The 137,644-nt window shown below is 57.2% G+C and overlaps 7 protein-coding genes across 18 annotated transcripts in view; 5 read left to right on the top strand and 2 right to left on the bottom strand.

Moving 5' to 3' along the window:
* The first annotated feature begins 23,355 nt into the window (after positions 1–23,355).
* Positions 23,356–64,109, top strand: WNT3A (Wnt family member 3A). The gene is made up of 4 exons (XM_047848619.1): positions 23,356–23,426; positions 37,700–37,941; positions 57,060–57,325; positions 63,630–64,109. The coding sequence occupies exons 1-4, from the start codon at positions 23,356–23,358 to the stop codon at positions 64,107–64,109; spliced, it is 1,059 nt and encodes a 352-aa protein (XP_047704575.1).
* Positions 64,110–82,933: 18,824 nt separating this feature from the next.
* ARF1 (ADP ribosylation factor 1) lies at positions 82,934–98,502 on the top strand. Its single transcript, XM_047848605.1, has 5 exons — positions 82,934–83,066; positions 96,655–96,839; positions 96,942–97,052; positions 97,129–97,253; positions 97,354–98,502. Exons 2-5 carry the CDS (start codon positions 96,692–96,694, stop codon positions 97,513–97,515), a joined length of 546 nt encoding a protein of 181 aa, XP_047704561.1. The 5' UTR covers positions 82,934–83,066; positions 96,655–96,691; the 3' UTR covers positions 97,516–98,502.
* An 859-nt stretch (positions 98,503–99,361) lies between these two features.
* CUNH1orf35 (chromosome unknown C1orf35 homolog) lies at positions 99,362–101,657 on the bottom strand. Its single transcript, XM_047848601.1, has 8 exons — positions 101,356–101,657; positions 101,054–101,204; positions 100,890–100,935; positions 100,721–100,803; positions 100,539–100,611; positions 100,282–100,370; positions 99,753–99,881; positions 99,362–99,657 (listed from the first exon to the last, which is right to left on the bottom strand). The coding sequence occupies exons 1-8, from the start codon at positions 101,447–101,449 to the stop codon at positions 99,573–99,575; spliced, it is 750 nt and encodes a 249-aa protein (XP_047704557.1). The 5' UTR covers positions 101,450–101,657; the 3' UTR covers positions 99,362–99,572.
* Positions 101,658–103,470: 1,813 nt separating this feature from the next.
* On the bottom strand, positions 103,471–107,239 carry MRPL55 (mitochondrial ribosomal protein L55). 8 transcript variants are annotated; one of them, XM_047848610.1, is made up of 4 exons: positions 107,097–107,239; positions 106,035–106,123; positions 104,030–104,667; positions 103,471–103,679 (listed from the first exon to the last, which is right to left on the bottom strand). In XM_047848610.1, the coding sequence occupies exons 3-4, from the start codon at positions 104,249–104,251 to the stop codon at positions 103,527–103,529; spliced, it is 375 nt and encodes a 124-aa protein (XP_047704566.1). In that variant the 5' UTR covers positions 104,252–104,667; positions 106,035–106,123; positions 107,097–107,239; the 3' UTR covers positions 103,471–103,526. The 8 variants fall into 8 exon arrangements, with proteins under 8 accessions (XP_047704566.1, XP_047704567.1, XP_047704568.1 ...); XM_047848611.1 differs by having other exon boundaries at positions 106,035–106,126; positions 107,097–107,236; XM_047848612.1 differs by lacking the exon at positions 107,097–107,239 and adding an exon at positions 106,901–107,082 and having other exon boundaries at positions 106,035–106,126.
* Positions 107,240–107,324: 85 nt separating this feature from the next.
* GUK1 (guanylate kinase 1) lies at positions 107,325–114,604 on the top strand. Of its 3 annotated transcripts, none has more exons than XM_047848603.1 (9): positions 107,325–107,484; positions 107,827–107,980; positions 111,685–111,798; positions 112,087–112,128; positions 112,966–113,062; positions 113,787–113,925; positions 114,012–114,096; positions 114,213–114,298; positions 114,411–114,604. In XM_047848603.1, exons 2-9 carry the CDS (start codon positions 107,935–107,937, stop codon positions 114,444–114,446), a joined length of 645 nt encoding a protein of 214 aa, XP_047704559.1. In that variant the 5' UTR covers positions 107,325–107,484; positions 107,827–107,934; the 3' UTR covers positions 114,447–114,604. The 3 variants fall into 3 exon arrangements, with proteins under 3 accessions (XP_047704559.1, XP_047704558.1, XP_047704560.1); XM_047848604.1 differs by lacking the exon at positions 107,325–107,484 and adding an exon at positions 110,648–110,716 and having other exon boundaries at positions 107,852–107,980; XM_047848602.1 differs by lacking the exon at positions 107,827–107,980 and having other exon boundaries at positions 107,329–107,484.
* A 7,620-nt stretch (positions 114,605–122,224) lies between these two features.
* GJC2 (gap junction protein gamma 2) lies at positions 122,225–126,066 on the top strand. Its single transcript, XM_047848615.1, has 2 exons — positions 122,225–122,692; positions 123,759–126,066. The coding sequence occupies exons 1-2, from the start codon at positions 122,288–122,290 to the stop codon at positions 125,046–125,048; spliced, it is 1,695 nt and encodes a 564-aa protein (XP_047704571.1). The 5' UTR covers positions 122,225–122,287; the 3' UTR covers positions 125,049–126,066.
* Positions 126,067–132,743: 6,677 nt separating this feature from the next.
* The window catches only part of IBA57 (iron-sulfur cluster assembly factor IBA57), a 7,948-nt gene continuing 3,047 nt past the window's right edge, over positions 132,744–137,644 (top strand). For 2 of the 3 annotated variants that reach the window (XM_047848617.1, XM_047848616.1), the window contains exon 1: positions 132,744–133,084. In XM_047848617.1, the coding sequence (XP_047704573.1) occupies positions 132,744–133,084 (341 nt within the window). Of the gene's footprint in view, positions 133,085–134,384; positions 134,568–137,644 lie in introns of those variants that run through there. The other variant, XM_047848618.1, reaches the window with a different exon arrangement.

Below are 137,644 nucleotides of genomic sequence, written 5' to 3'. Positions count from 1 at the left end.
CCACCCAGCCTGCCAGCCGTGGGCAGAATGAGCTCATGGGCTATGGGGCGCGTATGTGTGTGTGAGATCGTGAGCATGTGTGTGTGTGCACGCTCATGAGAGAGAGAGGAAGGAAGAGAAGGCTGGTCCTCTCACAGCTGGGACTGGGAAGCTGAGCCCAGCAGAGCCTCTGCCAGGGCCCATCCCTGTGTGGCCAGGCTGCCCCCTGCAGGTCAGCGAGTTAAGGGCCCAGCATCCCAGACAGGGCTCAGTATCCAGCCGGCTGGACCAAGCATCTGGGTCCAGCATCCTAGTCAGCACCCTGTTCAGCATCCCAGGAAGCATCCTGGTCTTGCCTCCTAGCCAGCATCCTGGTCCAGCCTCCTAGCCAGCACCCACTTTAGATCCCAGCCAGCGTCCCATCCAGCATCCTGGTCCAACATCCCAGCCAGCATCCAGGTCCAGCATCCTAGTCAGCACCCAGTTCAGCATCCAGGCAGCATCCTGGTCCAGCCTCCTAGCCAGCACCCACTTTATATCCCAGCTAACATCATGGTCCAGCATCCCAGCCAGCATCCTGGTCCACTGTCCTCGACAGCATCCTGGTCCAACATCCCAGCCAGTATCCAGGTCCAGGGTCCTAGTCAGCACTCAGTTCAGCATCAGGATGCTTCCCAGCCAGCATCCTGGTCCAGCATCTCAGGAAGCATCCTGGTCCAGCCTCCTAGCCAGCACCCACTTTAGATCCCAGCCAGCATCCTGCTCCAGTGTCCTCGACAGCATCCTGGTCCAACATCCTAGCCAGCATCCGGGTCCAGCGTCCTAGTCAGCACTCAGTTCAGCATCCCAGGCAGCATCCTGGTACAACATCCCAGGCAGTATTATGGTCCAGCATCCCAACCAGAATCCTGGTCCAGCGTCCCAGCCAGTGCATACACCCTCTGGACAGTACACAGCACAGGACCTGTCCTGGGACAGATGCCAGTGGACATGGAGCTTTTTCCTAATGGTGGGACACCATGTGTTCACACCACCTTGCCTTCTGTGAGATGTGTGCTGGGAAACTTGGGTGCATAATAAACATTTCTTAACGTGTTTCAAAGTTTTTAAAATTTGTTGTTTTGAGATAAATGTAGATCCACATATAATTGCAAGAAATAATAAAGGCAGCCCTTGTAGCCTTCATCTGGCTACCCTTGGTAGAAAAAAACTGTTGCAAAACTCTAGGACAATATGGCATCCAGGGAACTGACATTGACACAATCAGTTGACCTTGGTGCATGCACTCTGTGTGTCCATGTGCTCAGTTCCACACAATGTCATCACACATGGGGGTTCATGTGTCCACTGCCACGGGCCGGTACACAGCACCTCCATCACCACAGGGTAACACCTGCTTCCCTTTTATAGCCACACCCATCCCAGCTCCCACCTCTGGAGCCCACTAACCTGACCTCCATCCATCATTTTGTCGGTTCAGGAATGCTACATGCATGGAATCGTACAGTATGTGACCTTTGGGGACTGGCTTTTGCACTGAGCCTAATTCCCTGGAGACCCACCCAGATTGCCAAGTGTATGTTTCTTCTTTTTTATGCTGCAGAGGACTCCACTGTATGGATGGACCACAGTCTGTTAAGCACTCACCCATTGAAGGACATCTGGGCTCCATCCAGTTTCTGGCTATTATGAGTAAAAACTGCTGTAAACATTCATGTAAAGGTTTTGTGTGAACATACGTTTTATTTCTCTGGGATGCATGCCCAGGAGACCCATGCTGGGTCATATGGTAGTTGCATGTTCAGTTTTGTGAGAAACTGTCAAACTGTTTTCCAGAGTGTCTGCACAATTGTACAATCCCACCAGCAGCGTACAAAAGATCCAGTTTCTCCACATCCCTGCCAACATTTTGGGCGTGTCACTGTTTTTTTAGACGTTTTTATAGGCATGCAGTGGTGTCTCATTGTGGTTTTAATTTGCATTTCCCTAATGGCTGATGATCTTGAACATTAGTGATTTTTATTTGCCATCTGTATCTCCTCTTTGGTGAATAATGTGCTCATCTTCTGCTCATTCTCTAAATGTACTGATTTTTTTAATGTTGAGTTTTGGAAGCTCTTAATATATTGTAGGTATAATTCTTTGCCAGATGGCTGGTTTGCAAATGTGATGTCCCAGGGTCTGCAGTGTGCCTCCACAGACACCACAGTAACCTCATTTCTGTGGCTGTACAACAGGCATGAACATTGAGAAGACTGTTTCTTCCAATTCATTCTTCTTTTTCAAGCTCTTTTGGGTAGTTTAGGATCTGTGCCTTTTCGTATACATTTTAGAACATGCTTGTCTGTGCCTATGAAAAAACACCTTGCTGAGATTTTTCTAGGGATTACATGAAGTCTATAGATCAACTTGGGGACAACTGGCATCTTTGCTATGTTTGAGTTTTCCAATCTATGAACATGAACACGTCTCTATTTGGGTTTTCTTTGAATTCTTTGATCATTGTTTTGTAACTTCAGCACACAGGTCCTGTATGTGTTTTGTTAAGTTTATCAATGAGTATTTCCTTTCCTTGGATGGATTAAAATCATATTTCAGTTTCCACAAGTTGTTGTAAGTATACAGACATGAAGTTGATTCTATGTGTTGATTTCGTATGCTGCAAACTTACAGAACTTAGTTCCAGAAGGTTTTGTGAGTTGTCTTTTTTTTTTTTGTAAGATTCATTGGGATTGGGATTGGCATGAGATAATCACATGATCTGCCAACATTCTTTTTCCTGTCTTATCACACTGGCTACAACTTCCAATTCTATGTTGAATAAAACAGTAGACATCCTTGTCATGTACTCCATCTTAGGGAGAAAGCTTTCATTTTTCACCATTAAGTATGTTACTTGCAGGAGTTTTTTTTTTTTAATGATTATTGATTTATTTTGAGAGAGAGAGAGAGAGAGAATGAGCATGGAGGGGCAGAGAGAGAAGGAGAGAGAATCCCAAGCAGGCTCTGCGCTGACAGTGCAGAGCCTGACGTGGGGCTTGAACTCATGAACCATGAGATCATGACCTGAGCAGAAATCACAAGCTTGAAACTTAACTGACCGAGCCATCCAGGCAACCCTGGGTTTTATTTTTTAATGGTCTTTATCAGTAGAAAAAGTTATCTTCAATTCCTAGTTTGCTAAGAGTTTTTGTCTTGGATGACTATTGGATTTTTTTCAGATGCCTTTTCTTCATCAATCAATACAATCATATGATTTCTCTCCTTTAGACTGTGGGTGTGATTGATTGCAGACGTTCATTTTCAAATGTGGACCAAGACTTGCACATCTGAAGTGAATCCCACTTTCCATAGTATATAATTCTTTTTGAACATTGCTACATTTGGTTTGCTAATAGTTTGCTGAGAATTTTGCTTCTAAGTTCTTAAGGGTTATTAGTCTGTCGTTTTCTCCTTTTTTGTACCTTTGCCAGGTTTGGGCATCAGGCAGGATAATACTGGCTTCCTAACATGAGTTGGGATCTATTTCCATCTCTTTTATATTCCTAGAAGAAATTGTAGGGGCGCCTGGGTGGCTCAGTCGGTTAAGCGTCTGACTTCAGCTCAGGTCATGATCTCGCGGTCTGTGAGTTCGAGCCCCGCGTCAGGCTCTGTGCTGACAGCTCAGAGCCTGGAGCCTGCTTTGGATTCTGTGTCTTCCTCTCTCTCTGACCCTCCCCCATTCATGCTCTGTCTCTCTCTGTCTCATAAATAAACGTTTAAAAAAAGAAATTGTATAAAATTGATGTTTTTTCCTTAAATGTTTGATAAAAGTTTCAATGAAACCACTGGGTAATGGAGACTTCTTTTTTTTTTTAGGAGCTTTTTATTTACACCATTAAAAAAAATTATAGGACTATCCAGGTGATTTCTTTCATCTTGGTTGAGTTTCAGTAATCTATAGTTTGAGAGGAATTGGTCCTGTTTCTTCTAACTTGTTGACTTCTTTAGCATAACGTTGTTTGTAGCATTGCCTCATGATCCTTGTGATGTCCTGGGGTCTGTAGTGATGCCCCTTGTCCTGATGTCCTGATCTTGGTGGCTTGTGTCTTCCCCCATTTTAACTTCTTTAGTCTTGCCAGGGGTTTATAAACATGATGGAGTTTTTTGAAGAGCCAGCTTTTGTTTCATTGATTTCTCTATTTTCCTGTTTCCAATTTCATCCATTTCTTCTCTTAACTTTATTATTTCCTTCATTCTTCTTGCTTTGGTTTTACTTTGCTCCCCCTTTTCCAGTTCCTTGAAGCAGGAACTGACAATATTGCCTTGAAACCTGCCCTATTTTCTGATGTGAGCACTCAGTGCTATAAATTTCCCTCTCAGCACTGCTTTTGCTGCACCCCACATGTTCTGATATGCTCTATTTTCCTTTTCCCTCCTGAATGTGTACACACCAAACAACAGAGCTTCAAAATCCACAAGGTAAAAATTGTTAGAGCTGAAAGGAGATGTAAACAAACTCACCTTGTAGCTGTGGACCTCAGCCTCTGTGAGCAGGTGATCAAGCTACTAGATAGAAAATCAGCAATCCCATTGACCAAACAGTCTGATTAACACCACCCAACAGCAGCAGACCATTTACTCCTTGCAAATATCATGGGACATCTGCCAAGATAGACCGTACCGCGGGGCGTGACATAACCTCACCAAATTTGAAAGAGCTGAAATCATACAGGGTGTCTTCTCTGGCCACAGTGAAGTCAAACTGGAAATCAATACCACAAAGACATCAGGGAATTGTCCAAATGCTTGGAAACTAAGATGCATACTTGTGAATAATCCATGGGTCCGAGTCTCAAGGGAAATCAGAACATACATGTCCACATTTGTAACTAAAGCAGAAATAGTCCATGCCCTGACTTGATGGCAAAACCTGATTTGAGAAAGCATTTCATTTCTATCATATTGTTACTACTGCTGGCAGGGATGGTGCCACTCAGGATATGGTCCTGGGTTGGTAGGCGTGGACTGACCTTCACCCCCAGACCAGCAGAGAAAGCTGGGCAGGCACTGGGACTGAGAAGACATTCACACCCGCACTGTGGGTCAGGACTCAGCAGAAGGGGAGCTATTTGCATGTAGGGGCCAGTGCCCCATCCCAGAAGTCCCCATCCCATGACTGGGACTCCCACCCTAGCTGCAGGCTCCCTGGAGGGCCTGGGGGTACGTGGATCCTTCATCCAGGCTGTTCACTCTACACCCCCTCTGCCGCACTGACCCCAGAGAGCTCTGACCCCAAGGCTTCCGTGTTTCATCAGGTCCCCCTGATACCTGTGGCTGATCCCCCCACAAGGGAGGATGCGGACAAACAGGCCATGCTGAGTCCTTCCCCAGGGCCAGACCCTGAACCAGAACCCACCAGGCTCCGAGGCTTTGCAGGCTCCTCTGAGGCTGGGGAGGGGATGGCTGTTGAGCTCAGCAGTGGGGGGCAGATGCCAGCAGCCGAGGGGCACTGAGCAGCCCCTCCATTGTGGATCCCTGACTCCAAAGTCACTGGACTTGCATTTCCTGCAACTTCCTCCAGCAAGTTCAGGGGCCTGGACCCCCAGGACTGCTCTCCGTGTGATTCAGGACAGGTGCGTGGAGGAGAACGTGCAGCCTAGTCAGCAAGGCCCCCTGCTCCCACCGTGTGTGCTGACCGTCATGCCACAGTCAACAGCGTGTCCTGCAGGGACACCTCCACTGCCCCGTTCCCTCTGCCTCCCTGGGCTTCCAAACAAGCAGCTTCACAGAGCTGGGTAACCAACTCCAAAAATTGTGTGGGGCCAAATCTCAGTCACAAACTTGACTGCATCTCTGAGTCATTTGTCTCTGCTCAAACTATGATGTCTAGGTGCAGCCACTCTGGAAAACAGTATGGAGGTTCCTCAAAAAACTAAAAATAGAACTTCCCTAACCCAGCAACTGCACTAGGCATTTATCCAAGGGATACAGGTGAGCTGTTTTGAAGGGACACATGCACCCCCATGTTTATAGCAGCACTATCAACAATAGCCAAAGTATGGAAAGAGCCCAAATGTCCATCGATGGATGAATGGATAAAGAAGAAGTGGTATATATATACAATTGAGTATTACTCAGCAATCAGAAAGAATGAAATCTTGCCATTTCCAACTACGTGGATGGAACTGGAGGGTATTATGCTAAGTCAAATTAGTCAGTCAGAGAAAGACAAATATCATATGACTTCACTCATATGAGGACTTTAAGAGACAAAACAGATAAACATAAGGGAAGGGAAGAAAAAATAACATAAAAACAGGGAAGGGGACAAAACAGAAGAGACTCATAAATATGGAGAACAAACTGAGGGTTACTGGAGGGGGTGTGGGAGGGGGGATGGACTAAATGGGTAAGGGGCATTAAGGAATCTACTCTTGAAATCATTGTTGCACTATATGCTAACTAATTTGGATATAAATTTAAAAAATTAAAAAAATTTTTTGAACTATGATGTCTACATTTTGATGAGAAAGATGTCCTTCAGTGAGGACTGGTGTGGCTGTCCCAGAGCCCATGAGGGAGGCTGTTGGTCGTGTCACTGTTGTCACAACAGCAGGACTGTCCTGACATGACGGTCGTCCCTGTGAGCCTTACCCAGCAGCCGGTCCACCCGGCTGTCCAGCCGGTCCAACCCCAGGGCTGTCTGTGGTCCTGCATTCAGCCAGCTGGAGGAGGGAGGACCCATAAGCGTCCAGCAGGGGGCAGTGCTGAACGAAACCCAATTTACAGGGAATGAATGAGGTGCCTGGGTAGCTCAGGCAGTTAAGCATTGGACCTGTGATCTCACAGTTCATAAGTTTGAGCCCTGCATGGGGCTCTGCACTGACAGCATGGAGCCTGCTTGGGATTCTCTCTCTTTCTGCCCCTCACCTGCTCATGTGTGCCCATGCTCTTTCTCTCTCTCACAGTAAAAAATAAACTTAAAAACTTTAAAAAAAACAAAACACTTGAAGATCCTGGAATTGAAGTAAATAAGTAAATAAATAAAAGGAAGGAATTAACTACTTGAAAAAGAGAAAGTCACATCCCCATAAACAATGCTCAGAAGGTATAAGAAAATATAACCCAGTGAGAGTGAAATACACACCTTTCTGTTGATTTCAGGGTGAGAAAGCCCTTCTTAAGCATAAGAAGAAAACGTCAGTGGTCCCAGAGCAAAATGTTGCATGTGTCTGTAGGGCATCTGGCAATAGACCTCCGAAGTCTCAGCCTCGTCAAAGCATTGGCCCAGGTTCTAGGCATTTATGCTAGAAAAATAACAGACATGCACATTCTGGACGGATATGGTGGCTGAAGCAGTACTCGCAATGGTACAAAATTACAAGCATTATAAATGTCCCCCAGAGGAGATCTGTGTTCAGACAATGTTTCCAGGAAATTTTAACTGTTTAGAGATACAAGGAAACTTCTCGTTAAAAACAAAACAAAACAAAACAAACAAAACAAAAAAAAATAGCCTTGGAGCTCACACATCGATTTGTTCCTCCCCCAGACCTCACTAAAATATCATAAATGAATGAGAACATATAAGGCCCAAGGGACAGTCTTCAGGAGAAGCCGGGCAGAGATTACAGCAGACTTCTGGAAGAAAGAAAACAGATGAGGGAGTCCGGGGTTCTAGAGAGTAGTCAGGGTGGGGTCCAGCAGACCCCCCAGCTGAGAACACAGCTGGAGTCCACAGAGGCAGCCGTGGGCTGGATCGTTGCCCCAATATCCATATGTGGGCGCCTCAACTCCCAGGACCTCAGAGTATGACCATGTTTGGAGACAGCCTATAAAGAGGTGATTTGGGTAAACTGAGGCCACTGAGGGGCCCTGATCCAAGGGAGGAAGGTGGAGGGGGCACAGCCCAGGCCACACACTCTGCTGCATCTGTCCGTAGGCGTGGAGGCCTCACCTGCCCACCTGCAAAGCGTGAAGCCTGGGCGTCTGAGCTGACATTCTGAGGTTCTCTATTACACGGCATGCCAGGAGGGTAAGACGCAGACGGGTTGTCCGCCCGCCAGCATCGGGAATGTGTGGAGACCGCTCTTCTCTGAGCCTGCGCTCTGATGGAAAGTCCTGGAAGCCACAGCCCTGCCAAGCATCTCCATGCTGTGGCTTTCTTATCTCACCAAAGCCAGCTGAGGGTGCCTGTGCTTGGACCCGGGACCTCAGACCTCAGGGACAGAGATCTCTGGACACCTCACTCAGCTGAGGCTCAGCAATCCCACACTTGGCAGTGTCCTGTGCACCTGTCACAAGCCATACATGGGCCCCAGAAGCCTGACAGGTGTACCCACGGTGCCCACAAAGCTGGGGGTTTCCACCAGGTATGCATGTGACAACACAGGAGATGAAGTGCCCTCCTGCAGGGCTGGGAAGGAGTCCAGGCAGTCCATGTGTGGGCTACCAGCAGAGCTGAATCCCAAGGGGTAATGGCAAAAAAGTGCTGGCATGTGCTTTGTGGTGGGACAGTGCTGGCATGACCTTCGTGGTGACACTGGGCCTTCAGTAGGTGCTGCTTACCCACCACGTCTCCACCAAACACCTTCAAGCTGGCAGGTGGCTACCTAAATGCAAGCCAAAATTAATTAAAATTAGCTACCACGAAGTGCTGAGGTCCTCAGCTGCCCCGGCCGCATCTCAGGTGCAAAGAAGCTGATGCAGCCAACAGCTCCTGCAGTGGGCAGCACATGCACAGAGCATGCCCATCAGGGCCTCCCTCTGGTCAGTGCTGCTTCAGATGCATTCGTTCACTTCATTGACCAAGATTTATCACACACTAAGGGCTGCGAGCTCTGCCAGGTACCGGTGATAGAGCAGGGAACAGGCAGGCAAAATTTTGCCCTTTTGAAACTTACATTCTACTACAGGAAGACAGATAATAAATCAGATAGGTGGACAGACAGACAGGAGGTAGGTAGTTAAGTGACAGATGATAGACAGATCAATAGGTGATAGATAAATGACAGGTAGATAGGTTGACAAATGATAGAGAGAGAGACAGACGATAGACAATATAGATATGTTAGAGAGATAGATAATATAGATAGATTAGATAGATAATAAATACATAGATACATAGATGATAGGTAGAAATATATAGATACATAGATACATAGAAAATAGAAAATAGATAGATGATGGATGATAGAAATATAATAGATATATAGATACATAGATATAGATAATATAGATAGATTGATAGGTGATAGATTAGATAGATAGATGATATAGATAGATAGATAGATAGATAATATAGATTGATAGATGATAGATTAGATAGATAGATAATACATGATGGATGGATAGATAGATAATATAGAAGGATAGATGATAGATTAGATAGATACATAGATAATATACATACATTAGATAGAATAGATAGATAAGATAGATTGATAGATTAAACACATAGTTGATAGATTAAATAGATACATAGATGATAGATTATGGATGGGTGGATGGATGGATGGATGGATAGATAATATAGAATGATAGATGATAGATTAGATAGATGATTGATTAGATAGATACATAGATGATCGATTAGATACATAGATAGATGATGGATGGATAGATAGATAGATGATGGATGGATAGATAGATACATAGACAGATGATAGATAATAGAAGATAGGTGATAGGCAGACAGATCCATAGATGAGCATACAGACTGACGGGCAGGTACACAAATGACAGGGAGGGGGAGAGCCCAAGTGGCAATGGCACAGGACACTTAAATCAGGGAAAAGTCATCAGGGGTCCGGGGGGAGCCAGGTTAGAGACAGCTTCACTGGGACAGTGGCATGTGCTCCAGCCCAGAAGATGGTGAGGGCTGAGCTCTGAGCAGCCTTGGGGTGGGGCACACAGCACGCTGGAGGTCAGCGGGGAGGTGAGTGAGGCTGGGGCAAGGAGCGAGTCAGACACCAAGAAGGCAGAGCAGGCATGCACTTCAGGGGCCTAAGGTGGGGTCGTTCAGGCTGTCACACTAAGATCGGACTGCAGTGCAAGCAGGGAAGAAGGAACCGGGGAGGCTCCAGCCAGACCTGCAGGGATGCAGAGAGCCAGGTGGCCCCAGGGCTGGGCTGCCCTTGCTTGGCTCAGATGGGAGCACCAGCAATGTGATGCGTGAGGTGTCGCGCTGGTCACTGGCATCAAGGATAGAACTGACAGAAAACAGTCGCTGGCATGGCAGATTAGAATGGGCTGCAACCCCCATCTTGCAAAGTCAGCCCTGGATTCCAGACACCAAGGACACCAGTAACAGACAGACAACGCACTGCACAGCAGCCACAGAACCCCACCAGGATAGGCACACATGGACGTGGCAGCACTAAGGGAGAGGCCACCGTGAGCCTGTGGATCTGCATGTCCATGCACAGGGGGACCTGCTCTGAGAAGCCTTGCCCCCCAAACTCATAGAAACTGGGACCTCACAGTCTGAAACCACCACTCTCTCTTGCCTAAGAGACTGAAGCCCCATGCGTCGCTCTGACCCAGGCAAGCAGCATTGGTTTCCAAACCCAGAGTTGTAGACAGTGTTCCAGGGTGTCTCCGAGATTCCCAAGTCTGGATGTGCACCCCTTGCAGAAACCCCAACCCTTCAGTCAGGGTGAACCTGTGAGTGTAATGGGGTCAGGTTACTGACCAGCTGACTTTGAAAAGGCTGAATAGGGGCGCCTGGGTGGCTTGGTCGGTTAAGCGTCCGACTTCGGCTCAGGTCATGATCTCACGGTTTGTGAGTTCAAGCCCCGTGTCAGGCTCTGTGCTGACTGCTCAGAGCCTGGAGCCTGTTTCGGATTCTGTGTCTCCCTCTCTCTCTGCCCCTCCCCTGTTGATTCTCTGTCTCTCTCTGTCTCAAAAATAAATAAACGTTAAAAAAAAATTTTTTAATGAAAAGGCTGAATATCCAGGTGGGCCTGGCTCAATGAGGTGACCCTGTACCTGGGACCTCTCCTCCTGGAGGTCACAGATATTGGAGGAGTGTCAGAGGCCAGGAGCACAAGGACACAAGGATGGTTCTTAGCTCCTGAGAGCAGTCCCCGGCCAACAGCAGTGAGACAACAGGGACCTCAGCCCTAGAACCACAAAGACACAGTTCTGCCAATGATGCAGGGGGATTCAGGGCAGCTCCTTCCCCAGTCCAGCCCCCAGATGAAGACATAGGCTGCCCACGTCCTTGGTTTTGCCTGGTGAGATGCAGAGCAGAGGACCTAGCCACACTGTGCCCAGACTCCATCTACAGACTGATGTGATACATTAGCCTGGTGATTGGCTGGCCTTGTGCTGATTTGTTACATGCCAACAGAAAATTCACACACCTGAGCCAAGCTTCGGTCAAGGGGTTCCTTCACAACTTGACTTTCCATGATGATTTTCACTTAGGGTTCCCACAGACAGAGGCCTTGGGAAGAAGGTTTATCCCCAGACTGCACTGCCCACCTCCAAGAGACCAGCACTTGAGGACCACTCCCTCCCTCCAGCCCCCACCCTGCCCCACCCCCACGAAGACTTCCAGGGCCCCAGTTACTGATGGCTCATGACCCAGAGCTGCTCTGTCTCACAGATGCTCTCAGAATCACCCAGCACAGTACCAGGTGCCCCTGCTTCCTCCTGTGCTCTGCATAGGTAAGCCAATGCACTCAAGGATGTCTTGCTATATAAGGGTGCCAGTGGTGGTCTTATATATTGGGTTTTATCCTCAGTAGGAGGATCACTTCTTATGTCTGATCTTGGCTCTGCCCATTTCTCAACCTGCCCCTTAGACACAGACACCAGTTGTGGATCCTGACCCTGGTTCTGGTGTCTCTATATAACTAATCTCAGGGCCACCTGAAAGCTCTGGTGGGGAAGATACAAACATGGTGGGTTGGCCCAGGGACCTCAGCAGGGGCCCCTGGTCTTGCGTTTCCCTGAGTGTCAATTCCTGCCACACCAGAGTATGGAGTGACAGCAGGAACAGTGGCTCACAGAGTTTTGTGGGCCCTGGGCCTAGTGCTCTGGGGCTCAATCTATGCCATCTTCTTAGACTCATGGATCGACCCCAGACCAGAGATGGTTCTGGCCTCCCCAGTTCATCTGACTCAACAGGGAGCTTGCACCCCCAAAGGAGCACAGACCTGAAATGCCAGACATCTCACAACAAAAGCCACCAGACACCATCACCAACTGAAGCAGAAGTAGCAGGACACGCTGTGTAAGAAGATGATATGGAAGATTAGTGCCCGGGGAGTTATGAGCCCCCACTTCATCCCTGAGGTGCAGGGGGAGCGTGGTGAGGTGCTAAGTCTGTCCCCTGGGATCAGTGAGGTGGTGCCTCCCCTTCCCCACTGGCTGGTGTCACAGCAGACCTGCACAACAGACTTCAATGTGACACCCTATACTCATGCTGCCAAGAACCAGGAAATCCTCCACCTGAATGATAATCAATGGACATTGAAATGACACAGGCATTGAACTTATCTGACAAGGAATTTAATGAAGCCATCAGAAAAATGGTTCACAAGCAATTACAAATACACTCAAAATAAATGGGAGGAAAAGAAATTGTCAGACAAAACATAGGAGATATAAACAAGAACCAAATAGAAATTTTAGAACTGAAAAATGCAACTAAATAAAAATATCAAAGTGTGGGCTTCACAGCTGAATGGAGAGGAAAGATAAAAGACTCAGGGAATGCGAAGACAGCACAATGGAAACCACCCAATCTGAACATCAGAAAGAAAAGAAAAGAGCAGAGCCAAAGGACCCGTGGACGGCAGAAGGTCTCCTGTGTCACTGGAATCCTGGAAGGACAGGAGAAAGATGGCCAGGGTGGGAAAGATTTCCCAAAGTTGGTAAAAGACTTAAACCTACAGGGGCGCCTGGGTGGCTCAGTTGGTTGGGTAGCAGACTTTGGCTCAGGTCATGATCTCACAGCTCATGGGTTAGATACCCGCGTTGGGCTCTGCACTGACAACTCAGAGCCTGGATCCTGCTTCGGATTCTGTGTCTCCCTCTCTCTCTGCCTCTCCCCAACTCATTCTCTCTCTCTCTCTCTCTCTCTCTCTCTCTCCCCCTCTCTCTCTCTCTCTCTGTGTCTCTCTCTCTCCCTCCCTCCCTCCCTCCCTCCCTCCCTCTCTCAAACATTAAAAAAAACTTTTTTTAAAGACTTAAACCTACAGATTCAAGAAGCTGAGCAAGATTAATGGGAAGAATGCACAGCAGGACCCGTCACGGTCAAACTTGAGAAAACTGAAGACAAAGAAAAAATCTTGAAAAGATCAAGAGGAAAGCGACACCTTACTGACCAGGGAAAACCATTCGAATTGTGGTGTACTTATCATCAGAAACCATGGAAACCAAAGGAAGTGGCATATTTTTCAAAAGAAAGAAAAGAATTGTCAACCTCGAATTCTATGGTCAGCCAAAGAATTCTCCTGTAATGAAGAGAGACTGAAGTCAATCCAGGGGGAGGAAAATGAAGAGAATGTGTCCCCATTACACCTGCTCTGAAAGGATAGTTAAAAGAAGTTCATGGAGGGGTGCCTGGGTGGCTCAGTCATCTGACTTCGGCTCAGGTCGTGATCTTGCAGTGGGTGAGTTCAAGCCCAGTGTCAGACTCTGTGTTGACAGCTCAGAGCCTGGAGCCTGCCTCAGATTCTGTGTCTCCCTCTCTCTCTGTCCCTCCCCTGCTCATGCTCTGTCTCTCTCTCAAAAATAAATAAAGATTAAAAAATTTAAAAAAAAGAAGTTCATGGAACAGAAAGGAAATGATAAAAGAAGGAATCAAGGAACATTATGGAAGAAGAAAGACTAAAAATGTAGGTAAATACAATAGGATTCCCTCCCCCTCTTAAGTTTTTTAAATTGTGTTTGATGGTTTAAGCAAAAATTAGAACACTGTTTTGTGCGATTCTCACAGTCTGTAGAAGGAAATGTTTAAGATGATGATGTTATAAATGAAAGATGACGAAAGGATGTTCTTGAACTGGTAAAATATCTGGCAAAGAGATGGAAGTTTTCTACCTTGTACTCAAACTCCAGTAGACTGTGTGTTACATACATAAAATATAATACGTAGACCAACCAGTAAAAAAGCTTTACAAAGTCATAAGTAAAGCTCTACTCAAAAGCACAGTAGAGAATATGATTTTTAAAACTCATTTGTATTTGGTTTTATTAGCAAGACTCATTTTACTCATATGTGAAATAACTGTATTAAAATTCTAAATTATTTCAAAAACACACAAAAAAACACAAAAGCACTGTAGATAAACTAAAGTGGAATTCTAAAATGTGTTCAAGTAGCCCACAGGAATGTATGTAAAAGAAAACAGAGACACAGAGGGAACAAACAGGAAATGAAAAATAAAATGTCAGATATAAGCCACAACATATCAACAATTACATTAAATATAAATGGCTTACTTTATTTGTAATAGTTAAAATAACAACCAAAATATCTAGGTGAATGCCTAATCAATCTCTAGCACACCCATTAAAGGTAGTACCTACCAATACAAAAATAAAATAACATTTGGTCCACACAACAACTAAGATGGATCTCAAGGACATTATGCTGAGTGAAAAAGCCAATCTGAACAGGTCACATTCTGTATGATTTTATGTGTACAACCTTTGTGAAATGACAAAATTATAGAGATGAAAAATAGATGCATGGTGCCAGGGTAAGAATTTGAGGGCAGGGGTGGATGACTCTCTAAATAGGTAACCTGAGGGAGAGCTCTATGGTGGTGGAAGAGGTCCATAGCTTGGTTGTGGTGGCAGTAAATGACATGTAGAGGAGAAAAGCCATAAACACACATCATACCAATGCCAATTCCATGCTTTTGACATTGTACTGTAATTATGTAACATATACCAAGGAGGGAAAGCAAGTGAAGGTACATGGAAACTTTATGTATTTTTGTGTGTGTGGATCTAGTTATTTTTAAATACAAAGTATTTTTTAATGGGTAAGAGATTTGAGAACATACATCACCAAAGAGGATGCACAAAAGGTAAAGTGATCCATGAAAAGATGCTCACCAACATCAGCCATTGGAAAATGAATATGAAGACCACAGTAGACAATCATTACATACCCATTAACTATTAAGTCAGCTAAGATTTAAAAAAAAAGTCCCTGCCAATAAAATGCAAAGTGTTAACAAGAATGTGGAGTATCCAGAATTTCTATGTTGCTGGTGAGACATATATGTGTCATTATATGCAAAATGGCGCAGCCAGTCTGCAAAACTCCTAGATATTTATTCCTGGGAGAAACAAAACTTTTGTTCACACAAAAAACATGCAGACTAAAGTTAATAGCATCCCTACTCATGATTGCCAAACACTGGTAAAAACCCAGATGTCCTTTAACAAGAGAATGGGTAAATGGGTCAACAAACATGGTGCCTCCTTATGTTGGAATACTCCCTAGTAGCAGAAAGGAATGAACTATTGATAAATTCAACAATGTGAATGAAGCTCAAAAACATTATGCCGTGTGAAAGAAAACAGTCTCAAAAAGTCACATGCCATATGATTCCATTTATAGGACATTCTCAGAAGGACAACGTTATTGAGAACGGAGAATACATCAGTGGTCTCCAGGGGTTATGGACAAAAGGAATCATATAGGGAGTTTTTTGAGGTGGTAGAGTAGTTTCATAAGATTATAGTGGTAGTTCTACACTGTGGGAAAATTTCATGAAACCACACACACACACACACACACACACACACACACACACACAGGACTTGCATCCATGATGTATAAAGGACTTCTACAAACAAAAAAGAAGGCAAAAATATCAATGAGACCATGTGTAAAACACCCAGATACCTCAAAGTAAGAAGGTACATAAATGTCTAGAAAAAATCCAGATGGGGGCGCCTGGGTGGCGCAGTCGGTTGAGCGTCCGACTTCAGCCAGGTCACGATCTCACGGTCCGGGAGTTCGAGCCCCGCGTCGGGCTCTGGGCTGATGGCTCAGAGCCTGGAGCCTGTTTCCGATTCTGTGTCTCCCTCTCTCTCTGCCCCTCGCCCGTTCATGCTCGGTCTCTCTCTGTCCCAAAAATAAATAAATGTTGAAAAAAAAAATTAAAAAAAAAAATCCAGATGAAAACCAAATGAGTCAAGATGACTGACACGAAGACTTTTGCTTCTATCTGACACAGAGGAATAGGGAATGGACTTGCCTTCCTATATAAAACAACCACAACAAAGAACAGAAAAGTGATGAGAAAAATATGTGAAACTACAGAGAGTGAGGGTCAAAACATGATGAGCAGTTATCCCTAAAAGAGGGGAAACAACAAGCTGAGCCCTACAAGTGCCAGGCCAACTGGGGAGAGTCCCCACTGCCAGAGGGAGGATGACCCAGCAGGAGTCCTCAGACTTCGTGGAGCTAAGGGGACACAGTTGGGAGTGGAGGAATACAGATTGGCTGGAGTTCACAAGACAGAGCAGCAGAGATGACAGAACTGTGTGGACACCACTCCCATGGTCTGCAGAGTGCTCCCTCAAATCATCCCTGAGTGCTGATCAGCATGTTTTACCAAATATTCAAGGAAAATACTAACAATTCTCCACAAACTCTTCTAGAACACTAATGAGTTTGTAATATTCATGAATAGTCCATGTGGCCAGAATTATCCTGATTCCAAACTCATATATTATAAGAAAAGAAAATACCACACCAATATCCCTCATGAACACAGATTCAAAAAACCTTAACTAAGGTTTGATTGAACAATATATAAAGAGGACAGTACATCACAAGCAAATGGAATTTATTCAAGGAATGCAAGGTTGGTTTGATATTTAAATATCAATTAATGCAATTTGGTATTTTAACAGACCAAAATAATACAAAGTATCAATTGTCTCAACAGATGCAGAAAATCAACTGACAAATTCTGACATTTGGATAAAAACTCAGCCCACTAAGAAGACAAGGGAACTTCCTCAACCTGATAAAGGGCATCTACACATATATATATATATATATATATATATATATATATATATAACTACCATTGACATCATACTTAAATGAAACACTGCACGCTTGTGCCCCAAAATCAAGAACAAAACTAGGTATTGACCCTCACCACTTTAATTCAGCACTGTTATGGCATTTCTAGCCAATGTAATAAGGCAAGAAAAAGAAATGAAATATATCCAGAGTTGAAAGTGAGATGTAAAAGGGTCTCTATTGACAGATGACAGCATGTCTGTCTAGAAAACCCTACAGAATCTATGGAGGTGGGAGGGAAACTACTAGAACTAGCAAGTGAGTTTAGGAAGGGTGGAAGTTCAATGTAGTAAAATCAGTATTATTTCTACATAGTAGCCACAAGGAATGGAAGTGGAAATGCGAAAACATAGTTCCACTTGAGGTAGCATCTAGCCTGTAGCCTAAGAGGAAGGAGCTGGGCTGTAGGGCAGGTGGAAGATTCAGAGACAGGAGATGGTTGTGGGGTCAGGACATGGGAACACAGGCTTTGCTGACTCTCCTGGGCCAGCTGGACTGGTGGAAACGCTATCCCCTAGAGCAGGAGAGAAGCTACTTGATGGGGAAGCTGGGGAGGCGGGGGGGGGGGGGGGGGGGGCGGGGGCGAGTGGGCTGCAGAGCAGGAAGGCAGGGATGGAGCTTTGCAGGATACACGGCACCACATACCAATGCAGCAAAATGGAAGGAGTGGCCAGTGGAGACCCTGCCCTGCCCTGCTCACCCCTTCTGACCCACAGTGCCCACTAGAGAGGTGTGGGGAGGTGACATCTGGCCTCTTTAGACCAGGGAGGGGCGTGGAGGGGTGCATGCTTCCCCCTGCTTTTGCTGATGGAACCGGAGGTGGCACTGAGGGTGCACAGAAGGAGTGAGGGTCTTGGTGTCAAGGGAATCACAGACCGTGGGCAGGTCATGGGCAGCACAGGAAGGGTGCCACTAACAAGGCCCTGACACTCTGAACGCCCACCCCAAGAGCTTCAATCTTGACCCCTGGGGCCTGAGCTGTGACTCATGCCCTGAGGGTTAGTGACACCACATCTCGAGTTGTCTGGGAATCAAGCAGTTTTCCCGCTGCACCCAATGCAGACTAGCCAGGGCTGTGGGCACTGGTTACCAGGAGAAGAGTGATCTGCACTCGAGGGGGGTGGGGGAGGCAGGAATGCTGAGGACTGAGGAGGGGCTGGGCCTGCCCCACCCACAGCTGAGCCCAGAGGCCTGCAGGCGGGGGATCCGCAAGCGACCCCTGGTTTCCGGACCACACTACCTCGCTTAGCGTTTCCACATGGTGGCGCTGTCGGCCCAGAAGCGCGGCTGTGCAAACTGGTAGCACCCTGGACAGGAAGGCTGGGCTAAATTCGGCATCTGGCAGGTGAGTGAGACCCCAGAGAGGTCCAGACCCCAGGGCAGCTGACTTACAGCACGCACAGTGGTGATGACAGCACTGCCATGCTTATTTGTACCCCCACATTCTGTTTTTTTTTTTCAACGTTTATTTATTTTTGGGACAGAGAGAGACAGAGCATGAACGGGCGAGGGGCAGAGAGAGAGGGAGACACAGAATCGGAAACAGGCTCCAGGCTCTGAGCCATCAGCCCAGAGCCCGACGCGGGGCTCGAACTCACGGACCGCGAGATCGTGACCTGGCTGAAGTCGGACGCTTAACCGACTGCGCCACCCAGGCGCCCCTTCACATTCTGTTTTTTTATGGGTCTAAGACTCTCCAGCTGTGGCTCCCTGCTTTGGGAATCATATGATGCCAGGATTCAATGGCTCTATTTCCAGCTGCTCTGGGCCTCATGACTTTGTGGCTGGGAGACGCCAGCACATCAGGAGCAAATGTACTCCTTCACGGAGAATTCACAGCGTGGCTACTTGGGGACCTAGAACTTGGGGCCCCGCTTCTATGACTCCAGGATTCCACCCTTCCCCCACCCTTGCCCTCCAAATTCCAACATCATGAGGCCACTTCTGTCTGTCAGAGTGACCTGGGACAGTGGACTCAAGAATAACGCAAGCTTTGGCAAGCACAGTGTCAGCCACGCCTGCTAGGTGGCCGTGTCCTAAGTGGAGCAGAGGCAGGAGTCTGGGGTGACCACGGAGTAAGACGCATGAGCTAGGGCTGCACACCCCAGAATGCACAGGGGGGTCTGGGCTGTGGGGGACACACATTCTCTGAGCCTGATGGCGGCCTTCCATGGAACGCCCCAGAGGTGCAGGCTGGTGATCCCCCAGCAGAAAGGCATTGGAGGTGTCTGGAGGAAGGGTCCAGACACCCCTGGGTCCCCTGTCACTGCCCTGAGCCCGGTTCCTCTGTGCAAGAAGGGGCTGACCCAGGGCTCCAGTGTCGGCTGGGGTGGAGTGCCCACTGTGGAGGGTAACTTGAGACAGATGGGTGGGTTCTCAGAAGGTCTGCCCCATCTCCCAGGAGCCCAGGCACAGAGACAAGCCCCAGGGACCATGGGTGCTCCCCGCAAGAACACGCCCCACCACCCCCTCTCCACCCCATCCTGGTTTCTCTCCCCGCCTCGAGGCCCTGAGTCCCACCACTGGCATTCAGATCTGGAGGGCCTTACTTTTGTGGCATATGTAATCCACAGAGAGCCCTGACCTGCCTGGAGTCCTTCTGGAGCATAGGGGAAGTTGGTGGTACACCGCCCTGAGCCTCCTTGGGGTCCCTTCCCGGGACAGTGGGGGACAGGGCCCCAGAGCATGTGGCATCATCACTGTACTCAGTCTCAGACAAGTCATCTGATGTGACAGCTTACCTTTACAGGGACCTTCTGGAAACCAAGAGGGAGTGAACATTTGACTCGGATCTGGGCTGGGGAGGAAAGGCTCTTAGAACACAACATAAGAAGGAAACTGTGGGCCAGTGGTGACAACGGACCTCCCCCTCCCCCTGCCCCCGCTGCTGTCAGTAGAGCCCTGTTCCCAAACTGTGTGCCAAGGCACCCAGGGGTGTGCCAGCAAATCCCCGAGGGTGTTGGGGTGGGGGGTGTTTTCCATGCTCACAGACACACAGCAGTAGCCTCATCTGTGGGAGAGATACGTACTGCCTCCGCTGGGTTCCTGGCTGCTACTGTGATAAAGAGGAGGTGCTGGTGACATGAGGGGCCTCGCCTCCTCCCCACATAACTGCAGTCATGGGAGAATGACTTACAAACCGTACTTTTTTCAAAGACCTACCGATTACTACGTTTGTTATCTGGACCAAGTCGCTTGCTAAGCCACACCATCAGGTTGTTCTCTTGGCCTGGGTTCTGTAAATGGTGATGAGGGACAGAAAGTCTCCACCTGGCAAGCAGCTGTCCCTGGGTGACCCGTGCATGGGGCAGGATCCCAGGTCCTCCTGATCTCACAACGACAGGCTCCAGGGCTCCAGGAAGCAAGTAAGCAGGTCTGCAGCCTGATCCTCCCCTCCGAGGACAGGAAGGACTGACACCTGACACAGGGGGTTCAAATACCACCACTGACAGGGAGCTCACTACCTCACTAAGCAAACTGCCCTCTCAGCTGGCCTCCCAGACCTCCTGGGACAGTGCCTTCTTCCCCTGGGGGCTTACCCTGGGGCTTCTGAGAGCCCACCATGGGATCCTTCCTACTGGGTCATCCCTGAGTGGGGAATACTTCGACAGCCCTGTGGCGGGGGTCTGCCAAGGAAGTTCCCTCTGCATGACAGCAGGGGGCACTGCCAGGAAACCGTCCTCAGCCACAGAGGGCTCCTGGAGGCCTGGAGCCAGCGGGCCCCTGGCAGGCGCCACAGAACCCCCCAGCACAGAGCAAAGACCTGTCAGGCTGGACTCTACCCTCATGCCAAGATGCAGAATTTCCTGCCGAAAGTCAGGGAGTGGGAAAGAACGCCACCCCACCCCCATGCTTCTGGGGTCTCAGGAAACAGACTCTGGAGCATGGAAGATGCCCACTCCCCCTCTGTGGTGTCTCCCAGGATCCCTGGAGGGCTGGTGGCCCCCTGCCATCCAGACCCAGGAGGCCAAGCCAGGCAAGCCTTCCCTCCAAGGTCTCTGCATGCAAAGACCACAGGTGGGTAAGGAAGGGCTCTCGAAGCCCCCAGCCCAGGGCCACCATCAAGCTGCTCAGCCAGGCTGCAGCCTGTCCAGAGGCTTGCCAAGATGCACATCCTCAGAGGAACTCCCCCACTTTCTCCCCCTGCATCAGAAAGCGCTGCCCAGCTCACTCTCCCCTGCACTCACCTGCACAGCAGAGGGAAGAGGCAAAGGAGGGAGAAACCAGTGGCCAAGGGAGCCCAGAGGGGCCTGGCAGATGAGAAGACTGTGTCCACCAGCTCCATCCCCTCTGTGTGTGCAGAGCCAGCAGCCTCTGGGGGCTCCCCATTAGTACTCTAATCCCCTGGCCCCACAGCTGCGAGGGGGAGCAGGAGCTGCCTCGGCAGGGCCCCCACCCCACTCCCACAGCCCAGGCCCCCGGTAATGCGATAATTGGGTGGGATTTTCACTGAGACAGAGGGGAAGTCCAGAGGCGGGTGAGCCAGCTCCCCTCCCACCCACCCTACTTCATTCCAGAATCTTCCTCCTTGCCTCCGCAGGTGGGGGGCTTGCGGTGACTGGAGGTGAGGGGAGGGGTGCAGTAGAGGGTCCGGGCATGCATAGACTTAACTGGATCCCAAAGGCAGTGTGCAGGAAAGTTTCCTTGAAAGAGAAGGGCTCTCGCTCCATACATGGGAAAAGACTCCTGACTCATCACCCAGGTGACCCACCCCTGGGGCTGACTCTTTTCCCAGATGTGGAAACCAAGGTGGGTGGGGGCAGCAAGCAGTGGGCGTGGCCTGCCTCTGTTTCTCACTGGGGCACCTGGAGGGACGCTAAGGCACCTCTGCCCAGAGAAAAGGCCACATGCACACCCCATGGTCTCTCCATGGGGCCCCCACACTGCAGGCCAGGTGGTGAGGCACGGCTGGAGAGGACTCATGGGAGAAGCAGGTGACCCACAAGAAAAGAGACATCAAAGAGCCCGGAGTTGGGATTTCTACCCACAGGTTGCTCCCCTAAACTCCACAGCAGTGACATGAATTCCTATCATAGAGACTTACAGGTCTCCCACAGGGCGCTTGGCAGGCACAGGCCCTCTCACCTGTTACCAGCTTCCCCAGGGGAAGCTGGGGAGACATGGAACCAGGTCTTCCCCTCCCAAATAAAAGTTCCCTGGTGTCTTTCTGGCATACCCCAGAATATGCAAGGAGGGCTTTGCTGTGGACTATCCGGTGGGTACTAGCTAGCTGCTCCTGGACACTTCGGATAGGTCTCTTTACTCTCTGGTCTGCCCTTTCCCCATCAGCTAAATCATAAAGCTTACCTAGGTCGTCAGAAATCCCTTCTGGGGAAGACTAGGAGCTCTGGGCCGCCCCAGAGGTTGGAGGTCCCAGGGCGAGAGATGCCCGGCTGCACTGCCTGCCCTCGCTAGGAAGCGCCCGGGACTGGACGTCTTCTTTCCTGGTGGGGTGCGGAGAACAAAGTGGAGGCGTCAACACCTACGCTCCAGACAGCCCGTGTACCAGTGCTGACCTTCAGACAGGGGCCCGTGCCCTGGCCGCCCACCCAGCCACTGTCCCCAGGGCAGGCCGCCTTCATCACCGCGGGTCTCCGCAGCCGAGCTGCGCGGTCAGCTCGGTTCCCAGTGGACCAGCGGGGAGCGGCTCCAGGGACTGGCCTCGGACGAAGAGACCCCCCTGGCGAGGAGATGGAAGAAAGGAAGAGCAGACCCGCCACTTGGAGAGCAGAGACAGAGCGCACTACAGAGCAGGAGCAGGAGCGAGAGCCGGACCGTGCGTCACACGGAGAGCGCAGGGCGCGCAGGGCTCCACACCGCAGAGCGGCCCTGGAGTGCCGGGCAGGCACAGCCCTGGGTCTGGGAGGGGCGCCTGTGGACCACCATCCTGAGCCCCCGCCGGCCGCCCGACCAGCGGCCCATCTGGCACAGCGCGGCCCTGGGAGCTGGCGCGCCCCGCGCGCCTTGCGCGCCCCGCGGCCACGGGAGGGGCCGCCGCCGCCCCAGCTCCAGGGCCCCGCCCGCCCGCCCCCTGCCCGCCCCGCCCCGGCCCTGGCCCGGGCCCCGGCGGGCGCCCCCCGCGGCGCTGCCCCGCCCCCGCCGGCCCGCGCCGCCCCGGGCCCCGGCCCGCCGCCCGGCCGCCGGCCCACCTGGCGCAGCGCCGCCCTCGGAGCCCGCGCACCGGCGCACACCCGCGCACCCCGCGCACCTCGCGGCCGCAGGAGGGCCCAGCACCGCCGCCCGCCAGCTCCCAGGGCCCGGCCCGCCCCGGCGCCCGTGCTCTCGGGGCGGACTCCCGGCCCTCCGCGCTCTCCCTCCCGGCGATGGCCCTGCTCGTATACTTCTTATTCCTCTACGGCCTGAAGCAGGCGCTGGGCAGTTACCCGATCTGGTGGTGAGTGAGCGGCCCCAAGCCGCCGCCGTCCCCTCGGGCAGGGCCCCGCGGTGGCCCGGAGCCCGCGCCCTGCCCCTGCGGCTCCACGGGGCACTGGCGGGTTGTTTTCCTTGGCGGCCACTTTCGACCTGTTCGGGCCAGGGCTGGGACGCGGGTGTCGGAGCTTCCGGGGACAGTGGTGTCCCGGGCCTAGAGGGGCCCCCGGCGTCGGAAAGGGCGCAGTGGCTGGGGAGAGGCGGGAACACTGTCTGCGCAGATGGCACCAACAGCCAGGCAGCGCGAAGCCGAAGCAGCTGGGCGGGCGAGCTGGGCGCAGCGCGGGGGACAAGGACACGTTCCTTACAGACCCGGTCTTACGCGCACGCACACCTTCAAACAAAGTCGATGAGACCAGACCCAACAGCTTGGGGCAGCAGCGCAGTTAAGTAAAGACAGCGGGACCTGCCCGGAGTGGCGGGCCAGGACCCTGGGGCCAGCACCAGCCTTGGCCTCTCAGGCTCGGGGGAGTGCGGGGGGCGCGACCCGAGGGGTTTCTTCGTGAGCCCCTGTCTGAACGGGGAAGGAAAGAGGGGCCGCTGGGGCTCTCTCTGCATGGTCCTCCCGTCGGAGGCACATTTCAGTTAGACCTTCCTCAATCTGACGATGGAAATGTAGACGAACCAAAGGAAAGGTCCCGAGTGTCTACTGCACAGATATGGTGTGTGTGTGTGGGGGGGGGGGGGATCACTGTTACCATCCCTTCGGGATCTGATTTGGCAGAGCCCCCACCGGGAGGGTCGCCGGCGGTAGGGAAAGGGGGAAGGCAGTATGCGGCGTTGTGCTCTGAGAAGCCCAAGATTTGAGGGTCACAAGTGGGGCATGAGACCAGAAGACCCGGGGTTCCAGAGAAGGTTCCCCACACCCATGCTTGAGGGCGGGCGGGCGGGCGGGCGCGCGCGCGCGCACACACACACACACACACACACACACACACACACGAACCTTCTCCGACGGCTTGCCTGGAATTATAATAATTACGCCGAGGGGAAGGGGTGGGGGGAACCAAGCGAGCCGAAGTACATCTAATCCGATAATAATTTTTCTCTTCGAGATGGTTCAGGAGCAGGGGCGCCTGGCTGGGGACGCGGGTCCAGGCGCAGCCAGGCGGGGCGGGGCGGGGTGGGAGGGGAGGCCCGGGCCAGTCCAGGGACCTGGGAGAGGCTGCTGGGCCGCTCTTCGGGGACCCGGGGCGTCCCTCACCGGCGCGCGCCGCACCTGCAGCGCCCTGTGGCCTTGGAGCGTGGGCTGCGGCCTCGGGGACCCTGACGCCCGCCTCGCCGGCCGCGGGGAGCTGGGGGGCACGTCCGAGAGAGCCCCGAGGCCGCCCGCTCCAGCGCAAGCTTCTAATTAGAACCCGCCGCCGCATTCCTGGGCACAGGAGGAAGCGCCCTTCGCCCCCGCGCTCCTCCCGAAAGGAAGGGCCCTGTCACCAGCCTCCTGGCCACCCCACACCTCGGGATCTTTGTCCTGTTGGCCCTGAGGCTCCCTGGCCTTACCACCCCCCCCAAACACAGGTATGCCCCCCTTTCCACCCCGACCACATGTGTTCCATGTGAGCGCACCCGCACTTGCTCGGGACCCTGCGCTTCCCAGGTCAGCGGGAGAGGCCCTTCCTCCGGGCAATCCACCCCAGCAAGATTCTGGAGCAGCCCTTGGCCCCAGAGAGAAGGGTGCCCCCGAACCCCAACTCTGTTCCTGGTGGGATTCTCACGCTTGGGGATTCTGCTTCTTGAGGAGAAGCGTCTGTGGTGGACACAGTCTCAGGGTTCCCTGGGGACAGCGGATTTACCCTCCTGCGTCCTTTCTGCCCCGGCCAGCCGCAGGGGACGGAGCTGTACCCCCACAGGCTCCCAGGCCAAGTAGACCGGAAGGACGGCTCCCAGGGAGAGACTCAGGGTTTTCTAGCTGGGGAAAGCTTTCCTGTCTGCACGCCCTACCTGGAGGACCTTCCCCCCGTGGCCCCTCCTCTCCCCAGCCCTCCCTCCCCCCAGTGCGGCTGAGGGACCCTCTCTTTATAACTTCTCACCTTCACGCTCAGCCTCCCCTAATTGGTTGTTCCGTTTCTCCCTCCCTCCCCCAGCGAAGCTACGGCAACCCCCCTTCTCCCCACACCTTGCATATAAAAGTGAAAGTAACGGGGGCTTTCTCACCTGCGGGGACGCTGAGGAAACAGCCCAAATCGGGAGTAATTAGGCTTTTGAAGTTGGTGTGGCTCCTGGTGGGAGGGTGGAGGAGCTGGCCGCCGCCCTGCAGGGAATCCCAAAGCCACCGCTCCCCAGTGCCGGGCGGAAGCGCCCCTCACCCGGCCCTCACCCTCGGTGCCAGGGGCAGGTCCCTGCGGAGCCCAGACCCGGTCACAGTCCCAGGACCTGAACATTGAGAGCGTGCCTTGTGGGCTCCTTATGCGATCCTGTGACAGATGGGGGGGGAGGGGGCTCCCAGGGAAGGAACCAGAGAGGTGACAGGGCTGCACCACTCCTCTGAGCAGACAGGAGTGTCACGGAATTAGAACTAAGCAAACACAGGATGCTCGGAACTAGGAGAACAGTACTCTGTAGGCACCAGAGCTCTGTGCCATGCTCTGAGCCCCTTCCTCCTGTGTCCCTGAGTCTGGGCTGCAGGCATCTTGTAAGCCCCCTGGGCCTAACCTGGGCCCCTAGCAGAGGCCAGGCCCCCCACTGCCCCCACCAGGCTGTTCTGCCCCATTCCCACCGTGTCCTGCCTGTTCTGGCCAGCCTGCCCTCTGCCGTCCACCTCACTCCCTCACTGCCCTGCAGTGACAGCCCCAGTGGCCAGCAGCTAGCTGCCTTGTCTTCATCAGCACAAAAAGCCTCACCCGTCTGAGTCAGACCCTGCGTTCCACAGCCTCTGTGCTGGGAGCAGATGCCACCCGGGCTGACCCAGGACATTCCCCTGTGAAGCCACCCGGGTCAGATCTGTGGCCTGGGACGTGCTCCCACTGCAGTGCTCCCTGGTTCTCCCCCCACCACCAGAGTCGTCTCACCGTCCCTAACCACTGCCCCCACACAGATTTCCTGGCAGGGGACTCCCAGCTAAAAGCGAGTATCTGGCCCCTATGCCTTGTTTGCCACCTGGAAGGCCAACTAAGCAACAAGCCTGCCCACCTCCCAGAGCTTCTTCTGCATGCCCCTGTCCCGTGCCACCCCTCGGGCCCCCACATGGGTATCCTCTGTGTTTGTGGGGTGCAGGTGCACTTGAGGTCAGAGAGGGTAGCCAGCCAGGAGCATTCTGGAGGCGCCACTATGGCCCCAGGGGTGAGCCACCAGGGTGAGGGGTGGCCTGTGTCAGATGACTTGGGACCTGAGGGCTCACCTGCTCAGACAGCAGGGTCCACACACAAGCCTTCCCGGAGCTGCCTTGCCTCTGGTGACTCTGCACCCCTGCGCCCCTCCCCAGGGCACCCCTGCCGCTCATTTCTCCAGTCTGCCTGCCGCTATGTATCTGTCTCTGTCTCTCTCTGTCTCTCTGTCTCTCCCTGTCTCTGTCTCTCCCTATCTCTCCCTATCTCTATCTCTCTGTCTCTCGCTGTCTCTGTCTCTCCTAGTTTCTATCTCTCTCTGTCTCTTGTTGTCTCTGTCTCTCTCTGTCTCTCTGTCTCTTCCTGTCTCTGTCTCTCCCTGTCTCTGTCTCTCTCCCTCTTTCTCTGCCTCTCTCTTTAGCCCTGAGGCTGGTGAGGACAGTAGTGAGGTCATAAGATCAGAGGAATCCAGACACCAGATGGTGTCACTCCTCTGGTGTTGTAGGATCTCAGGGTGCGGGGAGCCCACCAGTGGCCATCCTTATATCAAGGGGCCACGTGAGAAATGGCCACAGGTGAAACACGCATGGTCAGAACCACCAGGTCCACATCTGCACCCCCACCTGGGGCTCCCCTGACTTGACCGCCCACACACTCAAGACTGTCTCTCCCACCCAGGGTGTCCCCTGTGTCTCACTGGGCTCGCTGTTTTAGAAGACGATTTTCTGTTTTATTTGCATAAACCTGCTAGAATCCTTTGTGGCAGGCAATACAATGGAGGAGGAGATGGAGGAAATGGTCTTAGTTAGAGAAAAGCTGTAAAGCTGTGCTTCCCTCCCAGCTCCCGGGTGCAGATCTCCAGCCCCCAGGGGCCGGCGGGCGTGGCCCAGGACAGGAGCCTCAATGAAAGGAGCAGTCATGCTGCAAGTGGCCCCCGGGGCCCATCCTGGGACAGTTGTCCGTGAAGAAATAAGAACAGAAATGGAAGACAGGGGACGCTTGGGGATGTCCTGGCTGTTGTGACCTGTTGGGTTTTGTATTATGTACTGTTCTCATGAAGCATTTCTATGCACTTTGTAATAGTGGGTTGGACACTTGAAAAACCCCAAACCCAAGTTGTTAGGTCAGGGAACACCTTCTACGTTGCCCGGCAGGCCTGGGTGGGGGATCCTGCCTGTGGACCAGCATCCCTCCACAGTCAGCCACCCAGCACTGTCCACATGCGAGAGTTTGCGTCTGCTCCTTCCAAGCCCGGGTGAAGGGCTCAGAAGTCTCCAGAGGCGGAGTGGCTCCAGATGGGCTTGCTGAAAGTGACAGTCGTGCCCACACGGTGCTGGGAGGTGGTGAGCTGCACTTCATGGGGAGCAGGAGTGGAGGCCCAGGAAGGCAGAGCCCGCCGGCCCCGGAGACCTGACACCCCCCCCCTCCAGAGTGAATGATGGATCTTTCCTGTGAAAAACAGAAGCCCCTTGGCTGGGCTCCTCCCGGGACACCTCTTGGCTGACTTCCCAGCTCTGGGGCCGGACCCCCACAGCACGACTTCCCAGCTCTGGGGCCGGACCCCCACAGCACGCTGGGCAGCGCTGCCTCGGTCTCCCTCACAGCCTCCCCAGGTGACACCCTGGAGGTGTCTCACGCTTTGGTGCCTCTGCATTCCTTCCCCAACAAAACGTGCTGCAGCCGCCCAGGGAAGCGGGCAAATGCATGGCCGTGGGCACAGGAGTCTCTGCCCGCCTGCCAGGACTTGTTCAAAGTATGTGTCAGTAATCCTGGCTCAGCCGGCGGGGCTGGGGGGGGGGGGGGGTGCTGCAGGCAGGGAGGGGACCCAGCACGGACCAGGGTCCTGCAGCAACCCTCCACGGGCCCTCCCAGTGCCCAAGTTGCACAAACTCCCACAGGGGTCTTCTAGGCAGAAGAGGGCAGGAGCGTGGAGGCAAGTAGGGGTCTCCCAGTGGTCCCCAGTGCATGGAGGGTGCAGAGAGAATGCCCTTGGAGGAGTCCGTGGCCCCTGTGGCTCCCAGACGGCTCCATACAGACAGGACAGACCCCTTTCGTCTTCTAGGGAGCCCTCAGGGCTCGGCGAGACCTCACACCTTGTCCCCAAGACAGAGAGCCATGGGACCAGCCAGAGCCCACCTGGGCAGAGACCCACAGGGAGAGTGTGGGCCCCCGACCTCCTTGCTCCCCCGGGGCCCATGTGCAGCTCTGTGTCCTCGAAGGACAAGAGAAGACGTTGCCGGCTTCTGCGGGGCCTGGAGAAGGGGGCCAGCAGGGCGGGGGCCACAGAGCGCTTCCTCAAGAAGGTGCAGATGGACATGCCACCCCACTGCTCAGAGCCCCTTCTGGAGCCTCAGGCAGATGTGGTCCCACAGTCCTTGGGAACTTCACAAAGTCTCTGCTCACCCCGGAGCACACAGGGCCACAGGCGAGGATGGAGCGGAGCCCACAGCCCACAGGCACCCTGTGCCTGCTGAGATTTACTGCAGGAAGAAACCCAGCCAGGTTCACAGACACGTAAGAGGCTGCCGCCCCACAAGACCTGCAGGGACAGTGCACAGGTGCCTCCTGCGTCTGTGGGGCGAGTGGGGCTCCTCTGCCCAGAGCTGCTTCTGTGCCCTCCACCCCCGCTGCACCATCGCGATATAAGCCCGCGGGTGACGGCCATCAGCCCATCCCTCCCCTGCGTGTTACAGCCAGCGCCTCCGCTCCACCCTGAGCAGGATGGCCTGGCAAGGCGCCCAGACTTCCACAGCGCTGCCCTCCCGGGAGGGAGAAAACCATTAACACTGGCGGGCGGCAGGCGCGGCTCACGTGGCCCCAGCCACAGGCTGGGACTGGAGTCCAGGGGCCGCTTTCCAGGCTGCACGCATGTGCGCTCTGGGTTGAAGGTGACATCCCCCGGTTCCTGAGAAACAAGCTATCGCTAAACTGTTAAGCAACCGTGTGTTCCCCGGACCCTGGAACACTCCCTAGTGGGCCACCTTCCATTTGAGTGCCTCACACATCTCCCAGGATTGTGGGGGCGCCGTGTCTGCTCTGCCTGAGCCGGCCTCTCCACCACATGTGGTCTGCAGCTCAGGGACCCTGTTCCAGGTCCAAGGCGGGGCCACCGCCACCTGCTCCTGGACGTTGGCCCCTCAGCCATGTGGACAGCCCTGCAGAAAGTCTCTCAGGGCTGGGACTCCAGGGAGAGGCTCAGAGGAGGAAGACCGTGTCTCAGGGTCAGGGGACTCTGGGTTTGAGGGGCCTTCAGGGTATCGGGCGTGACAACCGGCCAGGCAGCCGGGTGTGGGCACCTTCTGGGATGGCTCCCTGCACTGTGGAGAAGTGCTCTCATTCCTCACAGGCTGAATCACGGCACCAGGTGCAGGGTGAAGGAAGTAGTAGGGTCGGGGCCTTACTGTGACCCAGACAGAGGGACAGAGGTGTAAGTGAAGGACGGCTGGCTGCACCCCCACCCCTCCCGTCCCTCTCTGGAGCCATTTACACACCTGTAACAGCTGTGAGGCCGAGGGCAAGATGAGGGTTTAACCCAAAGCCCCGACACCCAGTGACAACTCAGCGTGGTGCCTGAGGGTTGTGAGGCTAGGTCCCGGGCCCCCTCACAGTGCGGGGCAGAGACCCCGGGTTCACCTCCTTGGGACCTGGAGCTGGGTGGCCCCTGTGCTGACATCAGGAGAGACAGCTGCATACCTGCGTGTCAGCAGGGGAAACTGAGGCACAGTGGGTCCTAACGCAGCTGGCTGGGGGCAGGCACAGGCTGCCAGTCACGTCACCCTTCTGTGACCATCCTGCAGGGGACACGGGGCTGAGTGGGGCCCCAGAGACTAGTGGTGCTGAGGGTCTTTAGTGCTGGCTGTGTGTTGCGACATATATCTGACTTGTCACAGACCCATGTTCACACCCACCCCCCCCAGATTCATGCATGAGCCCAGGTGACAGTGTTAGGAAGGGGGACCCGTGACAGGCTTCATGTCCTCATAAGGAGAACAAGAGCCCAGGGCTCTCTCTGTCCCCACGATGTGAGGATCTCAAGGAGCCCAGGAATGGGGTCCCCACAGACCCCGAATGTGCTAGCACCTGGATGTTGGAGGTCCAGCCTCAGACCTGTGAGGGATACATGTGTTTTGTGTAAGCCCCCTGGTCCATGGTGTTCATTGGGGCAGCCTACACTGCCTGAGACTCTGGTCCCTAAATGCTATTCAGCAAGCCTGGAGTTCAATGCATTTTAAGGGCATCGGAGTATGGGGAGAAAGGGGCCCTTAGGAGCTATCCAGTCATATTAACACATGGATGCCAGACAGGTGTCTTCATCTGGGCCGAGATTCCCGGTCCAGGAGGTCCCAGAGTGCCATCCACAAGGTTGTGAGGGTCACAGGGAGTCACGCACTGGGCCAGCCAAGTGCAAGGCCACACAGGTGACATGATGGTGCCAGTGGGGCCTATGGGGGGATAGGAAGGGGCAGGAGAGACCACAAAGGCCAAGGTGCCCAGGTGATGAGGCCCTTCGACTGCTTGGGGAAGTTCTGTCCCCTGGTTGTGAGCAGCTTGTGGGGACAGGTAGCAGACAGTAGGCCCCCTTTGCCGCTTACAAGTAGCCAGACTCCACAGCTTCAAACGGCACACAGTGGCACTCAGCAGGTGGCACATCTGGGTGGCTCATCTGTGGCCCCCACTGTGGTCTCTGGAGCCTCACTCACAGTGCTAGCTCGTCTGGGGGAGAGTGAGCTCCTGACCTCGCCCACTGTCACGTGTGGGTCCTTGGGCTCGGGGGACCCAGTCCCCACGTGCTGGCGACTGCCAGCCAGATCGTTCTAGCTCCTGGGGCGGGGGTGCCTCTCTGGTCCAGGGACGTGGGCTCCTGGCACAGAGCCAGCAGCTGCTCTGGATGCCCCAACATCTCTGACCTCTCCTCCTGGACAGAGGCTGTGCTTTGAAAGCACGTGTGAGATAGGTGATCCTGATTTACGTCTGTAAGTGTGGCCTGGCATCCTGGCTATGGTCACGGTCCCGATGGCACGGCAGCGGGGTGGGGCCTCTGGGGGCCCCTCAGTGTCTGGGCCTGGAGGGAGTGCCTCCTTCCCAGGGTGCACAGCCACGCAGCCCCTCCTAGAAGCTCGGGGTGTGGGACCCCCGGACGGGGAAATGATATCGGTATTTGCACCCACCGTGAACAGCAACCAGACTTGCCTCTGACAAAGGGCAGCAGTGATGGGCCTGGGATCCAATGTCACCAGGAGAAAGCAGATATGACAGCCAGGCATTGATCAACCACCGGGTGGGCTCGCTCGCTTACCCTGTGCTGAGACTCAGTCCCGTTTCTGGCTCCTCTGCTTGGTCAACAGAACCACGGAGAGTCCACCCGAACTCACCCCTGCACTGAAAGCACCATGGAGATCTTCATCCGTCTGTCCCACCCCTACCCACCCCGGCACTGACAGCACCACCAAGAGCCTGCCCCTACCCATCCCTTCATGCTCGCATCGCTCTCATCACAGGGTGGAGTGACCACCGGTGCCTTACTATCAGCCAGCGCAGGCTGACATCACCACCTTCCCAGGATGTCCTTTCCTCCGGGATATGACTCAGGAGTTCAGAGTGCATTCAGTGCCCTTGCATTTTATTGTGCTCAGAGAACTTGGGGGAACAAAGGGCACGGGGATGGTGGTGCCCTCTACCTCTCAGTGCTGCCTCCAGCCCCTGGCAAGGCCCTCGGACAGGCCAGTACATCACCATCCCCTGGAGGCAGCCACTGCATGGCTCGGAGCCTCTCCCTGCCCTCCTGTTCTGCCCCTGGCCTCACCCCAAGCGCCCCACTTCCTCCCAGGAGGGTGTGGGAGGAGGGACTTAGAGATTGCGGTTTCCCAAGTGTTGATGGATGGAGGACATCTACCTTCCCTGTATATGAGGAATTTGGATCCGGGAGTATGGGGGGATAGTGCACATCCACTGTGGATGTTCTCCCTACCTTTATGGAGACATAACTGACAGATAACACTGTGTGAGGTTAAGGTGTACAACATGATGACGTGATACATGTATATATTATGAAATGACCACCACACTAAGGTTCGTGAACACCAGCTAAATTTTTAATGTGATTTTTTTTAATGACTGGGTTTTGCCTTCGAGGCCAAGCCACAATCCGGTGTCCCGCCAAGCCCCTCTGACCGCTTCTCACCCACAATGCCAGCCCCCTTCTGTGTGGGACCGGCAGCTCCCAGCTCTCCACCCTCCCCTGGCCACCTCTGGGGCAGAGGAAACTTTCTGGAAGCAGTCCAAGGGGCATCGGGCATGGGGTCCGGCGTGGGTGTGAGAAGAACCCAGACAGGGCTTGGGGGTGGGGGTGGGGCAGAGGGCTGGAACAGCTGGAGCGGCATCTGGGCTGGCACCCTGGCCTTGATGCCTGGCTCCAGGATGTGGCGAGCTGGGGCCTGCCCTGGAAGGGGGGTGGGGGGGCAGGAGCTGACTCAGCACCCCGGAACCAGGCTGCTGCCAGAAGCTGTGAGCTGGGAAGTCCCGGCTCTGCTCTCCCCAAGGCATGGCCTGGGGGGCATAAGGGAAGCCTGATGGAAGGCAGGCTCTGACCTGGGAGCTGAGGGGTCCTGGGAGGGGGGCAGGCTCTGGGCTCTCTGTCCCCCTCCCAGCCTCCACCCGGCATGAGTCCTGGCTCTGGCATCTGGCCAGGAGGCCAGCACCACAGGCCTGACGGAGTGTGTCTGAACTAAGGGGTGCATTTCTTTTCCACGCGTCCCAAGTCTCCAAGTAAAGAAGAGAGAAATGGAGTGAGTGAGTTTCCTCCTGGCAGACCCTCCCCACCCCTCCTCACTGAAGCAAGGCTGTGACCACAGAGGACAAGCTGGAGGAAGCCAGCCCCCATCGGAAAGCCCCGCACCAGACCGTGATGTCAGACCTTCCAAGTGTTGCCTGTGGAGAACGGCCCACGGTTGGAATGGTTGCAGGAACATCTGTGTGCCCACAGCCCCGGGCTATTCTGCCTGGCTGTCCCACTGCTGACCACTGCCTCCACGCACCCATCTGTTCATCTCACATTTTCATTTTGACCGCGAGCACGCAGGCCGGCTCATCAGTAGCGAGAGGTCCACATCTGTGTGAAATCATGGCCTGTGTGGTCCTGCATCAGTGACGCATCCTGGTTCATGGAGTGCAGGGGCAAGGGCAACCTCACTGGGGGTGACCAGCTGAGCTTACAGTCCTGGGGAAACTGGGACAGTTGGTCCCCAGCCTCGCCCACCAACTGGCCCCCAAGGCACCTCTCCTGGGCTCCTGGATGCTCCAAGGTGCATGGATAGAAAATCATCAGCCTGGCTCCCACGGTCACCTCCCTGGCCAGGACCAGCCACAGCAGTCCTATCTCAGCCGGAGGCAGAAAGGAGCCTCGTGGGTGACCAGCCAGGCCTCCCCCAGAGGGAGACAGAGGTGGACTCCTGTATGGGAGGGCCGTAGAGGCTGAAGAAGGATCCTGAAAGAGTACCCCACCACCCCCACTCAGGTCCCGCCCTGTGTTATTTCCAGCTGTGTCCTCACAAGGCCTGGCTACTTGCTTCTCCGGAACCCTCCCCCTGGGTCCCTCCACTCATTCGGGAGGGTGTCACCTCAACAGTTCCTGCTGACATCCGGTGGTGCAGAGGGGGAAGGGCATGTGACCTCTCCTGGAGCGTGCTGCATGCGTGTGGACGGTGGGAACACGAGGAGGGTTCACTTCAAGACATACCTCACAGTGGAGGCAGACAGCTGACATTAGGCAGGTGTGGGCAGAGCCACCCTCGCGCGGCACACGCACTGACCCAGGCTGGGGTCCCTGGGGCTAGGACAGAGGCAGCATGGTGGGTGGGTGGGAGGCATAGGACCTGGCAGGAATGGCCTGGACATGCAGTGCTGGTGGCAATGTTCTGAAGGAGCACAGGCTGGGGGAGTTCGCCCTGTATTTACAGATTCTCTATGCAAGCTTGAGTAGTGGAGGGAACACAGGACAGATGCCGCCTGTCTCTCCCCACACCGTCCCCCTGCGCCCCCTGGCCTCTCTGCCCGCTTCCTGTGCTCCAGCCTGGCCAGGCCCATCTTGTCAGCCTAGAGGCCTTGCTTGCACCCACAGGCTGAGGGTCCTTCCCCGAGGGCAGAGAACACTGACGTTGGCCTGCATGCCACCGGTCAGCCCACGAGCCAAGCTCTCCTCCCATCCCACCGCCCACCTGCTCTGCCAGCCCCCTGGGATGCTCATGGCCCAGGTTGGCGCAGGGGTCCCCATGGGAGTGGCCCCTGCCTCTGGTCTCCCTTCCCAGATGTCCGTGCAGGCCAGGGTGCTGGAGAGCCAGGCCCAGATCACAGGACACTTTCTGGGGAAGAAAGACCACACAGGGGTGAGGCAGATGGTTGGGCTTTCTGGAAACTTTGAGGTTCTCAGGACTGTGGGGTGGGTGTGGAAGAAAGATGGCCGGGCAACTGGCACTCAGTAGGGTCTGTGTGTAATGAAGGAATGAGTGAGGGAACGAGCCAGCCCTGCTGCCCCATTCCCCCCAAGCAATGACCCGGCCCCACCATCCCAGGCCAGGCCAGGGACACAGACATACTCGAGAATGGTGTGGCCTGCGGTGTCTGGCACGGGGTCCTGGCCGGTTTGCTCATCAAGGCACTAGGGTGAGGACAGACAGGACCGGTGGGGAGCACGCCAAGGGAGGGCCGTCAGATACTGGGGCTCGAAAGTGGAAGGGACCCAAGACACTGAGGGCATGGAAGATCAGGGACACAGGACCCGCTGCCTGTAGCAGGGAAGCGTGGCTCAGGCATCTGGCTGCAGAGAGATAGGTTTTAGTTCTCAGATGTTCTTGGGGAGGAGGGGGGGAGGTGAGGACAGGGTGAATATGGTGGTCCACCCAGGAATGTGGGGGAGCACACGCTGTCGGGAGTTGGCCAGGGGAGCACGAGTGGAGGTGGGACTTCCAGGGCCAGTGGCCTGCTCCCCAGCTGGCTTCCTAAATGAGGCAGAGGTGCTGCACAGGGAGCCCAGGAGGGTGACCCACACAGGGGCAGTGGAGGGCCTGCTGGAGGCAGGGAGGCCAATGTGACTGCACAAGGCCCACAGGCTGTGTGGGGAGAGCAGACAGATCTGGATCGGGCAGGACAGCACTGAGGAAGCTTCTCTCTGCAGCCAGGAGGCAGCCTAGGTGCTGGAGGGCTGGGCTGGTGCCTACTGGCAAGGAGGCCTTGAAGGTTTGGGAAAGGAGGGAAGGACGGGTGGGGGGGAGGGGGCGGGCGGGAGGCGGGCGGGAGGATCTGCTGTGTATTTCCAGAGTCTTTCCAGGGGGGAGGATTGTTTCTCTGACAGTGAGTCCCTGCTCCCTATGGCTCTCACCACAGCCGGTTGGAACCGGGTTAGACTCCACGTAGGACATCTGGAACATCGGTGTCATCATGCAGGGATGTGGACGGCTCAGACATACAGAAGCCTCCCACCTGCCTTCTCTCTGGGTGCTGGGCCCCCCCCCCCCCTCAGACGCAAACAAGAAGAGCCTCTGGGGATTCAGCTGAGGCGTCTCCCCCTCCAAACAAAGGAGAGTCAGGCCTTCCCGCCGGGAGCCCACCAGAGTAAATTACCAGATAAGCAGGGGCCTCCCTGCCAGGCCAGGGGCTGCTCTAGATCTTCATTCCAGGCGTGGGACGCAGCATACCCAGCAGCCCAGAGGAAGCAGAGAGATGGGCTCCCGAGGTGGGAGTGGAGAGCACGTGGGAGACCGTGAACAGGCAGCAGGATCGGCTGGGGTACTGGGCCGAGGAGTATACAGGTGGCAGGATCCAGTGTTCCCCACAGGACTGGGCCGACGTGTCCACAGGTGGTGGGATCCAGCGTCCCCCACGGGTCCGGGCAGGTGTTTCAACTTGTCACCCATACAATTGTAGAAGCTCTTTCTGCTCTGCCCCCAAAAGGACCTGACAGTTCTTTCTTTGAAATCAAGATGCAAGTCCATACAGTAAAACAGACATGGTTTAGTCAGCCTCGAGACATAAACGCGTGTGTAACCAACACAGAGCACTTCCATCGCCCCAGGCTGGTGCTGTCTGATAGAACTTTCCACAGGGACCAAAATGTCCCTTATCTGACCGTCCAGCTCGGTAGCCACAGCTGTGTGCAGCTGGTGGGACTGGAAAGCCAAAATTCCCTCTCTTTTGTTGTTCAACTTAACTTAAATTTCATAGGTGCACAGTGAGTGGGAACCATCCCCGAGACATTCTCTCTGCACCTCCGCTCAGGGGGGTACTCCCACAGGAATTCAGGAGGAACCGCAGCCCTGGTTTATGTCCTCATCTACAACTGCTCATGGCCACGGCCACAGTCGGAGGTGCAGGCACACACTGGCCGAGCCAGGTGTCCCCTTGGCACCTGCTACCTGTCAGAAGCACGCTGGGCTGCATTTCCAAGAGGGAGTGAACAGCAGCTGTTCACCCTTGCGCCCCGTGGGTGCAGACTCAAGTGGCTCCATCCTAATCACAGCGCTGTGAATGTCCGTGGGCACGTGGCATGGAGGGCACATGACCTTCTGTCTGTTGGGTAAATAGCCAAGAGCAGCTGTCACGCGGGCGTGAGTGCAGGATGATTTTCACCCCAAGGATCAGCCGCTGCTGTGCCCTGTCTGGCCGCCAGCACCCCCTCCTCTGGGCAGCCCCCTGGGGTTGACCGGTCGCACACTGTGCTCCCCACATTTCCAAAGCTCCGCTGCCCTGCTACCCCCACCCTGACAGAACAGCCCCTATACTTGTGCAGAGCACCAGGCAGGCTTGCACTCTCCATTTCCTTGGTTGCTTTCCCACCACGCCTCATGCACGTCTGGACGATGTTTGGTACCATCCAGGTACAGGGTGCAGACGCTCTTCCTTCATGCAGAATGGCCGCGTGCACACTGAGGAGCGCGGGCAGGGCGGCTGCACCACTGATCAGGCCTCCTCCCCTCCTCCCCAGGTCCTTGGCCATTGGGCCCCAGTACTCATCCCTGGGCACTCAGCCCATCCTGTGTGCCAGCATCCCGGGCCTGGTGCCCAAGCAGCTGCGGTTCTGCCGGAACTACGTGGAGATTATGCCCAGCGTGGCGGAGGGCATCAAGATAAGCATTCAGGAGTGCCAGCACCAGTTCCGCGGCCGCCGCTGGAACTGCACCACCGTCAACAACAGCCTGGCCATCTTCGGCCCCGTGCTGGACAAAGGTACGCGGGCCCCCATCTTGGCCTTCAGGTGGACGTGGTAGGTCCTTGCAGCTCCTCTTCAGTGCCAGGAGCCGCTCTGCCCTGACCCACCTCAGTGTCTCCCCTGTGTTCAGCATAGGAGCGGCGCCTCTGGCGGGCGGGCAGTGCCCTGCAGACCTCAGCCTCTTAGGGGGCTCCTGCAGCTCCAAAAGGAGTAGGGTAATGCAGAGATCCCTCCTGCTTCCCCTTCCCCAAGGCAAATTGTATGGTCTCAGGAGGACGAGATTAACCGTCGCAGGCTTCCCACAGGAGCCAGGCCTTCAGGGGGGTCTTGGAGAGAAAATAACAAAATTTGTATTAAAACAATAAAACATAGGGAGGGGAGGAGGGGTTGGGGGCCACAGAGGCACACCGGGGGAGTTATCCTGGGTCCCGGGGCTGGGAAGGAGAAGAAGATGAGGGTTGGGTGTTGGTTAACTTTTGGGGAAGAGCAAATTTTCACCAAACATAGTGGTTTATGCAGTAATAACCATGTGCCATATGTCCCGACACCTGCAAATCAGAGGTCAACAGTGCTGCATCTCAGCTGGTCCCTGGTCTGGGACACGTCTGGCAGCTGAGGCTATGCTCAGCAACAACACCCAAAAGTGGCCTCTGCAATATGGTGGCTGGGCCCCACAGACAGGTGGGGAGGGAGAGAGGTGCCTTTCACTCAGCATAATGTTTTCAAGATTCATCCACACTGCGTGTGTCAGCACTTTAGGCCTTGTTAGGGGTGAGTAATAGCTCTCTGTGCAGATAGACCACATTTTATTATGCATTGGTCGCTGATGCACATTTGGGTGATTTCTACCTTTTGGCTCTTGTGAACAGCGCTGCTGTGAACATTTCTGTACAAGTATCTGTTTAAATACCTGTTTTTGAATCTTTTGCATGTATTCTCAGGCATGGAATTGTTCTGTGTAAGTTCTGGGGGAAACACCACACTGTTTTCCACAGGGGCTGCACCATCTCACGTTCCCACCAGCAGTGCACGAGGGTTCCAGTTCCACATCCTTACCACCCTTGTTATTCTGTGTCTTCCCTTCAGCCATCCGAGTGGGTGCAAAGTGGTATCTCATTGTGGTTTTTCTTTGCGTGTCCCCAATGCCTAATGATGTTGAGCATCTTTTCATGGGCTTGTGGGTCATCGGTATGTCTTCTTTGGGGAATTCCTATTCAAGTTCTTTGCCCAATTTTTAATTGGAGTGCTTGTCTTTTTGTTGTTGGGTTCTCAGAGCTCTTTATATATTCTAGACAATGGATTCTTATCAGATCTATGATCTGCAAATCTTTTCCCAGTTGTATAGGTTGTCCTTTCATTGTTGTAGCCGTGTCCTGTAATGCACAATAGTTTTAAATTTTGGTGAAGTCCAACTTATCTATTGAAATGTCATATCAAAGTAAGCATTGCCTAATCTAAGGTTACAAACATTTACACCTGTATTTTCTTCTAAGAGTTTTATAGTTTCATCTCTTATATTTACTCTTTGATCTATAATGAGTAAATGTTTGTGTGTGGTGTGAGGTAGGGGTCCAGCTTTATTCTTTTGCATGTGGAAATCCAGTTACTCCAGCCCCATCAGTTGTTGAACAGATTATTTTTTTCCCCATTGAATGGTCTTGGCCCCCCATCAAAAATCAATTGACCACGGATGTTCGGATTTATTTCTGGACTCTCAATTCCATTCCTTTGGTCTATACGACTCCCCTTTTGCTAGTTCCACACTATTTTCATGGATTTACCTTTGTGGTGTGTTTTGAAGTCAGGAAGTACAAATCATCCAGTCTGTTTTTCTTTTACAAAATTGCTTTGGCAATTGGGTGCCTTGAAATTCCATATGAATTTTAGGATTAGCTTCTCCATGTCTGTGAAAAAGGTTTTGGGGATTTTGATGGGCAATACATTCAGTCTGGAGATTATTTGGGAGAGCATTGTCATCCTAACAATGTTAAGCCTTCTGATCCATGAACATGGGATGCCTTCCTGTGTATTTAGGTCTTCCTTGGTTTCTTCCAGCAACAATGTGTAGTTTTTGGTGTACAAGTCTTGTACCTCCCTCATTAATGCATTCCTAAGTATTTTATCTTTTTTGATGTAATTGTAATTGGAATTATTCTCTTAATTTCCTTTTTGGATTGTTCATTGCTACTATATAGAAATATAACTAATTTTTGTGTTTTGATCCTATATCTTGCAACTTTGCTTCATTTGTCTTGTAGCTCTGAGAGGTTTTTTGTAGGTTCCTTAGATTTTCTTTTTTTTTATTTTTTAATGTTTATTTTTGAGAGAGAGAGAGAGAGAGAGAGAGAGAGAGAGAGACAGAATCCAAAGCAGAATCCAGGCTCTGAGCTGTCAGCACAGAGCCCAACCCAAGGCTCAAAACCCATGGACCACAAGATCATGACCTGAGCTGAGGTTGGATGCTTAACCAACTGAGCCACCCAGGCACCCCTAGGATTTTCTATATATAGGATTATATCACTTATTAATGGTGACAGTTTTACTTTTTTCTGTCTGATTTGTATACCTTTGATTTCTTCTTCTTGCCTAATTGCTCTGTCCAGCACTGCCACACTATGTCATGTAGCAATGACGACAGCGGGCAAGCTTGTCTCATTCCTGATCTTAGGGAGAAGCACTTAAGTCTTTCACCATCGAGTAAGAGGTTAGCTGTGGATTTTCCATAACTTCCTTTTATCAGGTTGAGGAAATTCACTTCCATTCCTCATCTGTTGCGTTTTCATATCATGAAAGGGTGTTGGATTATATCAAATGCTTTTTCTGCTCCAATTAAGATGCCCATGCGGTTTTGTTCCTTCATTCTCTTAGTGTAATGTGTTATTATTGGTTGATTTTTCTACACTGAAGCACCCTTGCATTCTTGGGATAAATCCCCATTGGTCATGGTCAATAATCCCTTTAACATGCTGGAGGATTTGGTTTGCAAGTATTTTGTTGAGGATTTCTGCATCAATATGTACAAGGGGCATTGGTCTGTAGTTCTCTTTCCCTGTAGTGTCTTTGTCTGGCTTTGGTATTAGGGCAACACTAGCCTCAGAGAATGAGTTAGGAAGTGTTCCCTCCTCTTCTATTTTTTGTAAGAGCTTGAGAAAGATTGGTGTTGATTGATTCTTCTTTAATTGATAGAGTCCACAAGCGAAGCTTTGCTTTTTTGGGATGTTTTAAATTATTGATTTGATCTTATTACTTGTTATTTAGGTCTGTTCAGATGTTCTATTTCTTCTTGAGTCAGTTCTGGTATTTGTGTGTGTCTAAGAATGTATCCATTTCATCTAGGTTAATCTTTCATTTTTGAAGAATAGTCTTGCCAGATGTAGAATTCTTGGTTGACACTGTTTTCCTTCAGTACCTTAAATATATCATCCCACTGCCTTCTGACTCTGGTTTCTGATGAGAAATTGGTTATTAATCTCATGGAGGACTCTTTGTACACAATGAGATGCTTCTCTCTTGCTGCTTAAAGATTTTCTTTATCCCTGTCTTTTGATAGCTAATTAAAATATGTATCAGTGTGGATCTCTATGTTTATCCAAGTTGAAATTTGTTGAACTTCCTGGATATATTGATTCAAGTTCCTTATCAAATTTGAAACATTTTGGCCATTGTTTCTTCAAATATTCTTTCTGCCCCTTTCTCTCTGTCCTCTCTTGAGACTCCCACAATGTGGTGTTTGTTGCTACATTTGATGGTGTCGCACAGGTCTGTTCATTTTTCTTCATTCTTATTTCATTCTGTTCCTCAGACTGCATTATTGCAATTGAATTATCTTCAGGGTCACTGATTCTTTCTTTTGCCTGCTCAGCTGTGCTGTTGAAAACCTCTAGCAAATATTCTGTTTCAGTTATCATGCTTGTCAGCCCCACAATTTCTATTTCATTGCTTTTGTAATTTCTCTCTATTTACTGAAATTCTCTCTTTGTTGAGACCGTGTTCTCCTGGTTTCTTTTATCCTTTTGAGCAGACTTAGGATAGTTGATTCAGAGTCTTCGTCCACTATATCCAATATTTGTGCTTCCTTGAGATACCCTCTGTTAACTTCCTTTTTCCTATGAAGGACCTGTACTTCCTTGTATCTTTGCATGCCTTGAAACTTTTTGTTGGAATCTGTACCTTGTGATTATCATAAATGGTCACTCAGGAGATCAAATTATTTCCCCTCCACAGAGTTCAGTGTGCTTATTGTGGGTTGTACTAGCTTGTTTCATTACCGACTCTTCTTTAGCTTGTGGTTTGGCAAAAATTTCCTTTGCCTTGGAGGAAATAAAAAGGGAAACAAAGCGAAGAAAGAATACTCCTCTGGTCTCTGCAGATTGGCTGTGTTGTGCAGGCCTTCAACCTCAGCTAGTCTGCTCACTGCTCTGCCTTAGCCTTCGCTTCCTGCATGCACTGAGCAGATCAGCACAGGTGGAAGCTGAAGGTCTCTCTTGAGTATGCATTCTGCCCTTGGTTTGCACGTGGGCTTTAGGTCTCCTGGTCCACAGGAGATTTGCAAACCCTTCACTCCCCAAAGCAGCTCTCCCCCACCTTTCCCCCCAGGCGATCAGTATGTCTATTGTTGGCCCCAACTATAATTTTTTGCTTCACAGGCAGCAGCTTGTTCATTTCATTTTCAGTGTTTTCCAGGAATACCCCTTGCTTAACCACTGTTACACCCCAAGAGAGTTCTGAGGTGGGCATCAGTTTTTCAGGGAACCCCCAGACAGGTCAAATCAGACAAATTCTTCCAGAGAACATCTACTCTCCTCCCTCTGGAACCATCCACCTACGTGGGATCAGTGCATTTGGCCATCTTAAGACCTCTCTTTGCTGAGGGTGGCAGGCTGTGTAACCTTTTCAGAGATACCTTTTCCTGGAGTCAGCATTTGCCTGGTTGCTAACCACCTTGAACCCCTTTTCAGGGCTCTGATGACATTGGCTCTGACAGTTTTTGCTTCACTTTCTTCCATGTTTCTCTGGAGGGTTGGGCCCTGGGAGCTTCTCACTCTGCCATTTTGCTGATGTGACTCCATACCACCTTTTGATAACTGGCCTCAGAGGCCATGCAGCACTACATTCTGTTGCCCAAGACAGTTACAAAGGCCCACCTGGGTTCTAAGATAGGGGGCACAGACCCCATCCCTCAGTGGCATGTTGAGGTCCCCTAGGGAGAACATCCACCAGTGAAGCTGCCTCTGGTATGCCGAGGAAGGCAGGACAAGAGACATTTGAGCCCTGGGACCACTGGTGTGCATGGAGAGCTGAAGGGTTTCCTGAGAGTGCAACCCAACATTCATGGAGGGTTGGTTGTGCTGGATGGCATTTGTTCAAGGGCCTGAGGCTCCACGACTTCAAGTGGCTGTGGCCATGCCCAGGGGCCATGTAGGGGAGGGGGATCACACCATGTGACTTGACTGGTGAGTCAGCTGGCTTCCTTGAGTGTCAGCGTCCCTGTCTATAAAATGGGAGACTAATTGCCACTCAGCTGACTTCACAGAACTGCTGGTTGGGGTAATTACATGGTCATCCCCATAGGGACAGCTGCTGCCATGTGTGGGAGGAGTCAGGGTCACAGGACGCTGTGGCGCATCAGCCATGTGGGGGCATGTGTGGTGGGTGGGTGTGCCTATGTGTGTGTGAGTATGTACATGTATGTGTGTGTGCCTGTGTAAGCACACATGTGTGGTGTGGTTGCCACCCACACAGGTCCTATGGTGTCCTGTGGCCAGGGGTGTTGTGGCCTGAGAAGGCATGTCCAGCAGGTCCCTAGACACCCCCCGGATGGTTCCAGCTGCCCAGGTGAGAAGGAATGTCAGGAAGAAGAGAGGAGCCTGACCTACCTGGAGAAGCTACCCCCTGGGTGGTGGAGGAAGGCAGTGTGAGGCTGGGTCAGACCCCACCAGAAGGCCAGAGAAGGAAGTGTAGGTTGACTTCTGGCCTCTATTCTACCCCATGGTCTACATGTCTGTTCTCTGCTGGTTCTGTCATATGGTTAGAAAGCAGTGTGAGTCCACCAACTTTGCTCTGCTTTTTCAAGACTGCTCAATTATCCAGGACCCCTTATCATTCTGTATGGATTTCAGGATCAGCTTGTCAATTTCTGCAAAAAAGAAAAAGAAAACACCTCGAATTTTTAAGGATTGGGTTGACTCTGCAGATCGCTCTGGGGAGTATTGCCATTTTGATGTTAAGACAATCCATGAACATGGAATGTCTCTCCATATACTTAGGCCTCCTTCAGTTTCTTTCAGGGACATGGGGCAGTTTTCAGCACACAAACCTTACAGTTATTCTGTTTCATTTATTCCAAAGTATTTTACTCTTTTTGATGCTGTTGTAAGTGGAAACGTTTTCTTAATCTCACCTTTGGGTTATTTGTGGCTGTGCATGGAAAGGGATGATTGGTTTCCAACATCAACCTCATGTTCTGTAATGTTGTTGATGGTCTATCCGTTCTGATAGAGGTGTTATGCATTCCATAGGGTTTCCATACCATTTAGTAACAGGAACAGTTTTCCTTCCTCCCCCCAATCTGGATATGCTTTATTTCTTTTTCTTGCTCCTAGCCCTGGCTGGAGCCTCCGGAACAATGTGGGGCGGCAGTGAGCAGAATGAGCACCCCAATTTCCTCCTGATCTCAGGGGCAGCTTTCCATCTTCAACCACTGGGCAACCTGTTCTTAAATGTTAAAGATCCAGGTGTGAGGTTCCTCATTCACACAAAAGAATAGGTAACACAGGAGAGTTTTGCTATGATGCATCTCTTGATTCTCTGAATTTTTCCTGAGTTATGTGTGACAAAAATCACATAGTGATCTATTATCAAGAAGTTTTAAAAATCTGTCAGCTCATGGCTCGGTTGGGTCTGCCTTTCACTATGGAGAGCAAGGAGTTGGATGTACCTGATCTGCACAGAGCTCCAGGGCCTGGAAGCCTGGGAGGGAGTCCCCTCCTGGGACAAGCTGAGGATGGTGGGTTTAAGGGGGCAGGCAGAGAGGAAGTGAGGATGCCTTGGGAACACCCATGTGATCCAAGGATCCTGGCCCGTTTCCATGCCCCCCCACCCCCAGCGATACATGGACCTGCCTGGTAGACCCCTGGGGTAAACCGTCATTCTGCTTGGACACAGCATCACTGCCCCCACTGCCCCCCGCGATACATGGACCTGCCTGGGAGATCCCTGGGGTAAGCCGCATTCCTCTGGGATGCAGCATCACTCTCCCTGGCCACGAGCTCTATCCCTTTCAGACATGTGCATACATCAGGTTACATCATTTCAGGGCAAACCCACAACCCACCGGTTATGCTCAGACATGCCTGCAAACTCCTCAGGCAGGGTGGCCTCTGAGGGTCCTTGGCCCCTGCACCCATTCCCCGCTGCTCTGCCCTGCATTACCACCACCTCCTCCCCAGCCCTCTCCTTGGGACTTATCCACTCCCCACCCCTTTGGACTGCCGCTACACACAGGCTTTCCTGCCCATGAGACCTGCCTGTGCACCTTGTCCTCACTGCTCCCTGCTCCCTGCAGTCTGAAAGCGGCTTGGCTCCGTCCTCATGGTCTTCAGCTCCATTTCCTCCTTCACCCTCTGCCCAGGCCCCCACAGCTGCTCCACGTTTCCTGACTCTGTCCCCACCATCACGGTCCCAGGACAAGCACCAGGCACTGTGGGGTGCTCTCAGTACACCGTGGGTCCCCCGTCACACACAGCAGATGCTCACGCAGCACGCAAGCAGGGAAGACACTGGGGCAGTGCCAAGCACACAGTTGGTGCTACAGAAGGAAGTGCTGAGTGGTTGGGTGGGCTTCCCAGAGGAGGTGTTACCTGAGCTGGAGAAAAGGGGCATGTTTACAGTGCTTTCTAGGGGCATGCTAAATGTTCGCACATGGAGGGAGGACTTGAATCCAACCCTTATCTGGTGAATGGCGGCTCTGGTCACAAGTGAGGACACTGAGGAGTGGTGCAGGGCCAGGCCAGGACTCCTGAGGACACCCTAGCCTGTGGAGGGGGCTGCAGGGTGCCGAGAATACCTGCCAGGGGTCTGGGATGACAGCAGAGCTCTCTCCAGGGGACAGCAGGCCCCCAGTGCCCAGGGAGCAGGGACCCAAGAACCACACAAGCCCCCGGCTTCTGGGCTTTAGCCCCAGGGAGCCCCATCCTCACCTGTACCCCCTTGCTTTCTTGAAAGCCTGTGTCCTGGCACCTCTCCTATAAAATGTCCACTTATACCTATGTCTCCCACGTCCCGTCCCCATATCCTCTCCCCATGTCCCCTCCTTGTGTCCACCTCCATCCACTGCCCACATCCACTCCTCCGTGACCCCCATGTCTCCTGCCCATGTCCACACTCCTTTCTCTGCCCTCTGCTCTCCTGCCCCCTCCCGTCTGCCCCTTCTGCCTCCACCCTTCCTCCATTTCTGCTGCAGGAAAATTGTCTCAGCCCCCAGGCCCTCACCACTTGGCTTTGATGGAAATAGAAAGCCCCCTCTCCCCCTTGCCCTCCACGGGGCTGAGAAATGGCGGAATTCATTGTGGCCACAGAGCTGAATGGCCCTCAAGGAGGGAGCTGCCAGGTGCCCCAGAGAGAGGCCAGCTCTGGGAGGCCATTGTGGAGGCCCCAGCCTGCCTGCCTGACCGCTCCTGCAGTAATCAATCTGATTGGATTAGGGTCAGGGCGACCCTAATCGTGTCAGAGGTCACCCAGGCTTTGTGGCGGGGTCCACGGGGCGCCTGGCCACCCCTGCTGAGGCGGCCTCTTGAACGGGGCTTAACGCCGCCCAGCCAGCTGAGGAGAGGGGCCGGGCCCTGTGTGGACGTGTGCGAGCATGTGCATGTGTGTGTGAGCACGTGTGTGCATGCGGGGCTGGGGGCCGGGTGGGCCGGCCGGGCCCCCAAAAGCTGCCTGCACAGAACTTGGGCTTGGGCACTCGAAGTGAGCCCAGGCTGGGCAGAACCGCCCTCTGCTCACCCCAGAAGGGACTTGTGTCCTGGGGCAGAAAGCATGTGAAGAATGTCGAGTGCATTGCGGCTATCTGTGCCTCCAGGCAGGCCCCCAGGCACCTGAAGGACCAGCTCTCCTCAGAGAGCTGGCCAACACCTCCTCTTGACCCCCAAGGAGGTGAGGGGGCCATCCCAGGGCTCAGTGCCCCAGCACACAGTCTGGCTGCCAGCCTGAAGGAGGCCCAGCCAGGACAGGCCCCTGGGGGATCTCGGTGGCCACAGTGGCTCAGGTCCAGGCCCGTGGGCTTTCGGGTAGCATGTGACTTTGCAGAGAAAGGGGCCCAGGGGCCTTGATGCCTGTCCCATCAGCACCCCAGCACTGCAGTGCACAGGCATGGTGCGGCCAGGACCCCGAGCCCCAGCTTGCACATCCACTCACTCAGAGCCCTGGGGCCGCACTCCCCGGCTCCCCTGGGGTGTCAGGGCCACAGGCGAGCTAGGCCTGCTCCTCAGCATCAGGGAGCAGATGTCCCCAGCAGTACATGGGGAGGGAATTTCACTGCCCATGCAGAGGTGGGCTGACCCTACTGTGGGGTCTGCAGCTGGACCTCACCCATTAGGCAGCTGAGTTAGGGGCGCCTGGGCTGATCCCTAACAGGATCGAGTGGTCAGTTCTCTAGGAGCTTCTGGGCGGGGTCCACAGGTGTCCATCACGTTTTCTGCAAGGGCAGTGCCCTCCCTCCGCTGATGCCCACCTTCCTGTTGTCTCCCTGAGCGTCTGGGGATGTGTCTGCCCCGTCTCCAACAGGAGCAGCCCCTCCCCCCGTCCTGGGTCAGGCTCCAGCGGGTGGTCCATCGGCGCACTGTGTGTCCAGGCCAGCGCACAGGCACGGGGCCCGGCACAAGCCGCAGGGCCCAGGAGGGGCCTGGGGAAGAGACTGAGGCCCCTGGGGGGCGGGGGGGAAGACGCGTCCCGAATCCAGGTTGCGACCCCTGACCCGCATCGGAAAGTGTTTCGGTTGGCGGTGGCTGGGGGGGAGCCGGCCGGTCTCCGCGGCCTCCCCTGTATATCATTAACTCTGCGCAGCGGGGGCGCGTAGAGGGTCCAGGAGAGACCCCGGCGACGCCCCGCCGCGCCCGGCTCGGAACACAATGTCCCCACGACGAGGACAAGATTAAGCACAAGGCAGAGAGCAATGCTGCGGGCGATTCACACGCCCTCGGAGCGCTGTGTTAAAGCGTGTGAATAGCGCGCTCCCCTCGCGCCGCCGGCCCCTCGGCCGCGCATACCTCCCGGTTGCTATGACTGGCTGGCTATGGCCTAATCGCCGACGAGGGGGAAATTCATATAAAATATCGCGGGCCATTGTGGGCCTAACGCGGCGTGACAGTGGCTCACAAAGCCAGATTCATTAGCCCCAGCAGGTAATCGGGACGCCGGCCGCGCTGCCGGCCGGGCGGTGTCAGGGGCCGCGGCCGCGGTGGGGCGCGGGCACATTCCGCTCTCAGGTGCCCCCTCCTTTGTGCGGCCGCCTTCGCGACACCCCCTCCCGCGGGCCAAGGCCGGTGGGCGTCGTCGGAGGGGCGCACCTGCTGGCCCGGGGCTCTGGCAGGCCTCCCGACCGTCTGGCGGCCCCGCGGAGCCGCAGTCCCCTCCTGGTGCTGGAGCGTCGGTGGGCGGAGGAGGCGCCAGCGCACTCAGTGCTCTGGGGGAGCCTTGGGGGCCCGCGCTGGCCAGAGGGAGGGAGACGGGAGCGTCTGCTGGCCTGTGCCCCCGCTCAGGCGTGGCAGGAAAGGGGCAGGGTACCCTGACCTGCCCTTCTGTGTCCTCCCCTCCCCCGGGCCTCACCTGCCAGGTGGCCAGGGCCCTGGGAGGCCCCAGAGAGGGAGAGAGCTCAGTAAGGCCTGCACCTTGTTTATGCTTGGGGTGCCACATGCACCCCATGTTCTCCCAGATGCTCCAGGCCCTCACCGAGGCTGGGTACCCCCATCCTAGGCTCTGGGAAGGCCCATCAGTTGTGGGCACCATAGATACCACAAGGGATGTGCTCTCCTCATCCAGAGCATCGGGAGGACTCATGGTGGGTGCAGGCTGGGCAGTGCTGGTATGTAGAATGGGGGTTCACCCCACACACCTGGTGGGAGGGAAGCCACAGCGGGGTGTGCTCAGGGAGCCTCCTTGCAAGGTGGTCGAGTGCTGGGGCTGAGGACTGGGAACCCCTGCCCTGGCCAGGGCCACTGTGGTTGCAGGCAGTGTCCTGGGGGGCTCCATAGAGACAGGAGAGCCCTCCCCCCACCCCCGCTGCACTCCTCTGCACACATGTGAGCAGCACTAACCTTGGTGCTTTGGGGGTCTTGCCTCAAGGTCAGCCCTGCCCAGGGGAGAAACACAGCCCGGTGTCCCAAAGGGTCTTAGGGAAGTGAGCTCACCTGAGGGAGGGCCCTTCCTCTGCCTCTGGTCAGCCAAGAAAAGTTCTGATAGGCCCTGTAGCTCTCAGGGGCACTCATACCTACCCTGCCCTGGGCCCAGGTCCCTCCCTGCAGCCATCTGACAGGAGACAGACCCCTAAGTCCCAAAGGCTGGCAATCAGGAGCCAGGCTTCATGTGGGGGCCAGACAGAATGTCTGCCGCACATGCAGGAAGGGGGGATGCCAGAAATCCCCCATATCAGCCCCCTCATGTGCTTCTGATGAGGGAGGTGTCAGAGCCCCCCATATCAGCCCCCCAAGCCCCTCTGATGGGGGAGGTGTCATAGACCTCCATTTTGGCCCCCTCAAGTCCCTCTGATGGGGGATGTCAGAGATCCCCCATATCAGCCCTCTCTTGTGCTTCTGATGGGGGAGGTGTCAGAGCCCTGCATATCAGCCCCCAAGTCCCTCTGATGGAGGTGTCAGAGCCCCTGTTTTTAGCCCCCCATGTCCCTCTGATGGGGGGAAAGCGTCAAAGCCCCTGTTATTAGCGCCCCCCCCTCCCACTGACGTTCCTCTGATGGGCAAGTATCAGAACCCTCCATGCTAGGCCCCTGCACATCCCTGTTAAGGAGGTGGTATCAGAAATCCCCTCCCCCTTCCCCATGCTCCCTCCCTTCTCCTGGCTGGGTGCCATTTGGGGGCCTCCCTCCACAGGGACACATGCTGGGTCTGGCCACCATCTTGAGGAGGGGGTGAATTTGCGAGTCATGGAGCCCTAGGGTATAATAGAGCCTGTGGGCTCAGCCCAGGGTTTCATCAGAATCACCTGGGGACCCTTTAGAGAAATAGGTGTCCTTCCAAGAACTGTGGCCCGGGGCCCACAGGTGTCTGCACTGATACACTGACTGGAGTGACTGGTGCTGGGGCAGCCCCCAGGCCGTCCTCTCTGCAGTGCTTCCTGAGGGGTCCACCCAGGCAGACACAGAATGTTCCAGAAGCTTCACCTCATCCATCAGTGGTCACATCTGAGCCACAGCCCCCTTCTGGGACCTTCTGCTGCCAGAGGTCACATTTGTTTCTTAGAAAAGCCCTCCCAGTGCACCCTCGGGCTAATAGTCTCATCACAAGAGCATATATGAGTGTCCATATCCTCTCATCCAGTGTAAGCTCCCACAGCCTTCCCCCAGGAGAGGACAGGTGGGCCCAGCCACCTCGAGGCTGCAGCCACCGAAACGGCCTGGTGCAGGAGCCTTACTGGGGGTGCAGGAGCCTCTCCCTCCACCCTGTCTGGGCTCAGCACTCACTACTGTGCAGCCCAGGGTCTGTGGCTGACCCACTCTGAGCCTCTGCATGCTTGGGCTGAAGGGGCCTGCAGAACCTGTGATAGCAGCGGGCAAAGAGGAGTGCCCCTCCTCCTGCCTGAGCCGGTTCTCTCAGCCCCAATAAAAGGATTTGCCAGAGTCAAGGCAGGGTGGCCTGTTGGTCCCTGGTGAAACAGCCCCCCAAGGGGACCTCCCCACAGGAAGGTCAGCTCCAGAACAGAGGCTGCAGCCTTCTTGTCCACTTAAAACACAGTCAATGCTCAATTAACGGTTGCTAACTGCTAGCTACATGGTGAAACGTGCAAGATGAACCTTCTTCAATATAAAGTACTCTGAAAAAACACCCCTTTTTTTCTGTTAAATGTTCTTTCCTGAAATTATGATAGTTAAGCTTGTCTTATCCTCTCATGAAATAGTAAAAGTAACAACACTTGGCAATCTTGATTCAGTCCTCAAATGATCTCTGATACTTGACAAGCCCATGGAACCCAAATCTGGAAGAAAGAATTTGTTAAGGTGCCTAGTTCTAAAGTTCTGAAACCCAGGGAAGCAAAGTAACTGCCGAAGCCGATCTCACAGGTGACACCTAGTGCCCCACTGACCTAGCTGTGATGGAGCCAGTTGGACATCTCTCCCTGCCCTCTGCTAGACACCCACCTCTCACCACATGGGACTCCCTCAGCTGCCCCAGACATTAACCATCCATCTGTCTATATCCATCCACCCATCCATAAATCCATCCATCTATAAATCCATCCATCCACCATCCATCCATTCATTCACCATCCTTCCATCCACCCATCCATCCATCCATCCACCCATACATCATCCATCCAATATATATCCCCACCCACTCATCCATCCACATACCCATCCATCCATCCATCCACCCATCCATCCAACCATCTACACACTCATTACCCACCACCCTCCATCCATCCATCCACCCATCCACCCACCCACCCACTCACCCATCCATCCTTCTAATATTCATCTGTCCACCATCCATCATCCATCCATCCATCCATCCACTCATCTACCCATCTATCCATCCATCCATCCTTCTACTACCCATCTACCCACCCACCCATTCATCCAGCCAGGCAGCCAGCCACTCACTCACCAGTTAATCTACCCATCCATCCATCCATCCCAAGCCTGCCCCAGAGTTCACACTGCCACTGTGTGTCATTGTTTCCTCTATTCTATTCCTCATAAACTGTAAGATCCCAAAGGCAGGTGACTTAGCACAGCCCAAAGCAAAGAACCTGATCCACAACAGTAGAGTCTCTCACTAAAGGCAGGATTCCCCTGGTTCACCCTCCACCTTGCCAATGCAGGGATTCCTTCCACTTGATAGTGGGTCATCCAGCTTCTACTTAATTAATGATTAGATGGGTAATTCCTTGAACTTTAAAAATCCTGGGCTGTTAGAAATCTCATCAGAGAGAGCAGCAATCACTATCTTACAGATTTCTTACCATGGTTCTTGAGAATGGGCACCTTACATCTTACTCACCTCATATTCCTAGTTTTGAGCCTAGTGTGTAGCTTCTTATAGACTCTCAGATCCTGGAGGGGTAAATGGCTGGCTGGCTGGTTGGATGGATGGATGGATGGATGGAAGGATGGTGGATGGACGGACAGATGGATGGATGGATGGATGGAAGGGTAGTGGATAGATGGATGGATGGATGGATGATTTGATGAATAAATTGATGGTGGATGGATGAATAAATGGATGGTGATGGATGGATGGATGTTTTGATGTACGTATACATGGATGCTGGATGGGTGAATAGATGGTTGGATGGATGGATGGATGGTTTGATGGATAAATTGATGGTGGATGGATGGAGGGATGGATGGATAAATGGATGGTGGATGGGTACATGGATAGATAAATGGATGGTGGATGGATACATGAATAGTGGATGGGTGGAAGAATGGATAAATGGATGGATGGATGGATGGATGGATGGATGGTTTGATGGATAAATTGATGGTGGATGGGTGGATGGATGGATAAATGGATGGTGGATGGATACATGGATAGTGGATGGATGGACAGATGGATGGATGGATGGATGGATAAATGGATAGATGGTAGATGAATGGAAGGAAGAATAGATCATTGATACTTTGCATGAACTCCGTAACTAATTAGTAATGAAACAATGGCAAATTTCTGGCAAAGATGGTTTTCCGCATGGAGGATGCTTAACTCACAGAATGACTTTTCCACTAAATTCCCTTTCTTCTTCCTTTTTCCAACCCTGACCTCACCTCCAAAATTATGATAGTCATTTTTCACATATCTTATACTCTCATGGAAAAGCAACAAGCCTTGGCAGTCCTAATTCAGTCCTCAAATGATCTCTGGTGTTTGACAAGCCTGCGAAATCCGAGTCTGGAAGCAAGATGGGTATAGTCCTGAAGTTCTGAGACCCAGGGAGGCAGAGCCCATCTCACGGGTGTGAAGAAGAATCCTGGGGCCAGCAGGGCAGTCCTGAGCAGCTCCAAAGGCTCATGCAGGCTCTGTCCCAGGGACTTGGCAAACTGGCAGCATTGGCCCTTTGGCTTCCCTCCCAGGGGCCTATGCCCCCTCTTCTCTTGACCTGCCGCAGCCCATTGCCAGTGACAGTGACATGATGGAGGTGTCTCCAATCTCATTCCAAAGATGTGATTCCCTTCCCACGGTGTGATGGCTCCCCTCCCACTCCCTAGCTGCCTCTGTTGTGTAAACAGAAGCAGAAATGTCTGACAAAGCAGCTGTCAGTGGCTAAGAACTTTCCTGTGACTGGGGTGGCTGCCAGGGCTCCAGACCCTGGTCGGAGTCCTCACTGTGTCCTCCCCACGCACAGCCTCAGGGGAGCCCTGTCCTACCTCCTCCTACTCCAGCCAGTAGGCTCATGACCTGTGGAAATCTGATAAAAGCAATGGGCTCTCTATCCAACACACACACACACACACACACACACACTTTCCGGCATGCCCTGTGATTCCTGCCCCAGTGAAGCCTAATCCCACACCCCTGGGTCAGATGTCCCTGCTACTGTGAGGTGTCACCTGGACATGCTGGGGGTCTTCCTTCTCCATGACCTCAGCATGTCTTTTAACTTTTTCTTTAGAAAGAATTGTAGACATACAGAAATGTGGCAAGAGCGATGTTCAGGGTCCATGTCCGCTCCCAGACATCCCCAGTGCTAGCAAAGCCAGCTGCATCCATCAGCACAAAGATCCGTCCATGATAACTACACTCCCAGGTTTCTCCCATTCTCCCACCCATCTGGTATCCCATCCTGGGTATGCCTGGCCCTGGCCCTTCGTGCCCACAAGACTAGGAGGAACCAGGTCAGGCCTCTTGCGTCTATCTGACGTTTCCTGATTCTTTGCTGAGAAGGCCTCCATGGTGTCCCTGGAGCATCTTCTCAGGAGGCACATTGTGTCAGCCACCTGTCCACTGCTGTGGTCCCCGCAGCCCCAACCCCTCAGGTAAGGTGGGGTGGGCCAGGCGTCTGCAAAGTCAGGGCACGGCCATCCCAAAGTGCTTGGAGGCTGTGACTTCTGTTTCTAAGCAGACTCTCTTTGCCAGAACAAGCTCTCATGGTTTTCTGGCCATGGGTCTTGTGGCCTCTCCTTAGAGGCTTCCTTTCCTCATGAACAAGTTGGAGGCAGGCTACAAGGTAGCGTCAGCCTTCAGGACCTCATGTGTGACGAGCCCCTTCCTTACTGGGTAGGGGAGATTGAGGCCCACAGGGGAGGGAGGCCAGGGCTGGGTCACACAGCCAGCTGGTGAGAGAGCAGGACAGGACTGAATTCTTCCTCCAAGTTCAAGGGAGACCCCTCCCCCTGCCCTGAGCACGCCCTTCCCCTTGAGTGTGTCTGGTGACCTGGCCCCTCCTGGCCCCTCTGCCTGAGCCTGTTAAGCGGCCACACCCTTGTTCAAGGAAGGTGCAAGGCCCCAGGCTCGCTGGCTCTCTGCTTATCTCAGAGGAGGGGAGGCATGTTCTCCAGGAGGAGCAGTTCTGGCCCCCTGGGCAGGAGTTGGTACCCAGGGCCTGGAGAAGGGCCACCGGGGGCCCTCAGCCAGCTGGAAGTAGCAAGAGGGCGGAAGGCACCCGGCTGTGTGCACTGAGATCCAGGAATACCTAGGAAACACCTGCCTGGCCCAGCAGCCCACATGCCCTGCCTGGAGGGCAGGAGCAGCCCCAGGCCTGGGTTCTGGAGGGGTGAGGACCCAAGGAGCCAAGCCCATCCTCAGGGAAGGCAAAACAAAGGCGTGGCTCCGCTGGAGTGCAGGGACAGAAGGGCAGGGGGTCTACAACCAGGGCACACTGGCCTTTATTCACCGTGCCTTGGGCCCATAGAAGGCCACTCCATGCCTGCTCGAGAACTGCTGGCCGTATTATGGAAGCAAAGTGAGGCCAAGGCATCAAGCATCTGGGGGAGGTGGCCGCTGGCTGGCCGTTGGGAAAAGGGGCAGGGAAGGATGCTGAGTGGGCAGGGGTGGAGATCCAGTCTCATGGCACAGGCCTGTCCAGAGTAGGCTCTGGCCCTGCTGGGCCTCCCCGTCCATCCCAGGGCCCGGCCCTCTGCTTAGACTGGGCCCTCGCTCCCCACCCACCATCTACAGGAATTGGAAACCAAAAATGAACGAAACACAGCCCCCCACCCCAGGGAGCTTGCATGCTGGGGAGAGGACTGAAGAGAGAGCTTCCTGGGCCAGGCACCAACCGCACCGGGACTGCAAGGCCCGTACCCTGAAGAGCAGACAAGGGACAGGGCAGGTGCACGTGACCAGAGGAGCAGTGGAAATAGCCTGAGGGAAGGACGAAGGCTGAGTGTGGGGGAGGCCCATGTGCAGGTGAAGCAAGGACATAAGGCCAGGAACTCCAAAGGGACCAAGCACAGCCCATGTGTGCATACGTATGTGCATGTGTGTTTGCCTGCATGGCTGTGCATGCGTGTGCATGTGCATGTGTGTGTGTGTGTGTGCAACATATGTGGCACATGCATGTGGATGGGGGAAGCTGCAGGCTGGGAGTGCAGGTTCCAACCAGGAGCCTCTGATGGTGCAGCTGGCTGATGCTGAAAGCTGGACTCACAGGGAAGGGGGGGGGCAGTGCCAGATGAATAAATGTGGGATTTTCAGTGACAGGTGTGCTGGGTGCTGAGTGAGTCTCAGTGTGTGCATGCTCCTGGCTGGAACCCTCACTGCTCCCCTGCCTCCACCTGCCTGGGCTTTGGGGCAGGCAAGCCTGAGGAAGAGTGAGGGGTAGCCTACAGCCTCTGCTGGTTCCCCAGGGTGAAGCCCCCACCATCCCCCTCCCAGGACCAAAGTCCCCCCCCCCCGCCCACCCCCCTCCCAGGGTAAAGTCCCCCCACCCATCCCCCTCCTGGGACGAAAGCCCCCCTGCCCATCCCCCTCCCAGGACAAAGTCCCCCATCTGCCCATCCCCCTCCCAGGGTGAAGCCTCCCTGCCCAACCCCCTCCCAGGACCAAAGTCCCCTGGGTACTGATGTGGGTCAGGAGGCAGCAGCATCCCCGTGACTGTGACAAGAGCCATTGGGAGCCCCAGCACCGTCCAAGCCTGCTGCCCAGGATGGATGCGGGGACACAGCAGGGCACACGCCCCATGCCCGGCATGGAAGGCCAGGTCGGGCCCACCCCCACATGCACGTGTATATACTGCAAAACGATCACCAAAATGATTGTCTGGTGACTACGCATTACGCACAGCCTGGTTACAGTTGTTTCTCTTGTGACCGGAACACGTAAGACCTCTTAGCAAGTTTCAAGCACACAACACAGTATTGCTGACAAGTCACCGTGTGGTGCATCATGTCCCCGGACTTACTGATTTGGTGCCACAGTTTTCTGTCCATTCACCTGTTGATGGACATTTGGAAGCTTCCAGGTTGAGGCTATTACAAATAAAGTAACCATGATGTTTGCTCCCTGGTCTCTGTGACCACCTCATTTCCTCAAGGGGTGAATACCCAGCTGAGTGGCCTGGTCACCTGGTACACATAGGGTTGCAAGAAGCCATCAAACTGCTTTCCTAGATGCAGCACCAAGTTCCCCAGCAGTGCACAGGGCTCAGATTCTGCACATCCTCTCCAGCACTGGCTCTGATCTGACCTTCATATTACAGGGGTCCCTGTGGCTCTTCACGGGGAGTGATGTCCAGCATCTCTCCTGGGGCCCGTAGGCCCTCCAAGTACTTTTTCCCAATACCCACCCTCCTCCTTGGGTCCTATGCACAGGGCACCCCTCTCCCCTGCAGCCCTGCCTGGCCTCCAGCACCCATGTCCACCCCAGGTGCCCAGAGCCCTGCCCTGAAAGGGGCAGCGATGCCCAGGGCTCGGCTTCACCACCCCAGCCCTGCCAGGTCCTACCCACCCTGTTGCCTCTCTCCACAGCCACCCGGGAGTCCGCCTTTGTGCATGCCATTGCCTCTGCCGGCGTGGCCTTTGCCGTGACGCGCTCCTGTGCTGAGGGCTCCGCCACCATCTGTGGCTGCAGCAGCCGCCACCAGGGCTCCCCGGGTGAGGGCTGGAAGTGGGGCGGCTGCAGCGAGGACATCGAGTTCGGTGGCATGGTGTCTCGGGAGTTTGCAGACGCACGGGAGAACCGGCCAGATGCCCGCTCTGCAATGAACCGCCACAACAATGAGGCTGGACGCCAGGTATGTTGACAGCTCCTGGCTCGTCCTGGGGGAGCATGGGGCAGTGGCTGTGACCATGACCCTGCACACTCTGGGGTGCACAGGGGGTCATCCATCCAGGCCCAGTGCATCCTGGGGGTAGAGTGGGGAGGCATCCTACCATGGGCCTGTGGGGTCTGGGGGATGCACTGGGAAACCCCTCTGGCCACGTTCCTGAGGCCCCAGAGAAATAGAAGCTTTCTGGGCAGGATGTGTGACCTGGTTCCCTGCAGGGTGTGGTTTGTTGGGAGTATTGTGGGAGGGCTGACTGGGGTGGCAAGGCCATCTGAAACAGCCCGGTGCAGTTAAGGCCACTGGAAGGCAGGGGGGATAAGGGTCTGCCCTGCAGGAATGCCCACAAGTCCAGGGAGGAAGACAGCGAGGCCACTACAGCACAGCGTGGGGAAGTTCTGTGATAAGGAAATGCACATTCTCAAGGTGACTCAGGCACTGCAGAGGGGCCACACTCCAGGCTGGCATCTCAGAAAAAGCCTCCTGCTGGCAGTAGCATTGAGAGGAAATGTGCAAAGTAACCAGCAGTTATCTAGGTTGGAGGGAGGCCAGGAGAGCCTCAGGCAGCCTACAGTGTAGGACAGGACTGCAAGTGAGGTTGTCTGGAAGAACAGAACACGGAAAGCAGAGGAGGGACAGAGAAACAGGGACCAAGCCGTGAAGGGCTCTGTAAGCCCTGTTCGAAAGGACTGGGCCCAAAGGACTGACCGCCTATGCGAGGGGATCCATGTGGGGACCTGGAGGGCTCCAGCAGATTGATCACCACAAAGATGGTGCTGGCCTTGGAACCAGCGGCTTCACCTGCCAGCAACAGAAAACAAGATGAGTGACTCATCTTCATGTTGGGCACAAAGCACACCGTCAGATGTGAAAGTGCCCTGTTAAAAGCATAGGAAGCCCACCAGTATACAGTCCCCTGACTTATCCCAAGGACAATGAGTCCAGTGCAGACAAAAAAATAGTCTCTTTTCAATAAATGGTGCTCAGTGAATTGGATAACGATATGGTGGAAAAAATTAACCTGACTCCTACTTCACACCGTATAGAAAGCCAATTACAAACCCAAATGCAAAAGGTAAAACAAAATGAAACAAAAATGTTAGGAAGAAAACATGAAAGAACATCTCTGTGACCTTGGAGTAGGCAAAGATTTCTTTTTTCTTTCTTTTTTTTTAAGTTTATTTTCTTTGAGAGAAAGAGACAGAGAGAGTGGGGGGGGGGGGGCAGAAGGAGAGGGAGAGATAGAATCCCAAGCAGGCTCCATGCTGTCAGTGCAGAGCCCAACATGGGGCTCAATCCAAGAAACCATGAGATCATGACCTGACCCAAGATCAAGACTCAGACACTTAATCGACTGAGCCCCAAAGGGGCTCATCAAGGGTGCTATCTCTAGGACATCACTCCTCAGTTTAGCCTGGGATCCTGAGGACTAAAGGAAAACCAGAAGTAGCCCAGCCCTTGTACACATGTGCAGGCTAGAAAAATCCCAAGATCTGAGAACAAATTATGGTGATTCCAAATTGCTGGTTTTCCCATGCACCTGGAAAAAGGCAGACAAATCCTCTTTGGAGGATGATAACCTTATTCAATGTTTAAAAAATGTTACTACAAATAATTTTTCAACCACAGTGTCCAGCACATAATCAAAGATAACCTATCACATGAGCTGGTGACAGAATGAGTGATCATCAGCAAAAATCACAGAAATGAGTCCACAGGGACTCCAGATACTACAATTACGAGACACAGATTGTGAAAAAATATACATGCTTATTTGGGTTTACAAAGCCAAAATGCGAGTCTGAATGTTTCAGCAGAGAACTGGAAACTATAAAAAGCATAGAATATATTTAGGAAACAATCACATCGCAATTGTAGAACTGAAAGATGTATGAGAAATCCCAGCGAAAGACAACAAAGTGAACATAAGCATTTCCCTCTGCGACCTCCCAGAACCCCACTAAAATGATAACAAATGAATGCCATAACATATAAATTCATGATAACTCCTTAAAACGTGGAAAGCAGTACCTAACAATGGCAGCCAGAGTTTGCAAACTGAGAAGCAGATCCATGAATAACTGGGTCTTAGGAGAAAGCAGAATCCTAAACCAGTAGAGGAGAACTCTGACAGCCAACCCAGGAACTACTAGTAACAGGTGTCTTGAAAAGTATAGACAAATACTGGGTCTAAAAACAGGAAATGGATTGATCATCTATTTTAAAAGCAATTCGGAACCCACCAGGTTTTCTGTCCATCTCCTTACATCCAGGAAACACCCGTCCTTTACAATGGCAGAAGTCTGGGTATGTAGTCTCTGAAAAGGGCAAAGCACAGTGTGTCTGGACTGAGGGACACCAAGCACAGCCTGGTTTCCCAAGTGAAAGTAGTCCCCATCTACACATGCATTTCTCTTCCTAGTCTCAATATGCCAAGGTGAAGCTTGACCCTCCAGACAGGAGTCAAAGATTCTCCCCTGGGAATTGGACCAACCCAAGAGGAGACTTAAAGATACCTACCTGGGACTCCCCCATGGTCACAGCCAGGTCACACTGTAGTGAGGGCCCATGCTGACAAGTCTCCACCAAGCACATGAGCTTCCAACAAGATGTTTAGTGTCCTGCTTTTATTTTATTTTTTAATGTCTATTTATTTTTGAGAAAGAGAGAGACAGAGCATGAGTGGGGGAGGGCAGAGAAAGAGGGAGACAAAAAACCCAAAGCAGGCTCCAGGCTCTGAGCTGTCAGCACAGAGCCCAACACGGGGCTTGAACACACAAGCTGTGATCATGACTTGAGCCAAATCAGGTGCTTAACCAACTAAGCCACCTAGGGGCCCCTGGTATCCTGCTTTGAAATATGAGCAGACATCCAAGGATCACAGGACATCTGAGGAAGGACTCCTGTAACCACAAAGTTAAAGACCAAAACAAACAAAAACAAAACTTATGGGAAAGAGACATTGTAAAGAGAGATGAAAACTTCAAAACTACCACTATTTCAGGCACCTGGCTGGCTCAGTCGGTAAGGCATGCAACTCTTGATCTCAGGGTCATGAGTCCGAGCTCCATGTTGGGTGAGAAGATTATATATTTTCTATTTAACTTATTTTTTTAATTTACATCCAAGTTAGTTAGCATATAGTGCAACAGTGATTTCAGGAGTAGATTCCTTAATGCCCCTTACCCATTTAGCCCATCCCCCCCCCCACAACCCCTCAAGTAACCCTCTATTTATTCTCCATATTTAAGAGTCTCTTATGTTTTGTCCCCCTCCCTGTTTTTATATTTTAAAAATTAAAAAAAAAATTGAAACAATTTTAGGGACACCTGGGTGGCTCAGTCGGTTAAGTGTCTGACTCTTGATTTTGGCTCAGGTCATGACCTCAGGATCATGTTGTGGGATTGAGCCCTGAGTCAGCCTCTACACTGAACATGGAGCCTGCTTGGCATTCTCTCTCTCCCTCTCTCTCTGCCCCTCCCTCACTTGCACTCTCTCTCTCTTTCTCCTAATAAATAAATAAACACTGTTTTAAAAAAGAAAGAAAAGAGTTAAAAAAAAAACCACTATACCCAGAGATATAAAATACTGTCCCATAAAATTGGAACAGGATGTTAAATTAAAAGAATATTCAGAGAAGGAAAAAATGCCACTAGAAATTGAAAGTAGGATAGCAGAAACAAATCTCCCAGCAGAAAGGTTGGCAGTTACTTGAGACACCCTTCTATAAAGTAGAGGAAAATAACAAAGAGATGGAAAATAGGAAAGAATGGAGAATATGGAGGTTCTGTCAGAGACAGTCAATGGTGAACATGAAGAAGAAATCAGCAAAGAAGGCAGGAAGGTTCCCAGGACTGAAGATCACAAGTTTCAGACCAAACAGCCCAAATAAGTGACTGGCATATGAAAGAGGAGACCCATACCAAGACCTAGCGTTATGAAGTTCACAGCCCATGACAGAGAAGCCCTCCAAGCCTTGGGTTTCATGCAAAGGATTGGGAATCAAAATGGCATCGGAATTTCCAAGAACAACAATGGAAGCTGGAATAAAAATGGAGTGCTGCTTTCAGAGTTCAGAAGGGAAATAATATTGTAAACCAAGAATTTTATACCCAGCTAAACCATCCTGTCAACTTTTCAAGTAGAAAAACTGTGTCTTCAGACATGTACATTTCACAAAATTTACCAGAAGGTCTCTCAAAGAGATGTCTCCGAGAAGCTGAAATCTTAGAATACATGATATGTTTGAACATCTTGAAGAGAATATTTACACAGTTTGGGGAAAGTCTGAGTCTGAATCCGTGATAAGTACATTAAAAACAGCAACAAGAAAGTTTTGTAGGAAAGAAAAAGTAATCATGCCCTATAACAGGGCTCAGCTGGGTATGACATTGAACACAGTTCCAATAGCATCAGCACTCGATATCCATGTAACTGGATTCTGCTTTAGTTTTTTGGGGTGGAGAGGGCTGGGGAGATGTGCATTGGCATGTTTGGGTTGATGATAAAGAGCTGACTTCCCACCCTCCATGGTGAGAGGGGAGACATTGCCGAGCCCCCCAAACTCAAGGAGTAGCAAGCAAACATTCTATTAGAGATGCAAGATGCACAAGTTGTTGCCTTGGCCGGTCAGTCAGGTGCTGTGTGTGCATGGTCGTGGGAGCAAGTCTCAGGAACTCTTGGTCTCTTTAAAGTATATGCATGTATAACTTTGACAAAAGTAAAATTAAAGAGACTGAAGAGGTCTCTGGAGAAAAGAAGAAAATGGAGATGAGACAGAAATTAACTGAGAGGAGGGATGCAGTCATTACAGATACCCCCGGAAAGGGCCAGTATGAGAGGGAAGTGTAGGTGAGGGGGACGGGGTGCAGGCAGCATCTGGACACAGAGCTCACCTTACACTGCCCAACAGGAATATAACGGGACTCATGTACAGACACAGAGCCCACCTTACACTGTCCAGCAGGAGTATAATGGGACTCGTGTATGGACACAGAGCCCACCCTACACTGTCCAACAGGAGTATAACAGGACTCGCGTACGGACACAGAGCCCACCTTACACTGTCCAACAGGAGTATGATGGGACTCACATACATACTTATGCATTTTCTAGTAGCCACATTTAAAGAGGAAGCAAGTGGCATTAGTTTTACCATGAAATTTTATTAAGGCCAGTATATCAACCAATGTGTTATCAGTGCCATAATGGTCACAATCAATATTAAAATAGTGAAGGGGATATTTTATGTACTTTTCTTGCATGAAGCCTGGGGACTCTGTGCAAGCCAGCATCTGGTTTGTACATACAGCACACCACACTGTGGACTGGCCACATCTCAAGGGGTCACAGGTGGCAGGTGCCCACCACAGTGGGCAGTGCAACCTTAGTTCGGATTAAGTCACAGGCCCCTTCACCCCCAATCCCATCCCTTCCCTCAAAGACAGAAGGAAAGAGGGGCACCTGGGTGGCTCAGTCGGTTAAGTAAGCGACTCTTGGTTTTGGCTCAGGTCATAATCTCATGGTTGGTGAGTTCGAGCCCCACATGGGGCTGTACACTGACAATGTGGAGCCAGCTTGGGATCTCTCTCTCCCTCTCTCTGCCCCTCCCCTGTTCGTTCTCTCTGTCTCTCAAAATAAATAAATACACTTAAAAATTTTTTAATAAAAATAAAAAGAGAGAAGGAAAGAAACACATTCCTCAAGACCCCAAGATCCCCCAGCCTTGTCCCCCTGCACTACCTCCCTCCTCTTCCTATTCCCTTACAGCCCCATAAATTCAGTTTTCTGGGCCCTGAAGGGGCTCTGCTCAAGCCACCCCCATTATCCGCGCTCAGTTCAGCCCCCAGCTTTGCCACCAGGCCATGTACACATACATCCTCTTGGCTGCGGTTTTGGGTTCTCCAGGTCAGAATTAATGTCCTCCCTCCTGCATGCCTGAACCTGATCATTACTCTCCGTCCCTTCCCTCCCTCCCTCCCCCAGTCATAAGACACAGCCAAGGAGAGAGGTGAAGCTGTCAGGCACCAGAGGTGCCCTCCGGTGATCTTGGGTCGGCCAGGGGAGGCATTGGCTCAAGAGGTGGCACTGGTGACGCATGGAGAGGGGACTTTATGGAACAGACAGGTTGCACTGAGTTTGCCAGGAGAACATGGGGCGGGGGGACCACAGGCAAGAGCACAGCCCCCGGGAAGGGGGGGAGAGCCCCCCTCCCCCCGCACATACTAGCTGCACTGGGCGGGCCCTGATGCCCCTCATTGGCGCGCTCCTGCAGGCCATCGCCAGCCACATGCACCTCAAGTGCAAGTGTCACGGGCTGTCGGGCAGCTGCGAGGTGAAGACCTGCTGGTGGTCGCAGCCCGACTTCCGCGCCATTGGCGACTTCCTCAAAGACAAGTACGACAGCGCCTCGGAGATGGTGGTGGAGAAGCACCGCGAGTCGCGCGGGTGGGTGGAGACCCTGCGGCCGCGCTACACCTACTTCAAGGTGCCCACGGACCGCGACCTAGTCTACTACGAGGCCTCGCCCAACTTCTGCGAGCCCAACCCCGAGACCGGCTCATTCGGTACCCGCGACCGCACCTGCAACGTGAGCTCGCACGGCATCGACGGCTGCGACCTGCTGTGCTGCGGCCGCGGCCACAACGCGCGCACCGAGCGGCGCCGCGAGAAGTGCCACTGCGTCTTCCACTGGTGTTGCTATGTGAGCTGCCAGGAGTGCTCGCGTGTCTACGACGTGCACACCTGCAAGTAGCGCGCCCGCCCCGCGTGCGGCTCCTGCAGGGGGCGGGCTGCTCCCTGGATAGGGCGGGGGCGGGGCTCCTGTCTGGGGGCGGGGCTCCCATCTGGGAGTCCCGGATGGGGGAGGACTCCTCCCCGGATAGGTCGGGGGCGGGCTCCTCTCTGGGGGGCGGTCTCCTCCCTGGATAGGGTGTTGCGGGTGGGGATTGGGCTCCTGAATCGGGAAGACTCCTGCCTGGATAGGGGTGGGCCCCCAACTGAGAGTTCTGAATGGAGGCGGGCTTCTTCCCTGATAGGGCGGGGGCGGGGCTCCAATCTGGATAGGGCAGGGCTCCCAACTAGGGCTCTTGGATGGGTGCCGGACCTTCCCCGCCCCGTCCCTAGTAGGGCGGAAATGAGGGTCCCTGGGAGGGGACTGGGCCACCCTACAAGTGCAGATTTTCTCCCTGAATGGGGCAGGGCTCCTCTCTGGGGGCGGGCCTCCGAGTGGGGCTCTTGGATGGGGGTGGGCTCCTCCCTAGAAGGGTGGAAATAGGGATCCCTGGATAGGGGCGGGGTCCTTCGACTGGTTCTGGTTTCTTCCTTCGATGGGGCGGGGCTTCTCTCGGGAGGCGGGGCCCCAGGACTAGGACTCCCCTGGATGGGATCAGGGTAACCTGTGGTAGGGCAAGGGTGAGGTGCCTGAGTGGAGTGGGGTTCTCCTACACAGGTGCGGGCTTCCTGGATGGGGACGGGGAAGGGTGGAGCTACCCCTGGAAGGGCGGGGTCCGTGGGTGGAGCACGGACGGTAGGGTGGGGAGGGGTCATCTCTGGGGGCGGGGCTCCCGTGCTGCCCCCCCTCCTCCCCACCGGCCTACCTGTAAGGTTCCGCTACACCTCGCCCGAGAGAGGAGCAGCTTCTCAGGGCGGAACTCGCCGCGTGGACCCCGTGGGGTGGCATCCGGCCCTCCCACCCCTTCCTATGGGCCCTGGAGTCCACCCTCCAAGTCTGGTGCTCTGCAACAATTCAGGCGACTGGAGGTCTTGTGACACCCCTCCCTCACCCTGGCATCTGCCACAGCTCGCAACCAGGAACCTACCGGGAAGACGCTCACCCTGCTGAGCCCCAAGAACTGGGGAAAAGACAAGGAGTCCTGTAGCAGAGGGGCCTGGCCCCCAAGGCCTAGCTGTGCCCTGGCTGCTATGTGCTCCTGCCTCAGACCGCCCCCGGGCCATCTTCCCAGGAACCCAGGCTGCAGTCAGACCTGATGAGCTGGGACCTCTACTATGCAGACTGCCTGGCCCACCGTCCTCCCTGTCCTCACATCTCACATCCACCGGAGAGGAGCAAAGCTGGAACTGGAAACTTCCAGCCCCACCCTGTCTCCCTCTGAGCTTCTGGACCTCCCTGCACCTCCCTGGTCCACTGCCCTTGTAAGAGGAAGGCAGGAAGGGGGCCAGACTGCCCCAGCAACTCATCTCTGCTGCTGTCCAGGCCCTGCCCTGCCAGACTCCATACCCTGCCTCAGATGCTCACTTGGATTTGGGCTGCATTGTTTGGGAGTTTTGAGGAGGATGGGTCCACACCCATGCTGCAGGCAAAGGACCCACAGCCCCCAGAAGGGTGGTCTTCCCTCCCCTTGCCCCCCACCCTCGCCGTGGCCAGGACTGACCCCAGCTCCTGCTGCTGTGTGCCTGACCTGGCTGCCACTAGCCATTGTTCTGGAGCCTCCCCCTGACTCATCTGCCCTGCCTGGGAACCAGAGGCTGATGGACCCTTGGCCACTGCCCACAGGGACCTCCCACCAGGAGACCTGTCCCCACCCAGCCTCTGCCACTGTGAAATGTGCCCCAGCCCCTGGCCCTGAGGGCCCGCACCCAGGCAAGGTGCCTGGCACACCTCTGAGGACACAACCTCCCTCTGCCTTGAATTGTGCATTTTTGATTTTAATTTTATTTCCGATGCTGCTATATCCACCATACACTGGAGCTAGACAAACAGATGTGTTGTTGTTGTTGTCGGTTTCCTTTTCTTTCTATGAAAGAAACTATTTTAGTCATAGCTTGTGAGTTTTGAACCATGGGGAAAGTAAAAAACAAACAAAAAAAAAAAGAAGAACTAAATGAGCCTGGATTGTACTGGATTTTTGGCAATGGGTTGGCGAGGCACAGGGGCTGGATTGGCGGTGGTCCTCTGGGAGGGGAGATGTCTGAAGGCCATGACAGAGGAGCATGCCTCAGGGACCCCTGGGGCCTCTGCTGTGGCCTCCACAGGCCGGAAGTCCAGGACAAGGAAGAGGGATGGCCACCAAGGAAAAGAGGTGGCCCTGAGTCCTGGGGCAGGGCAGACTGCAGACAGACAGAAGGGGTGCAGAGGGGTGGGGAAGGCCTGCCTGCCTCCGGGGATATGCGGTGCAGCGCGAAGACCTCACACAAATCAGTGGTGCCGTGGGTCTTCCCCCAGGTCAACTGTAAGCCCCACATGTCCCCAAATATCCATAGTACGCTTCACTCAGTGAACATTCCTGGAGGTCCCCATCATGGCCCAGTCACGGGGTTTTCCAGCAGCCTGGCCTGGCTGGGAGGCAAGAAAGACCACCTCAATTCAAGGCTCGCCAGCTGAGACAGAGCCTGAAAATCAGGGTGCCTCTCTTGGGCCTGGCCTCTCCTGCCTCTGGCCAAGGCCAACTTAGACACCACAGCTCACCTGGCTGGACTCCAGCCTGGAGGCCATGAGGAACATCTCATGCTGGCAGAGAGCCACTGCACGAGGCCCGGATCCCCCAGGGGCCCCCACCTGTTCATGTCCACGTCAGGCCAGGGGCCAGAGCTGACCCTGGGTGCCTGGCCTCCCCTCTGTGGCAGGACACAGCTCAAGTGTGCAAGGCTTGGCAGGGGTCAGCAGCTTCTAAGTGTATGGTGGGCTGCGTCCCAGCACCATGCTCAAGACCTGGGGATGAGGATGGGGTGACCCTGCCTTTGGGGCCCCCTACCTCCTTTCAGGCCAGGCAGGGAGAGCCCCAGGGGAAGCGAGGCATCCTTTTGGACAGAGTCCCACTTGGTCTCTCCGTGGCTATTGCCCACCCACGTCCACTCTACTCGGGGTATGTGGGGTCTGCAGGGTTGAACAGCAGTGGGGGCTGGGGCTTTCCCAAGGCCACACATTCACCTCTCCAAGCCAGGTGCAGGATCCCTCTTCCTGTCTCTGCCCTACTGTGCCCCATTTGTGTGCCGTGCCAGACCAATGCACAGGGAGGGAAAAAGCAGAGGGGTCAGGGGTGGGGGCACAGGCTGGGATGGGTGAGGGATGGGAGAGAGATGATAGGAAGCTAAGAGCTGAAGACCCAGCCCCCACCCTCTTAGAGGTCAGGACCAGCACAGCCACCCTGCAGGGGCCATTTGCTGGAAGGGAGGGGGCTGGGGCAGACTGGAGGAGGCCTCACCAGGGCAGACGGAGAGAAGCCCTGTGCCCGCCAGCTCAGTATCTGGAGTGTCTGGGCCTCAGGGCATCCCTGAGGGCACAGGGGCGAAGAGCCGTTCTCTGCAGAAAGGCCACAGCTGGCTGGACAAGGGCCCTGGACAGGGATGTGCAGACCCAGGGAAGGCAAGGGATCCTGGACAAGGTGGGGGTGCAGATCAAGGGCAAGAAGGCGGTCCCAGACAAGGGGGTGTAGACCCAGGGCAGGCAGGGGATCCCAGGCAGGAAGGTACAGACCCAGGGCAGGAAGGGGTCCTGGACAAGGGGGTGCTGACCCAGGGCAGGCAGGGGTACAGACACAGGAAGGTACAGACACAGGGCAGGAAGGGGATCTCGGACAAGGGGATGCAGACCCAGGGCAGGAAGAGGATTCTGGACAGGGATTCACAGACCCAGGGCAGGCAGGAGTATGCAATCCAACAGAGCCCTGTAGGATTAGAGGGAGGGCCATTAGAGATATGTTGGGGGTGGGGAGTCATGGCCTTATCCCATAGGACAGAACCTATGGGGCCAGGTGGGGCAGTGGGGCAGGACACAGACCCTGCCCTGAACTCCCAGTACTCCTCCTGCCACACCTCACCGGGCTGGCCCTCCCATGTCCCACCCCAAGGCCATGGCCTCCTGCTGGCTGTGCTGCCACCAGGTGTACTGCAGGCTGGGTTGCCCCTGCTCCAGGGCTGCAGCTGACTACTGGGGATCCCCAGCTGGGGCCCCCGGGGGTCCCCTGGGCCAGGTGGGCTGCAGGCCGATGCTCTAATAAGAAGGAGCCAGTGGTTAAGTGCACAGGGCCCAGGCCGAGGCAGGAGCATAGGCAGCCAGCCTCCTCCACAGGGTGAGTCCAGAGCAGGGGAGTCTGAACACAGCCCGAAGGCCATCCTGGGCCATAAAGCTGGATCAGACACTCGGCACAGTGTCAGGCCCTGGAGGTAGGGGGTGACAGGTGCCCTACTCCAGCCACCCTTGGGCTCCATCCACCACACACAGACATCGTGGCCACACAGCACCTCTGAGTCAGGGCCCAGGCAGGAGCCGTCCTAATTGGCACCTGCTGGGTACCAGGTGCTGGGGGCTCCACAGATGAAAGGGTTGGAGAGGCGGGTGGGGTGGGGGGCAATGCGTGGGCATGGCCACAAGGTCACAAGGGAGAATGCAGGGGCAGGGCCACCCTCAGGGGTCGACCAGACCAGGCTCTGTCCCCCAGGGACCCATAGAGGGCAAGGTGCTGACCTGAGAACACACAGCATATCAGGGACCTGGGCAGGCTCTGGCCTCTGGGTGCTGAGTGTGAGGCCCCCTTGTAGGCCTGGGAACAAGACCACTGTGGAGATGGTCTCAGCTCTCCCTGGCTTCAGGGCAGAGAGAGGAGAACCCCACCAGAAGGGGGCCAGGATGGGCTGACCCTGTCCCAAGGGGCCGCAGAGCAGGCCTGGTGTTTGGGCGAGGGGGGTGGGGAAGAAGAGCCTGAGTGAATGAGGAGGCAAAACCCTCAACTCTGCTAGCTGGCCTCAGTTTCCCTCCAGTGCAAGAGGAAGTGGGATGAGAGGTCTCCCCAGGGCCTCTCTGCTCCTGGCTTTTGCGGGTGTGGGATATTCCATCCAGAGCCCTGTCTGAAGCCTGGCCCAGCCCCCCCCCACCCAGCCCTGCCCTGACCCCCACTCAGGAGGGCAGAGCCGGGCAACCAGGCCTGGTCTCTCGGCCTTTCTGCCTCTCCCCCTCTCCAGGGAGTTGACAGCCCCTCCCGAAGCCCTGGAGAGGGCAGGAAATGGGCCGGGTGGGCCTGTTCGCAGGTAGTTGAGACAGGAGAGGAATAACCATATTAAAGGCCCGGAGGTGGTGGGGCCTCACCCCACCAGGCCCCCCTTGGCTCAGCCCCCTGCAAATCTCACACTCCCAGGCCAGCGCTTTGAAGTCCTGGAAGGGGTGTGGCCAGCCCCCTCCTCTGAGCCCCCACCAGCTCTCCCTCCCCCAGATTCCCAGACTCCCAGTTTCCTCAAGCCACCTCCCCATCCTGTGCTGAACCAGATCCTCCCAGTGCTGGGACCCCCAGGGCAGCAGGTGCAGGGCCAGCTCTGGGTCCCCCAGCCTGGCACCGAGTGCTGAGCCCACCCCCCTTACACACACACACCCTGTCCCCAGGCCCTGCATGGTGTGACCCCCTGCCCTGCATTGCAGCCTGGGCTGAATGGGCTCCAAGGACCCCCTGGCCAGGTCTTTGCCCCTGCTCTGTGGTCTGGTCTGGGGCACACAGTCCTGCCCTGGGGCTTGGGGGACACAGCCCTGGGATCCTGTCTGGGGATCATGACTCTGCCGCGGGGTCTGTTCTGGGGGACACGGCCCTGCCCTGCAGTCTGGTCTGGGCACACAGCCCTGCCCTGGGGTCTCATCTGGGGGATGCTGCCCTGCCCTGTGGTCTAGTCTGGGGGACATGGCCCCGCCCTGGGGTCTAGTCTGGCAGGACATGGTCTTGCCCTAGGGTCTGGTCTGGGGCACATGGCCCTATTCTGGGGTCTGGGGGACACAGCCCTGCCCTGGGATCTAGTCTGGGGATCATGATTCTGCCCCAGGGTCCCGTCTGGGGGACACAACCCTGCCCCGGGGCCCAGTCCAGGAGACACAGCCCTGCTCTGGGGCCTCGTCTGGGGGACGTGGCCTTGCCCTGGGGTCTCATCTGGGGAACACGGCTCTGTTCTGGGTCTGGTCTGGGGATCATGACTCTGGTCTGGGGATCATGACTCTGCCCTGGGGTCTGGTCTGGGGGACATGGCTCTGCTCTAGGGTCTGGGGGACACAGCCCTGCTCTGGGGTCTGGCGGACACAGCCCTGTCCTGGGGCCCAGTCTGGGGGACAGAGCCCTGCCCTGGGGTCTGGGGCATATGGCCCTGCCCTGGGACTCGGTCTGGGATGACCTGGAGTGACCTCACTCCCTCTGCTCCCCCTTACCCCAAGCCCCAGGTCCTCCCCAACCTGCTGATCCCTCTTGACATCCGTTTCCCTGTTGGAACCCCATCTGCCTTTATGAAACCTTCCTGTTATCCTAAGGACAGGGTATTGTGAGGTCTCGGGCTGGCAGTCAACAGCTTCCTCTCTGGAAGCCCCTTGGCCTCTGGCTAAAACGGGAACAGAGTACCTGACCTGTCTATGCCACCCTCCAACCTGGATAAGCTCAGTGTGGACTGTACATGATCCCCAAGGACAACATCCAAGGTTTGAGGAGATTGGGACAGTGCCTCTCCCATCCCACCTGGGTGGGGGCACTGCCAGCCCTAGTGTTCATAGGCACCAATGGGTAAACTGAGGCATGCTGGATGAGGGCGCTCTCCCCTGTGTGAGTGCATGAGGGCCAGGCCACCCCCATGTCCCTCCATAAAGTGGGGGAGATGGGAGCACACTCCCACCTGGCCCAGTGACCTTGGCCCTGGAGGGTTAGGTGGTGATGGCCCCTTCGCTACCTTGTGGGTCACCTGGAAAGGCTTCCAGGAGGACGTGAACATGGGGCACACTTTCTATGGCTCTTTCATCCTCTCCCAGGCCCCTGAGGCCCCCTCCACTTGTGGGAGTCCATCCCTGTAGCTGCCAGGACCAGGCGGGGTGCCCAGGGCACCAGGGAAGCCCTGGGAGGGCCCCAGCCAGGGAGCCGCCACCGCCCGCCTGGCAGCTGGGACAGGAGCTAGTCAGAAGGTGCTAATAGACGTTTAGCTGCAGGCTGGCACCTCAATCACGTCTCTCTCTCTCTCTCCCTTTTTTATTTGAGTCTCTGGAGTGCACGGTAAACAGTCATTTGGCTCTTGGGGCCCTGCAAATTGGTGTTTATGGTGTGAGGACCAGGACTCGTCCACCAAACAGCCCAGCTGGCAGGAACGGCATCGTCTGCCACCCTCCCCACCCCCCACTGTGGAGGCCCAGCTCTAGGGGTGTCTCATCCCCCCCAACTCTAAAGGACGAGGCTGTCCTGCTTCCCACAGCCCATCTAAGTGGGAGGGTTGGCACATTGCAGTCAATCCTGGAGGGGCTTCCAGGAGGAGGTGAGACTTCCATGGCAGAAAGACCCCTCCAGAGAGGAGGTCTGTGGGCTCCAGCTTCCCCAGGGGTGCCCTGCATCCAAGCCTAGTCCCTGTCACCTAACAAGCCTCCTCCAAGTCCCAATGGCAAATGTCAGGACCCCCCTCCCCCACACACACACACCCCTTCCCAGCCCCACAGCCATCTGCACAGCAGACGGCAGGAATGTGGGAAGGCTGGAGCCTCAGTGCGCAAGGCTTGTGGGACAAGGGCACTGCCTTCCTGTCTGTCCCTCGCCTGAGAACTGGGTGCAGAGAAGCAGGCAGGCCCGTGCAGAGCCTCCAGAGCATCTGAACACCCCCTCTGTCCACAGTCCACACGGTTCTTGCTAGACCAGTCCCTGCCAGCCTGTAGCCTGCAGTCTGCAGAGAGGCAAGGCGGAAAAGTGAGTAGGGCCACTTGAGGTCTGCAGCCCTGTAAGTCACTCTTCCTTGAGTGTGCTTTTAAGTCCCAGGCCTGGGCCAGAACCTTGGGAACTGAGGCGGGGGGCCACACCACCTTCCTGGCCACAGCCCGGAGCTAGCTCCTCCTCTGCTCCAGAACTTTCCATAGCTCCCCAGTGCCCACAGGATGGTGTTTGTGTCTCAGCTTGCACCTGCTGCGATCTGCCATCTGCGATCTGGTCCCACTCTGAGCTGAAGGGGGTCCTCTGATTCATGTCGGAGAGACTGACAGCAGGTAGGGCATGGCTTGCCCACAGGCACTTGGCAGAGTCTCAGGGGAAGCAGAGCCCTTAAGTCATACCCACCCCCCATGCCTTCTTTCACCCTTGCCTCCACCGCTTCAGCCACAGGGAGGCCTGAACAGCTCTGCATGTGTGTGCATGTGCCTTGGTGGCCAGGGGAGGGCTCTGATGCCAAGCCCTTCCTTGCCTTCTCCCTCGAGCTACAGACCAGAGCCTCCAAAGGAGCCCTTCCTGGCTCTAGGGCCCAGCTCTCTGCCTACCGGCAGACCCAGCTCCCAACAGGTCTACCCTCCCCAGCCCCAGCCCCAGGCCTTAGGCAGGCCAGGCTGGATGAGCCACATTAATGTCCCTGTTGGGCCACTGGCGAGCCACCCAGTACTGCCCCAGCGGCCCATATCCCTGCCAGCACTCCTGGAGATGGGGGTGAGGTGGGATGGGGGGAGCAGATGTTTCCTCCCAGTTAGGGAGGACAGATGGCTGATGTGGGGAAGCCGGTGGGGCTGGGGCCCAGCAACCAGCTTGGACCAGCAGACAGCTCAGCCCGGACCTGGGGGCCTCGACTTCCCCTCCAAGCACTGGGACTGCAGCCTGGTTCCAGACAGCTGTGAGGGTAACAGGTATGGTGGGGACTCTGATGGAGGGGGGTGCTGCAGGCGGGGGACTCCCCACCTGTCCCTGTCACAGGGCCTGTCACATGTTTCGTTCCTGGCTCCAGGCCAAGCCCCTCCCCTGGACAGACCCTCCACCATGAGCTGACCCAGTCCCACAGGTCAGGTGCCTGCATCCTCAGCCAGAGGAGGGATGTGTTGGCTTCCTGTGTGCCCTGCCCTGGGGGCTCTGAGCAGGCCCTTGGGGACATACCTGTGCCGGGAAACCAACCAGGGCCTCCCCAGGGCTCCCTCTGCAGCCCTCAGGCCCCAGCCCCAGCAAGATCTCGGCACACCTGTGGCCTCAAGCACTGGCTGTGTTCCACTGTCAGGTGTCATGAGGGATAATTTCTCTCTGGCCATAAACACCACCAGACCTCCCAACGGGACCTGGATGCCGGCTCAGGCTCCCCCAGTCCCAGCCCTGCTCTTCTGGGCAACCCGGCACACTGCCTGGAGGCCCAGATGCTGGGGGTGTGGGCAGCAGCATGATGCTGTGACCTTCTCTCCTCCCATCCGTGGCCAAACAAGGCCAGCTTTTGTCAGGGCCTTGGCCTTTCATGGCCTGTGTCTCCCTCTCTGCAGCCAGGCCTGGGGATATGAAGTCTTTGAAGGTTTGGCTCACAGACCCCAGGGTAACCGGCTTCTCACCTGGTGGGCCTCAGATCCTCTCATCTCCCCATGCCAGCTGCCCTCACAGAGAACCCACAGCCCTGAACCAGCTGGGGAGCCAGGAGCCCGTCTGCGGCCAGTTCTGGTCTCTTCCTCACAGATATCCTAACAGGGTGGTGGGAAGAGGCTTGAGACCTCCCTCCCCTAGAAAAGGGGCTCCTCAGGTTCTGGTGCACAGCTGGGCCCGTGGGTAGAGGATTTGGGCTGCAGAAGACAGGCCAGCCCACCCCGGCCTGGGAGCCAGAAGCAGTGCCTGGACCCCAGGGCTGGACAGAACCTAACTCAGGCCATGTCCCCCACCCCTTGGTGGGGCCAGAAACTCAGGATCTCTGAGGGGCAAGGTGTGAGGAGGTGGACTCAGGGGCCCAGGTGGGGCGACAGTCTAGGGGGTGGCCCTCAGGGGATGGGGGTGGGGGGGGAGGCGGGTTGGGCGCGGGCAGGCGCTGGCGGCAGATGCCAGGACACCGCGATGCCTTCAACTGGGCTTTTTAATTAACCTCGGCCGCTCTGAAGGGCCCCAATTAAGTGGAGAATGTGATGGCAGAGTGGGGTCAGGCGGAGAGGCGGGCTTTAATTAAAGCATGGAGAGTTCCCAGCCCGGTGGCAGTGGCCTGTGCAGGAGCGCCCCCACCTGACCGTCTCCGCCCGGATCTCCTCGGATCTCTCTCCTCTGTCCCCAAGAGCCAGAGCCACTGTGACCACCAGGTGGCCTTCCACCCAGCAGATCCCAGCATGGCCCCAGGCCCCTCTCTGAGCCTGCTGGCTGCCCCTGAGACCCACCCTGCTCTCCTGTCAGTCATCTGCCCAGGAACAATTGACAAGCACTTAGTGAGTGTCTATATAGTGTGTCCATGCAAATGTCCTGCCTGTCACTGAGGGACAAAAACAGTAAAACAAATAAATGCATCAAATGTGTCGTGTGTAGTAGAAGAAAGCAGAGGTAGGGGCAGAGAGAAGCAGGAGGGGGAGAGCACAGGTACACAAAGGGAGGGAGGGAGCTTACCTGGGGTGGGCAGCCAGTGCAAAGGCCCTGGGGCAGGAGCCTGGACAGAGCTGAGGAGCTACAGGGCCCGGAGGACCTGAGGCCTGTGAACTGGAATGAGCTGGGGGGAAGAGGGCATCAGATGGCAGAGGCCATGGGCACAGAGAGGGGGAGGCTGTTAGCTTCACTTGGTGCCTCTGACCGGGCCACTCACTAGGTATCTGACCCCCGTGGCACCCCTCTCTGCTTGTTGTCCAGGTGCCTGGGCTTTGCATGATGGGATGGTCAGTGAGACGTGTCTGCAGCCCTGAGACAGCCCATGCATCTTGACATGTGCTCCAGGCCTGGGCCTGCAGCCTGGGTGGGGAGGGTGGCCAGCAGGCAAGGGAGCCCTGCCCCACAGCGTCCCGTCTTTCCCCAGGTAGTTGGCTGAGGCTTGCAGGACCGACATTCTACATGCCTGGCTTCCTGCAGACATGGGGCTTTGGGGGTGACAAGTGAGGGAAGCAGGGTGAGGGGTTGCTCTCTGGTAAGCTAATGCCAGGCCTGCTCTGCTGGTGGGAGCGGGGTGCAGGGCAGGGGATGCCCAGGAGGGGACTGCTCTGTCCCCAAGAGCCAGAGCCACTGTGACCACTAGGTGGCCCTGAGCCCCACAGCCGACTGCCTGCCCAGCGGCAAGAAGTGGGCCACCCTGTGGCTGTTGTGTGCAGGCAGCACCAGGACAGGCACAAAGAAGGGACACGGTGTCCACGGGGTCCCCATCCTTCCAGCCCGTGTACCAGCTCAGTGAGTACAGAAGGCTGCCCAAGGCCCTGGGTCTGCTAATGAAGTACCACAAACGGGGGGCCTAGGACAGACCCCCAGGTCTAGAGGCCAGGAGACTGAAGTCAAGGTGTCACAGGGCCTCACTCAGAAGGCTCCAGGAGGGTTCCTCCTGCCTCTCCCAGCTGCCAGGGCCCCAGGCGTTCTGGGCTTGTGGCCATGTCTCCCCAATATCTGCCTCTGTCACCACGTGGCCATCTCAAACCCCCCTCCCTTGTCTCATAAGGACCCACCCTGATCCAGGATGCTCTCACCTCGAGATACCCCACCTTGATCACCTCTGCAAAGACCCCATTTCCACATGAGCCCACATTCTGTGGTCCTGGACCACCGGGAATTTGGGGTGACACAGCTCCATCCATTGTAGAACCTGTGGGGTAAACACAGGCACTGTGGCCATCTCCTGCACCTCATGCAAGACCTCAGGCCAGTACATGTCCCCGAGATGCTCCAGGTCCTGAGCCCCAGAATGATGAGATATCATGTATGAAGACTCATCTGAAGCTTTGTGGAGCTTGTGGCCAGGCCACAGAACCAGAACAGGGACCATACAGGCAGGTGGGGGGCCTCGCCTGGGGTCCTGGACACCCTTGCATGTGCAGCAGCAGCGGGCTAGCCCACAATCCATAGCAGAGTCCCTGAGATCCAAGTCCTCCACCCAGCGGAGCACTGGGCACCTACTGGGCCATCAGGAAGCTGCCCAGTGGCCCACGGCCCCACTTGACAGCTACTTTGGGCTGGGGGCAGTGCAGTCTGGGGTGTGGTCTGTGGGATGTGGCCCTACCTTGGGGGTCTGAAGACTCCAGGAGGGTCCTCCCCACCTCTCACAGCTGCCAGTGCCCCACATTCCTGGGCTCATGGCCAGGGATTCCAGAAGCCAGAATGCGTTCTGTGTCCCCCAGACTCTGCGGGGTCCCTCCCTCCCACTGTCCTCTGTCCGGGTCCTGAAAGAGGGAGAGGGAGCAGAGACAGGGACACAGACACCATCCCCCCTCACCCTTGATGGGTGGACCTCAAGAGAACAGCTTCATCCAGGTGGAGCCTGGGACTGTACCCCCACAATCTGTGTCCCCCTGCACGACCTGTGGGGGCTCAACTCCTTCCTCCGTCCCCCCACCACCACCTCACTGGGTGCCAGGCCCTCCCCAGCCACACCTCAGGTCCCCATATAAGGTATTTCACCCACCCCAACTGACCACATCACGAAGGGACCCCTACCCCTTTACCTACATTGCTCTCCCCCCAACAGGGTATAATATACTCAGATGTTCTCCAAGGACAAAAGGAAGACCCTCTAGTCTAGCTGTTCTCATCATCACATGCCTCTCCCACCTTTGACTTACTTCTACTCAAGAAATAATGGAATCTTAGCTCTAGCTCACCTTGAGCAAGCCTTACCTGATGCCTCCTGTGTTGAAAAACCATTCAGCCTCCTCTGGCATGCCACCAGCAACAGTAGTTCACTCGTGTTGTCCCAACCTATGGAGCTGTTCCCTGCTCTGTGCTGGCCCCTTGCCAACCTGGCTGCACCGCCAGCCCCTGAACATTCCCAACTCAAGCAGGCCCCAGTGCCAACCCCCCAGAGCAGAGCAGCTCCATGTACTCAGCCGTGTTCCCCGATAGGACACTGCAAACCTGGTTCCCAGGAGCTCTGAGTTCAGATACAGGCCCTGCTGGTGGCCACCAGCAGGGTGACCCACTCAGAACCCAGGTAAGAGTCCCATTGGTCTCTTTGCAGGATCCGAGGGAGGATTCCTGCAGAAATGGGAGGGCCCCTCTCTCCTCCCTGGGCCCCCAAGGAGAGAGGCAGGCTTGGGCTTTATTTCAGGTGAGAGGGCAGAGAGCAGGGGTGCCACAGGAGAGGACCAGGACCATCTGACCCCAACAAGGACATTAGGGGGCAAGAAAAGGAGGTGTCCTGTGGACGGTGGGGCCAAGGAGGCCAGGGAAGACCCAGGTCTGAGACCTCCCCCCCCAGGAGAGGAGCCCAGCCTGGCCAGGCCATTGTGAGTATTCACCCCGTCCCCTCTGCTGGGGGGGTGCAGCCACATGCACAGCTGCTCCGGAAAGCTGGTCCCAGCATAAAGGGACTGCTGCGCACACACCAGCAACCCCACTCCGGGCACTGTGGAAGTGAAAGCATTTCCCACAGTGCCACATGAGGGTGTTCCTTGCAGCTGTGTTCACAGCTCCCTCTGGACTGGCAACAGCCCCTTCGGTGGGATGCAGCAGCCGGGGGTGAGGTGCATGGCAGCTGGAAGATGCTGCGGGGGTGAGCGTGATCTGCACCTTTGTTGGGGTGTGGGTGTTACGGGGTACACACAGATGTGTCCACGTCCCCAGGCTCACTGAATATCTGTGTGTGCCAATTTAAAAGAGAAAAACTCGGCAGAGCATCAGGACTGGGGCTCCAGAGACCCCACTGGTCACCACGGCCACTGGTCCTGTCCTCAGGCCTTGGTGTCCTCTTGTGTGGAGGTGGAGGAGGTGGGTGAGTCCTAGGACTCTAAGACAAGCTGACTGTCCCCAGCAGAATGAGAGCAAAGACTGGTTCCCCCTCCCCCGCCCCACCTGGGCTCCTGGGGAAGTGGGTGCCCAACAGACAGGCACCCTGGCCACTCTCCATGGGCATGGCCAGAGGCTGGGGGTGCAATGTGCCCCGGGATCAGGTAGAGTACCCCCCAAATCGGGGCGGGGGAGCCACAGAGCCAGGCCCAGGCATGGATGGGCTGGGGGTGCAAGGGGGCTCTTCCCAGAGTGCAGACTCCTGAAACGCACTGGCAGTCTGCATCCCCATGCATGCCAGACAGCAGGTGCACAGGCAGACACTTGCCAGCGGAAACCCAAATCCAAGAGCTTTGGGGCTGCAGTCTGTAGGTGTGGCACTGCCCTGTGTCACCCACCCTGGCCTCCTGCCAAAAAGGGCCCCTGGGCCAGAAGCAGGGAACCTGTTAGCAGGTTCTTGGGCCGCACCCAGCCCTGCAGAGATGGTTAACCTTGCGTCATGTTGACCAGGCTGAGGGCTGCCTGGATGGCCAGGAACATGTCATTCCTGGGTGTGTGTCTGTGAGGGCATTCCAGAGACAGGAGCATCAGAAGCTGTGGACTGAGCAAAGATTGTCCTCACCAAAGCACATGGGTTTCCTCCAATACCCCGGGTTTGAATAGAATGAAAGGCAGAGGAAGGGGAATTCTTTTGCTGCCTGAGCGACACCTCCTTCATCTCCTGCCCCCAGACACCAGTGCCCCTGGTTCTCAGCGATTACGATGACACCAGGCTCTCTGGGGTCTCCAGCTTGTGGATAGCGGAGTCTTGGAATTCCCAGGCTCCGGAACCATGGGAGCGAATCCCCATAATAAATCTTGTCTCATCTAGATCTCTGCATGTCCCTATGGTTCCCCTTCTCCGCAGAACCCAGACCGATACATCCGTGGGACCTGGAGGTCCAGCCATGCCCCAAGTGGTTCAGATGAACTGCAGCCTGGGGTGCACGTGTCCACACAGCCTGGCAACAAAACTGACCCCCTGCTAGCTCCCGGTTTCCTCTCCAGCTGGCGGGAGGCATGCTTTTACCTGGTGGATCTAAAACCTTCTGGCTCCTGGGTGGCTCAGTCGGTTAAGTGTCTGATTCTTGATTTCGGCTCAGGTCATGATCTCACCATTCGTGAGGTCAAGCCCTGTGTCAGGCTCTGTGCTGACCACATGGAACCTGCTGGGGATTCTCTCTCCCCCACTCTCTCTGCCCCTCCCCTGCTTGTGCTCTGTCCCTCTCTCTCTCTCAGAATAAATCAACTTTAAAAAAAGGAAGCACTAAGTCCTTCTGGCTACAGATTCAGCTGTGCGATCCAGCAAATACACCCATTGCTGGCTGGGGTGGGGGCTAGGGCCAGGTCAACCACAGAGACCCCATTCTAACTACCATGAGGGAGTGGTGCAGGTGGTGGGGCTGATACTGGAACAGGCAGACTACTTGCCACCGTCTCACGAGCGGAAGGGGCATCTGAGACCCGCAGATGTTGGGGGCCACTGTCAGTCTAGAGTGGGGAGGCTGTGTGTGCCGGGGCCCCCTGACAGCCTGGTGAAATGGGCCCTGTGTCAGAATGAGGTTTGATCAGTGCCTAGAATAAATGATGCACCATTTCAAAAGGAACAGATCCAGTTACTGAAAGCTGACAAACATCTGGGGCACGTGACTTTACGGGTGGGATTGTATGGACAGGACGCCAGATCCCAAAATGCAGTAAGGGCGGTCAGAACCTTCCAGACCAACCTCCCAGACCCAACACCTGCAGGGGGTCCTGCTGGCTGCATTCCAACTGCACCCCCAGAAAGCCAGGAGTCACGACAGTGAAGGGCCTCATGGAAGGGGCATGGCATGCAGGACTGCTGTGCCTGGTGGCCTCGGTTAGCAGCACCAGGTGCAGCTGACGCCCTCCCTGGCTTCAGTGGTGTGGGAGCAGAAACATTCCCCCTGCTCCTGCAACAGCTACAATGTGACATCAAAGTATCTGAGGTTTCTGTGGCAAGTCCTGTGCGCACTGCTGTTTGGGAGTGACGCCCACATTCAAAAGGGCAGGAGATGCGAAATGTCAAGCAGAGGGTCCTAAGGGTACCCCCCCACCCCCTGTGGTGTCTGCTGAGCAGGGCTGAGAACCAGGCTGGAAACAGCCCTGCCCAGTGGAGCTGGCCTGCCAGGGAGAACCAACCACCCCAGCACAGAAGGGAGCACGGCCCCAGGCCAGGAGCCGTTCCAGTCTGTCTCAGGAATGGCAAGGAGCCTCAGGGGCAGGGCTGGGGTGAGGGTTCAACAGTAGGGGTGCAGGGCAAGGAAGGGCTGGCATAAGATGAGGAATCTGAGGCAGGAGCAGCTATGGGGAGGATGAGGATGTTCAAAGGCCCTGAGGTAACACAGGACTCTCATGTGAGTGGAGCTGCTCTGTGGCCATGACCTTCTGGGATGACCAAAGAGGCAAGAGTCAAGGCCTGGTTGGCTGCAGCCCCGGCCCAGGCCCAGCCCCAGGCCCAGGCCAAGGGGCAGGGCAGCCCTGGAGTTGGGGGGGAAATGAGGTGTGGATGTGAGGGCTGGGCCCACATGGTCAACCTTCAGGCTGCACCAGGAAGGACATGCAGAAGGGTGGGCTCTTGCAGAAGGGTATGGGCGCTCTCCGTACCCACTTGTCTGGATAGGTTTCGGGGTCCTCTCTGGGTCCAGACACAGGCAACACCAGGGCCCCTCTTCGCATGCTGTCCAGAGAACTCTTAGAGGGGATATGCATGTTGCTGTGGAGGAACCCAGGATAAGCAGAGAGCAGCACAGAGGCAGTGAAGCGCCTGTGTCATGAGAGGCAGTGTGGGGTCGGCCGCAGGCTTGCTGGAGGCCAAGCTCCTCAGGCCCCAGTCGCAGCCTCATGACCTGCAGTTGGGCTTAAGCCTCCCTGAGCAGACTCAGCCTGCCGCGAACACTGCCCACTTCTCAGGGGCCGCAAACAGAGCTGTGTGAGGTGCCTGCCAGGCTGGGGGTCCTGGAGGGTGTGAACATCTGCACTCCCCGTCTTTCCTGCTCTTGCCCCTTTGCTCCATCCAGTCCTTGGTCTCTTCCCTGGGGTGGGGGTGGGGTTCCTGTTTAGCATCCTGGCGGCTGACCTGGTCCTGGGTCTGGGAACCCCCAGAGGAGAGGAGCTCGACCCCAAACCCCAGCCAGCTCCCACACCTCAGGTCTGGCTGAAAGTGAGAATGTGGGCTGCAGGACCCTGTAGACAGCTCGCCTTGCCCCCTCCTGGCTGAAGTTGGGCAGGCGCCCTGCTCCATCCATCCATCCCTATCCCCAGACTCCAGGGAGGAGGGTCAGGGAGGCCCCAAGTAACCCTAGGTAACCTCGGGTGAGCAGCTGGGCCTCAGTTTCCCCAGGTAACCACCTGGCACTTCCTCATTCCCTGCCAGGGGCAGGGATCCTTCCCCTGCTGTGCCTGCATGGGGCCCCCATAAATGTGTGGCCTGGCCTGCAGATGGTCCCTTTCCTCAGGAGAGGACACACCAGGTGGATGGAATCAAGAGGGAAAGTGAATGCCTTTACCTAGAGGTGGATACACAGGAATTAATCTTCCTAAAACTGTGCATGTATCTTTCATGCCTATATATTTTTTCACAGCTTAAATTTCAAAGCAAGCTTCAGAAGACGTTTGGTGGGAGATTGGCTCTCTGGGGGTGGGGAGCCAGCACCAGCAGAAGGTTTTGTGTCACTCCCTAGAGATACAGACTCCTGAGGGTAACTTTGCCTGAGCATTTGTGGCATGTTTAGGGCAGGAGAGACCCCCAGACAACCCAAGCAGATCCATGGAGGTCGCATTTGAGCTGGGAGCCTCAGGCAGAGGAGAGAGGATGATAGCACTGGGGGCAGATGCTGCGGTGCAGATCACAGACTGCTTCATCCATAAGGGGTGAGGTCTGGGGGAGGCTGGGACTGCCAGGTGGGACCTGCAAGTCCTGGCTCACAGGGCCATCAGCCTCTCAGAAGACGGGTTTGTCATTGTTTGGGGCTGGAGGGCAGCTGAGGAGGACTGGGGCAGCCCCCCAGCTTGGAGCAGACTGGGGAGGGAGGCAGAGAGGAGCAGGAGGCTGCTCGACAGGCAGCAAAATACCTCATTCCCTTCTCTGACAGGTGATGGCCCTGCTTTGTGCCCTCTACAACATACGGGTCTGGAGAACCCCTCCAACAATCGTAACAACCCTCTCGAGTGGGAGACCCCTCAAACCAGCACGAGGGGCGGGGGGAAGGAGCCCATGTGGCAGAAAGGAGGGGGAACCGGGGTTGGCAGGACGCCAGAGTAAGCTTCCATGTGGGGTCTACAGCCAAGCCCTGAGCCTGGAGACTATGGAGAAGGGAGGCGACTGTCCGCGTCTCCCTTCTGATCCGCCCAAGGTTTCCCGGAGAAGGGGTCTCCACCTTCCAGTTTCCTGGGTCTGGGCTCCTGACCACCCCAGAGCAGCACTGTCCCCTGCTTGGCTTGGTTCCTGCTCAGCCTGTCCAACTGGAAGGCTTCTTCATGTGATCTGCAGCATGCTTCCCCGGGGGCGCTCTTCCGGGCACGCGCGCGGCTGCTTGGGTCACTCCAGGACCCGGACCACCTACTGGTGGCCACCATTACCACACCGGGGGTTGGCGCCCGGGGAAAGGGACCGCAGCCCGCTGCCCGCTGGTCCGCTGGGACCTGCCTGGCCGGGGAGGAAACAGGAACCCTCTCTTGCACCCGGGCGCCGTCTCTCCCGGGGCCGCAATCCCCTCTTCGCCTCAGTCTCCCCATCTACAAAATGGACCGGTGGGTTCTACCTGGCACCTCGCCTAAGAAGCGCGACAGAGGCGCGGACGGACTCCGCCCCGAGTCCGGGAAGCGAGTGCGCAAGCGCAGAGGCGGGAGGGGCGCGGCCCGGGGCGGGGCGGAGTCCTTGTCCCGGCACTCCCGCCCCCAGCCAGGAGTCTGCGCGTGCGTGCTGCAGCAGAGGTGGGCGGGGCCGCGGGCAGACCCGCCTCGTTCCCCAGCGTTCCCCGCGGCAGCAGGCACTGACGTGGCCGCCGTCAGAGCCGCCATCTTGTGGGAGCGAAACCAACGCCTGGCTCGGAGCAGTAGCCTCGCCGCGGCCGCCGAGGGTGAGGCGGCGGGCCGGGGGCCAGGGGCCGGGTGGCGGGCGGCGGGGGCGTGCCAGGGCTACGCACGCACTGCCCACTGCCGCGGCGGAAGGGTGTTGAGGGCTGTGGTGAGGAAGGGCCGGGCGGGGGCCGAGGTGAGGCTGGGGCGGTGAGGCCCGAGGCCGGGCCGGGGACCGGGGGCCGGCGCGGAGGGCCGGACCGGGGGTCGAGTGTGGGGAGGGTGTCGAGTCGAAGCCGAGGTCGAGATTGGGATGAAGATCGAGGCGGGGCGGGCGCAGAGGGCTGGGCTGGGGGTCAAGTTGAGGCCGGGTGGAGGCGGGGGGCGCCGCGACCGGGATCGGGGTCGAGGCGCGGGGGGGGTGGGGCGCGGGCTGCGCCGGGGGCCAGGAGTCCCGGGGACGGAGGCCGGGGCAGGGGTCGGTCGCACCGCGGGGCCCCCGAGCCTCCGCCGTGGTTCTCGCGCCCCCCGGAGCCGCCGGGGTGCACGCCCGGAAGTCCGGCCCAGGCCGCGGGCTCCCCAGGAAGCGGTGCTTCCTGCTCCGCCTGCTCCGCCTCCCGCCTCGGGGTCTCGAGGACCAGGAAACTGGAGCCCGCGGCCCGGGACGCCGCCAAGGTCACGCGACGGCCAGGGTTTGAGCCCAGTTCCTGTTGGCTGGCAGGACGGGGGCGGGGCTGCGGGGCGAGGTCCCGGGGTCTGAGTGCTGGGCACTTGCTGCCAGCGGAGGATCCGGGCGCTCGGCGGGCGCGTCCGCGTCTGTGCGGGGCCCCTTTACCAAAACTTGCTACAAGCCAGGGCCTACTTCCTGGTCGCGGCTGGCGGAGATGAGAACACTCTTCCTTCCTAGTTGGCGCCTGCGGAGTGTACCTGTGGACGGGCCGTCGGGGGCGAGCTGCCTCCGCGGCCCTGCGTTTACTTGTTGCACAGTTGGGGTGGGTCTGGGCGTGGGAGACGGTAGCTTGCTTGTCAGTGCCGAGTCCCGGAGCCGTGCGGCGGCCCGCCCTCCCGTTTTCCCCAGTCACCGAGTAGTTGTGTGCTGGTCGGTCCCGCAGGACTGCAGCAGCCCCCGTGGCGAGAGGAGAGGGTCCCGGAAGTGGGTGCTGCCGCTCGGGTGTCCCGGTAGGCTTGTTTCAGAACTAGTGAGCGAGTGGTCAGCACTCCTCTGTGTGCCCGCCGTCTGCATGGTCCGACCTGCGTTTCCAGCGGTGCGTGCGTGCGTGTGCGTGTGTGCGAGACGCCGGGCCACGTCGTGGCTCCGCTGACACTGGCCAGGTGTGTGCAGTTTTCAGCAGCCACATGAGTGGCCACAAGTGCAAGCGCTGTTCGCAGAGAGGTCTGCATGGAAGGAATGGAGTGTGTGTGTGTGTGTGTGTGTGTGTGTGTGTGTGTGTGTGTGTACGTACCCCAAGTCCGGCCATTTCCGACGCAGAACTGGTCTGGTTGCTGGGATGAGCGCATATGTCTCTGTCTCCAGGAGGCCCCTGGCAGGAGTGTATGTGTATGAGCCCCAAGTCTGGAGGTGTCCAAGCACAGAGCTGGTTTGGTTGCTGGGTGAGTGCACACGTCCCTGTCTTCAGGAGGCCACCTGGCAGGAGTGTGTGTGTATGAACCCCATGTCTGGTCGTGTCCAAGTGCAGAGCTGGTCTGTCATTGCTGGGTGAGCGCACATGTCCCCGTCTCCAGGAGGCCCCTGGCGGAGTGTATGTGTATGAGCCCCAAGTCTGGAGGTGTCCAAGCACAGAGCTGGTTTGGTTGCTGGGTGAGTGCACACGTCCCTGTCTTCAGGAGGCCACCTGGCAGGAGTGTGTGTGTATGAACCCCATGTCTGGTCGTGTCCAAGTGCAGAGCTGGTCTGTCATTGCTGGGTGAGCGCACATGTCCCCGTCTCCAGGAGGCCCCTGGCGGAGTGTATGTGTATGAGCCCCAAGTCTGGTGGTGTCCAAGTGCAGAGCTGGTCCGTGGTTGCTGGGTGAGCGCACAGGTCCCTGTCTCCAGGAAGCCCCCCTGGCAGGAGTGTGTGTGGTTGAGCCCATGTCTGGTCGTGTCCAAGCACAGAGCTGGTTTGGTTGCTGGGAGAGTGCACAGGTTCCTGTCTCCAGGAGGCCCCCTGGCAGGAGTGTGTGTGGTTGAGCACAGAGGTCCCTGTCTCCAGGAGGCCCCCTGGCATGGTCCCTGTCTGCAGACACAAGACTGGAAATGTCTGGCTTGGCGAACGGCTAACTTACGTGCTGAGCAATCAGCTTCTAAGGAAAGTGCAGAAGGGGAAGCTGGTTCTGGCCCCTCATGGTTCTGCTTTGTAGGTCATGTGGTCTGGTTACTTGCCTTGTGTCATGGACAACTCAAGAGGACACTTCCACTGCACTTCCCTGTCCCGTGGGCTCCGGTAAAGTCAGTGTGGGCTATGAGCTGCGGAGGTGATGTCACAGTCACATGGAAACCCCTGTGCTCATTGGAGAGCCTGGAGGCCGGGTCTCAGGGTTCCTAAAATGAGAGAGTTGAGCTGTGCTCTCTGCTCCTCATTGGTGTGGCAGTGTCCAGTCTTTTAGAAGCGATTTTGACCTGGGAGAGGGGTGGCCGGAACCCTGCCTGCTGGCAAAGGACGGCTTTGCCGAGTTTATGAGTGTGTGGGGGAGGGGGGTAATTCCAGGTCATAGTGTAACCGCTCGGGTGTTTGTTCTGGTGATTATTATGCACTCTTGAAAGCATAGGTGTGTGACAGTTATGGCATTGCAGCTTTATGGCTTTGTCACTGTTCAGGAAGGTGGTCCACACTTGGAGGGGTCAGGTGGCCTGATTAGTGGAAAGCAATGTGGCAAGGTTGGCACAAAAGCATCCAAGCTCCTGATTCCTAGGAGTCCCTCAGCAACCCCCACCCCCCACCTCCTCAGCTTCCTTCCAGGAGTTGGAAGCAGTGGCAGAGCTGACTGATGCCGGGACGTGCCACCCTCCACTGGGTCCCCATGGACCCCTATTTCCTGGTATCTGCACACCGTGGCCACCAGAGCTTGGCATCCTGTCATCGGCAGCCCTGACTAAAGTCGGGAAGCAACCACAAAAACATAAAAGGCAGGGAGATGTTACAGATGTGGGAGTGATTCTGTTCAGGAGGCCAACTTTTCTGTATCTCTTGAGGCCACAGAGGTGACCCTTAGTGCGTACCATAAATTACTGGATGCCCAGTTATGATCCACACACGGTTCTAGAAGTTGGAAGTGCATGGTAGATTTGGGAAACACTAACTAGCGTTTAGTCAGAATTTAATAAGCTTTGCTCCTTGAAGGGGTGCCGGAAAGGGTTCTAAGAGGCACTTCATCTGGCAAATACCTGATGCTTTTCGGTTTGTGTTACGTAGGAAATCAGTTTTGTGGGGTCGTACATGGAAGCTAAACAGGAAGCTTGGGGGTTCTGGTTCTCTAAGGTCCTGAAAACTTTACTGTGAAGTGTCAGTGTCCCATCGGTATGACTTCGGCCAGTGGCCAAGGAAACAATTTCAAGATTCCATCTGGTCTTCTTCGTGAAGAGTGGGAATGAAGGGTGAGTTAGACGTGCCAGCGTTTTGATCACTGGATCCAAAACAAAGGCTGTCTCAAACATTGCTGTCAACAGCATTATCCTGTGAATTTTCCTGTCATCTGTAGGTGAGCACGGGGTTCCTAATTAACTGAATCCATTAATTTATACTTAAAATACTGTCTGTTGTGTTGATTTTGGTGGTGAAACTTGGCTGAAGATATTTACAGTTTTCAGTGTTTTTGTCTGTCAAAGTGATGGGAGACTGCCAGTTCCTGGGGAGATGGACGAAAAGGCACTAAGTCCCCGTTGCTGGTACCTGAGGGCAGGTCCCATGCAGTCAACAGTGACTTTCAGTCTTAGTTCCTTCCCTGAAATGTCCAGGACGGTCATATTGCTCCAGTGTGGAGTTCATTGTTGACTGGATGGCTTCTTCCCCACAAACTCATTTTTAGGAGAAGTGTATGTGTAGATGTGTGTGATTAATTTCTGCGCCCTGATAGATGTGCTTTTACAGTTTTTCCTCCTGTCCCTGATGGTCAGTCTCGGATGCCCAGGGAAGTGTGCCTCAGAGGAGGGAACAGGTGGATGTGTGGTGCTGGGGCAGTGAGCAGAATGAGGTGCAGGGTCCTGCGGGTCTGGTAACAGAAAGCCTCTCCCAGGCAGGGGCACGTGGCTGTTTGGAGAACTGTCAGGATCAGGTGAGGAGGGCAGGGGGGCCTGGGGAGACCTGCTGCAGGCCAGTGGTCCTCGTCCCCAGAAAGAGTATGTTCCATGTGCCCTCAGGTCATAAAAAGTCTGATTTCTGGGACACCTGGGTGTCTCGGTTAAGTTTCTGACTTTGGCTCAGGTCATGATCTTGTGGGTTTGTGTGTTCAAGCCCCACGTTAGGCTCTGTGCTGACAGCTCAGAGCCTGGAGCCTGCTTCAGATTCTGTGTCTCCCTCTCTCTCTGCCTCTCTGTCTGTCTCTCTCTCAAGAATAAATAAACATTAAAAAAAAAAAAAGTGATTTCCTACACTCCATCGTGGTTTGTGTACCAAACCACTTTTTCTTTTTTGTACGCAGCTTTGATAGATGTTCTGAATTTTCCAGGAATGCAACTACCTTGTAAATCAAGGGAGATTGCATTCTGTTCTCTGTGGTACCTTCTCAAGAGCTGCCCTTCGTTTCCAGGAGAAAATGGCCTGTGTGGTGGATGCAGCCGCCCTGTGTATGGGAAGTGAGCGTGTGGGTCTGCAGTGGTCCCTGGTCCCTGGTGGGTGGTTCCTCGGAGCTTCCTGTGTGGGGGCTCACACTCGCCAGCAACTCACTGTCCTGTGACTTCCCTGTGATGAGCAGATGGAGCTGCAGGACGGGACATACCCCAGCTGTGCCGGCTGCCAGCTTCCTCTCGGGATGGTGGGGTAGCACTGTGAAGCTCCACGGGCGTGTCGGCTCTGACCCTTGTGAGGACACTTCCTGGCGGGTGGTGTGCAGGCATCTGACTTTGCCTAGTGGGCCCCTGCTGGTGCCAGAGGGGAGATAAGGATACCAGGGCACAGGCAGGTACCGGGGGTGGGGGGGCTGCCTTTCAGAGGGTGAGGCAGGCAGATCTGGGGACGAGGGGGATGGAGAGGAGGTTCTTGGTTAATGTTGGGGGTTTGGTGTTGGTGGAGACCTGTGGGGAGGAGTAGAGATGGGGTCCTGTGGAGGGTGGCACCAGAGTGTGAATGCAGGGTGCTGACCTGGTCCGGCCTAGGGGTCGGTGGGGACCCTCGAGAGGCTTCAGGTGGAGAATGCTGTGATTAGGCATGTGAACCAGAGTCATCCCCCACCCCCCCACCAGGGCTGCCAGAGGTTGCAGACAGGGTCGGAGGAGTGGTTCTCAGAGCTGTCCGGTGCTGGGAGTTCCGGCGGAGGGCCCGCCCCCCCCAAGCTTCCACCAGAAGAGGTGGGGCTGCGGGTTTTTAATTTTGTTCTCAGTAATGGTCCCTCCAAGTCCCTTGAAGACCCAGACCGAGGGTTGAGGATTGGCCCCTGTGCGAGAGAGCTTCAGGACCTCCTGCCACCCTGGGTGGTTTGCAGGAGGGCTTCCTCCTACCTCCCCGTCCTTGGAGGGTGTGGACAGGGGTCTCTGGCCCCTTGGAGTCCATGTGGTAGGAGAAGGTACAGCGACTGGCCGCAGCACGTTTGTGGGGGACCCCACCGAGAGAGATGCCCCTGACAGTCTGTTCACTGTGCACGTGCTGGCACTCCTCACCCTTCTGCCCCACTCGTGTCCTGCTCGCCCTCCGTGTGTGAGTGTGCTGAGCTTGGAGCCAAAGGGCTGCTTCCTGCGGATGGTGGAGTAACAGACTGAGCGGGCACCTCCGTGGAGAAGGTGCTGGGGGTGTGGCCAGGGTGGGGCCCCAGGGTCTCTGGACACATTCCCCTGTGTTCCCCTGCAGCTGGTCCAGGCTTGCACGGATCGGTAAGGTCGGTGGTAGGACCCTTCTCAGGCTGATAGGTGCTGTACAGCTGCCATGGTTTCTCAGATGCTGCTTTGCCTTGTGCTCACAGATTACTTGAATTTCCCCGTTTTCGGCTCAATTTGTTGTGCATTTCAGTGTTGTCGGTTGATGCAAATTTGCTTTTTTGATCTTCAGTTTTTTTCAGTAACAAGTCTTTCAGACTTGACTGCATTTGGGGTCAGAGAGGGTATCTGTGCCCTTAGGTGTAAGCCAGAGTAGAATGGGAGGCCAAGTGTCCGTCCTATGGGCTAGAATACTGTGGGACCTTCATGACTGCAGGAGCCAGAAGTGGAAGGCCTCGTGGCCAGCAACCAATCAGGAATAAGAAAATACTGTGGAGCGGTCCGCGTCTGCCATCAGGACAGATGCAGAGAGCTGAGGGGCTCTTCCACACAGCAGCATCCTGGCCAGGCTCAACTTGTGTGTCTCCTCCTCTCGGGTTGGAGACCATGTGCCACGTGTGTCCAGGGTCCTGCGTGGACCGTGTCTGATCCGTCCTTGTTGTCTAGTTGGAAAGTGTGACACGTGTGTCGAGGGTCCTGCGTGGACTGTGTCTCGTTGGTCCTTGTTGTCTAGTTGGAGACACATGTGACATTTGTATTCATTGGTCTTCTGTAGAAGGGTATTGGTTACATTGGGCTAGCCTACGTAGGATTTTTTTTAATATATATATATTTTTTAACAATTATTTTTGAGAGAGACCGTGAGCGGAGGAGAGACAGACAGGGAGACACAGAATCCGTGGCAGGTTCCAGGCCCTGAGCTATCAGCACAGAGCCCAACGTGGGGCTCGAACCCACAAGCCCTGAGATCATGACCTGAACTGAAGTCAGTGTCAGACAGATGCTCCACCCACCGAGCCGCTCAGCACCCCTTAGGATTTTGCTCCATTGTATACATTTCAGAAGAACAGAAGTTTGGTGAAGTGTTTAGAGAGTAGTTATGTTACAAAACAGTAAGTAAAAGTGTAAGACTGAATAAGGGGGAACTAGGAACCGTAAACATGTTCTTCTGTTCAGTGCCTTGTTTTTTGTAGCTGGTAGTGAGCAGGGTTCGTTGCGTGTGGTTAGACTGTCCCACCGGTGCCTGTTCTGGTGGACAGTGGACAGTGGCCCTTGGGTATTCACATTGCTGTGTTACTGTTGATAGGAGCTGCAAGTGATGAGGAAACTCATTTCTGGGTGTTACATTTCACATAGAATCAGAAGCTGGCAAAGAGCCAGCTAAATTGAATCTCAGTAGTGTTGTGCCCTTGGAGTCAGACCTGCCAGGTCCTGCCCCCACCATCAGCCACCATAGGCTGAGTGTGAAGTGAGGGGTGGGGGTGGGGGCTGGGATCACTGCACAGGGGCCAGCCCTTGGGCCTGACTGGGTCCCGTAAAACACCCTGAAGGTTTGTGCCGGAATGCCCGATGGCAGTCCGTAGGCAGTTCCTCATCAGAACTGGCCTTGGGGTGCTGGTCAGAATGATCTGGTTCTGCAGTGTGTCTTTCATATGGAAAGTTCCTAGTGGTACAGGGTGGGGGCAGGGGGGGTTGGGGAGCTGGGTGAAGGTGGAAGATAGACATGTCCTGGGATGTGGTGGGGGAGGGGGAGCTGAGTGAAGGTGGAAAGAGACATGTCCTGGGACGTGGGGGGCAGTGTGGTGACCCATTGACAGTACTGGATGGTGTTAGAAACCTTGGAAATTCTCACAGGAGAGTAACATGGAACTGTGTGAGGTGGTGGGTGTTAGCTAGAGTTGTGAACACGTAATTACAGGGAGACACCTTGTTGCATACCTGAAACTAATACAAGGTATAGGTCAGTCATAGGAATAAAACTGATGGAAATAGAGATCAGTCCACTTAGGTGCCTTGGGTGTGCCGGGCTGCGTAGTGTCCCCCTCTGGCTGTGTGGATTCCTGTGTGTCAATACTGCGTTAGGGCTTCGTGGTGTATCTGCCTAGCACTAGTACTGGCACGTTCAGTTTTCCTGGTCCACTGGTGTTTACAAACTAGGTACACTAGGTAATATACTCTGCTGTAGAAGAAGCCCTAGGCTACAGAATGACATGTTGTGCTGATGGGCAGGGTGATGGCCTGAGGTTTTATTTGTTTAGCTGAGGCCCTGGAGTCCAAAGCTGGTGTGCAGAAAGCAGTTTGCAAGAGATTACATGTGATCATATGGCCTACAAAAGTAGAGGGCCCCTTTTATTTATGTATGTATTTTTATTTAATTTTTTAAGAGAGCGCGAGCAGGGAAAGGGGCAGAGGGAGACAGAATCTCATGCGGGCTCCACGCTGAGTGTGGACGCCGGGCTCTATCCCATGATCCTGGGATCAAGACCTGAGCTGAATCAAGAGTAGGACGCTCAGTGGATTGAGCCACCCAGGAGACCTGAGGACCCATTTTACACTTAGGATCTATATGTCAGGGATGGATGGGGCTTTGAGTGATTGACAACCTGTGCACATAGGTGGCTGCTGTGTCAGGGATGGATGGGGCTTGAGTGATTGACGACTGGTGCACATAGGGGGCTGCTAGAAAGCAGTTGCTCATTCATGAGACCCTTAAAAAATGGTTCCTAGTGCATATGAGCTCTGGAAAAATCAAAACGAGGGTATGAACTGTGAGGCGGAACATGTTACTGTATGTAAGTTGAGTCCAATAAACTTGACTTGTAAGAAGTGGGGGGGCACCTGGGGGGCTCAGCCAGTTAAGTGTCTGACTTCAGCTCAGGTCATGATCTTACCATTGGTGAGTTTGAGCCCTGTGTCGGGCTCTGTACTGACAGCTCAGAGCCTGGAGCCTGCTTCGGATTCTGTGTTTCCCTCTCTCTCTGCCCATCCCCTGCTCGTGCTCTGTGTCTCTCTTTCTCTCTCTTAAAAAATGAATAAAAAAGGTTAAAAAAATTTAAAAATAAGGCTGAAAGATGAAGAGCTGAGAGGTCACCCAGCTTTTCACTCATGTAGGGAACTCAAACATCTGAGCTCCCCTTTATGCAGGAGGCCGAGTGGTGCATCGTGTCCGCAGTGCAGAATGGAGCCCAAACCCCAATGTGTTTGTCTCCCTGGGTCAAATCAAGCTCCAGGTTGGTGGTTGCCTCTTGGCCATGATGGCAAACTGCTCAGGTCATCTTGGTCTTCGCTGGTAGAGATTCTGCTGAGTCGATGATTTCAGAGAAGGTGACAGACTTTGTTCCTTGCTTACTCTGAAACCTCAAAGGCCTGTCAGAGGAGAGGCTGAGGTTGCAGGCGGAAGTCACAGTAAGTTTTTTCTCTTTGGCAGCTAAACCAGTCATGTTGGATTCATTTATTGGAGCGGAACGGGCGTAAACTCACAAAGCTCCATTTCTTTCTGGCTGGACTGGCTTCCCCACGGAGGCCCCATCGCTGGCCTTGACCCGTAGCCACATAGACCTCTTTATCTGAGAACGTGGGCCGCCAAGGTCTTTGCTTTACTTTGTTTCTGGTCCTAACAGAGGGAAAACTTGTTCCCTCGAGGCTGTGGGGCTGGAGGGAGCCCTTCTGAGAAAATCTGTGTTTTCATTGCTCACTGATGCAGAGGGTCATCATCGTAAACAGGAAAGATGGGTTTTGATTTGAGCTTAAGGGATTCTGGTGTCAGAGGGTGTGACATAGGCCACAGGATGGCTCCGAGGTCCACCTTTCTCCTGAGGTCCACCTTTCTCCTGTGGCAGATCCTCTGTTAGGTCTTGACATTTTGCAAAACAGTAAATGTGCTGGGGTAGGCCAGGAGCCAGCAGGGTCGTGGGCCAGGTGCAGGTGTAGACGCTTCTCGGCTGGGGGAGACCAAGTGCCCGTGTGGTAGTGTCTTGCACCCGAGACTGCACGCTCACCTCGTCAGTCCCCTTGGGGCTCCAGAGTTTGATGTGTTGAAGAACCACAGGGGAAGGACCCAGACCACATTGGTAACGAGGGCTCAGCAGAGCCGAGCAGGCCAGGGGCAGTGTGTGGGCAAGGGGGGACTTGGGGGCTGGTGGCGGCACGCTGCGGGGAGGAGGCTAACAGGCAGTTTTACCCTGAGATGGTCCGCCTGCCCACGTGGGGGCTGGGGAGAGTGCAAGTGACATTTTTACCCCTCGGTCCCCAGGACTCTGTGATCATGGTAAGGACAAGATTACATTAGTGCTAAGACAAGTGGAGATAGCCTGCCCCCTCCTGTCTCCCCGAGATCACCCCTGTCCGTGGCTCCACTGCAATGGCCACATCTCTAGATGAGCGTGCTGATGACACCCCCTTGGGGGTCCGCTTGGACAGTGCGGGCTGGGGGAGGGATCACCTGCTGCAGAGCCAGGTGGGGATGGCATATGTTTCAAGTGATCTCTTGTGTTCATTTTCATCCTCGGGCCTTCTGTACCTGTCATCGGTTTTTCCCTTGCCCTGGGATGGCCAGGCCCCACTGTAAAGCCATGCCTGTGGCATGTTCCCTTCTTGGAGTTCTGCCTTCGTCCTCCACCTCTTTGCAGGGACATGGCCCTTGTTCTGCCCTTCCCCAGCATCGCCACCTTGGCTGAGGGCACTGCTGTGTCACTGGGGTAGAGTGCTGGGACCCTTGGTGTTCTCAGACTGCATCTGTGTCCGTGTCTGTACCCCAGGCTCTTTTCAGGCTAGAGGTTTCTGTGCTCCTGCAGGGTGTCACAGCAGAATCTCCTCCCCACGCTTTCCTGTGTTGTTTTTTGGAGTTTCCATCAGTCAGATGGTAAATTTGTTTGTTTGGTTTAGAATTTCTGTCCTTTCCCCCTCATCCTGCAAGCCTTGGGAGCTGTTTTCAATTCATAGCATAACCGTGGGGAAGGCACAGACTCCCTCAGGGCAGTGTCCCCACCTGGGGGACCCGCATTGATGTTGCAGCACCCAGGGCCCATCCTTTCGTGGGGAGGACAAGTATGGGATGACATGGACCCATCACGTGATGGCTGTCACCACCCTAACAGCCCAGCCCCCCTGTGTCCCGAGTCATCCCTCCCTTCCCTAATCCCCGAAGCCACTGGGGGGATCCTTTTCCTGTCTTCGTGGTTTTCCTTTTCCAGAGAGCTGGGCACTTGGAGTCCCACAGTGCGCAGCCGTCTTGGATTGGCTGCTTCCACTTAGTGACATGTGGTTAAGCCATTTCTCTTTAGCGCTGAGTGATGTCGCTTGGTGTGGATGGACCGCAGTCTCTTCACCCGTCACCTCGTGGAGGACGTCTTGGTTCTTCCAAGTTTGGGTGGTTGTGGGTAAGCTGCCGTAAACATCCGTGTCCAGGATTTTGTGTAAAGGCCCAGAAGCTCGACTGCTGGGTCGCACCGTGCAACAATGTTTGGTTTTTTGAGAAACCACCAAACCCTTCCACGGTGACTGTGTGGTTTCAGGACCCCACCAGCAAGGCAGAGTTCCTGTGACACGCCCCCCCCCCCCCCCCATGCTATGCAGCTTGTGCGGGTGTGGGGGGTTTGGGTCCTTCTCATAGGTGTGTAGTAGGCAGCTGGGTGTTCTCGTTTGCATTTCCTGAAGACATACTGACTTGGAGATTTTTCTCATGCTCATTTGCCATCTGTAGGTCTTCTGTGGGGAGGGGTCTGTTAAGGTCATTGACCCATTTTAAAATTCTTACGTGCAGTTTCAGTCTGCTGGGTATCAAGTTCTAAGTGGTTTTTTTTGGCATTTCTTAGATGGCAGTCCGTGATCAGGCGTGTCTCTTGCAAATATTCTGTCTGGTTGATCTTCCCGTTCTCTTGACCCTTGACCTGGTTGTTCCCGGATTGGGAGTTTGTAGCTTTCACAAAGTTCAGCTCATCAACTCTTCTATTGACCATGCCTTTGGTGTCGTATCTAAAAAGACATCCCCATAGCGAAAGTATCCTTTTTTTTTCCATCACGTGTGCACAGGTTTGTGTGTTTCACCTTGGCCGTCAGGTCTGCTGTGTTCTGACTCCCCATTCTTGTTTTGTGGGCACCGGGTCCCCACCTTGTTGGCTGCAGCCATGTGAGGGTTGGGGGTTCTGTTTGTTTTTTCCTTTGAAATAGTCTTCTCTCTTCCTTCCCCCCAAATTCCTTCTTTTCTTTTGTTCTCTTCCATTGGTGGCTCTTAGAGGGAGACTTGCATGGTTGTTTGCGGTCATCCAGATGCAGGCAGCCGTGGGTCCTGGCTCGGCGGCCTGTGGGTGTCTGTCCTTGTGTGCAGCACAGTGTGCACCCACACCCTCCCGCCTGGACGTGGGTGGCAGAGTTCCTGGGTCTGTTGCTTCTGGAAGGTCCGGCCACATTCTCATTGCTCCCAGAACTTGTCTCCCCCTTTTTCTGTTTGTCTTTGTCACTTGGGCACCTATTCATTAGTGATTTCAACAGCGAGCCGAGTTTGAATGTGTGTGTTTGGTCCATTCTGTGTTCCCAAAGGATTTGTCATCCTCTGTGTATATTAGGAGAATGGGCTGTCTGCAGAAAAGGAAGCGTTACAGTAAAGGTCGTTTTAAATTTTAATTTTTTGAATAGGTAATAGTAGCAATAAACTTTCAAAAATGCACTGAGGCGCGGCATCCAGCCGGCTCATTCACTGGAGCGTGAGACTTTTATCTCAGGGTTGTGAGGCCAGGCCCTACGTTGGGTGTAGAGATGACTTAAAAATAAAATCTTTAACAACAGCAACAAGTGCACAGAAACCAGCTTGAAGGCCTCTGCTGGCATGCCCAGGCCCATGGGAGCGTCAGGTTCACAGTGGGGTGGGTGATTTCCACCCAGTGCTGACTGGACTGGCACAGAACTGACAGGCGTCCTGGCGGTAAAGTGGGTGTGTTGGGTGCTGACCAGGAGTGGGAACGTGTGTGGTCTCAGCTGGTGACACAGGGCAGACCTGTACCCTCTGCAACTCCCGCAGACCATGGAGCTCCTGGCTGCTCCTGGGGGCGGGGGCAGGTGGCCAGGCTTCTTCCTGGCCTTGCGGGCACTCTGTGTAAAGGCTGCCCAGCGCCTGGGTGCTTGGCTTCATAAAGGCAGCCAGCCATAAACATCCAGATTCCCAAACAGTGTGCATTTGAGAAGGTGGCCAGCTCTTCTAGGTGCCTGTTTGGAAATGAAAGTGCCCACCTATGGGGAGGTCAGGCCCGGGTGGCTCCTGTGCCCTGGGGGCTGTGGGATGGAAGACCACTCCCTTGGGCCCAGTGTTTCTGCTCTGAACAAGGGGAGCCTGTGGCAAACGCAGTCCCTGATGCGGCCCATGGGGTCGCTCCCCCTGGTACTTCATGGCCTGTGTGCTGCCCAAGAGCCTAGATGCTGTCTGGCTCCGAATCTGGTCTGTGGGTGAGCGCTAAGCTCTGAGCACGTCACGTTGGTGTGGTTGGTTCTGGCCTGTGTCACTGCCGGGATGGTTGTTTCTGGCCCCTCTTGTTGCATGGTTGAGGAGCTTGCGTCCTGTGAAAGCCACAGCCATTTGGTGAACAGCATTCCCTCTGCGGGTTGTACATCAGTCTCCCTTCTGCTGCTTGGGAACCAGGTGTGGTCAGCTTCCACCCTGTGAGCTGTCAGAGGTCAGACCTGTCCTTCCGCCAGAGCGCCCCTGCGCTGCTGGCCCTGGGCGGCACAGAGACCCAGGGACCCCTGTCTCCACAGGTTTCTCTGGCCAGTGTTGCTCCCCCCAGTCTACAGCATGGGAAATATCTTCGCAAACCTCTTCAAGGGCCTTTTTGGCAAAAAAGAGATGCGCATTCTCATGGTGGGCCTGGATGCTGCAGGGAAGACCACCATCCTGTACAAACTGAAGCTGGGTGAGATTGTGACCACCATTCCCACCATAGGTGAGGAGACCGCGGGCGGGGGGCAGGGGGGTGCAGCAAGGGAAGGGCATGGGCCTCTCACTGCTTGGGGTGGCAGGCTGACTGGGGTCGTGGCCCCCACAGGCTTTAACGTGGAGACAGTGGAGTACAAGAACATCAGCTTCACCGTGTGGGACGTGGGCGGCCAGGACAAGATCCGGCCCCTGTGGCGCCACTACTTCCAGAACACACAAGGTGAGCGGAGGGGCTGTGGCCTGCGGGAGAGGCTGGGGCGCCATTGGCGCCCGTCCTGACGCCCACGGCTCCGCAGGCCTCATCTTCGTGGTGGACAGCAACGACAGAGAGCGCGTGAACGAGGCCCGTGAGGAGCTCATGAGGATGCTGGCGGAGGATGAGCTCAGGGATGCCGTCCTGCTGGTGTTCGCCAACAAGCAGGTATGCGCGCCCGTGGGCCCCGGCCATGCGGGGTGGGAGATGGGAAGGGGTGGTCCCTGCTGCCCACTGACTGGAGGTCGTCGGCCTCTCCCACCACCAGGACCTCCCGAACGCCATGAATGCAGCCGAGATCACGGACAAGCTGGGCCTGCACTCGCTGCGCCACAGGAACTGGTACATTCAGGCCACCTGTGCCACCAGCGGGGACGGGCTCTATGAGGGACTGGACTGGCTGTCCAATCAGCTCCGGAACCAGAAGTGAGCCGTGCCCCCTCCCCCCCACTCCCTCCTTCCACCCTGCTTTACTCTCATGTGGTGTGAGTGCCAGAAGCTGTCTCCATGGTCGGTCACAGTGTGCTTCACCATGCTGTAAATGTGCAGACGCAGCCTGCAGCCGGGTTTTTATTTAATGTAAATAGTTTCTGTTCCCAACGAGGCAGTTTCTGGTACTCCTATGCAATATTACTCAGCTTTTTTTATTGTAAAAAGAATCAGCCCACTGTTCAGTACTGAGAAGGGATTTTAGGCTCACGGGGCCCCCAGGAGTTGCTGTCAGGGCCAGCCTGGCGCTCGCTTCTCCTATGGGCGTTAGGTCTGTGTTGGACTCGATTTTGGTGGTTGGTTTTTAACCCGAACTCAGTGCATTTTTAAAACAGATAAAAACACAAGGCAAGGAGAACACTTGAACACACGGAAGGGAGAAACGTGCCTGGTTAGGTTCTGCGGTAAAGGGCTGGCGTCTGGTCCACCGGTGATCCGTTTCCTGTCGGGAACGTGATGGGGCAGAGCCGGCCATGGTCTATCCTGCATGGTCACGACAGGGTCCCCGTGATTTGCTGTCTCCGGTGGTCCTGCCTCCCCTAGCGTTTGTCCTCGCACCTGTGCCCACATGGCCGCCCAGGGGGGATGGGCTGGGGGCTGCGGCCACCACTCCCAGGGCCCTCAGGGGGACCCCCGGAGCCCCCGTCCACATGTGCTTTCACTCCCTCAGCCTGCAAGGGTCAGGTTTGCCACCGAAACGACGACGTCTACTTTTTTCTTTCGTATTTTGATAAACACTGAAGAAGCTGGAGCCGTTCAACTTTATCTTGGGGAAATCCTCAGAACTGGTTTATTTGGTGTCGTGGAACCTCTTACTGCTTTCAATACACAATTAGTAATCAACTGTTTTGTATACTTGTTTTCAGTTTTCATTTCGACAAACAAGCACTGTAATTATAGCTACTAGAATAAAGTCTCTTAACTAGTTCACGGCTCTCCAATGCTTGGTGCCACTAGCCACAGCTCATCTCTGGGAACAGGAGCAGGGCACCCAGGCCACTGGCTTCGTGGCAGGTGTGGACGTGGCCCAGTACCCTGGCAGTGACTGCCTCATTGGCCTCCCTGCTGGCAGTGCCAGGCCATGATAGGGACAGCAGGGTCACTGCATGGGGACTGGGGGGGGGAGGCTGCTCTAGCCCATATCACCTGGCCTGTTGAGGGGATGGAGGGCAGGAAACCTTGGCCAAGCTCTGTGTTGCTGCCATGTAGGCCATCCTTGAATCCTGAGTGCCCTGACTCCCCAGCCGGCTGGGACTATGGACTGGCTGGAGTCCAGGCTCCCTTGCCCTGGGGATGCCCAGTCTGGCCCTTCCCTCCACTAACAGGTTGAAAAGCCAGGGCCAGGGTTAGACAGACATAATTGTTAGACATAATTTTCAAATCCGAAGCAAAAGATGCATATTTCCTTATTAGGGATCCAGCCTGGGTCCTGTGCTCACTCTTCTGGGTTGTAAGAGGTCCCTTCCCTGCAGAGGAGGGGAGGCCTGGGGGAGGGAGCTAGTGCCCCACTTTGCCCCCCTCTCCAAGGAGTCCAGGGGGCAGGTCCCTTGGCACCTGGAGTGGGGTGGGGGAGACTCCAGGTACAAGTCTTCACTCTCATGATCTACATGTCCAGCCTGTCGCCCAGGGTGAGATGTGACCCAGGTTTCCTGGTACATCTGACATCACTGCCCAGGGACAGGCCCACCAGGGTCTCTGGCTGGTCTTACTGGAACCCGACACCGTCGTCTTGTTCTCCCCTGCCCCTTTCTACTGGAACACGTGACAACCTACCCTTGAGTGTGAAATACTTTCCCCTCAAAATAACTTTATTTAAGTACAAAGAGTGAATTAAAGAAAAATAGAAGTAGCTGTACTTGGCCACCCCAAAGCCGCAAGGGGGCTCCCCAGGCTATGCCCCCTCCCCTCCGGCCAGGGGCTGTCTCTGGGGCCAGGGCCCCTGCAGGGGGGGCGGGGAGGGGGTCTGCTGGAGGCTGGAAACTGTCAGCAGGTCTGGCTTCAGTCACTGTGGTGGCCACGCCGCCGCCTCTTACAGCTGGGTGAGGAGGAGCTGGAGTCCGAGTCGCGCCTGCGACGCCCGGGCCTGGGGAGACCGCGAAACCGAAACCCGGTGGGTGGGTGTGAGGCTGCCTTGCCTACCCCACCTGCCAGGCTGCCCCAAAGCAGAGGCACACCTACCCAGCAGGAGCTGGGGGCAGTGGGGAAGTCCCCCTGCTCCTGTGTGCCTTCTCTTTCTTCTTCTCTTTCTTGTGCTTCTTCTTTTTCTTCTTTTTTTTCTCTTTTCTGCTTTTCCTGTGGCCCTGGGGGCTGCAGGAAGTGGCAGGGCACACAGTGCTGGGCGGTGAGAGGGTCGCACCGGGTACCGACCACCCTCCTACCGCTAAGTAGCGGCAGGTACAGGCAGCTCGAGGGACAGTCCCTTGCGGCAAATGCCACTTGGCCCCCACCCCACCACGTATGCCCCGATAGGTGACAACCCCCACACCCCCTATACAGGGCACCAGCAGAGCGCAGGGGCTCGCCCTTCCACCTGAGCGCCTCCCTCTAGAGACCCCAGCAGGCAATGGGGACCCAGGCCCCTGAGGGAAGAAGGGACAGGAGCTGGGAAGGGCACTAACCCAAAGGCAGCCTGCAGCCGCGCCACTAAGAGAACTAGGAGTTATGTGCAGCCCCACCCTCTCCCTGGGAGCTGGGGGGCGGCCCTTACCCCGGCTCCGCCTTCTCGTCCTCAGACCTAGGCTTCTTCCTGGAGGAGGCCGGAGAGGACGCCAGCCGGCCACTGTCCACGCGATGGTGCTGCGATGGGAGGCCACTTTGGGGGGGGGTGCGTGGGAGGCGCCCCGGGATGCCAACGGGGAGGACCAGCTCCGGTTTCCCGGACCGGGGAACGGGAGTGCCCCACGAGCAGAGACGGCCAGCCCCTGACCCTGAACCGCGGGATCCCCGGGTGTTATGGGCACTTACCGTGAACACGGAGAGCCCCAGCTTGGCGGCCTCCTTGTCTTCTCGGGACAACGCCACTCGGCCTGCGGAGCCACTGCGGGAACGCGGGTGATAAGCCCCCCTGGTGAGAACGCCTCGGCCTCCCTAATCAGGTCGCACTTCCATTTGGGCAACTTGGGCAGTCCACCCCCCTCGCAACACACCTGGAGCTCCCCAGGCCCAGCAGCCGGTCCACTCCCTTCTCCTCGTGGTCCCCTCCTTCCCGCTTACACACCTCGACAAAGTCCTGCGCGGAGGGCCAGACGGTGCTTGCGGCAGGAAGCTCGCGGCCCTGCCCCGCCTCGCCCCCGCCCCCCAGGAGGATCCCCTCACCTCCTTGCTCAGGCCGGTGGGCTGCTTCCGCACGTTCTTGTAACCTCTGCGGGGGCGGCGCGCGCGAGCTTCAGGGAGCGGCCAGCCTCGCCTGGACCCCTGCTCCTCCGTCCCCGCCGCGCCCCCCCACCCGGAGCTCCCCCAACCCCGCGGGGTTCACTCACAGCGCCGCCATGAGCGCCTCCTGCTCTGCCTGCCTCACGGCCGCCAGCTCCTCCTCCCGGCTCAGTCCCGCGCCGTCCGCCCGACCCTTGGCGTACCAGGTGAGGTCGCGGCCCTTCTGCCAGCGGCCCACAGGGGCCATCAGCGAGTTGCCTGTGGAAATGCAGCGCCGAGGGCTCGGCCCGCGGGGTCTGCGCGGCACCGTCGCTCCCCGCACCCGCGGCCCGTGCAGCTTCCGCGCTCCTCGCGACCCCTCGTACCCCGCACCCGCACCCCCGAGACCCGGGCCTGGCACCGCGCTGACCCAGGTAGTTCTCTCTCTGCTTGTCGGTCTTCACGTCCTCCCAGCTGAACTGGTCCTGCCCGCCGCGCACACCGCCCCGGCTGGAGCCGAACATGGTTTCCGGCCGTCCGAAGCCCCAGCCTCGCCGCCCCGGGCGGCGCCGCCGCCGCCGCCGGCGCCCGCTCCCGTGTCGCGTGCCTGAACGTCACACCCGCGCTGGCTCCGCAGCGCCACGCGCGCATGCGCACTGCTTCCTCTCCCGCGCCAATGTTTGGCGCGCTTGCGCACGGCTCACTGCTCCACTTCCCCTGGCGTTCGTTCAGCGCGCCTGCGCCCCGCCCTGGGGAAGGAGCGGTCCACGGCGCTGGGCCTGGTCCTGAGCGTACCGCTGGCACAGCTGTTGTTAGGAGCCACATTGGGCGGCTGACGCCGGGGTCCAGGGCTGCGCTGGGAGAGGGGCGGCCCCTGGGAACCCCCGACCGGCGCCCCCGGAGATCGGGGTGGGGGGGGGTCTCCAAGCGCGCACCTAGGCTCCTGGCGGTCTAGGCTCGCCGCCTGGATCAGCAGTCCCGGAAGGGGGCGGCTCGAAGCGGCTCGGATCCGGAGGAAGCTCCCTAGACACCCCTGCGGCGTCGTGCACTGCCGCTAAGTCGTCTTGGAGTCTGGGCTTCCCCACGTGTGGCCCGGAGAGCCGACGCCTCCCCTGGGCCGGGGGTTGCCCCGTGGGGGCTCCAGCGCGGGAGCGCAGAGCGCCGGTCTGAGACCGCAGGCTCCTCTGGGGAGGGCGTGGGCCACGGGGGCCGCCTGTGGTTGGCCAGGCAGGGTCAGCCACCAGGGTCTGGACACTGGAAGCCGTCAGCACAAAGTTTGAAGTCCCCAAATGGGCCTGGAAGGGGGGGGTGGTACTTGCGGAGGTCGGGAGTTGGGGGTCCGTGTATAGGAAGTCCCTGGGTCCTCGAAGGTTGTAGCGCAGATGGAGTTCTCTGCTTGACCAGACTGCTCAGGTCTCCAGAGCTCTCCAGCCAGGCCTTAGGCCTCCGGTCCGGCTTGCCCAGACCCCTGCCCTCAGTACCAGCAGGATCCCCTGACCCCTGGTCAGCTTGCCCAGGCCCGCCTCCTCCCCGCCCCTCCCCCCCTCCCCCCTCAGTATCTCAGCAGGATCCCATGCAGATGTGGGGCTGCTGCCAAGCCTGCCTTCAGCAATGATCCCATTAGGTAGCATCTGCCAGAACGCTCCCTACCAGGGTGATTCCTCTTAGTAATTTCTCATCACCAACACCCACCCTTGCTTTTTGGCTACAAATCTCCTGCATCCATCATTGTGACCCCACTTCAGGTAAAGTGCCTTGCCATCTTCAGAAACGTCCTGGCTACCTTGGGATCAGACAACGCCACTGGGCATCTCACAAGCAGGGGGCTGGAGGGCAGGCACAGGTGCAGGGGCGGTGCATGTCCCTGTAAACCTGTTCAGGGCCAATGTGCTCAGTGGACCAGTGGGGACTCAGGAGTCCAAAGGTGGGTGCTTAGCCCTACATCCCTCTCTGGGAGCCACAATCAGACGCCAGCGCCCCTCTCCAGTCATGCCGGGAACACCTTCCCCGCCATCTGTCAGGCAGCGCCCCACAGTCAACACCCAAGGGCAGCCCGAGGCTGGGGCTGGGCCAGCTGCACTTGGAAAGGTTAGGACTTGAGCCTCCAGTCTTGCAAAAGCCTGACCAAGGTGACACCCACCACAAGAGGAAAAAGTAGCAGTCAACCACAGAAGGCTGGTCTGTTGTAGCTGCACCGGGCGGGGCTGCAAGCAGAGTGAGTCCACAACAGGGCCGATGGCACCTCCTGTTGGCATTGGGTATGGCAGAGAGCGCCTCAGTGCTGGGCAGGGTGGGCCAGCCACCAGCAGGGATCCCAGACATCCTGCTCCTTCCACCCACTTCCACCCCTGTGGCTGCCACACTCCCACCAGGAGAGCCTGTGGTGCCCTGCTGGAAGGCAGTGCAGGGGGGAGGGGGCTCCAGGCCCCGAGGGCTGGCTCTGCAGTTCTCACCCGACCCTGTGGCCACAGAGACACCCAAGCCAGACACGCACACACCAGAAGGATAGGCAAGGCAGAGGCGGCTTTGTGAACACACTGTGTTTAAAGGCTCACCCTCCCCACCCACGGTGTCCCCAACCCGTTCAGCTTCCAGGCACAGTCACTTTTTGGTCCAAAACTGCTTGTACCGCTCCACATCAAAGTCATCGCCCAGCTCTGGCTCCTGCTGCTTTTGCTCTGTGAGCTGGGCCATGCGTTTCCGGAACCGGGCCCTCCTCTCCTCTGGGGACAGGGCGTCCAGATCCACGGGCATCTGTGGGGAGGGGCTCGGTCAGAGGGCCCAGAGCCTTGTCCCTGTCTCTGCTTCACCTTGTCCTCCACTGTGTGGTTCAGGTTTTCACATTTCACTAGGTTTGTCTGCCTTCAAAGCTCTCAGTTGTTTTCCCAAGACTGATGCTGGTCAGACACGCAGCTCAGGGCTGCTCTCTGGTCCTGATGCGTGGAGCTAAGTCCACTCTCCCTCCTCCCTCTCCTCATGGCCCCCGTTTCCCCTCACCCATTAGGCTGCCATGGGTGCTGAGGCCACAGCTCCTGCAGGAGCAGCTGCTATGGCCAAGCCTGCCAGGACCCACACCCCAGGGAGTACAGGGGAGGGAGACCCACCTCAAGCATTCGCCGTGGCTCCCGATAGCGGATGTGGATGGTGGAGCCATCCTGCTTGATCAGGAGCACAGGGTAGAGGCGCGCATAGGCTTGCCGGCGCACGCGCGTGAGTGAGGCCCTGTTGCTGTCAGCGATCTGGGAGGACAGGTGCAGGTGGCGACACGCAGGGGCAGCCCCCATCAGCACGTGCTGCCGCAGTAGGCTATAGACACAGACGCGCATGTGCGCGGGTCAGTGGCTGGTGCGGGGACTGGAGTACCCACAGGGCCCAGCTGTCCAGCTCCCGAGGGTGCACACAGTGACCTGCACCAGAACAGGGCATGGTCATAGCAGCTGGGCAAGATCACGAGGCTTTCAGAGGTGTGAAGGCAGAGGTCAGCAGCGCAGACCCCAGTGGGCTTCAGGCACCATCCCTGGTGAGGACTGGCTGTACAGTTCAGGCACTGGACGCCAGCATCGGGCAGGAACCAGACTTCCAGGGGAACAGAGACCTAGTGCTGTGGCCCGGACCTTCGTGTCTCCCCCGGATTCTGACACTGAAGCCCCGACTCCCATGATGTGCTGTTGGAAGTGGGGCCTCTCAGAGGTGGTTAGGGTGAGAGGAGGTCACAAGGGCCCTCACAGTGGGACCGGTGCCCCTATAAGGCAAGAGACCAGAACACTGCTGTGAGGACTTGGAACCAGGAAGACAGGCCTCCACAGAACCCTGAGCTCAGACTTCCAGCTTCCCCACTCCCAGACCCCGTGGCCTGCTGCTGGGGCAGCACAAGTGGACCGAGATACCCAGAGCCCGCCTGGCTTCTGAGTGCGGCAGATACTCGGCCTCCCTCCGTACAGCAGGGCGTGTGCTCTCCAGTGACAGGACAAGGGAAGCCCCAGTCACCCTACTCTGCTGGGCCGCACGACCCCCAAGGTCTACTCCAGTCTACCCTTCCTGCAAACTCGGCTCTAGCCCGGGTCTGAGGATGAGGGCACCTGACCGACAGCAGAGTTCCAGAACTCCCTGAAATGTCTTGCATGCCAGAGGTGGCCCTGTCTGCCCAGTGTTCTTTCACACGCCCATGGCAGGCAGGCATCCCAGTAGCTCCCCACCTGACTTTGCCAAGGCTCTCGCTGCATGAGCAGCCCCATCCAGCCTACACCTCCCACCTGGTCCCCACATCGGCTCTCACGGAGACCCCGTACTCTGCAGGTGGGGGTGTCTTTCAGCTCTCAGGCCTGCCCCTTCCACAAGGCAGGCTGACCGCGTGTCCTGCAACCTCACAGCCTGGCACAGTGCCACCTGCCTTGTGTGGAGCTCCTACCACACCCAGCTTTCCCAGCAAGCCCTCAGGCCGAGGGTACATCTCCTCCCCAAGACTGCTGTTCTCAGGGCAAGAACCACACTGCATCTGCCGTTAAGTCACTGGGCACTCAGTATGGCAACAGAAAGCCAGTCCCTGCCATCAGTCATGCAGATGGTGGACAGGACACAGTCACCTCGGAGGACCCTGGGTTGGTAGACTGGGGAGGCTTCCAGAAGGGCTGGAAGGGATGTTGGGTGTTCCCTCACGGTAACAGCGTTTCTAACATGAACTTTCTTGGGAACTCTGCACTGGAGTCCCTTACCTAGCTTCACACTACCCGCAGCTTCCGGTGCCCCATCCCTCTCCCTAGATGCCACAGAATCGACTAGGACCCTGCTCTCCTTTAGCTCTGTGGCAACACTGTGATCACACCATACTTCTCATCGGGGGAGGACACGACATCAGGGGAAGGGCAGATGAGGACACAGTTCCAGTGGGAGCAGTGGGAAGGACCCAGAGTCAGGCTGGGCTGTGCGATCTGAATAGGAAAGTCACCACCACCACCATGTGTTTGCTGCTAAGTGCTCACAAGTCGCTTCTGTTCTGCCCTTGACACCTACCATATCATCTGTATGTACTTGTACCTACTCTTCAGATAAACACGCTGGCTAGGCGGCCCCATGACAGCAGTCCCTAGGGGCCTGGAAGTCCCTGCTTACCCAAGCAGACTGCCCATGGTGGCCATTCTTCCCAGGGGGCCCCTGTGGTACATGGAGGCTCAGGATCAGACACTGGCCTGGTGTGCAACCTGCTGGACAAGAAGAAAAAACACTGATTGACTAGTTATTTATGTGTTAGGTTTTTATTTCAGAGAGAGATAGGAGAAAGGAGCAGAGAAAGAGAACCTTAAACAGAGAGAGAATAGACACAGAGCTCAAACCCACAACCCTAGGATCATGACTTGAGCTGAAATCAAGACTCAGATGGTCAACTGACTGAGCCACCCAGGCGCCCCTTGAGAGTTTTTTAAAAGACAAGGTTTCCCACCTAACCATCAAATCCCAGCCAGGAAGAAACCACAGACCTAAGGACGTCTACAACAGGGAAGTTATCACCGGGTTTCTGCCAGTCCCTCCCAGTAAACCGTCAGGCTCTCAGCCCTGACTTACCATTAGCATCATCCGTGGGGGTGGGGGTGGGGGTGGGGGGTGGGGTTCCTGAACTCCGGATGCCCAGGTCCTACCTCCCAAGCCTGAGTCCGTAAGTCTACGGCAGGGCCCAGACTCTCCGTAGTGGGTTACAGACGCAGGGAAGCCATTCTGAGGATGCACCTTGGGGGTTTCCCTGGTTCCCAAGGTCACCTACTTCTCACGACACCCCGCGATGTCGGGATTATAAAAGGAGAGCCGAGACCTGGAACTACTGTCCCTGAGCCCTGACCCCCAGGAAACCGTCGGTGCAGAGATCCGTGCACGACAAGCCAGGAATTTGACAGCCCAACCCCTGCCTGGGATGTCGGACACTCAGATCCCTGGCAGAGAGACCTCCCGGCCGAGATGCGCAGCTCTGCTGTGGGGTCCCCTACCTGATGGGCAAGGGTATCTGCAGGCCTCCCACCGCCTCAGGAAGCCACTTCGCGGGAAAACGAACTATCCAAGCGGATGCCGCCCCATGCTCTGTCGCCCTCGAGGACCGGCGGCGGGGCTCGGACCCTCCCTCGGGGAAAGTCCTTCCCACCCCGCGACGCCCGCGCCTTTCCGGCACCGCCCTGCCCTGCTCACCGGAGCAACCTCGACTCCCAGCGTCCGGGCTTCCGCCGGCCACTGGGGAACGAAAGCGACCGCAAATACAGCGCAAACACTCTGGGCTAACCCAACGCGCCGTCCTGCGCAGGCGTCGCGTCTCGCGGCGCTGACGACACGTACGAGGGGCGGGGCGAGGCCGGCGCCGTACTATTACGTACTGACAGGGCCCGGCGATGCTTAGTGACGTTGACTTCCGCGGGCGCCAGCGGGCCGGCTCGGCGCCGTGACGTAGTCGCTGCGGACGGAGGCGGGCCGGCGCGGCGCTGACGTAGCCCCGCAGGCGGGCGGTGGAGGCGGCCCCTCATGCTGCGACGCCCGCTGGCCGGGCTGGCGGCGGCCGCCTTGGGCCGGGTCCCCTCGGACGGTGAGCAGCGGGCGGGCGAACGTCGGGGCGCGCGCAAGCCGCGGGGCTGGATCGGGGGCCGTTCGCGGTCAGCCCTCCCGTCGCACTGGTGACGCCGCTGTCGCGGAGACTCGGGGGTTGAGCACGCGGGGTCGTGCCCTGGGGCCCCTGCGGGCCGCCCCAGGGCTGGCCGGCCGCGGTCCCCGCGAGCAGAGCAGGGCAGTGTGCTTGTCCATGAATGTAGCTCGGCCCCTGTCACGGGCCGCCCTTCTCGCGTACGCTCTCGCGTTTCCGCGCAGCGCAGGTGCTTCTGGCAGCTGCTGCTCTTGTGTAGAGGAATTAAAAGCTGGTTCCCTGTGTTAGTTCTCAAAATGTAGGAGGGGATTCTCCTGGCTCGTGAAGCTCCAGACAGCTTGTAAATCCCCCGCGGCCTGAGGACCTCACGCTGGATGCCGTTGTGGACCCTGCTGCATGCGGAGGGGCAGAGAGGGGGAGCAGCCTGACACCCCTCCCCAAGGTGGGCCGCACAGCACAGCCGGAGACTCTGGGAGAAGAGGGTTCTGAAGGCCCGTCTGTGGCCGCCACGCAAAGCCCCCACAGTCTTCCCTGGGCTCAAGAAGGGAAACTCTCCTGGTAGTCTGGCTCTTTGTGCTTCAGCTCCCTCCTCCGAGGGCAAACCCAGGGGGGTCCTGGACAGATGGAGCTGGCCCCTCGGAGGTCTCCCGCACCTCCCCCCCGCCCCCGGGATTGCTGCGGGTTCCTGGCCTGCCCCCAGGGTCCAGCGCCCCGAGGCTGTGCGGAGCAGGGAGTTGGTGGCAAACCTTTGTGGCTTATGGGCGTCCTAGGTGGAGCTCAGCTTCCGTCAGTACCTGACGCTTTAGTCTGGGCTGCTGGAAACTGCGCGTGTGGTGTGATTAGACGCTACTTTGGGAACAGGAGAGGGAGTGAGCCTAGGTCATTGGGGGTGCTGGTTTGGGGAGGAGCAGGGAGGCAAGCCACGTCACTGTTCCACGGGAAGGAAGGGCAGCTGGGAGCTGAGGTGTTAGTGGCCAGTGTGGGGTAGGGCCCACAGGGTAGGGCCCATGGGGCAGGGAGGACACAGGCCAAGATGTAGCTGTGTGAGTCCCCTACAAGGCTCCTGGGCAGCACACCTCCCAAGCGCGGACTTGTGGACACTCTTCTGTCAGTCTTACATATCCTGGACCATGGGCTGGTCGTGCGGGACCCCGGGGGTGGGGGTGGGGGGGACCCTGGCCTTCATCCCCAGGAGGGGCCTGGGATGCATGTGCTTTCCTATCTCACCACCGATGGCTGAGTGTGCCCCGTGCTGCCCCCTTGTGGGAACCTCCCATGTCAGCTGCACACAGCAGGCCCGCTCACAGCCCAGGTGGGGCTTTCTTCAGTCCTGGGAACACATTGTATCGGTGCTTCATCTTTGGCTGGAGCCAGTGGGGCAGCAGTTAAGAGGTATCAGGTTCTGGCAGTTCTGAAGGTTAAGACTCTCCATAGGTTTCTTTTTTGGCCACGCCCTTTTTCTTTTTTTTTTTTAAAGCAGTGAACAGTTGGCTTCTGCTTTTTGCTGAGTGTTGTGTTGCCAAGAAAGAAGATCCAGACGATGGAAAGAGGAGCAGGAAGGAAGGGGGCGTCCTGATAACGATTAGGAGTGCAAGGACAAGACCCCAGTCTCTAGGAGAAGGATGGTCCCTCCCCTTGGAGGGCCTGGGCTCCTTCCTGCTCTCTAGTTCTTATGCCCCAGGCCCTGGCCAGGTGCCAGAGTCCTGCACAGTGTCAGACAGCCCAGCTTCCTCTCAAGGAGGGACTGGTCCTACCCCACTGGGGACTGGAAGTGGGGAAGAAGACATCAGCCACTTTGTGGGTATCCTGAGAGCTATGCGGTTTCTCAGGGCCTCTTGGCTTGGTTGTACCCCACACACAGCCCTGCCCATGCAGCCTTTTTGGGGACAGGTATGACCAGCCCTTTTGGTCCAGATCCACTTGGGCGACCTCCTTCACAAGAGGACACACTTGAGTGTAGCTGGGGCCTTGGGGCCTCAAGTCCCATCCCAGCTGGGTGTGCTCCTGTCAAAGGTGGCTTCTGTCAGGACTGTGCCACCATGGCCACTGGACATGGGGGCCAGGTAGTGGCCTGTGTTGGGGTGAGGGAGCTCAGCTCCGTGGGCCCCACGTCAGGAAGGACTTAGTGCTCTTGGCTGGCCAGACCCCACCCCTGCAGCATGGCCATAGCTGGCCAGACGGTGTTCCCACCCCACACTGTCAGGGTTTTAGCCCTTGAGGGAGGGCAACAGGGAGGTCTGGAGCCTGGGCTTGAGGGTCAGGTGGGGCCCAGGAGGATGCCCCTGCCGGGGGAGGCTGGCAGGGCATGGCATTGCTTCAGAGCCAGGCAGGCCGCTCTCGCCTTCAGTCCACCCTGAGTGTGCACCTGCTGCCCATGGCATGGCGGCCAGTTCGGGCCGACGGGGAGGAGGCCTGGAGGGTGGGGCTCTGGGACACACACGCCTGGGACAGGGTGGAGGGTGGGGTGGTGAGTAAGACCGTGTGGCACTTCCATGTGTGCAGTCTGGCCCTCACTGAAGACGTGTGTCTCCTGGTGCGTTTGCAGTCCTGGGATGTCGGAGCTGCAGGGCTGGCACCACCGGGGAGTTTACCGCTGGGGGCTACAGGGTGCTTGCAGGTGTGTGGGGGTGGGGGCATCCTGGGGCAGAGGCACCTGCCTCATGAGGTCCGTGGTGGAGAATCCCTAGAGGGAACACTCTGAGATGGGTCCACAGGTTCCCCATATATGTGCTGCTGTGAACAGGATCTGGGCATCCTCCTGCTCAGCTCCCTGACCACCACCCTGTGTCCCCTCTGGGCCGCTCTGCCCAGAGGAACTCGTGTTCCCAAGGCACCAACACACCACAGGCTCCCAGGAAGACCTAGGTGGAGGGCCAGGGCCAGGTGTGGGACGGACAGACCCCTCTCTCCACTCTCATCCCCAGACACACCCAGGGCTGTCCTGCCAAGGAGAGGGCAGCTGCAGTGGGCCTGGGCCTGGGCCTATGGGCGGGAAGGCAGGACCACCAGAGTTCACTTGGGGGTTCAGTGGGATCCTTGCTGGGAAGGACACCTGGAAGAGGCGTCACCTGAAGGTGATGCTCATCAGCGTGTTGACGGCTTCTTCCAGGTCCCTGCCTGTTGTGTCTCCAGCAGAGGGTCCCTTTCCCTCCCATCCTCCTCAGGGCTTGTCCATAAGGTGAGGTGGTCTCAGAATAGCGGTGCTTTAGCCAGATTACTGTGTTGGCCTACATCGAGGATTAGGAGATTGGGGCCCGCCCAGGGACCTGCGGACAGGCCGCCCTGGCTAGGATACAGGGCAGCCAAGGGGAGTCTGCCAGCCACCTTGGGGGCCCCCAGATGGAGCCCTGCAGGGGCTGGCAGAGGAGGGAGCTGCACCAGCCCAGCACAAGTCCCCCTGGGTGCCACTGTGCACCAGGGGTGCCCCAGCCCCCAAGTCTGCACCTGGCCCTGCTCACGTGTCCTGAGCACGAGGTGTCTGGGTGGGTGAGTTGAGGAGTGGCCTTTTCCTGTGCTCAGTGGGCGGGGCTGGCTGCCTTGGGAGGGATTTAGTGCTCAGAGAGTGGGGAGCGAGCTGGGATTACCACCCCCTGCGGGCTCTTCTGGAACCGCCCCAGGCTGGTCCCTGAGTCTGCATCCCACCAGGAGGTGGGTCCTGCTGGGCATGCTGGGGGTGGTCGGGTGGGCGCAGAGCTGGGCAGCTGTCATCTGGAGCTCCCCACCCCCCTGCTCCCTGTCTTGAGCCAAGTGCTAGGGGTGGTCCACCTGCCCAAGCATCGGAGGGGTGAGGAAGCTGTGGTCCCTTGGGTTCCCACGTCCCACTGGAAGCTTCCAGAACAGGGCTCAGGTGCTGCTTACTGACCGAGGCTGTCTTGGGTGTGGTGCCTGGAGACACAGGGATGGGGACCCTCCCAGGCTCCAAAGTCCAGGACTGCATGGCCAGGGAACTCACATCTGTGGCTGATGTGTGTGACACCAGCTAGCCCCGGGTGAGGCACAGCTAGGTTGGCTCTGGGTTCCAAGTCCAGCTCCGTCCCAGTCCCCGGCTGACTTCACACAGGGTAGCGGGGGCACCAGCCACCCCGCCCACTTCCAGTTCTGGGTACATCCCTCAGGCCTCGCTGATCCCCTCTCCCTCACCCACAGGAATGTCAGGACCAAGGCCTGTCGTCCTGAGTGGACCATCGGGGGCGGGGAAGAGCACCCTGCTGAAGAGACTCCTGCAGGAACACGGCAGCATCTTCGGCTTCAGCGTGTCCCGTGAGGCCTGGGTTGCAGGGGCAGGGGGCAGGAGGGTTTCAGGGATGCTGGGGGTAGGACCAGGCCACCTCCTGACCCACCCGTGGGGGAGCCCCACACTGCACTCCCTGACCTGGGGCCCCCACACCCACCTGTGGGGGGGCCCCACACCACCCAGAGCCCCACACTGTACCCCCTTACCTGGGGCCCCCACACCCACTCGTGGGCTGAGCCAGGCCCTGCAGAGAAGGCCATGCATGGGTGTAGGGGCACCACGTTCCCAGATTGGTCATAGGTGTTTGTTCCTAGACACCACGAGGGACCCACGGCCTGGAGAAGAGAATGGGAAAGGTGAGCTCACCCCTCGGCATCTGTCTCATCTGAGAGATGGACCCCCGCACAGGGTGGGCAGGCAGCATGCTGGCACCCAGGAAGAGACGGGGTGGGGGCCCCAATCTCTGCATAAGGTCCCTGAAGGCACCAGTCTTGACACACATGCCACTCCACACATGGTCCTCTGATTGATGTAGACATCACAGTTGTGTACCATCAGGGTCCCTCTGATACTGCAGGTATCTTCTGTGTCTTAGTAGGATCATGGGAGTCCCCTGAACCTCCCCTGTCCAGGCCGGTAGTGTCCAGGATCCCCTGTCCAGGTCGGCAGTGTCCAGGCCCCCCTGCCCAGGCCGGCAGTGTCCAGGCCCCCCTGCCCAGGCTGGCAGTGTCCAGGCCCCCCTGCTCAGGTCAGCAGTGTCCAGGCCCCCCTGCCCAGGCCGGCAGTGTCTAGGCCCCCCTGCCCAGGCTGGCAGTGTCCAGGCCCCCCTGCCCAGGCTGGCAGTGTCCAGGCCCCCCTGCTCAGGTCGGCAGTGTCCAGGCCCCCCTGCTCAGGTCGGCAGTGTCCAGGCCCCCTGCCCAGGCCGGCAGTGTCCAGGCCCCCCTTCCCGAGGCTGGCAGTGTCCAGGCCCCCCTTCTGAGGCCAGCAGTGTCCAGGCTCCCTCTAGCCTTCCTTTGGAAGCCAGTGGTTTCCAGGCTCTCCTCGGTGTCATGTGTGTGTTCTGCTCAGCGCCTAGAACAGCCCCTCCGTGTGGGGCAGACGGGTGCACCGGAGATGCTGGTTCTGGCCACACTTGGTGCCCAAGCCCCTGGTGGTCTGGCCATGGGCAAGGCTCAGATAGCCCCTCCTTGCAGATTACTATTTTGTGACCAGGGAGATGATGCAGCGGGACATTGCGGCTGGTGACTTCATTGAGCACGCGGAGTTCTCGGGGAACCTGTACGGGACCAGGTGGGCCACACTTGGCACCTCCACACCCTCCCAGGGGCTCTGCCTTCAGCTGGACAGGACCTCTGAGGGTCGTTTGGGCAGTTGGGAGTCAGGTCCCCAGCCCAGCCAGGGGTCGAGCTCTGCAGGCCCCTCCTCCCAGCCACCTCTGTCCACCTGGCCAAGCCATGGTGAGGTCCGCAGGCTCCTCTAGGGACTGGCGCTCAATGAGGACTCCAGCAATCTGGGTCTTCTAGGACCACAGGCTGTACTCAGCTTGCTCTCCCAGCAGTGGGCTGGCATGGGGGTGCCCCCCAGTCCCCAATACTTCTCTGCCAGCTCTTCCCACCTGGCTGAGAGGCCTACGTCAGCCTGTGTGCACATCCTATTCGTGACCCGCTGGCAAGGGTGAGCCAGAGACCCTATGAGACCCATCTTGCTCCATCCTAGGCTCTAGGTACAGCTGGACAGGACAGTGGGGCTGTGTTGGGTGGGTGCCTGGTGCCCTGGGGCTGTGCAGTGAGCCCTCCTGCCACTTCCCACAGCCACCCTCAGCCCAGCAGAGGGCCTGGCACACGTGTACTTCCAGAAAGGTGGAGGAGGTGCAGGGGTCCTGGTAGGTTTCTGCACTCATGTCCGGCCAGGCCCATGCCCTGCTGAGGCTCCTTGAGGCCATGAGGGGCTGCTGAGCCCCAGAAGCCCCACTGAGCATTTGCCGCCCCTCTGTCCTCCCCACTCTGTCCTCCAGCAAAGCAGCGGTGCGGGCCGTGCAGGCCATGAACCGCATCTGCGTGCTGGACGTGGACCTGCAAGGCGTGCGTAACATCAAGAAGACCGATCTGCGGCCCATCTACATCTTTGTGCAGCCGCCCTCGCTGGACGTCCTGGTGGGGGGTGGGCCTGGGCTGGGGTGGGGGGGGCGGGGCTGGGGGCAGGGCCCGCCCAGACACCCTGACCCTCCCCTGTGCCTCAGGAGCAGCGGCTGCGGCAGCGGAACACAGAGACTGAGGAGAGCCTGGCTAAGCGGCTGGCTGCTGCTCGTGTTGACATGGAGAGCTGTGAGTGTGGGCACTGGCCACCTGCCGTCCCCCCAGGCTCCTCACCCACCAGGGAGACCCCCAGGGTCTCTGGTCACCAGAGATGACCCTGCCCTCCCTCTTCCCCCCCTCCCCAGGCAAGGAGCAGGGCCTGTTCGACCTGATCATCATCAATGACAACCTGGACAAGGCCTATCAGGCCCTGGAGGAGGCACTGTCCGAGGTGGGCTCTGCAGGGTCAGGACTTCTCTGTAGTGCACGCAGGGAGAGGGGCTGGGACAGACGATGTGGCCTATCCCCTGGGCCCTCCTGATGCCCTTCTCTCCCTGTGGCAGGAAATCAAGAAGGCCCAAAGGACCAGCCACTCCTGAGAGGGACTGCCAGTTGTGTCCTCCCTGATGGGGACTCCGCTCACATCAGCCAGCACCTCCTCCCCCCAGACTGCTGTGTCTGGGGGACCCTGGCCTCCCCTTTCCCCCTCCTATGGGAGCCAGGCCCATGTCCTAATAAAAACTGCTGTGTAACCGTGTCCCTGAGCCTGTGGGTTGCCATCTTCAAGCCAGGGTGTTAGGGACTGGACCATGCTGTCCATCACAGACCCCGACTCCTGGCTGCCCCCTCAGTGCAGGAGGCTAGCGGTTCAGTTCTTTCTGGTGTCTGCTGCTCTGGGCAGCCCACCCCCAGCTTCCCTGTGCACTGCCTCCCTGGGGCTTCCTTTGCCCCTCCCCTAGGTCAGGGAGGTCAGTCTTGGGTGCTGGGTGGGGCCCTCATGGAGTAGATGAGGCCACTGGAGAGCATTGCCTGGTGGAGGTGCCCTGAGGCTGTGGGCAGTAGGACCTGGGGCTCTTCCTGCCTGAGCCCCTTCTGTCCTGGTCCCTGAGCTGGGCTGCAGTGGTGGCCCAGGATCTGATGCAGGAGGGAGCTAGAACCCTGCATCCTGGAGGCCTGTTTGGGCCTAGGGCTCCCCTCCACCTCGTGCGTGGTCCACTGGGCCCAGAAAGGCCAGCACAGGGAGGACCCCTGGGGGCTCCTGTTGGGGTTCCCAGATTCCCGGAGTCTCACAAGACACCTGTAGAAGCCACCCTTCTTGAGTCAGGGCTGCTGTGGCTTTGCCGTGCTGGGCAGGAGAGCTGCTGTCCCCTAGCCCTTGTCCGTGCCTATGCCATGCTTCTGTGGTGGGACCCAGACAATGGACACAGACTTGAGGTGGCAGGGAGTGGACAGGGAGGCTGGACTCTGTCCCAAAGCCCAGGTGCAGAGAGGAGGGCAGGTGGGGGCCTGGCCTGAATCTGAGGGCTACTGGACACCCCCACCCCAGGCCTGAAGGCAGGTGAGGCGGGGCCAGGCTGATGTGCAGAGGAAGGGGGGGCAAGTAGGGGAGGCCCCTTCCCTTTCTGGGCCCTGTCCAGCCCCAGGGACAATCGGGGATTCAGACCCCAGGCCTTGGGGGGAACAATGGAGCCCTTGAAGGCCCTCCCCCCGCATTGTGCTTGGTGGTGAGAGGTGGCTCTGGGTCGGGCCCACGACTCGTCCAGGCACATGCCCTGGGAGGGCCAGTGTCCGGCCGGCTGGCAGGTGGAAGAGCTCAGGGACTCACATTTCCTGGCCTGGAAAAGGTAGGGCACTGCCCAGGGGCCCAGGTGTGGGCAGCCCTCTGGTGCAAAGCGTCAGGCACTCTGTCTGTGGGCCCAGGCTCGCTTCTCCCGACAGGGCCCGCCCTCCGTTGTGGTGGGGGAACCTGAAGCCCCAGGGGCTGTGCAGGCCAGCTGCTGAGCAGGAAGGGAAGGGGTGCTCTTCGGACATTCCCCAGCAGCTGGGGCTCCTCAGGGCGCTGGTCCCACTGGCCCACGCCAGCCAGGCAGCTGCAGTGTGTCCAGAGGCTGGGCCTTGGGCCTCAGTCTGCTCAGGAAGGCTGGAGAGGCAGACACACCCGGGTGGGTATACCTGTTCCTGACCTGGCCTGGGGCCTCTTTCCCACAAGTCCTCACGGGTGCCTGCTAGGCGTCAGGGGCCCCAGGGGTCACCGAGGGCAGACGAGACCCCTGTTCTCCAGAAGCGGCCCCCAGTGTGCCAGAGATGTCGTGAGTGAGTCGTCTGGGCGGCCCAGGGGAGAATGGGGGAGAGGGTGGGTGGCCTGGGCAGGATGCCAGGCCAGGAGTGGCCCAGGCCTGTGGCAAGCTTATCCGGAGAGGGCAGGTGGGTGCAGCGACGGTGTAGGGCATGGGGTCTGTACAGAAGGGGCTGCAGGGGGTGTCCAGGACCTGGGAAAGGGTGGCAGGAGCTGGGAAGAGGGGGGAAGGGAAGTGGAGGTACCCACCTGGCTGTAGAGGGAGCGCAGCCTCCTGCCCTTGTCGGCGGTGCCTGGGAAGGTCTGGAGGGTCCCAGAGCGGGGTGCCCTTGAGGTCCTGGCCGGCTCCCCACGCCCAGGGCTCTCTCCGGGCCTCTCCGTAGTGGTGGCCCCAGAATCACCATGACTCACTCCCCAGGCACAGCCCCTGTGGGACGAGGACCCCTCCCTTCCTGGGTTGCAGGGGAAGCTAATCAGAGGGGCCCTGGGTCCTGAGCCGGGAGTGTGGCGGGGGGGGGGGGGGGGGGGTGTGGTGAGGGGAGGCACTGTGGCCGCAGAGGAGGGCTGTCGTCAGCCTGGCCAAGCTCCCCCAGTGCATCCTGCCTCTGCTGAGCACCCATGTGGTGGGTCTGGAGGAGGGGCTTGTGTGTGTGAGCAGAGGGTGAGGTGGGTGAGTGTGCTAACGCTTGTGTGTGCACCTGTGAACACGTGTGGACATCTGCATGTGGACTAGCGCTGAGTTGGATAGGAGGACATCAGGAAGGCCCTAGGACCCTGTAAGGGTGGGGGCTTCATTCTGAGTGCACAGGGCTCCTTGGGACCCAGTCCTGTGGGCCTATGACCCCAAGGGTGGGCTGTGGGGGTGGAACCTATAGGTGGAGTGAGGAACAGGAGGGGGCATGAAGGTAGCACCTCTGGGGGCTGGAGAGGGGAGGGAGAGGGGAACCTAGGGGATGGCAAGGAAGGGAGACAGGAGGCACCTGGGTGAGGGGCTGGGGAGGGGAGACAGAGGTGGGGAGCCTGGGGGAGGGCCTGGTGAGGGGAGACAGAGAGGAGCCTGGGGGCTGACCAGTGTCCACACTGACGGGGAGGCTGTGGTACCCTTGGGAGCTGCAGGGGGCAGATGAATGTGGCAGAGGGTCACAGGTTTGGGGACTGGGCAGCCTAGGGGTATGCAGTTTCCTCTGGGCCAGGTGGTCCAGGTGGAACCTGACTGGGGCATCAAGGACACTGGTCCAGGGATCCAGGGAGGGACATGCAGGACAGAACCCCGTGGAACAACCACAGAGCAGACAGGGGGAGACCTTGGGTGAGTCCCACGGCTGGGTGAGGCCCTGGGCTCTGAGCTAACGCATTCAGGGCCATGCAGGTGGTCACATGAACAAGGGGCCACCCAGGGCTGGGCATGCTTAGGAAGGGGCTAGGCTCTGGAGCCCCAAGGTCCCCAGGGAAGAGTCCCACTGCATATTCAGTGATTCTCAGCTGAGCATTCCAGCGGGGGGGGGGGGGGGGGTGCTGGCAGCCCCACCTCAGTGGGAGGAAGCCCCGCCTGCCCTGAGAGGGGCTCCTGGGAGGAAGCTGGGTCAGGGATGGGAAGGAAATGGCTGGGCAGGCCCTGGCCCTCAGCCCCTTGCACACCCCCTCCACTCCCAGGACCTTTGTCCAGACCCAGGGGTGACAGGAGCTTGAAGTGCAGAGCCCACCAGCCTCCTTTCGAAGTCCTCTCTTCCCCGAGCCCCACTGCTGTCCCCTCCCAGATCCTGACACCCAGCCCGAACACTTGCTGATGGATCCCGCTGAGTGCGATCCCACCCACACCTGCTCTGAGGCATCTAATCTGAGCAAAGGCCCCTGCAAACCAGCACCCCTACACCCCCCAGGTCGTCACCCCTCCTTAGGGTCAGGGTCCTCCCTGGGCCTGCAGCCCTAGGAAGCCATCAGCCAAGGTCCCTGTTCCCTGCCTGCAGCCTTCAGAGACATACCTGCCAGAGGTGGGGCGGGGGGCACACCGGGAAAGGAGGCTCCCACTGATGGGGCAGGAAGGTACTGCAGTGTGGTTATTTTACAGCCTCTCATCAGTGCACCGGTGTCACTACCACTGTCACTACCCTGTCATGAACATAAGTCCACGTTCTTTCTCTGTGTCCTTCTTCTGCCCTGGAGTCCACCAGGGGCACCAGAGCATTTGCCCTCCAGCTCCTCCAGCCCCCCAGGGACATGTGATTGCTTCTCAAGGGTCCCCCCAGGGTTTCGGGAGGTATGTGGTCGTCTCCCAAGCATCCCTGCAGGGTCTCAGGAAGCATCTGGTCATCTCCCAAGGGTCCCCCCAGGGTCTCAGGAGGTATGTGGTCATCTCCCAAGCGTCCCTGCAGGGTCTCAGGAGGCATCCTGAGTCTCCCAAAGGTCCCCCCAGGGTCTCAGGAGGCATGTGGTCGTCTCCCAAGCATCCCCACAGGGTCTCAGGAAGCATATGGTCGTCTCCCAAGAGTCCCCCCAGGGTCTCAAAAACATCTGGTCATCTCCCAAGGGTCCCCCCAGGGTCTCAGGAGCATCTGGTCATCTCCCAAGGGTCCTCCCAGGGTCTCAGGAGGTATGTGGTCATCTCCCAAGCGTCCCCGCAGGGTCTCAAGAGTCATCTGGTCATCTCCCAAAGGTCCACCCCCAGGGTCTCAGGAGGCATCTGGTCATCTCCCAAGGGTCCCCCCAGGGTTTTGGGAGGTATGTGGTCATCTCCCAAAGGTCCACCCGCAGGGTCTCAGGAGGCATCTGGTCATCTCCCAAAGGTCCCCTCAGGGTCTCGGGAGGTATGTGGTCATCTCCCAAGCGTCCCCACAGGGTCTCAGGAGGCATCTGGTCATCTCCCAAAGGTCCCCTCACGGTCTCAGGAGGTATGTGGTTGTCTCCCAAGCATCCCCGCAGGGTCTCAGGAGGCATGTGGTCATCTCCCAAAGGTCCCCCCAGGGTCTTAGGAGGCATCTGGTCGTCTCCCAAAGGTCCTCACAGCGTCTCAGGAGGCATGTGGTCGTCTCCCAAGGGTCCCCCCAGGGTCTCGAGAGGTATGTGGTCATCTCCCAAGCATCCCCGCAGGGTCTCAGGAAGCATCTGGTCATCTCCCAAGGGTCCCCCCAGGGTCTCAGGAGCATCTGGTCATCTCCCAAGGGTCCCCCCAGGGTCTCAGGAGGTATGTGGTCATCTCCCAAGCGTCCCCGCAGGGTCTCAAGAGTCATCTGGTCATCTCCCAAAGGTCCCCTCACGGTCTCAGGAGGTATGTGGTTGTCTCCCAAGCATCCCCGCAGGGTCTCAGGAGGCATCTTGTAGTCTCCCAAAGGTCCCTCCAGGGTCTTAGGAGGCATCTGGTCGTCTCCCAAAGGTCCTTGCAGGGTCTCAGGAGGTATCTGGTCGTCTCCCAAGGGTCCCCATCCCGGGTCTCGGGAGGTATTTGGTCGACTCCCAAGCGTCCCCGCAGGGTCTCAGGAGGCATCTGGTCGTCTCCCAAAGGTCCCCCCCCCTGGGTCTCAGGAGGCATGTGATCGTCACCCGTGGGCCCTCCCCCAGGATCTCAGGAAGCATCTGGTCATCTCCCAAGGGCCCTCTCCCAGGGTCTCAGGCATGTGGTCGTCTCCCGAGGGTCCCCCCGCTCAGGGTCTCAGGAGGCATGTGATCGTCTCCTGAGCTCTAACCCCTCCCCCCCCCCCCAGAGTCTCAGGCATGTGGTCATCTCCCAAAGGTCCACCCCAGGGTCTCAGGCACGTGGTTGATATCTGGTCATCTCCTGAGGGTCTCAGGCACGTGGTTGTCTCCTGAGGGTCACCCCCATGGTCCCTCCTGGCATGTACTTTTCTGCAGGGTCTCATGTGACATTTAGTCATCTCTTAGGATCTCCTTAAGGTCTCGGGTGGTATTTGTCTCCTGAGCGTGCCCCCAGGGTCTCAGTGGCTCGTGGCCATCAGGTCTCCTTGTCCACGCTGCTGGGTCCAGCCCTCAGTTCTCTTGTGATCACACCCCTAACTGTGTTGATGTCAGGTATCTGTAGCCGCCTCTACAACTGTTTCCTGTTGTCTCTCCATTACCTGGGTGCTTTCTGCGGAACACCAGGGCGTCTACACGTGTGCTACAAACCGGCCTCTCACTGGGGTGGGGACTTGGGCCAGCGTCCACTGTCTGTCCCTTCTTGCGGTGCCGGCTCTCTGGAAGGGCCCTGCCGAGGAATGGGGAGCCGTGTGGCATGGGTTGTATAAACTGTGTAGAACTCCCTTCTCTTTCACTTTAATTCGTTTAGTCGTTTATATCAGTACGGACTCACACTTATTTTATCGTCTAGTTTAGACGCTAGAGTCCAATCTGTAATACTGCCTTATTCCGCTATCACCCAGATAGGTGCAGCTTCCGACACACGGCGCTCCTGCGACGTGCTTCCGGCTCCCTCACTGTGTACGTGTGCGCGTGTGTGTGCGTGGCTGTGAACTCATGTGTGGGCGCGTACGTGAGCATGTGCGTGCTTGTGGGCATGAGTGTGCGCGCAGGCATGCTCACGTGCGTGCTTTGTGCGTTGGTGTGCGCGTGTCGGTGCGTGGGCTCCCGCTTGTGGGCACCGGGGCACACGCGTGTGCGTGCTTTGTGCATCAGTGCGCGCGTGGGCGTGCGCACGTACATGTTTGTGGGCATCGGTGCGTGGGCGTGGTCACATGCATACTTTGTGCGTCAGTGTGCGCGTGTCATTGCGTGGGCTTGTGCTTGTGGGCATGGGGCGCGCGCGTGTGTGCGTGCTTTGCGAGTCCGTGCGTGGGCGTGCGCACCCCAACTCATCGGCTCTTTGCTCTCCCGCCCAAGCACGTGCCCTGGCACCTTTCTTGTCCCCAACCTGGCACTGGTCGCTTCTCCAGGAGCACAGCGTCTTTTACGGAGAGTGGGACCGTGGTGCGTGTGTTTGCTGCTAAGAATGTTTGCGCATCTCCACCCTGTCAGTTGATAGGCAAGGGAATACGCGTGTGTACAAACCCTGTGCACACTCGTGCCGGTGATATTCTCTAGGGAGCCATCTGTGTCATGTTCAGCTAACACGGGTTCACAACCAGGTCTCCCACGCTAACCCACGACCACATGGGACATTCCAGCACCCCCCCTCCGCCAGTCTACAACCCCCAAGCAGTGAGAACCCTAAATCTGATGGGTGCCGCCTGTGAGTCTCTGCCCCCCTCCCAAAAGCAGCCTGCCTCCCCCAGTGCTCAGGGGATGGAGGAGAGGAGCCTTGCTCCCTACAGCTCCTGCTGGCCTGATTCTCTCCTGAGCTGAGGGTCTGGAGGGCCTGCTCTGATGTGCCCTCTCTCCAGGGCAAATCTTATCTCTGGGGCTCTGACCCTGTGGGCTTGCCCCCCAGGGCATTCCGCCGTTCCTCACACCTCCCGCAGGGTCTGCCCCAGTGCAGAGTTAGAGCTAGTCCAAGAGTCCCCCATGCAGGCCCCTCCACTCGGTCATGGGCGTGGTGGGCACACATACACCCGGGAATTGGCACACCCTACAGTGAGGTTCCCCCACATGCCTAGAGCTGGTTGTTAAATACCACACACCAAAGGCTCTTCCTCTTTCCACTTCTGGGGCACCCTCCTGGCAGGAAGAGAAGAGGTGGAGGCCCCTCTGCCACCCCTTTCCTGGGTTCTTGTGGGGTGGGGCTGTGGGTGTCAGCCTCCGGTGATGTGGTCCGGGGCAGGGACATATACTGGAAGAGTTGAGGTTAGAACGAACTGGGGGGTGGGGGTGGGGGGAAGAGTCACTGCCTTAGATGGGGGTTGGAGAAGGCAGCCTCGGAGGGCTGGGTGTGCATGTCTGTGTACCCGAGAGTGTGTGTGCATGTGCACCAGTGTGTTTGTTTATAATTGTGTGCAGATGTGAATGTGCACGCCTAGTGCTTGTACAAATATCTGAGTGAACCTCTGTACATTTGGGTTTTAAGTTTATTTCTTTTGAGAGAGAAGGGGAGGAGCAGAGAGAGAGGGAGACAGAGGAGAGAGAGAGAGAGAGAGAGAGAGGAGAGAGCATTCAAAGCAGGCTCCATGCTGTCATGGCAGAACAGGGCTCAAATTCACGAACTGTGAGATCATGAACTGAGCGGAAATCAAGAGATGCTCTACTGACTCAGCCACCCAGATGCCCCAAACCTCTGTGCATTTGCTTATAAGTATGTGCACACACAAGCATGCACGTGTGTCTGTGGGTCCATGTGCCCTGCTGTATGCACATGTGTGTCCAAGTGCATGTGTGGCTGTGCATTTGAGAAGCGCGTGTGCCTGTGTGGCTCTGAGGGGCGCTGCGCACAGATGTGAGGAAAGAGGGTCACTTCCCCAGGAACCCAGGCTGCCCTCTCTTCCTGCCCCCACCCACGGGGAGAGGCCCCAGCTGCATAAAGTGGAGCTTCCCTGGAGCCCCTGCCCGCCTGCCTCTGCTGCGCCATCCCACACCTGCCCACGCTGCCTCCCGTGCCCATTCCAGAGGGAGGAGACCAGAAGCATTAGGCACCCTGGGGTCTCCTGTCCCCAAACTACTCAGCAGCAGGTACTGGCCTTGGTAGTGAAGGAGGTAGGGTGGGCGGTGGGAGGCTGTAGCCCCTCCCCCCTTCCTGGAGGCGCAGGGAGGTGAGCGCAGGGAGGTGAACGCAGTGGCCTTCTCTTCCCCGGCAGGGGCCCACTCAGGGATCAGCTGATCTGCAAGGGGGCACTGGTCTGGGACAGTGGTGAGTGGCCCCACGGCTGTCTCCAAGTGTCACAGATGCCCTGGTGTCTGTGTGCCTCACGGACCGGTCGGTCCTGGACAGATGCCTGGCCTCACTTGTCTTCCCCGAGGGGATGTCTGGGCCAGGAGACAGCAGAGGGCAGGGTAGTGTCGGGACTAGAGAGAAAAACAGCCCAGAGGGCTGGGCAGCAGCCTGGGGCCAGCAAGTCCCTTGGGGGGGCATGAAGTGTATGGGGGTCCCCTGTACAGACGGAGGAAGCAGGGTGTGGAGGAGGGAGGGGGGAGGGTTGCACTGTTGGGGGAGACTGGGGACAGATGGTTCTGGGCGAACATGGGGCTCCAGGGGGTGGGTCTGGGGGATGAGGGCCAGTGGGGGGGGGGGGGGGAGCTGAGGAGCCCAGATCCTGGAGGCCTCCGGGATGCTGGGAACAGGACTCCATGAGACCCTCTCCAATGACCTGCGCGCTGCCTGGGTGCGGTGAGGGCCATGGATCTGAGCTGACCCTGAGTGGGGCGGGCCTTGGTTTCCCTTTTGGCCCCATGGCCCTGTGGCTCTCAGGGCCTGGGGTGGGTGGGGTCCCCAGAGCTGGGGGACGGGCGCGGCTTATAAGGCGCTGGGCTTTCTTGGGCGCTGGTGCTGCTGCAGGCTGGCTGGTGCCCAGTTCTGCTCACGGAGGCCCTGGCTTCTCCCGGTATCCATTCCCAGAATGTGGCCAGGACCGGGGGGTTGGGCACGGCGCTCCTGGAAGGGCTAGGCAGAGTCCCAGCTCCGGGCGCCCGAGGTCCGCCCCCTCCCTATCCTCCCGCGACGCCCCCCCCCCCCTGCGTGCGCCCCTCCTGGCCGACGGTGCGTCTCCCCCTGAGGCTGAGCTCTGCTCCTGCTCCGCAGGTCCCACCCCCCGCCCCTATGACCAACATGAGCTGGAGTTTCCTGACGCGACTGCTGGAGGAGATCCACAACCACTCCACGTTCGTGGGCAAAGTGTGGCTCACGGTGCTGGTGGTCTTCCGCATCGTGCTCACGGCGGTGGGCGGCGAGTCCATCTACTCGGACGAGCAGACCAAGTTCACGTGCAACACGCGCCAGCCGGGCTGCGACAACGTGTGCTACGACGCGTTCGCGCCCCTGTCCCACGTGCGCTTCTGGGTCTTCCAGATCGTCGTCATCTCCACGCCCTCCGTCATGTACCTGGGGTACGCCGTGCATCGCCTGGCCCGCGCCTCCGAGGAGGAACGCCGCCGCGCGCCCCGCCGCCGTCCGACCCGCGCGCCCCTGCCTCTGCCCCTGCCGCCCCACCCCGGCTGGCCCGACTCCGCCGGCCTGGGCGAGGAGGAGCCCATGCTGGGGGGCCTGGGCGAGGAGGACGAGGAGTCGGGGGCGCCCGAAGGCCTGGGCGAGGAGGCCGAGGCCGAGGACGCGGGCGCGGCCAAGGGCGCAGGCGGAGACGCCAAGGCGGCGGGGGCCCCGGGTCCCGCCCGGCAGCACGACGGGCGGCGGCGCATCCAGCGCGAGGGCCTGATGCGCGTGTACGTGGCCCAGCTGGTGGCGCGGGCTGCCTTCGAGGTGGCCTTCCTGGTGGGCCAGTACCTGTTGTACGGCTTCGAGGTGCGGCCTTTCTTCCCGTGCAGCCGCCAGCCCTGCCCGCACGTGGTGGACTGCTTCGTGTCTCGGCCCACCGAGAAGACCATCTTCCTGCTGGTCATGTACGTGGTCAGCTGCCTCTGCCTGCTGCTCAACCTGTGCGAGATGGCGCACCTCGGCCTGGGCAGCGCGCAGGACGCGGTGCGCGGCCGCCGGCCCCCGCCCGGCGCCCCCGGCCCCGCGCCGCGCCCGCCGCCCTGCGCGCTGCCCGCCGCGCCCACCGGCCTGGCTTGCCCGCCCGACTACAGCCTGGTGGTGCGCGCGGCCGAGCGCGCGCGCTCCCACGACCGGGACCTGGCGAGCCTGGCGCTGCAGGCGCTGCGGGACGGGCAAGCGTTGGAGGACCGCGAGAGCCCGCCGTGCCCCGGCCTCCCCGCGGCCGCCCGGGGGCCCCAGCGGTCCGGCGCCCCCGCCTCCGGGTCGGGCAGCGCCACGTCGGGGGGCACGGGCCAGGGCAGGCCGGGCGCCAAGCCCAGGGCGGGCTCAGAGAAGGGCAGTGCCAGCAGCAGGGAGGGGAAGACCACCGTGTGGATCTGACGGCCCGACCCTGAAGTGGCCCGATCCCCTGCAGGCCACGGCTGGGGCGGGGGGCTGGGGCTCTGGGGGAAGGCCAGGGCGCAGGGCGAGGAGCACCACCTGCCCTCTCTTTCTCCTCCGCCTGCTCCGGGCCACCCGGGAGGGGCGCCAGGTTGAAGGCATCACCCGCTCAGCGTCACTGCCCCTCCCTGCCTGAGGTCTCCCCTCTGTCCAGGGGAGAAGGAGGAGGAGGGACCTGCGAAGGGTCCCCAGCTCTGATCCCTAAACCCGAAAGGGTTTATGGGACTGTGGCTGCGGGGGTGGGGGCAGTCTGAGCCTCACCTGTGTGTGTGTGTGTGGGGGGGGGGGTGTCTTGGCCCTCTCCTCCCCCACCCTGCTCCCCTGATCAGCCCATGTGTGTCATGGCAGGCCCGACGCTCCTCCATACAGCCTGCCGCAGCAAATGGGGTTCCCTCCCAAACCCCCCACCTCCATCCCCAATCCACTTCCTGTTTCCTACAGAGCTGAGAGCACTCCTAGGTCTTTCTGGTACAGAAGGGGAAACCGAGGTCTAGACGGGAAGGGAGGGACAGAAGGGGAGTGCCGCATCGTCCTGTGGGAGGGCAACCCCCCCCCCCCCCCCAGTTCCCTCCTGTGCTGAGGCCCTGGGGTGGGTGGAAGGGACTGCACTCTCTGGAGCTTCTGTACCTCTGTGGTTCGGCCCCTCCCCCTGGGACAGACGTGTGGTTCTGCAAAGAGGCCGCTGGCCTGTTGCCAGGGAGTGCTGGGACTCCGGTTTGGGCCATTCTGGGGGATGGGGATCCTGGCTCCCATCTACCCCTTCTCTGCCTTCCGTCCCCCTCCCTAATTCAGACACAGCCACCAAAGCAAAGGAAACAAAATAAAACTAACTTTTGTTTACAACTGCGTGTTGTGTGTGCATGTGGGGCATGTGCACACGTAGGTTGTGGGTGCACACATGTATGTCTACCCTGGCGCGCGCACGTGTGTGAGTGTGCCTGGGTGTGGTGTGTGTACATGTATGTGTGCGCACACGCGTGTGAGTGTGCACGTTTATGTGTATGGCCTTGGCCCTACTGGGACACCTGACTCAGCTCCAGTCTGGCTGGAAGAAGCAAGGCCCAGGCCAGTTGGGTGCCTTTCAGTGTTGGGTAGTGGGCGGGGCAGGGCTGGATGGGGGGCACAGCCGAACACACAGATGGTGACAACAAAGAACACAGCCTGGCGCACATACCCAGAGCCTAAGTTCAGCCTACAGTCACAGGCATGAAAGGCAGAGTACAGTGGATGTCATTATGTGGACGCTGGTCACAGCTTGTAGCGTGAAGGGCGGAGGTGGGCACATAGGTGGGGAACCCCATCGCTCTTGACCCCAGTGGTCCCCCAGTCCCCTTCAGGCCCAGAGCACCCCTCCTGGCCTGCAAACCCTCTTTGGTGTCCCCAGACCAAACCCCGATCCCAATGTCAGCCTGCCTCTGATGCCAAGAACACGCTGGGTCCCCTGGGGGAGCCCTGTCCCAGGGAGTCCCATAGAGCTATGCCAATCCAGATTCAGAGCAGAGACACACCTTGCATCTCCAAGACAGAAAGGGTCACGTGACCAGCAGTGTTGTCCTGGGGGAGTCAGAGTCTCTGTGTGTGGCTCAGACCTCCTCACAGCACAGTGACTCAAGAGTACCTGGCAAAGGCCAATGACTCTTATCAGCAGCCCCCAAGTGACACCATTTCCACTGCAGCCACAGGCCTGTGGGATCCAAGAGCAACCAGGATCCTTCTGGGACCACCAGGGTTACATTTTAAGAGGTACATGTGGGATAGGATCTCTGTGGCCTCATGGAGAATGCCATCAGCCACATGGACCCTGCAAGGCTTAATCAGCTATGCCCCCCCTCCGCCATAGATGAAGCCCCCTGACCCCACGCCGGGGACTGCTTTTGGGAATTTGCGGCCACTGACCCTTCTTAAGCCGCAACACTACCATCCTCCTATAAATCCCCTCAAGGGTATAGCCTGTACGATTTCTATATCTCAGCCCCCCTCCCCCCGCCCACTCTCAATTGGTCTAGATACAACGTGAGGCAGTTTGGGTCATCAGGAGGAGGACTCTTCCCCAGGGCTGCTGGGGAAACTGGTTTGCTGTGGGTCAGGCTGAGTATCTGTGCCCAGTGGTTCCTGCCAACACCAGTCTAGATGTCACGGTGAAGGTGTGTTTTTAGATGAGATTAACACTGGCAATGAGCATTCTTTGGTAAGGCAGATCGCCATCCCCAGCGTGGGTGGGCCTCATCCAATCAGGTGACGGCCATAAGAGCAAAGACTGAGGTTCCTGAAGAAGAAGCCATTTATGTCCAAAGTGCTGCTGTTGGTAATATTTGTGTCATCCTGATTGGGCCCTAGGATTCCCAGAGTGAGCATAATTCTGGGGGTGTCTTTGAGGTGATTCTGCATGATATTCACACTGAATCTTTAGACTGAGTGAAGTCCCTAGTGTGGCTGGGCCTGACCCAATCAGATGAAGGCCTGAGTAGTGAAAGGGAACTCATTTTGCCTGAGTGGGCTGGGACATTGGTCTCCAACCTGCAGACTCACTCAGGCTGGGCCGACAACCCAGCTCTCAGGCCTCCAGCCTACCCTGCAAATTTCAGACTTGCCGGCCCCATAATGACATGAGCTGGTTCCTTAAAATAAGTCTCTCTCTCTCTATATCTATCTATCTATCTATCTATCTATATATCTATATAAATATCTATATCTCCTATTGCTTCTGTTTCCCTGGAGAACCCCAGCTAATACACATGCTATCGGCCAGAGTGTGTTAACAGGGCATCCCGTTTCAAGGCTTGGGGCCTGCGGATACCACTGGGGGCCTTCAGTTTTGTGAATTTTCCATGGCCATGGTTTAGGTTCCCACTGATGCCATGCCTCACTGACGTCACGCCCTCTCCACTGATGTCACTGGCTGTCCCCAGCCTCAGCGGACCTGTGCATCACCCAGGGTCCTGCCTCTGACACCCTGTCATTGCAGAAACAGCCCCAATGCCACGCCTGAACCAATCCTCTGAAGGACGTGGCATATAAGCTGCTTGGGGCTGGGAACTCCCAGAGGCGGTGCTTTATGCTCACTGTGCTACTTGGACAGACCCCTCTCAGTGCGTGCCTTGGTTTCCCCATGCACCTGGCATGGCATGAGGATGAAGGGCTGAACCCAAGGCACAGAGCCCAGGCCTCCCTGCCTCACCTCACTGCGTGGTGGTGGTGGTGGGGGGTGGTCCCTGAGCTGGGCTGGGGGGTGGCCAGAACAGGAGCAGACGGGATGGCCTTCTTGTCTCACTGTCATCCGTTTCCACGGCCGGAGCCAAATGGCCGGCTGTTTGGGGAGAGCGGAGGGCCGTGGGGGGGGGGGGGCGGCTGCTTGTGCGCTCCCAGAATGGAGGCAGCTTCCTCTCTGCCTTTGGGAAGGGAGGAGACCGTGAGGGGAGAATAACAGGAAGCCACCCCTGGCCCAGTGGCATCTGGGAAGTAGGGCCCAGGACCCCCACGCCTGCTGGGTTCCCAGCTCTCCACCCCTCCAGGGCTCATGGCCTCAGAAGAAGCAATGGCACACAACCCAGGTCCACCAGTGCGGTTCCCTGGGAGGCTCTGCAGCCAGGCATTCCCCCCCTCCCCTGCAGCCAGGCAGACCCCAGCCACCGTCCCCAACAAATGCGGAGCTGAAGGCGCAAGGCAGGGGGCACCTGAGAAGGGGCAGCCCATGTGCAAGGATCCCCATTGCCAGGCTGGCACAGAGATCTGGGAGGGCTTCCCGGAGTAGAGGGCTTGGAGAAGTGCTAGCTGGCAGGTGCAGGCAGCCACTGGCCACGTGTGGTTCTGGGCACTTCAGTGTGGCTCTTGCGAGAAGCTGAGTTTCATTTAACTTGGTCTGAGTTGCTGTGCACTTGACCAGCCCTAGTGTGGGTAGTTGCTGTGCTGGACAGCGCCAAGTGGACTGTGCCAGGAAGGTCGGGACGGTTCCCGGTGGCGCCGGGCGGCAGTGCTGGTGGGAAGCAGACTCCTCTGCTGGCCAAGGGGCCGGCTGACGTGAGGCTGGAGGAACGCGCCCCCCCCCCCCCCCCGTGTTGTCCTGGCTGCTTCCTCTCCATCCTCCCCAAGCTGGCAGCGACGTGCCGGGTCACCTGTGGAATGCCAGGCCAGGCAGAGGAAGACCTTCTCCATGAAGGGCAAGCAGCCAGTGGCCAGCGGCCAGGGGAGCCACATACCAGGAATGGCAGGTCACAGCCAGGATGCCAGCCAGCCAGCCAGGAGGGGGACCGAGGGCCTGGGAGACACTAGGGGGCTCGGGGGGCCATCCGCATCCCTCACCATGCTGTCAGCCAGGCTTGCCAGGCCCGGCTGGGAGAGACCCAGTACCTCACAGGTTTGGGCAGCATGGCCTTGGGTAGGGCTGGACAGGACAAGGGGGAGTTGGGCAAGTAGGGGGGCTGAGCAGCCTGAGGCTCAGGGATGGGCGGGCACCTGGCATTGGCGCTCCGACTGTGTGCTGATGGGTCGTTCACGCTGAGATGGCCCATGTTACCCGTGCCCTGGGGATGCAGCAGGGAGCCACATAGGCACTCAGATCAGGTGAATCAGCAGAGTATCCAGGGCCTTAGGAGGAGGCCAGGGTGAGGGGCCAGTGCTAAGACCTGGGGTGGAAGGCCGTGGGGTCACTAACCATGGAGCCGCAACCCCTTTATAGTGGGGTGCGCATTAGCATTCACAGTTGTTCTCACGTGGTCCTTCAGCATCCAGTCCTGAGAAGACCACCTGATCAATCCCAGGGGGATGCGCTGTGGGAGTGAGGTGTCACACAGCCACCCCACTTCCTGGATGCAGGTGTGTGGAGGGGAGGTGTCAGATATGGAGCTCTAGGGCCCCGGGAGGGGTGTGCAGGTCATGTTTGTGCAAACATGCTTATGTTTCAGGAACAGGACGTTCAAGGGGGAATGCCCGGCAGGCTGTGGGTCTGGACTTTTGGGGAAATGCCCTGTGTGCGGACACAGACTTGGAGTGTGGTTGGGGGAATTGGTGACGTGGTGGGGACGCACGGAGCTGGGCCCAGGATGGCCCTGGAGCCCCACACCGGGGGCTGGCTCAGCCTCGCCTCCAGCCCTGTTTGCACACAGCGTTGGGACTGGAGCTCAGAGAGCTCGATCAGGACAGGAGGGGCAGTGGGCAGTGGAGCCCAGACCACACAGATCCAGGGTGGGGGCAGGAAGCCAGCTTCCATCTCCCACCTTGGCTGGGGCTCTGGGGAGTGCAGGAGGATTAAGAGGCAGTTCTTATGCAGCACATAGTCTCTCAGTTTCCCCCAAAGGGGAGCAAAAACAGGACAATAGCTGATGGGGGAAACAGGGCTCAAAAGCTATGCCCCCCAAATACCCACATGTGAAGCTCTGGTCCCCCGTGTGACTGCGTCTGGAGATAGGCCCTCCGGAGGTAATTAGGGATCCCCGAGCCCTGGCCCTGCAGGCCTGGTGTCTTCTCAGAAGAGACACCAAAGGTGACAAGGCACCATGTACACGCCACGGAGAGAGGCCTCAGCAGACACCGGCCCTGTTCCTGGACCTCCAGCCTTCAGAGCTTTGAGAAACAGGTGTGTGTTGTATAAGCCACCCAGTGTGTGGCATCTGTTGCACAACTGATTCACACACGTAGGAAAACAGTATGGAGGTTCCTTGAAAAATTAGACACAGAATTACTGTATGAACCGGCAACTGCCCTCAGGGTACATGCCTGTGATAGTGTGATTTATAGTAAGAAATACGGACTTGGCCCTTGTCACTCTTTCCTGGCTCAGAGCTCCTAAAGCCCTTGGGTTTCCCAACTGAAGACAGCAATGAAGGTGTCATGGTGTTCATAACAAGCCCGAGTTCATGTTGTTGCGGTGACTTTGGAAAGCCCCTGGGGGGGCACCTGGGTGGCTCAGTCGGTTGGGCATCTGACTTCAGCTCAGGTCACGATCTCGCGGTCCGTGAGTTCGAGCCCCGCGTCGGGCTCTGGGCTGATGGTTCAGAGCCTGGAGCCTGGAGCCTGCTTCTGATTCTGTGTCTCCCTCTCTCTCTGCCCCTCCCCCGTTCATGCTCTGTCTCTCTCTGTCTCAAAAATAAATAAATGTTAAAAAAAATATTAAAAAAAAAAAAAAAAGAAAGCCCCTAGGGATGGCGGCTGGTGGCCTATGGACCCCACCGTGGGACCAGAGAGTTGGAGGCTTCAGTCCTGCCCCTGACCTCTGGGGAGGGGAGATGGAATCAATCACCAATGGGCAATGGATTAATCAATCACGTCTATACAATGAAACTGAGAGGGATGGTCTTGGGGTTGGGGGGGAGGGCTTCCAGGCTGGGGAGCACGTGGAGATGTGGGGAGAGTGACATGCCTGGAGAGGCATGGAAGCTTCCCACCCCTTCCCCAGTGCCTCACCCTGGGCGTCTCTTCCATCAGGCTGTCCCTGAGTCATATCCTTTTGTAATAAACCACTAATCTAGAAAGTGAAATATTTCCCTGAGTTCTCTGAGCCCCTCCAGAACATTCATCAAACCTGAGGAAGGGCCGTGGGAACCTCTGATCTGTTGCCTGTGGCTCAGAGCACAGGTGTCATCTGGACTTGGGGTTGGCGCCTGAAGTGGGGGTGGTCTTGTGGGGCTGAGCCTGTGGGGTCTGACGCTGACTCCATGTGGACAGGGTCAGACTGGTGTGGCAGTCTGGTGTGGCAGACTTCCAGCTGGTGTCGCAGACTTCCCCTCAAGCACAGGGGGTGATCCTAAGTGTCAGAGAGAAGGGCAGAGTGTGAGCAGAGGACACACAGGAGCATGGTTGTACACACAACACCCAAAGGAACTGAGAGCAGGGTCTCTGAGAGATGTGCATACATATGGCAGCAACATCTACAACACCGAAGGGGTGGAAGTAACACAGACATCCGCAACCTGTGGGACATCCATACAACAAAATCTCACCCATCCTTCAAGAGGAAGATCGGACACCTGCTACCGAACAGACGAACCTGGAGAACTGGCATCAGCCAGTTACAGCACGACACACACTGTGCGATCCTACTCATGAGAGTCAGGTTCCCAGAGACAGAGGGGACTGGGGGCCCCACGGGCTGGGGGCCTGGTGAAGGGGATTAGTGGTCGGCAGGAAGATGGCAAGTTCTGGATAGAAGTGGGGGACGGCTGTACACGATAAGCGCGCGCTGGCTGGGGCTGAACTGTGCGCTTCAGATTTCAGCGATGGAGACCCTCATCTTACATGCACATCACCATAGTAAAGCAAGAGGAAACCTCTTGGAGACCAGGAGCAGGGCAGGTGCGTCCTAAGGAGGTGCCCAGCCAGGACAGTCAGGGGGCGGGGCAGGAGGCTGACGGATAGCGCCTGGCCACGCCCCTCAGGCACAAGCCCCACCTCATAGCCCCGTCCCCGCCCCTCGCCGGCACAAGTCCCGCCCAGCACACTTCGTTCCCGCCCCTCTCGAAGCTCCGTCTCGCGCGCAGGCCTGCCCTTCTCCACACAAGTCCCGCCCCGCACGTCTCGTCCCCGCGCACGCCCCGACCCCACGTGCAGCCCCGCCCACCGGCAGAGGCCGCTGTGGCGTCCACCTAGTTGCCAGCGCCGCCGCCCAGCCCGCCCCTTCGAGCCGCCTTACTCCTCTCTAAGATGGCGGCCGCGGCGCTGCTCCGGGGCGCGGCTCAGGGGCGCGGCAGCCGGGCCTGGCGCTGGCGGCTGCGTGCGACCCCGAAGCGCCGCCTCGCCCACGGTTCGAGCCGTCACGGCGGCGACCCCGCGGACGGAGCGGCCTGGGCCTGCTTCCCGCTGGGCGAGCGCACCCTGGTGCGCGTGCGCGGGCCAGACTCCGCGCCGTTCCTCCTGGGGCTACTGACCAATGAGCTGCCGCTTCCGGGTCCTGCGGACGGCGCTACCCCACCTCCGGCGCGGGCGGGCTACGCCCACTTTCTCAACATTCAGGGCCGCACGCTCTACGACGTCATTGTCTACCGGTGAGAGCGGGCGTCTGCTGTACCTAAAGGGAGGGGGAAGGCGGAGGGGCTGGAGCCGGGGCGGGAACCGGGGCGGCAGCCGGGGTGGAAGCCGGGGCGGGCGGGGCCACACGGAGGAGGGAGGAGGGAGGTGGGAGGAGGGAGGAGGGGCGGGGACACCCAGGGGGAAGGAGGAGGGGCAGGCCTCTGGGGGAGGGAGGAGAGGCGGCCGCACCCGGGGGGAGGGAGGAGGGGCAGGAGCCGGGTAGGGGCCACCCAGAGGGGCGGGGGAGGGGCGGCCGCACTCAGGGGGAGGGAGGATGGGCGGGATCCGGAGCGGGGCCACCCAGGGGGAGGGAGGGAGGGGCGGGAGCCGGGCCTGGGACACACAGAGGAGAGAAGAGGCGGGGACACCCGGGGGCCGGGGGGAAGAGAGGAGGGGCAGGCCTCCGTGGCGGGAGGAGGGCGGGGACACACCCAGGAAAGGAGAAGAGGCGGCCGCACCCAACGGGAGGGAGGAGGGACGGGAGCCCGGGCGGGGCCGAGTCACTTAGGTGGAGAGAGAAGGGGCTGGGCTACCTAGGTGGAGGGAGGAGAGGCGGCCGCAGCCAGGGGGAAGGTCGAGGGGCAGGGGCACCCAGGGGGAGGGAAGAGGGACAGGAGCCGCGGAGGGGCAGGCCGCCTCACGGGTAGGGTGCGGATTGCTAGGGGTCACCCGGAGCCCGGGCACCTGGCGTGAACTCTCAGAGGCTGCGAAAGGATCTTCAGGGCGGGTCACTTGGGGAAGGACATGGGGGGCCTGGGCATCGAGGGGAGGACACCTGACCTGCGGCTGACTGGGCTGCTCTGGAGAGAGGGCCACCCTCCTGGGAGCCCAGCGCTGTCCAGCTTTCTGTCCCTGCCTGGTGTTCTCTGGAGTTTCTCCTTTTGGTTCATCTACTTCCTGCCTCGTGGCCACCTGTTCTGGTTTCCCAGGCGTAACACTTTGTTCTAGGGGTAGCTTGGGATTTTTGCTTTGAAAGTGGACTTTAGTTTTTGCAGCCCATTTAAGTTCACAGCATGACCGCGGGGAAGGCACAGACTACCTCACGGCAGCGTCCCCACCTGGGGGACCCGCACTGATGCTGCAGCACCCAGGGCCCATCCTTTCGTGGGGAGGACAAGTATGGGATGACATGGACCCATCACGTGATGGCTGTCACCACCCTGACAGCCCAGCCCCCCTGTGCCCAGAGTTATCCCTCCCTTCCCTAATCCCCGAAGCCACTGGGGGGGGGGGGGGGATCCTTTTCCTGTCTTCGTGGTTTTCCTTTTCCAGAGCGCTGGGCACTTGGAGTCCCACAGTGCGCAGCCGTCTTGGATTGGCTGCTTCCACTTAGTGACATGTGGTTAAGCCATTTCTCTTCAGCGCTGAGTGATGTCACTTGGCGTGGATGGACCGCAGTCTCTTCACCCGTCACCTCGTGGAGGACGTCTTGGTTCTTCCAAGTTTGGGTGGTTGTGGGTAAGCTGCCGTAAACATCTGCGTCCAGGATTTTGTGTAAAGGCCCAGAAGCTCGACTGCTGGGTCGCACCATGCAACAATGTTTGGTTTTTTGAGAAACCACCAAACCCTTCCATGATGGCTGTGCGGTTTCGGGTCCCCCCCAGCAAGCAATGGCTTGTTTGCAACATGCATACTCTGTGGGGAGGTGCCTGTTAAGGTCTCTGGCCCATTTCTAATCGGGGTGTCTGTTTCTTGACCCTTGAACTTTTCAGTGTTCTTGTGTGTTCTGAGTGATGGCCCCTGGTCACATGTGCTGTTTCAGGTCTCCTCCCCCTGCTGTCCTCGTTCCCTCTGGCGAGGCTGTGTGTGTTCCTGTCCCAGCCACACATGTGCTGTCTGGGGAGCCTTCCTCAGGCACTGGCTGCATACAAGGTGCTCTGGGTTCCGCTACGGACGGTATCGCTGGCTCTTGTGGGAAGCTCCCCAGTCTGTGTCTGCTGCTCTGCGGATCGGGTCGGTCCTCTGCTCCCTTGTTTCCAGCAGGACATGCACCTCGCCTTCCCACCTCTTTCCCTTCGTGTGGATCTCAGCAGTTCCTGGGTGGTGCAGTCTGGCCTGTGTGTGCTCAGTGGAATGGGGGGCCAGGGACACCTACTTCCAGGAACCTCCCATGTGGCTCCCATGTGGCCTCCGCTCAGTCCCCCTGCCGTAGTCTCACTCCTTGGGGCACCTCTTGGGGACCTTGGAGGGCACTATGTCCTCAGTCCTCCATGGGCACCTGGTAGGCCACTCCCCCAAGTGCCTTGGAGCACACCAGTCAGCCTGACTCAATTCTCCAGGTACAATCCTGTTCCTGCTGGCCTCCTTGTGTCCCATACCTGCCCACACCTCACACCCTGACACCTGCCACGTCCTCGAGGGACTGTATTTGTGTGATCATAGGGTAGACCCCCTGTGTTTATGGGGGTCGCAGATGACAGGGTGGTGGGTGCTGTGCAGAGAGGACATCAGACTCTTGGGGGAGGGGTTTCCTTGTGCTCTGGGCATGGGGTTAGGCGGGCCCAGGCCTCCCTTTCTGGTGTTCACACAGCCTGTGCCCTGACAGCCAGGCCAGCTGGTGAGGCCGCAGCTGTTCCCCAGCCTCCCTCTTCCTGCAGCTGCACTTGTGACCCTAGGAGGGGCAGCCATGCTTAGCAACAAGAGTGCAGGGCACGACAGACAGCGGGTGACTTTTAGAGTAAGGATGTTCTCTGCAGTGTTTGGAAGGTGCTTTTTGCTAAAGACATCATTCACTGTTTATCTGATAAATTTACCTGGCAACACTGGCCCGGAGGCAGTGCCACCAGGCATCTGGGGACATTTGTGCTTGTGACTCAGGGCTGGGGGTGTTGGTGCTCCTGACATCGAATGGGTCAGGCCTGGCAAGCAACCCTGGGTACAGGTGCACCTCCTCCCCACCACCCCCTGTTCCTCAGCTGTAGCAAGTGCAGCAGACAGTCTGATTTGGGGGCACAGGGGGGCCAGGGTGCACTCTAGCTTTGTTGGTCCCCAGGGTCTGCCTGGCGCACAGTCATGGGCACAGGTGGCCAGGGAAGTGCCTGAGCCCAGAATGGGCCTGCCTTGATCTGCCTCAGCACCCCTGGGAACCTGGCTCCCTGGCCAGGACCCTCAGAGGCTGGTGCTCCCCCACGACCTCACATTGTGCCTAGCCCTGCCTGATTCCTCCCCTGCCATCTTTCATGTTGTCTCATGTCATGGGTGGTTTTTACCCGAGACTTAAAATGAAAACACAGGTGCATGTGGCAGAGAACCCTAATGGTGTGGGGCGGTTTACGGTGGGAGATACCCCTTTGCTGCTTCCTCCCAACCTGCATAGACATCCGGAGCCCCGTCCTCTGAGACAGCTTCTTTTCCTTTATGACTCTTTTGAAATAATGGTGGATTCACAGGGAGCACGGGAAGGAGCAGGGAGGCCTGTGCACTCTTGCCCCAGTCCCACAGGGTGGTGTCTTGCCTCCTGGAGTCTGGGGTCACGATCAGGGGTGGGACACGGGCCACTAACAGAGCTCATGCAGGATCCCCGCAGACTTGATGCGCCAGCACGTGTGAACACACTTGCCGGTGTCTGTGCCTTGGTCACACGTGTGGCCCCTGTGACCTCGATGAGGACAGCTGTTCCATCACCACCACTGGGTCCCCTGTCCCCTGTGCAGCACACCTGCCCTTCTCACCCCAGCTCCTCTCCTGGCTTTTTACCATTTGTCTGACCAGTAGGTCACCTTGAAGTCTGACAAGTGGAACTGCTTGGGATTGGACTCACACACCTTGATACCCTGTGGTTCTGCCCACTTGTATCAGTGTGACCCATGGCTGCTGTTTGTGGTGGGAGTGGGGGTGGGGAATGTGGACACGATAGAGTGTGCACTGTAGGGTGAGCCCCCAGAGGTGGGACCCCAAGCAAGTCCTTGCTTTTCTTTCCTGTGGGGGTAACTGGTTTCTCCAGGGCAGCACTTAATCCTGTACTGTCTGGGGGCACCAGCTGATGGGCTCTGAGGAAGTGGCCATGGACATCAGCTGGTGGGCTCTGCAGGGAGGGGTGGGTGGCATCAGCTGGTGGGCTCTGGGGGAGGGGTCAGGGGCACCAGCTAATGAGGTAAAGGGTAGAGGTCAGGGTCACCTGCTGATGGGCTTTGGGGGAGGGGTCAGTGGCACCAGCTCGTGGGCTCTGGGCGAAGGGTTGGGGGTACTAGCTGGTGCCCTCTGAGAGGAGGTAGGGGGGCACCAGTTGTTGAATCTGGGGGAGGGGTCTGGGGCACCAACTGGTGGCTGTGGGGAAGGGTTCAGGGGCACCAGCTGGTGGACTCAGGGTAAGGGATCGATGACATCAGCTAGTGGGCTCTGGGCAAGGGGTCAGGAAGCAGCTAGTGGGCTCTGGGGGAGCAGTCCAGGACCCCAGCTGGTGGGTGTGAGTGGAAGTTTCCGGGGTCACAAGGCAATGGGGTCAACGGTAGAGATTAGGGATACTAGGTGGTGATTCTATGGGACTGGTCAGGGGTACCAGCTGATGGCTGCTAGGGGAGGGGTCAGGGGCACCA

The sequence above is a fragment of the Prionailurus viverrinus genome, unplaced genomic scaffold (assembly GCF_022837055.1).
Source record: "Prionailurus viverrinus isolate Anna unplaced genomic scaffold, UM_Priviv_1.0 scaffold_91, whole genome shotgun sequence".
In the NCBI taxonomy this organism is placed as follows: Eukaryota; Metazoa; Chordata; class Mammalia; order Carnivora; family Felidae; genus Prionailurus; species Prionailurus viverrinus.
The sequence above is the reverse complement of the archived record's forward strand: the minus strand, read 5'-3'. Positions and strand labels throughout refer to the sequence as shown.

Bases quoted from the DNA above. Each gene is read 5' to 3' on its own strand.
- CUNH1orf35 (XM_047848601.1), bottom strand. From the start codon at position 101,449: ATGTTCGGCTCCAGCCGGGGCGGTGTGCGCGGCGGGCAGGACCAGTTC. The intron at 100,371-100,538 runs GTAAGTGCCCAT...CTCCCATCGCAG, and splicing joins TGGGGCTCTCCGTGTTCACG to CACCATCGCGTGGACAGTGG. The intron at 99,882-100,281 runs GTAAGGGCCGCC...CACTTCCTGCAG, and splicing joins GACGAGAAGGCGGAGCCGGG to CCCCCAGGGCCACAGGAAAA.
- ARF1 (XM_047848605.1), top strand. From the start codon at position 96,692: ATGGGAAATATCTTCGCAAACCTCTTCAAGGGCCTTTTTGGCAAAAAA. The intron at 96,840-96,941 runs GTGAGGAGACCG...TGGCCCCCACAG, and splicing joins GACCACCATTCCCACCATAG to GCTTTAACGTGGAGACAGTG. The intron at 97,053-97,128 runs GTGAGCGGAGGG...ACGGCTCCGCAG, and splicing joins CTACTTCCAGAACACACAAG to GCCTCATCTTCGTGGTGGAC.
- WNT3A (XM_047848619.1), top strand. From the start codon at position 23,356: ATGGCCCTGCTCGTATACTTCTTATTCCTCTACGGCCTGAAGCAGGCG. The intron at 23,427-37,699 runs GTGAGTGAGCGG...CCTCCTCCCCAG, and splicing joins GGCAGTTACCCGATCTGGTG to GTCCTTGGCCATTGGGCCCC. The intron at 57,326-63,629 runs GTATGTTGACAG...GCGCTCCTGCAG, and splicing joins ACAATGAGGCTGGACGCCAG to GCCATCGCCAGCCACATGCA.
- MRPL55 (XM_047848607.1), bottom strand. From the start codon at position 106,087: ATGTACCACAGGGGCCCCCTGGGAAGAATGGCCACCATGGGCAGTCTG. The intron at 104,232-106,034 runs GTAAGCAGGGAC...CTGTGTCTATAG, and splicing joins ACCATGGGCAGTCTGCTTGG to CCTACTGCGGCAGCACGTGC. The intron at 103,680-104,029 runs GTGGGTCTCCCT...CCCTCCCCACAG, and splicing joins AGCCACGGCGAATGCTTGAG to ATGCCCGTGGATCTGGACGC.
- GJC2 (XM_047848615.1), top strand. From the start codon at position 122,288: ATGCCCCAAACCTCTGTGCATTTGCTTATAAGTATGTGCACACACAAG. The intron at 122,693-123,758 runs GTACTGGCCTTG...CCTGCTCCGCAG, and splicing joins CCCAAACTACTCAGCAGCAG to GTCCCACCCCCCGCCCCTAT.
- GUK1 (XM_047848602.1), top strand. From the start codon at position 107,424: ATGCTGCGACGCCCGCTGGCCGGGCTGGCGGCGGCCGCCTTGGGCCGG. The intron at 113,063-113,786 runs GTGGGCCACACT...TCTGTCCTCCAG, and splicing joins GGGAACCTGTACGGGACCAG to CAAAGCAGCGGTGCGGGCCG. The intron at 114,299-114,410 runs GTGGGCTCTGCA...TCCCTGTGGCAG, and splicing joins TGGAGGAGGCACTGTCCGAG to GAAATCAAGAAGGCCCAAAG.